At 33.2% G+C, this 144,179-nt stretch overlaps 8 protein-coding genes and 4 pseudogenes across 15 annotated transcripts; 9 read left to right on the top strand and 3 right to left on the bottom strand.

Moving 5' to 3' along the window:
• The first annotated feature begins 9,690 nt into the window (after positions 1-9,690).
• Positions 9,691-12,913, top strand: LOC144558686 (tonoplast dicarboxylate transporter-like). The gene is made up of 5 exons (XM_078307531.1): positions 9,691-10,147; positions 10,413-10,899; positions 11,740-11,783; positions 11,910-12,005; positions 12,374-12,913. The coding sequence occupies exons 1-5, from the start codon at positions 9,734-9,736 to the stop codon at positions 12,911-12,913; spliced, it is 1,581 nt and encodes a 526-aa protein (XP_078163657.1). The 5' UTR covers positions 9,691-9,733.
• A 2,302-nt stretch (positions 12,914-15,215) lies between these two features.
• XYLT (beta-1,2-xylosyltransferase) lies at positions 15,216-18,639 on the top strand. Its single transcript, XM_078307090.1, has 3 exons — positions 15,216-16,074; positions 16,335-16,484; positions 17,502-18,639. The coding sequence occupies exons 1-3, from the start codon at positions 15,445-15,447 to the stop codon at positions 18,219-18,221; spliced, it is 1,500 nt and encodes a 499-aa protein (XP_078163216.1). The 5' UTR covers positions 15,216-15,444; the 3' UTR covers positions 18,222-18,639.
• Positions 18,640-56,372: 37,733 nt separating this feature from the next.
• On the top strand, positions 56,373-59,607 carry NTT (C2H2-type zinc finger family protein). Its single transcript, XM_078307667.1, has 3 exons — positions 56,373-57,169; positions 58,609-58,889; positions 59,236-59,607. The coding sequence occupies exons 1-3, from the start codon at positions 56,552-56,554 to the stop codon at positions 59,393-59,395; spliced, it is 1,059 nt and encodes a 352-aa protein (XP_078163793.1). The 5' UTR covers positions 56,373-56,551; the 3' UTR covers positions 59,396-59,607.
• A 14,101-nt stretch (positions 59,608-73,708) lies between these two features.
• On the top strand, positions 73,709-74,619 carry LOC144558495 (uncharacterized). Its single transcript, XM_078307333.1, has 2 exons — positions 73,709-74,040; positions 74,317-74,619. Exons 1-2 carry the CDS (start codon positions 73,821-73,823, stop codon positions 74,544-74,546), a joined length of 450 nt encoding a protein of 149 aa, XP_078163459.1. The 5' UTR covers positions 73,709-73,820; the 3' UTR covers positions 74,547-74,619.
• Positions 74,620-74,767: 148 nt separating this feature from the next.
• On the top strand, positions 74,768-75,846 carry LOC144558494 (thylakoid lumenal protein (Mog1/PsbP/DUF1795-like photosystem II reaction center PsbP family protein)). The gene has a single exon (XM_078307332.1). The coding sequence runs from the start codon at positions 74,925-74,927 to the stop codon at positions 75,666-75,668; it is 744 nt and encodes a 247-aa protein (XP_078163458.1). The 5' UTR covers positions 74,768-74,924; the 3' UTR covers positions 75,669-75,846.
• Positions 75,847-76,375: 529 nt separating this feature from the next.
• LOC144558496 (arabinogalactan protein 23 pseudogene) lies at positions 76,376-76,757 on the top strand (annotated as a pseudogene).
• A 4,561-nt stretch (positions 76,758-81,318) lies between these two features.
• LOC144558249 (arabinogalactan protein 23 pseudogene) lies at positions 81,319-82,159 on the bottom strand (annotated as a pseudogene). The gene has a single exon (XR_013512876.1). The product of XR_013512876.1 is annotated as an arabinogalactan protein 23 pseudogene (transcript).
• A 2,220-nt stretch (positions 82,160-84,379) lies between these two features.
• LOC144558248 (Nucleotide-diphospho-sugar transferases superfamily protein) lies at positions 84,380-91,466 on the bottom strand. Of its 7 annotated transcripts, none has more exons than XM_078307049.1 (4): positions 90,283-91,466; positions 89,785-89,910; positions 87,155-87,452; positions 86,491-87,057 (listed from the first exon to the last, which is right to left on the bottom strand). In XM_078307049.1, the coding sequence occupies exon 1, from the start codon at positions 91,306-91,308 to the stop codon at positions 90,289-90,291; it is 1,020 nt and encodes a 339-aa protein (XP_078163175.1). In that variant the 5' UTR covers positions 91,309-91,466; the 3' UTR covers positions 86,491-87,057; positions 87,155-87,452; positions 89,785-89,910; positions 90,283-90,288. The 7 variants fall into 7 exon arrangements, with proteins under 7 accessions (XP_078163179.1, XP_078163180.1, XP_078163175.1 ...); XM_078307050.1 differs by having other exon boundaries at positions 87,155-87,431; XM_078307052.1 differs by having other exon boundaries at positions 87,155-87,320.
• Positions 85,073-85,595, bottom strand: LOC144558665 (arabinogalactan protein 23 pseudogene; annotated as a pseudogene).
• Positions 91,467-92,438: 972 nt separating the features above from the next.
• Positions 92,439-93,383, top strand: LOC144558331 (uncharacterized). Its single transcript, XM_078307151.1, has 2 exons — positions 92,439-93,080; positions 93,166-93,383. The coding sequence occupies exon 1, from the start codon at positions 92,491-92,493 to the stop codon at positions 93,055-93,057; it is 567 nt and encodes a 188-aa protein (XP_078163277.1). The 5' UTR covers positions 92,439-92,490; the 3' UTR covers positions 93,058-93,080; positions 93,166-93,383.
• A 3,977-nt stretch (positions 93,384-97,360) lies between these two features.
• Positions 97,361-101,547, top strand: LOC144558205 (RNA binding (RRM/RBD/RNP motifs) family protein). The gene is made up of 9 exons (XM_078306984.1): positions 97,361-97,929; positions 98,223-98,323; positions 98,405-98,774; positions 99,522-100,220; positions 100,318-100,366; positions 100,458-100,525; positions 100,829-100,935; positions 101,025-101,112; positions 101,193-101,547. The coding sequence occupies exons 1-9, from the start codon at positions 97,813-97,815 to the stop codon at positions 101,385-101,387; spliced, it is 1,794 nt and encodes a 597-aa protein (XP_078163110.1). The 5' UTR covers positions 97,361-97,812; the 3' UTR covers positions 101,388-101,547.
• An 11,533-nt stretch (positions 101,548-113,080) lies between these two features.
• On the top strand, positions 113,081-113,518 carry LOC144558541 (zinc finger A20 and AN1 domain-containing stress-associated protein 1 pseudogene; annotated as a pseudogene).
• The last annotated feature ends 30,661 nt before the right edge of the window (positions 113,519-144,179 follow it).

The raw sequence follows: 144,179 nt of genomic DNA, 5'->3' as shown, positions 1-144,179 counted from the left end.
ACTTTTTTTTTTAATATTAATAGTCAAATCTTAAAGTATGTAGTCCAAAGAACACAAGTATTTATATCTATATAGTAAACAATGTAAATGATAAATTAATTATTTTTAAATAATCGTACCCGTATCTTTTTTTGAAATTTCTTACGTCGTACCCGCACCTAAACTGTCATAACTGCTTGTGGGGACCACAACCGTTACTGAAATGGCATTGGGGGACCACAACTGCATGTGGGGACCACTAAAAACTGCCAACTAAAAAATATTGACTATAAATATTGACCAAAAAATGTTCACTTAGCTGATATGCTGCTAATATTATTTTAACTTGTATTTATACCTATATATTGTTATATTTACATACATTTAATAGAGTGTTTATAGATATGTTGTATACTTATGCAATTAATTAATTGCATTTGTTCTATAATTACTAAATGAATTATTTATATCTATACTACATTGTGCTTATAGCAATCTCAAAAAGTGTTTATAACCATACAGTTATCATAAAAGTAATAATTCACATATCAGTTATCTTGGATAATTCATATCCTTAAAACTCTAAAATTACCACTTACATATATAGATAATTACCAACAACATAGACAATTCATATCATTAAACATTTTTAATATGATCAATCTCGACTCCTTTATAGCCAAACTCTCTAATACCCACATCATCACTTATTGCTTCATTTACATGATGCAAATCTTTATAAAGCCGATACAGATTCACCTCATCAAAAGCATCACCGTTATCTTGTATCCATCCTGATATTGAACAATAAAATAAAAATTATTTATCAGTTCAATATTTTATATATTACAGATGGAAAGTATTAATATCTGTTATAACTAATGCAAATATATATCCAATCAAGTATTAACATAAATGTAACAAAGTATTAATGCCTATAATGCCAAAATGTACATAACTATTATGTCAATTATTAACACTAAATCAGTGAAGTATTTATATTGACCAATACATACAAACATTATAACACATACATACAACTACATATAACGACAAAAACTAGTGTATACATTTATAAAACAAAAAATGTAGACATACAAAAAATGAACATATTACCTGAAAGAAGATCAACAGAGCTGAATTGATCTAAGACCTACGAAGATAAGTATTAACACAAATACAAGGAATTATTAATAGCTGTAAAAACAAAACATAGAGAAATACACATCACAATATATATATATATATATATATATATATATTCTCCTACTTATTTTAAACAAATCAAGTACTTATAACAGATCTATCAACTATTTCTATCTCATACAAACAAACTCATACAAAAATCATACGAAATAAACTTATACATTCAATCATGTATTTATACTAGTTCTATCAGGTATTAATACAAGATCTATCAAGGATTTTTGCATAAATGACAGAAACATCACACAATTTCATATAAATCTAGCAAAACTGAAATCGATTGTGTATATGAACTAGAAATGACACGATCTATGATTATTGTTTCGACAACACAAACAAACTCGAAATCAATAAAAAAAAAACAAATATTAATCTCACTGATCACCCGTCAGAATCACTGATTCACCATAGATAATTGATAGATCGACTCAAAATTCACAACAAATCGCTTCCAGTTTTGAAATCACCATCGAAATCAGATCCGGGAAGTTGAACCATTGAAATCAAAATCGCCTAGGCTGGAAAGTTGGAAGCTGATCCAGACAAATCAGATCCGGGTTTTGTACCCGATAAAAAGAGGTGGCGAGTAGAGAAAGCACGCAGGGGGCGCACAGGCGAAGGCTGGTGAGGTAGAGGTGATTCGGGTGGCAGAGGTCGTCGACATGATCTGAGAATTTTTTATTTTCTCTGGAAGCGGATCAGACTGGGAGCCGATTTATATCGCTAATGGAGGTGAGGGGAGAGAGAGAGAGAGAGAGAGAGTCTATTTTAGAAAGCATTAGTTAGGATGGTCAAATTAGAAGATTGACTGAGTTGGAAAATATGCGGGTACTGTGCGGGTACTCAAATGTGGGTATCAAAATAATTATTCTTAATCCGAATCCTAATTAAGTTCAGAAGCCTGTTGTGATTTGATGACATATGGCCATAACTTGTGGCAACTGTTCCATTCCCGTCGGCACGTACTCCATGTGGCACAAGAAAGAGCTTGTTGATTTGTTCAAATCCACCACCAATTTCTGACTCAACGTCTATATCACCTGAATATTAACTTCCCGTATGAGATATCACGACAAAAAAAAAATAATAAATTAAGGAAAAAATAATTCCCACCTGTAATAAGTTGACTCGAGCCAATCATACAAACTTTAAAATGGACGCAATGATATCTTGTGGATACCATAATTATATAATAATTAATAAGGTTACTAAATGATTCTAAATATATGAGAACTGATATTTGGTTTAGTGCAAACACAATATATTTTATGTGAGAAGTCGCATATTTGAACTTTAGATGAAATAATTTATTGTGAATATTAAACGGTCAGGTGGCTTGATCTCTAATTTTTATTAAAAAAAAAATCTAAATTTATTGAATTGTATGTCTAACACACTTTTTATTAATATTATTGATGAAATTGATGAAATTTTAATATGTTTTCAATAGCATAAATATTTTGTTACATTATAAAAGAGGAGATTACAATGCCTCTATTTTTTTTGGCTTCCATCACACCTCTAATTTTTAAATATTAATAACTTAAAATTTAAGACTTAAATATGAAACTATAACTATTAGATTTAATCTATATTATCATCTCTACGCACATATAGAAAATTATGACATTTAATTTAATTTTGATTGATATTAAGAGTTTGAAAAAAATATGTTGATATAAATGAATTCAAACTTTGATTTTTCAAGTAACTAATTCATGTAAAAAAAAATCGAATAATAATAATATTTTTTATGTGTATGTAGAGAAAATAATGTAGATTACATTTAAAAATTTTATTTTAAAATATGAGTTTTATAATTTTTGTTACTAAACAATTAAAAAGTGAAGGAACACAAAAATAGTGGCATTTGAAACCTCTCATTATTTTATAAGAAACTATTTTCGAATTATATTTGGAGCCTATTTTAATAATATATTTTATTTAGATTATGAATTATTTGGAATTACATGTTGGTTTTGACGAAAACCATCGCCAGTCACTGCAGGACTATCTGTGTTTTATATAAAATGAAGTGCGGAAGCGTACCTTAATCCATGACTATCTTGTGTGAGAGAGCGCCACTGATTTGATTATTCCAAAATAGCAAGGCTCTTTAGAGAGGCTCCTTTGTTCTGCCTTTTCCAAAGTCTCTCACACTCTTATCCAAGCTTCTAAATAGCGTTTATAGCGGTATAGCGGAGAGACAAAAAAAAAAGCTTTAGCGAATAGCGGAGCTATAGCGAAAGCTATTATAAATAGCATTTTTTTATTTCAAAAATTATATTTTATATTTCTACTAATAGTAAAAATGTCTCATCAAGAAAAAAAATATCAAATTAATTAAGAAGTTCTAATATTCATATTAAACCAATATAAAGTTCAAATTGTCATTCAAAATATCCCTAATTCAAAAACTATCGATATATTTTATATTCAAAATATACCACTACCATATATTAATGCATGATACAAAATTTAATTGATATAGCGATATAGCCCGCACATGTTCCATTGTATTGATATAGTTTAATAAAGTAAAAAAAAAAACTAATCTAGATATTAAGGCCCATTAAAATTGCAAAATCATGTTTTCAGAAAAAAAAATTGCAAAATCATAACCCATGTAGCATAGCGGACCGCTATTGCCGCTACGCGCTATAGCGGACCGCTATTACCGCTATAGCGGTCGTAGCTTGATTAGCGCAGTTTTAGCCCGTAGCTTAACTTTTTGGGTCCAAAACCGCTATAGCTAGCTATTTAGAAGCTTGCTCTTATCTAATGAGATAATGAGATATGAATTCAAGATAACCTTGTATTCTGAAGACCAAATCATAATATACAGTCCAAGATACCCTTGACTGTCTAATGTGGTAATTATTCAATTCAACTCATCATAAAATTAAATATTACATCTTAAGTTCTACACATTAAAAATCTACACTCTATACGACACATTAATGCTCAATAAATAATAAGACGCAAATGATCACTTTTAATCGAGTATAAATAACAATATACAATACATAATTATTTTACATATTAATCCAACATTGCGTCACTGATCCAACCTTACAAACTCGCTGGATACTCGCTCTTTTCCGACCGAACTGAATAATTGTTTGCTAATAAAGTTCAATTTTTCTACCTATGCTTAAAAAGCTGGATCTCTATATTTTATTCTGTTCCCTCCGCCCAAAGCTTAGTTTTCAGTATCTCTTACCATTAAATGAAAGGGCAATACAATGGGGAATTTTACAAACTGTACTGATTGTACAAAAGATCAAATAAAATACTCCTTAATTAATTTTTTTGACAAAATACTCTTGTGGGCTCCAACCACATAAATTTTTTCCCTCCCCTCTGTTTACTTTTGTTATTTCACTTCTTTCAATTCCGTCAGTTCGCCTCCCCTCCAAAATCTTCAAAATCTTTCTGGAAATTTGATTGGCATGGCGTTAGGTTGCTCCTTTTATGAAATATACTAAGGTTTTAACATTTTGTGATTATCCCTTGTGTAAAATTTCAATTGGTATAAAAGTTCTATTAAAAATTGTTGAGTTGAATTAGTCGTTTCTATTAAATATTGTTGAGTCGAATTATAAATATTAAAAACTTATCATTTAGCCTCACTTATTCTTGAGTCGAATTAGTATAAGTCGTTTTTATTAAAAATATTTTATAAATTGTTTGACTAGTAACTTTATAAATTGTTTGACTTGTAAATTAAGACTATTGAAAGAAGGATAACGAATTAGCCTGATAACCTTATTTTAACTATTTTGGTTGGTGCAGAGAATTTAAGAGGAGATTAAAATGAGTATGTGAATTGGTTCTTCCAGCATCAGTACGTAAGATCAAGAAGGATGCAAAGATTTTTAGAAGGAATTAGTGATATTGGGTCTGACAACAATTGATATCGGGTCTAGTTTCAATTCCAATTGACACTCCGTCTGAATTTTTCATCAGTGACAAACTAACTGGTTACTGGTACGGATTTAATAATTAAAACTTTTACCTAAGTTTTTTTTTTTTTTTATCATTTTCATTGTTACATTTACTCTTCCCTCTGTAGGTTATAGTTTACAGTTATTTTATTTTACTTTCATTTATAGTTTAGTTTATTTTTATTTTTTTAATGTGTATTTTTTAGGATCTTATGTAAATAATGACACTACTTGTGGTTTTTTATAAATGAAAACGTAAATAATGCACTAATGACTTTTAATAATAATGTTGACAACTAAAAATATTGGGGTGAAAAATCTCTGATTCCGTACCTACCTATATGCACTAATAAGTATATGTACTTATTAGATGGAATTCATGAATATATAGGACGAACAATGTCACTCATCCAATTTTTTTTTTAATTGAGTTTTATGTACATGTAGAATCATGGCTGATACATTGGCATTCGAATGGTCCAGTGATACAAGCGAATATTCTGAAGAGGAAGAGTGTTATGATTCTGATGATAATGTTGATGAGGAGATAGAAGTTGAACATGATGGTGGTCTCACAAGCATAGCTGCTGCTATTGAAGCAGACAAAATTCCATAGATGGATGGTCAGTTTGTCAACAACCCGATGTCTTTCAATACTGATAAATCTTGGTTGGCATCATACGAGATAGAAGACTTGACTAACGAGAGTCAATTTGCAACCACAGCCCGGCAAATGCAAACGGGGACTGAAAATGACTAATATTTTCTGATAAAAAGGCTTTATCAAGGACACTCGGAGAGTGGCATGTCACACACTATGTTCAAATAAAAGTGAAGAAGTCTGACACTTGCTGTTATACTTGTCTTTGTGTTCAAAGTGACTGTCGTTGGAGGTTTCATGCATACAAACCGAAAGGAGCTACATACTTTTTGGTTAGTCAATACAATGGGTCTCATAATTGTGTTATTCCAATAGGTAACAGTATGCACCGAAATTGCACATCTGCTTTAATTTGTAAGAAGATACTTCCATCAATGAGAGCATCATTATCCATGAGTGTAAAGGAAATTCGACTCAAGATCAAGGATGATTGGAAAACAGATATCAGCTATGATTTGGCATGGAAAGCACGCAGCAGAGTGTTTAGAATTATATATGGTAGTTGGGAAAAGTCTTTTTCTGATTTACCAAGGTACTTAACTATGATGCAAGCTTCAAATTCAGGTAATGTCTAGACCATGAACCCTCCCTTTATAGGAACAGGTGAACAACAATTTAAGCGAGTCTTTTGGGCTTTTGGCCCTTTAATAGAGGGTTGGAAAAATTGTTGGCTGGTGGTAAGTGTTGATGCACTCATTTGTATGGCAAATACGAGGGATGTGCATTAATTGCTACGAGTATTGATGCTAATGGTGGCCTTATCATATCTAATCGTTTTTCTGATAATAAAGAGGTGGTTCGTAGTGTATTTTCTCCTAATGATAGTCATGCTCATCGCTGGTGTTTGCGTCATATAAAGGCAAACCTTAAGAAGGCATGTATTATTGATAAAGTAGTATTGGATAAATTTTACAGGATTGGTTGTGTAAATGAGGTTGTAGAATTTAATAGACTAAAAGAGAAATTAAAAAATGAGTGTGAGAATGCCTGGAAATGGATAGAGGAGAAAATAAATGATGACCAGGATTTGATGGTGGAAGAAGATATGGTGTTATGACCACCAACTAGTCTGAGAGCCTTAACTCGGTACTCAAAGGTACTCGATCACTACCTATCACCGCATTTGTTGCTGCTACCTTTTATAGAGTAAACCAAGCTTTTGTCGAGCGTAGTGAGCAAGGAAGAAAAATGACAACCCACTTGTGCCCTAAAGTTATTGACCAAATACGCCCTCGACAAATCGCATCTCGCGGGTACCAGGTATGTCGGTTTGGTCCTTGTGCATATGAGGTTAATACTGGAACCTCAAAATACCCGATAACAATAAACGAGAGCTCATCAAATTGTGTATGTCAGGCATTTCGACTTATCAGTCTTCCTTGCAGTCATATGTTGGCTTGTTGTGGTGATCAATGGCATAAAATAGACTTTCATACACTTTGTGATGATTGGTATTTCATTGAGATGTATCGCAATGCATACTTAATCAAGTTTCATCCTGTACCAGACAAGAGATTTTGGCCAAGTATCGAAGGGCCAACTGTGCTCCCTTCTGCACTTAGGGAAAAAAAGGGTCGTTCTAAGTCAACTCGCATACATAATTCCATGGATGTGAGAGAAACAACTGGTACAACAAAGAGTAAATGCGGACATTGTAATGAGCTTGGTCATTACAAAAATAATTGTCAGCGACTTCACAAAACTAGAGGTGATAAGCATTTTCTCATTACATTTGTTTCAAATAGTACTATGTTTTACTAATAAAATTATATGATTATGTAGGTGCCACAACTTGAGATTTCATCTACTGTTGACAACTAAAGTATGCTAAACATTAATCTAATGTGAGATTTTTTAGTTGTTTAGAATTTATTAATTACTATTTGATTTTTTTAAAGATGAAGTTGCTCACTTTATATTATAACTTTTAAAATATTTATTTTTTCATTGTAGGAAGTTTGAAACTTTGATACAACCACATAAGATTAAGGCAGTGATTCATTGATGATTTATCGTTTGTAACGATATTTTATTTTATTGTGTTATTTCGTATTGTTGGTATTATTAATGTTTTTGGAATTTATGCATGTGAAAGACAAAGTTGAATGAACTATAAATCTTAACATATTTTGGTAGACTTTTAATGTTGTGTCAACATTTTTTGATGAAAAATTTATAAAATGTACTATGAGAAAAAATGCCAATTGATTATTAGAATGTTAATTTTAATTTGTTTCTTATTTTTTTAAGAAAATGTACATGATTAGTACATTTATTTTAAGCATGAATATCTCACTTAAATATTCTTAGTATGTGATATGAGTGAGTCTATGGTACTATGCATATCACGGGTTGTTACTGTGCTACGGCTCTATATTCGAGTTTTCAAATTCTAACGGTCGATCCGAACCGTTCATCTTGTTCTCCATATTAATATGTGTTTGGAGACCAAATTTTACATTTTTTGAAAATTTTTACTATTTTTTTAGATATTTAGAAAATCACTTGATCTGAAAATTATGGACCATCCAAAAACAGTGATTTTCAATAAATCTAAAAAAATAGTAAAAAAATTTCAAAAAATGTAAAATTTGGTCTCCAAACACATATTAATATGGAGAACAAGATGAACGGTTCGGATCGACCGTTAGAATTTGAAAACTCGAATATAGAGCCGTAGCACAGTAACAACCCGTGATATGCATAGTACCATAGACTCACTCATGTGATATGATAATTTTTTTATAATTGTGGAAGCCACATTATGAAACTTTTCTACTGCATAAACTATATGTAGAATGTCTTTTGCAGAATGTCTATATTAAAAAGATCTATATATTAATTTAAAAGATCATGTATTACAGTGATTGTTAAAAAAATTAAAATGTAAAAATATATTGCAAAATAAACTAATACTATATCATGTATGTGTTTATCTAATAACAGTTTTCATTTAAAAGATTTTATACTAGATATGTTATATGCAATATATGAGTATTGGAGAGAAATACATGTCGTTTTGCATTAAATAATTTTTATACTAAATATATAAGATTCTGTAAATTTGTTGATCCTTTGAGATATTACAAATATTACGAATAGATTATATGTCTTGAGACACTCATTTTATGTTATTAAAAATTAGATCTGTGAATTATTATCATAAATATATCCTATCATCTTCAATTAATATGTCATATGTAAAGAGGATTAAGAATATATAGTTGAGGCAAATATAAGAAATTTAATAGTAATAGAATTTTATAAATGTGGGAGGAAATTATACCTTCTTAATTTGACACTTTTCAAATTAAATACCCAACAGTTACTTGAGGAGAGTAAAAAAATAGCAGAGAGTAACGTTGAGAGAGAGGGAGAGAGAGGAAGGGAAGGGAAGTTTAGGACCCACAAGGTATTTTGTCAAGAAAATTAATAAGAGGATATTTTATTTGATCTTTTGTACAGCCAGCCAGCCAGGGCAGTTTGTAAAATTCCCCCAATACAATAGCCCGTCTCCTTCCTTTGATGCAACATACAAGGGGCGCTTCTTCTTCAGCGCGTGTGGGTCCTTCATTCAAACCGGATCAGGTTCACATACAGATCCAAAACCAGAATCCAAAAGCCTCTTTAGATCTCACTAGTCCAAAGTCCAAACTACTAAATTGGCAATTGGCTGCTCTTCATCAAGAAACGTTATTGGTCAGGTTCTTACAAAATCGGGTTATCAGATCCTCTGGCAAGTCCCTGAAATTAAATGAGCAAAACCAAATGTTATTATTTATTAATGTCTCCATCCAAGTCATTTTAGAAAATTTTATTTTGGCAATTGTTTTCCTGTACGTCACTTAGACACTTACCAACCTATAAAAGCCCAAACTTTCTCATTTGCCGGACAAATAAGAAACCTGGAAGTTCAAAACAAACCACAAGACTACTCACAATGGTGGATACCTATGCAGCTGATCCAAAAGTGCCACTCCTACCAATACATACAGAATCAACTTCTACAACCAATACAAGCTCTGTTCTAAACTCAATTATAGCCAACAAATACATACAAATCGCCTCCGGACCTGTAGCATGTACTGCGATTTTGCTCTTTGTGAATGAGCCAAGTTCGAGCTGGAGCATGCTGGCTGTGCTTGCCTGGGTTTTCCTCTGGTGGCTGACAGAGGCGGTGCCAATGGCTGTGACGTCTATGTCGCCACTTTTCCTGTTCCCGTTATTTGGTGTATCGTCGGCTGATGATGTGGTGAAGGCATATATGGATGATGTTATTTCCCTGGTTCTAGGTAGCTTTATACTTGCATTGGCAATTGAGCACTACAATATCCACATACGTCTCGCTTTGAATGTGAGTATAAAATGTTGATCCCAATTTTTTTTTTCTTTTATAGTGAACTTGTAAATGTAGTTGAAAGATCATGACAACGTACCAGTCATCCTGATATTCTAATTAATTTTGTATTTTGATGATGTTCCCAAGGGAAATAAATTATATGAGCATCCAAATTGATACAGAGTCAAAGACTTCAGGAGAGATTTTACAATTAAACAAATATCAGTATCACAATGCACGAGTATCATGTTATATGATTGAATTATGACAAAATACACAGATAACCTCCCTTTTCTGTGGAGACCCACTAAATCCGCCTCTCCTCCTCCTCGGCATTTGCGGTACAACGGCCTTTGTCAGCATGTGGATGCAAAACACAGCCGCTGCAGTCATGATGATCGAAGTTGCCAATGGCATCCTCCAGCGGCTGCCTGATCGATCCCAGGAGTTAGGAAGCAACACAGATGTGCAGTGCTTTTGCAAGGCAGTGATTCTAGGTGTTATCTACTCTGCAGCCATTGGCGGTATGAGCACGATTACTGGTACTGGGGTTAACCTAATACTTGTCGGAATGTGGCAAAGCTACTTCCCCCAAGAGGAGCCAATTAGCTTCAGTTCTTGGTTCATGTTTGGGTTTCCCTTGGCCATTATTTTGTTCTTTGTTCTTTGGATTGTGTTGTGTTTGCTGTACTGCTCACGGAGTATGGGAAGATCACTTTCGGTGTATTTGGACCGAAGCCATCTCAAAAGAGAACTTGAGTTGCTTGGTATAATTCCTCTCTGAACTTACAGATTATTTACTGTTTCTAACAAATATATATATGCACACACATATAAAGTTATAACGTTAGTGTGAGGTTAAGCCAAGAATGTTCAATAACTTTAATCTCAAAGATTATTGAATTGGATTCAAATATTAATATTTATATCTACCTTATCAATCAAGCATTTTCGTTTGAACTTTTAATTTGAGTTTACTTTGTATGAGATAAGAGGTTGAACTATGAATTATTTTGTTCTGCTTTACTGTTTTCAGCCACTTGATCATAAATACAATATGGCTCAAAAACTTGAATTTTGAAATCTTAACAATTGCCTTGTCAAATGTCAAGTATGTCAGAATTGAAGGTTTAAATTCATCATTGAGACCACTCCGAAACCTGTAGAGATCCCCAATCTTTTCGTAAGCCAAAGCTCAAGGTGAGTGTTCGGCAGTGAGGCTTAGAGCCTTGCAGCTTAAGAGTTAAGCTGTACTAAGGAGGAGTTGTTCGGCTGATTTTGGCTTAAAGCAATGAAGCTTAAGAGCAATAAAGGTGCTAAGGAGGAGCTTAAGGAGGCACTGTGCCTTAAGCCTGGGTTTTTGTCAGCTTAAGAATTTGCTCTAAGGAAGCTTAAGAAAGGTGCTCTAAGCCTCTCTAAGGCACAGCTGTTCGGCCAGCTTAAGCAGCTAAGGAGGCTAAAGCCTGTCTAAGGAGGCTAAAGCCTCACTGCCGAACACTCTCAAGTAGCTTTACTCCATACACACACGCAAATGATATATAATTTATATTTGAGATCAATGTTTTAAGAATGCAAAATTATACGATTCTGTGGATGGATTGTGTCAGGTCCCATGGATTTTGCTGAGAAGATGATTTTGGTTATTTTTGGGGTAAGTAATTGACAGTTTTTTTTTTTTTATTATTTCGATTTTGCAACTAAATAATATTGAATTTTAGGTAAGGTGTCGAACTAATAAATTTTACTTGTTGTGCTTGGGGGCAATAAATACGAGCAGGGGTTGATTGTGCTATGGATGACAAGAAGCATAACGAATGAAATACCCGGTTGGGGTGCTCTCTTTCATAATAATGTTCGTGATGGCACTGTCAGCGTAAGTTTTATATACCTTTTTAATGTCCTTTCATAAAAATTAAACAATTATACTTCATTTATTTGAATCTACTTATAGCCTGTAAAAGTTCAACTTTAATATGAGCCCTTTAATTTACAATATCATATAAATGTTGTAAAAGTTAAATATGTTAATTGAAGCATTAACACTTTCAATTTAGATTATAATTTATACTGGTTGAGTCTAATTGACATGTTAACTGAAATGAAATTTTCAACTTATTTTGATAATATGTTCTCTCTGTTTGTTTTCTTTGGACATGGAAAGATAGTATTCATGCAGTACCAAGTACAAAAGCACTAATTCATAGCATATATTCATATCCAGTAGGATTTTATATTTTGTAGGTGATGATGGCAACCGTGCTCTTCATAATACCAAACAAGAGGAACAAAGGGGAAAAACTAATGGATTGGAATAAATGCAAGAAGCTCCCATGGAATATCATCCTGCTACTTGGTGCCGGATTCGCCATAGCAGATGGGGTCCACACCAGCGGTCTTGCGAATGAGCTGTCAGACAGCCTCAGCTTCGTAAAAACTGCACCATACATAGCAATCGCCCCATTAGCTTGTCTTATTAGTGCAACACTTACAGAGTTCACATCCAATAATTCTACCTCAACTTTGGTTTTACCGTTGCTGATCGGGCTGGCTCGGTCTATGAGTGTCCATCCACTACTGCTCATGGTGCCTGGTGCAATTGGAGCTGAATTTGCATTTCTGTTGCCAACTGGTACGCCATCTAATGCGGTTGGGTTTGCTACAGGACATATTGAAATCAAGGATATGATCAAAGTCGGGCTGCCTTTGAAGGTAGCGGGTGTTGCATTAATAACTGTACTGATGCCGACTTTAGGTGAGAAACTTGAAAATTCCAAATCATAACCTTTACCGGTTTCTTTTTTTTGCTATCTTCCTTCCTAATTGTTGAAAATTGATGATATCTAATTGTGTTTTTCTTTCCTTCTTGTTGGCAGGTCAATATGTTTTCGGGACAAACAAGATCGTGTTGTAGGGAATGTTGCGGATGAATTCTGCACAAATACTTCCCTTTTTAACTTTTTGTAGACAAGATTGAGAACTCTCGGAAACTAGCTACAAACAGATCATCTTCATTTGTGGTGTATATATAATTTTCCTTTTTCTTGAATTTGTTTCTTTCATGTACATTTCAAACTGTAATTAATTTTATTGGTTTATGATATCATAGTTTGTTTATGGTCAGTATTCCTAGAAAAAGCCATGCTGTATTAATATCTTGAACAATAAGCATGAAAATGACATTTCCAAAAAAATAAAAAATAAAAAAAATCTTATTTTAGAGCTGGTCAGCCTCCTCCTCCTCCTTTTTTTTTTAAGTCAGCGTTCTGTTATTTTAGTCATCTGCAAATTGCTATGTTTTGATATAAAAATATGGATATATAAGTCTTTATACTTGATCTATTCCATTAGAAAAAGAGAAAATAAAATTAATAATAATTATCTTGCAGTAACTCTTCTCAAGTTCGTCAGCTCTGATTTGGATGGCAATTAAGTGGAGTAGTAAGTTCAAAATTCGGTTTGGTATGGTATAAAGGCTCAAAAACTCGTTGCCCGGGTTTTGAAACCTATAGTGTATAATTTAGAATTGGTGTACTGATACCAAATATTGTGCAAATGATACACATAGGTTTTGAATTGGTGTTTCTAAGAGATTTAGAATGCTTCATAAAAGAGTTCAGGGACTGGTACCAGCAGGGGCGGACGCAGCATTTCTGCCAGGGAGGGGCAAAAATCGGGTTCAAATAGTTTATCGAGTTCAAACCCATTAGCATATCGGGTACTATATAATATAGGAACTGTGATACTCCCCATTTTGCAGGGTTATACAAGATAATTTCAAATTTATCAAGATTTCAGGGGTACACATAAAAATTAACCTCCTTTTTTTTGTAGTATATAATACGGCTTGCATAGCATTATTATCATTTGTCTTTTCTTGACGTTTTGGCTCTTATTTCTTAACTAGTATCCATTAACAAAGGCACAAAGCTACCCTCTGTCACAATACATTTGCAATATAAATATGGATTTGTGTATCAGTAAACGTACCAGTTTTAAAAGCTTTGAAAACTGGACCCTTGAAATGTTGGGGCTAGGTTTAGACTATGAGAAAGAAGCAATTTTGAAAGAGATTGTCGGCGCGCGTTATTAAAACTAAGAGAGGAGCGAGAGAGACATTAGAGTCAGAGAGATATCGGATCCGGACTTCTCTTCGAAATCAGAGAGCAAGAGAGACGGGCGAATTTGGTTTTGGGTTAATTCTTCATTGGAGTCCGAGAGAGGCTGAAGAGTGAGGCAGAGAGACTAATTTTTTTTGGGCTGGGCCCATTGATTATTTCTTTAAGCATTTTGAAGAAGACTGAAGTACGTTTGGGCTTGCTGGACCACAAGGAGGGGCAAATCATTTTCTGGGGGGGGGGGGGCAAAGACTAATTGAGCTAGTATTTTGCACTATATTTCAAAATCCAGGGGGGGCAGTTGCCCCCCTCTGGGCTGTATTGGGTCCGCCTCTGGGTACCAGGTCGGCACCGGCTTTGGTTACCACTGGTTCTGTGAGGTGGGCTTCTGAGCTGCCTCCGACACAGTCTCCCCTGTACTTTTGGTTTGCATTGTACCCTACAGCTAGCTAGTTGAAGTTTTCATTGTTCGAATTTTGGTCCTTGCCAAAATAAACTGCGACGAATATTGTCCATCTCCTTGATAGTTCAATCAGGAACCTTGAAATATATAAGTAGACATGATAATATTTCATTAAGAGAGTAACCTGGCTTTTGTACTATTCAATAATCTGGATGATAGTTTGGAAATTAGAGGTTGAAACTCAGCTTTTATGAGAGATTTAGCAAACAGGGACAGTCGCCAATAAATTATGGATAATCTAGCAGACTTTTACCTCAGAAAATGCACCTAAAATTTGATGAATCGAGATTTGAGTGTCTTTAAGATTCGTGCCAGCATGAAACGAACGAATCGGATTTAAGCTCAAATAGTACGTTTGCATTTATAAACTTGGGCCATCCTTACCTCTGACATCCCTTTTTAGAATTACCTTCCTTCTTCTAGCCCCAAATGACCATCCTTTATCTAACCTCTTTCTTTCTTTGCATTTTTAAACCTGGGCCATCCAACAGGCCCACACGAAAACTTATTCCAAGCCCAACACAATCAGCTTCCACAAGGTCGCAGTTTTAGCGCTGACTCGGTATTCTCCACTCCACAAGAAACAGAAGTCGTAAATGTCCCACTGTCAGTGAGAGATTACCGCTGACTGAGAACTTGGGAAGAAAAGAAAGCCTCCAACCAGAGGCGAACGAGGACGACGATACTAGGTACCTCCGGTGAGGCGATCTCTCCATCCCTGACTGGTGGGCCCCATGAATCGGAGAAAGAGAGATCTATTTTTACGGACGCTTCTTTTTCTCTTCGCCCTCAACACTGTATGTATATTTATCTACTTTAGGCTCCACCCCCGACCTGGGAGTCCCCTCGACGAAGAAAACCGAACGATAACCCTAACTCCTCCTTCCCTTCCTTCCACCGCTCTTAAGCCATGGCCTTACCTCCCTTCGTACCTCCCGTGGAATATCACCACTTTCCCTCCCGCTGGCTCTTGTGAGGCCTATTTTGGCAATGGGTTCTCCATTTCGATTTCGCCTCTCCGCGGACGGACTGGATTCTTCCGATGTCACTACAGTCAGACCTTGAAGAGTTCGATCTGTGAGGGTGGAACGATCAGGATGGATGCCGGGAGGATTTTGATGTCGAGAGGTGGAGAGGATTTGGAGAAGGTGATGGGGAGGAATGAAGAAGACGAACTACCAAAATATGAGGTTGGTGCATTTCAAATTGAAGGAGAGGGGTGGGAGAGAAGAGAGGATAAAAGACTTGTTGATCAGGCTTTTCTTGGTCAGTATTTGAGGCACGGTGCAGTGCATATGCACACGATGCGATCTCTTGTGGAATCAATACGGGTTGTGCCAAGTGGAGAGCTTCATTGTGATCAGGTGAGGGGTCGATTTTCCATATTTTGAAATATCTGTGGTTTTTTTTTTTCCTAGATTTGAACTGTTGTATCTGAAGTATAATTTCTGTTCTTTGGACAAAATTGCTTAGTTGAATGAACTGGAACAAAAGAGCTATTCAGTTTAACCTGACTCTGTGATTAAAATCAAGCCTAAGTTGCAAATATTAAAAGGATAGTAATAGCACTATTTTGGAAGGCCCATAAATTTAACTTATCAATTGCATAATATCTTTCATCAAGGTGATAGATGAACCTACATTGCTGGTGACACGATTTGAGTACGCAAACATGTTTCACACAGTTACTGACTGGTATAGTGCATATGTTAGTTCTCGGGTTACTGGCTTGGCCGGGCGACCACATCTTGTTTTTGTTGATGGCCACTGTAAGGTAAGTTGCTACTTCTTTTTTCCTGACTCTACTTGGTGATTTATTGTAGTGTCAATAGTCCCAATTGATTTTATTAGTTATAGGTAACCATTCTATATTATTTATGAGCCAACAGAATCGACTTGAAGTAATTGAAATTCGTTTTGGAAAAAATATGGGAAATTTGAAGAAAGTGTAGGCCAGTCTTGTACTATATTCTGAACTTCTGATGCAGTCTAGAGAGCCTTGTAGCATTTTAATTTGATCAAGATAATTTTTTTTTCTGAATTATGGAAGTAATTTAGACTGTGTTTAAAGAAAAGTTTAACTGTAATGCAAACTACAGTAATTTGGGTATGTACTGGTTTTGGTGTATCAGTAGATAGTCGATAGCAATTACACTAATGTACAGGGACTAGATTGTAAAAACCTTTATTATTTCTAATACAAAATTAAAAGGCAACTGGCCACCTGACCTTAAAAAAAAACTGTAATGCAAACTACATATTGTAAGTCAACCTTGTTTTTGTTTGATTCAAGTCATTCACTTGTCATTTTTTCTCAACCAAGATATTTTGTCAAATAAAAATGGGATGGAGATCGTCTCCAATTTTGTAATTCCACCATCCTTCCTGCATATCCATTACCACCCAGCTCTTTATGCTTTCCACTTCTCTATAATTTAATTTTTATCATCCTTTTTGCTTCTTCATCAGAGGTTAAAAAGGAGGAGAAACAGGTAAGAGGTAATGGAGAAGTGAGAAGGAGAGAGGAAAGCAGAGAGAAGTACATTTTATGGCTTATATCACAGAATAAAGACAAAAAGACTTGATTGGAACAAAGTAAACTTCTGATGATTTGATGGGGGGACAAATGAAAATTTGATGACTAATTTGTGTTTTATGTTAATTACCTCTTCAAAAATTTACCTAAGCAATATATGTTCCAATAATATATTTGTCTGTAGCACTGTGTTTTTGAACTAGAGCAATTATATATATAACTGATCCGACAATTTTACCCTTTTGAAATAACCAGGCACAGCTGGAGGAGACATGGAAGGCGCTCTTTACAAGTGTAAGGTATGCAAAAGACTTCACTGGCACTGTATGCTTTCGTCATGCCATTCTCTCTCCATTAGGTTATGAAACTGCTCTTTTCAAAGGTCTTACTGAATCCTTCTCTTGCCAAGGCTCTTCTGCAGAAATGCTCCGTCAGAAACCTGATTACCAAAAAACGGCACGCCTGTCAGAATTTGGTGATATGCTATTATCTGCTTTTGACCTTCTACCAATCCCTAAGCCTAGACCTAGTGAGCTAAACATACTTTTCGTGAGACGTGAAGATTACCTTGCACATCCTAGGCACAGTGGCAAGGTTGAATCTAGGTTAAGCAACGAATTAGAGGTGTTCGACTCGGTCAACACCTGGGCTAAATTGCACAACAACATCAAGTGCAAATTAAATGTCGTTAATGGTCTTTTTGCACACATGCACATGAAAGAGCAGTTAAAGGTGATTCGTGATGCATCAATTGTTATTGGGGCCCATGGGGCTGGCCTGACGCATTTGGTCTCGGCCCAGCCTGGCACAATTGTGCTTGAGATAATTGCTAGCATGTATAAAAGGCCCCACTTTCAATTGATTTCAGGATGGAAAGGTTTGGAGTACCATGCAATTAACCTTCCTGGGTCTTATGCCCGACCTGCTGAGGTCACTGATGCGCTGAGCAAAATAGTGATGAGCCTTGGGTGCTAAAATAGTTTGATTGGCTAGTTCATAATTTATTTGGCAGTCCATTGTACAACTCTTGTACACTCAATTTGTAACAACTGTGGATATGTGAAGGACATGGTATAGGAGAAGGTATAAGTTTGAAATGCCAGTTGAATTTTGTTGCAAAATCCCAAGCTGATTGAGATTTTCCTTGAAATCTAATGGCCAAATACGGGACTTGAAGATGCTCAACTTGGATATTTTCTCAATGGTATATACAAAAGGTCTTTTAGGCAGGAATGACTAATAAATAGCTGGTGAGAAATGAAAGTATTATGGCCCGATGTGTGAATTTTTATTAGAGTTGAGAGTTAGTGTTTGATCTGCCAATTGTGTACTGTCTAGAGATGGTCTACTTGTATTTGTATTTTGTTTTAGTTGGAACATTTCATTGTTTTTTTTTCTTTTCTTTTATTGGAACAAAGTTAGGTACAGTTGTATTGCAAGTTCTCTATCTATCGAAACTATTTGTTTACTACCGTCAAAAGACCTGCTTGTACATCAAAATCTCACTAATATGGTAATACCAACTAAAAACTAAGTTCTCTCCTGGTTCAAAATTTACCCCTATCCCGTAACCTACAATTTACAGAAAAGCTCAAAGGAATCCACAGAATGTATCCACCCAGTTTTATTACTTTATTTACTTGATATAGTAATTTTAACGTTCAGATGAATTGAGTTATTCAGAGAAACACAGTCGGCTGCATTTAATTGCTTGGTTTGGAAAAAGAAAATTGCTTGGCAATTGAAAAGGATGAATGTTACGAAATTTGAGGCATGTTGATTCTCATGGATTTAAATTAACATTTGATTTGTAATGTGAAGAGTTTTGAGTCTCTAATTCATTGATTGTTTGTCAGTTTTTTGAATTCTGGTTATTTGTTGTTTTTGAATTCATGGATTGTTTAGTTTATTGTTATAATTTGAACTTATTTGAATTCATGGTTGACAGATTACTTGTTATAATTATTTTTCTTTAAAACTATCTCGGTCAGTTTTCATTTCATTAATGTGTTTGCATTGTTCCTGTCCGGCTATGGCACTATACTATGTTTGCATTGTTATACTATGTTTGCATTGTTCCTGTCCGGCTATGGCACTATGCTAATATCTTGATATATATAGCCGTTTAATTTTGATAAGAAAAAAACATCACAGCAGGTGACATATGGAATACAGGAAGAACTTTGAATAAATATACTTTGATCTGTAACCGGGTCGGATCCCATTTTCTGCGGTATACATGGTACTGGTACCAGATAATTCAATTACTGTATTTTATAAGCTACTGGTACCAGTTTATGGGGTTAACAGGTTCCTGGTACAGGAAAGTATAGTTTGTTCTCATTGTGCGAAAATTAACATCCAGGTCATACTATTAGTAGGGTATTATATTTTCCCTTATTAAAAATATATGGAAACTCAGATCCTTTTTCAGTGTTTTCTGTTTGTCATAATAATTTATAAAAATTAGTTCTTTAAATTATGTTAACACAGAATATTTCATTCGTGTAAGCACTAATTTAATACCATGCAATCATAGAAAATAAAAGAAAAAAGTCAGATAACATAAAGTGCAAATATTTTCAAACAGAAACAAAAGTCAGAGAACACTAATTTAATACCATGCCTTTGAAATAATTACAATTAATTGAGTTTGAGCCGAGTTTTGGGTTTGAGCCAAGTTCGGGCCGAGCCTAAAGAGTCTAATGGACCGAGCCGAGTCGGGTTCTAATGAAAGAATGAATGGGCCGGGCCGAGTTTTGAGTGAGTTACCGCTCATTAGCACCCCTAGTAGCACCAAAAGATATATGAACATGTGATCTTATATATATAATTTTCTTTTGGTATCATCATATATATCTTCTGTTGGGATTTCGGGTAGGTTATAGTGCAACAATTCGAAACAGTTCAAGATTTGTTCACTACCCGAAAATCAGAATCCAAGTATAAAACTAATTCTAGAATTAAAATAGAGTTTACCACTAGACGCGCAGCGGACACTTCAAGTCTAGCAGTAGCCTTCTTTTCTTTTCCTTCGTGTCTCCTTTCCTTCGTGTCAGATCCACGCAACAGCCTAGCAGTCACGCCTCTATCAGTATCCACACGAACAAGTTGATAAACTTCTGTAATTCGATATGCTAGTACCGAATTAACAGCCCCTCTTTTATCTGTCTCTCTTTCTGTTTTTTCGAAAATCTGAATGATAATGGCCAACCGAATTCTGAACAGATCACAGCATATTTATAAATTATATGCACCAGTTCGTTTGAGCCTATTCATGGCATCAATTCGTTGAACCCTTTCAGAAGACTTATCTATTTCAGATCAGATCAGAATATCAGAAATTCGGGCCTAGCCCAATAAAGAGTTGATCCATATTAATTATTAATATGGCCCTTAAATATTCTGGCCTATAGTACATTTTTAACATCTTCTTTTTTAATTTGTTTAGGTGGTCTGTTGATTTGTAGGCAATATACAGTTTATTCTGTACCTTCAGTATCAGGTACCTGTAAATATCATAATACATCAAGGATTATCAATTTATCATTGATAATTTATCAAAGAGGGAGAATTACGAAAAATAAAATGTATTTATTTTTTCTTTTTCAGAATTAAAAGAATTCTGGTTTGCATTCTTATAATAAGTGAGCCTTTTACAAAAAGAGCTTTAAACTACTTTTTTGAAAAGAAAAGAAACGAGCTGCTGTTTTGAGCGTAACAAAGAATGTGATAGACACCACTCTCTTTTAGGGCCTATTCGGCCGAATCACTGTTCACATGGGAAAAATAAAAATTCAGTTCAACTGAATTTTTTTTTCCCACAAAAACAGTGTTTTTCAGTTCAATTTCCGTGCCCGTGCCTATTCCCATTTGTCGGCCGAACAGTTAGTGTTTCATCCCATAGTCATTTCTATATTCTTATTTTCCTCTTCCCTCCATTTTCTTCCACCTCGAAGCATCTCCATCACCAGCCTCCTTGCCGACCTTCTGCTCCCCTGTGAACAGTGATCGGTCTTCTCTGAATACCCTCGATAGTGTGGGAAAATCTCTAAATTTCCAATGGTTCTGTCGACCGATTTAGGGGTGGCAGAAGGGCAAAGTGTACCTCAATTACCAATGTGCAGTATTCTTTTAATGCAGCTAAAATAAATCTAATGTTGTAATTACACACTGACACTTTAGAAGAATTTTAATGTAAAAACCAGCTTGTACCTTTTAGGTTTGGGAGAATTAATTCCATGCCACTTCAAAAGTTAAAATTAGAAAAATGTCATTCCAAAATTTATTTTTAGTTAATGCCACCGCAAAACCTTTTAATTTAGCTAATTGCCATCTATACATCTCCCCTCCATACCTCTTCTTCTCTCCGCCAGTTCAGAAGAAATCGCCTAACCCTAGGTCGGCTCCGCCCTCCTCTCCACTCCGCCTCATCTCCTGTCCACCCACCTCTCCTATCCGCCCTCCACTTCTCTCCGCTGGTCCTCTCCTGTCCGCTGGAGAAGAGATAAGGAAGAAAAATAAATCTTCTTGATTAATTAATCTTCTTGAAGAATAGTGTTGATCCATTGTCATCTGTGCGATCCATCCAAATTTGGATGATTGATTAATAGATCGATGAAGAAGAGATAAGGATAAAAATAAATGTTTATTTATTATTCTGATGATATGTATTATCAGTAAAAATGGATTATATGTCATTATTTGTGTAACAATCATTATGTTTTTCTTCTTTATTTATATCAACTTTCTTGTATAATACGGCTCTATTCTATTGTATAATATGTATATCCATAAATATGGATCATTTCAATTTATATCAATTTTTCCCTTTAAAAATTTACCATGCTTCTCTCTATATATATCAAGGTTCACTTGTAATTTGGAGCATTACTATTCCAGTGTGTACTGCATACAATTGCTGGTAATTGTCTGATTATTTTTTTTTAAGTTTCCCGTGGTAATTATTCAACTAATTGCTCCAACTAATAGTTCCATGTAAAATATATATACTGCCTTTTACTATTTTGTGTCTTTCACAGCATTATAATTTTGATACGTATTGCTTTATTGACCTTACGTAAGAAAAAAAAAAAAGAGCTCATAATGGTACTTTTGTGCATACTGAGCCTAACGATTACTTGTACATTGAAAAAAGACGAACAAGCAAAAAATTAACAAGATGCACACCCAAAAGGAATTTGCAAAATGAAACACATTCACTGTTCTTATATATATAACCAAAATAAATTTCCATTCAGAGTCTATATTTAAATATCCAATACAATTACATCACTTTCTTTTCCAATTTAAAAGACAGACACATCTCTACTTCACAAAAAAAAAGACAGACATATGAATTCTACCAGAATTAAATAAAACAGTATTGCACCCAAATAGACTAAATGCACTTGGCCTAGCTATCTCATCGAATCTCTAGCGCTCACAGCACAAATGCACCTCAGATGCCTGAAATAGACAAAGATAAGAATGAAAATTGAGAATCAAATGTAGAAAAACCTCCCTGGATTCGCTTCTGTGGTCCTCACCAGTCTCTTGACTTTGATCCCGCAGTCTACGCACCGAACAATCGGCAAAGGGGACCGATTGCGCGGATTGGAGGACGAGGGCAGAAGAAGAACTGGAGGAGGATCAATTGAGGAGGTGCGATTGAGGAGGAGGATCGATTGAGGAAGAAGCGGCGCTCATGAAATGATTCAAGGGAATGATCTGGTGTTTGAAGAGGATGAAATGAAGGGTAAAATTGAAAATACTAAAATACATCTCAAAATAAATTATACACATATCATTTTATAATTAAGAAGGTATAAAATTTGTATAATTGTGACAATTTGATAAATTTGATGATTTTAGAATAACAAATAACTAATATCATATTTTGGGATGACATTTTTCTAATTTTTAACTTTTGGAGTGGCATAAAATTTTTATTCCCTTTTATTACTTATCACTATCAGTAATGGAAATAAACTATAGATATCCCCTTTTTGAGAGAAACATGCCAAATGCTTTCAGAGATAACAGCACCCAAAAATAAAGGGGGAAGCCCAGCCTTAGAAGGCACACAACTTTGAAGGACCGCAAGGGAAGTCTAGAGAAAATGTGACTTTTGGATGTGACAGTGAATTGCCAATATTTACATGGGCTTATAAGCTCTCAAAAAAAAAAAAAAAAAAAAACTGAGCCCACGTTTTCTTTACAATTGAGGGTTTGGTTGGTCATTGGTGTCTCTTCCTTCTCTCTAATATCTATCCCTTTTGGACCGATATCATTCAATTCAATTCAATCAACCAGCCAGCCTATCTTTATACTTGGTCTCACGCAATTCCTACAAGTCGATTGAGAATCTAAAGAAAGGTGAAAAGGAAATAAGGAATGTCTGTTGTCCCCCATCTCCTCTTAAAGAAAGAAATATACATTTCCTTTTCTTCTGAAATTCAGAGATGCGAAAAGAATGACGAAGGAGATGCAAAATCTTATTGTTGACTCGAATACCATTAATGGTTCCTATAAAAGAAATCAATGGCGGTTTCTTTTGTAAAGAGCTGAATACTACTGGAAAAAATCGGCTGTTGTTCCAATGGTTACTGTTATTCCAATGACAGCCGTTCAGATTTTGTCGTACGCAAATCTCAATGAAGATATATTTTTATGCGTAAATCTAAACGAAATTGAACGGTTGCCATTAGAATAACAAGATCCTGATATGTATGTTTGGTTGCAATCTTAGAATAGCTAGAATAATAAAATTGACATTTGTTTTATTAGAATAGCTTGTTCTAGCTTGTTCTATTAAAACAAACAAGTTTGGTTTCTTATTCTAATTATTCTAACCTAACCAAACACCGAATAACTTGTTCCGACTATTTTTTTCTTAAAAATAGTTTTTCTCAATCCAATCAAATATACCCCAATGAAATACAGACGATTTGTTTCGGTGCGTTTGGATGAAACAAAGAATAGCTCGGAATAGCAGGTATTCCTGACTTCGGAATAGCAGCTAATCTGATATTTTTAAGGAATAGTGGAATAGTAGTTAGCCCGAGTTATTCCTTTGTTGAGAATAACATTTTTTTTCATCCAAACGTGCTAGGTTCGAAATAGCTCGCCAGAAATAGCAGCTATTCCTGTGTTACCCAAACGTTAATATTATAATATTTTGTATGCAAGATAAAAACAGCCATGCAACCAGACGAAACTACACCTCTATATATATTAATTAATAAAAGAAAAAAAAATATAGTTACTTCCAAATTTTCATCCCTCAAATATTATCCAACTTTTTGGGGATTAACTTCAAAAGAAAAAAAAAATTGAATGAACAACTGTATTTTGTGCAATAGTTAAGTGGGTCTTGTATAGTAGTCAAATTAAGACATATTTTCTCTAGCTTTTGGTAGTTGAAGAATGTTTATTCGGATAACAGCTATTGATTATTCCGTCACGTTTTAACAGAAGTCAAATTTATTACAAGCTATTCAAATTTGTTCAGATTCACTATAGATTTTTTTTTTGCATGGTTTATTCGTCTGGGCAACAACAAAAACAATGCTCTTTATATGAGATATTGTAGATTTGAAATTAAAAAGAAATACTTTATTATAAATATTAAATAGTTGGGTAGTTTGATATTCAATCTTTACTCTTTTTTTTTTTTGCATGCTTTATTTGTTTTAGATAATTAGGTAGAATAAATATTGAGTGAGTCTATGGTACTATGCATATCACGGGTTGTTACTGTGCTATAGTTCTATATTCGAGTTTTTAAATCCTAACGGTCGATCCGAACCATTTATCTTGTTCTCCATATTAATATGTGTTTGGAGACCAAATTTTACATTTTTTTGAAATATTTTACTATTTGTTTAGATATTTAGAAAATCACTCGATCTGAAAATTCTGGACCATTCAAAAACAGTGATTTTCAATAAATCTAAAAAAATAGTAAAAAAATTTCAAAAAATGTAAAATTTGGTCTCCAAACACATATTAATATGGAGAACAAGATAAACGGTTCGGATCGACCGTTAGGATTTGAAAACTCAAATATAGAGCCATAGCACGGTAACAACCCGTGATATGCATAGTACCATAAACTCACTCATAAATATTCATTGCAATTGAAATGTACATTCTTTTTGAACTAAGACAAACAGTTAAAAAAATAAACAGAAATCCGCGTGGAAATATTTGACGACGCAAACGCCGGATTATGTTCCTATTTTTTCCCCTTTTATATTCCTTCGGGCGTGAAATGAGGAAGCCCAAGCACAGACAAACCTAATAGTTTATTAATTAGAGGGATTGCCTCCCACTCGTGCTTTCTTGTTCTTGATGTAATTTTACAATCGCATAAAAAAAGTAATGCAAATTGCTAAGTCAAACGAGAAGCACTTGAACAATTAATCTATTGTATTAATGCCCCTGTGTAAACAAATGCTCATATTTTATTTTATTACCAGGCGATAGACACAACGAACGAAGTACGATGAAAATTATGTAAATTACCTTTCTAAACCTGATGAGGGCATACTTGTTGTTCCCCGCATGTATCGCCTGACGCATCCTACTATATTCCTCTGTGAGTGCAGTATGAATTAAAGACTGGTGGTACCAAACATTAAATATATAAATAATTAAAGATTCAAGAATTTATTACCGACATCTTATTTAATTTCATAATTTTATTAAGAGGGTTCCAAATTTCCAATAACTCATGCCTTTCATATCTTATCATAACTCATATTTTATATCTTCAGTTTTAAAGTTCAAATTGTCGATCCGAACAACTCAACATGATATCCATATTAAAATATATTTTGGGATGAAATTTTATAATTGTTAGGAACTTTTTAATATTTTTTAAGATAGGTAGAAAATCATTGTTTTTAAACAGTCCATAAACAGTAATTTTGTACCTATTTTATAAAATATTAAAAATTTTCTAAAAATTATAAAATTTCATCCCCAAGCATATCTTAGTATGAATATTATATATGTTGAGCGGTTCAGATCGACAATTTGAATTTTGAAAATAAAGATATAAAATGTGAGGCATGATAAGGTATGAAAAATATGAAGTATTAGAACCTCCTCTTTTAATAATAGTTTATCAAACCAAATTAACTAAATTTTGAAATATAAAAAAAATATAGACATGTTTTTACATTACCGATTGATTTTGTATTAATTTTCTTGTTAATTTAAGCGCTATTTAATATTCTATTAAAGACTGTTAGCTATGAACTGCTATAAATTTTAAGTCATTCAATTAAGGGGGAATTTCACGTATACCCCTCAAAAACTTCAAAATTACATATTCTCCCCTCTAAAGTTTGAAATTACGTATTTCCCCCTCTAAACTTCAAAAACTCACAAATTTATCCATTTTATTGTATTTTATATTAAAACTCATTCTAAAATCTTAAAATACCCATTTTACCCTTTATTAAAAGCATATAAAGCCCATCAAACTCAAATTTAAATCTAAAGGGTTCCTCTACCGTTTGATCTGTGTGCATCGCATTAAGATCTGTGCATAGTGCTTCAATTCGTGTTGATCATGCATGCACGGATCTTAAAGCAATATTGATTGGTGCGCATCGCATTAAGATCTGTGCACGTCACATCAATATAAGTGTGTGTTCGCATCAAGATTCGTGCTGATCTTGCGCACGCATATTTAAAAGCAGTTTGGACGGTAGAAAAATTGTTCATATTCAATTTTGAGGTTGATGGGCTTTATATGCTTTTAATAAAGGGTAAAATGGGTATTTTAAGATTTTAGAATGAGTTTTAATATAAAATACAATAAAATGGGTAAATTTGTGAGTTTTTAAAGTTTAGAGGGGGAATACGTAATTTCAAACTTTAGAGGGGAAATATGTAATTTTGAAGTTTTTGAGGGGTATACGTGAAATTCCCCCTTTAATTAATAGTAAAACTACATTAGATTTTATTATTTTTCATGTTTATGATATGGATAAAGGATAGATCATGTTCTAGGTGTCAAATTTCAAACTTATATTGTCATAATTACTAGATAAATCCGTTAAAAATGGATCATTAGACAAATAAATCTGAAGCCACCGATCATTCGTGAATTTGGAGAGAGTTTCAATAGCTCATGTTTTTCATACCTCATATTTTATTTCTAAAGTTCAAAATGTCGATCCGAACCGTTCAATATGATATCTATACTAAAATGTGATTGGGGATAAAATTTTATAATGTTTGAAATTTTTTTACTATTTTTTAAGATAGATACAAAATCACTATTTGTGGAGTGTTATAAAAACAATGATTTTCTATCCATCTAAAAAATAGTAAAAAATTTCCAAAAATTATAAAATTTCATTCTCAAACACATTTTAGTATGAACGTCATATTGAGTGGTTCGGATCTACTATTCAGACTTCAGAAATAAAGACATAAAATATGAAGTATGATGAGATATGAAAGGTACGAGGTATTAAAACCCTATTATTATTATTATTATTATTATTATTATTATTATTATTATTATTATATAGGTGTCCGTTGCATAGACGCTGCCTAATTTCTACTGTAAATACTTTTGTTTAAAAAGATTTATATTAATCGTTTGATTGATATCATGCACAGTATCAGTGTGGATCGAATGGCATAAGATAAATGTGTGAAAAATTAAGTGCTGAAGATCTTCAATTCATAATTTTTTTAATGGAATATAAAATTGTTCCTACAGACAATCAGACATCATCATGTTTCTCATCTGTTATGCAGTTACTACGCACTTATGCTGAAGATCTTAATTTCATAATTTTTTATGGAAAGTAGGCCACACCCAACTTAAATATATATATATATATATATATATATATATATATATATATATATATATATAGAGGTAGGCTAATAAACAATCGATTGTTCCTAGCCTCCCGTGCAACCAAGTCGTTTTTCAATTTTTAAAGTCCAAATGATCGATCCAAACCATTAGATGTGATCTCCATATTAAAATGTGCTAGGAGACCAAATTTTACATTTTTTAGAATTTTGTTACTATTTATTAAGCCACTTTGAAAATCACTGATCCAACGGTAGCTTCTGATTTTACTGTTTGGTTAAGCCACCGTTGGATCAGCCATTTTCAAAGTGGCTTAATAAATAGTAAAAAAACTCCAAAAAATATAAAATTTGGTCTCCTAGCACATTTTAATATAGAGATCACATCTAACGGCTTGGATCGATCATTTGGACTTTAAAAATCGGAAAATGACTTGGTTGCACGGGAGGCTAGGAACAATCGATTGTTTATTAGCCTACCTCTATATATATATATATATATATATATATATATATAGGGTCCGGCTAAATTGCTGCCGGCAGCATTTCAGCAGAGGTGTTGCCGGGGCTATATTTAGCCGTGTGATATTCAAACAACAAATCCAAACTGTTAGATATTTAATCTATATTAAAATCTATTTGGAGACCAAATTTTACATTTTTTGAAATTTTTTTACTATTTATTAAGTTAGTTTGAAAACCGCTGTTTTCAGTCAATTTTTGCATCATTGAAAAACAACGGTTTTCAAACCAGCTTAATAAATAGTAAAAAAATTCCAAAAAATCTAAAATTTGGTCTCCAAATAGATTTTAATATAAATTAAACATCTAACGGTTTGGATTTGTTGTTTGAACATCACACGACTAAATATAGCCCCGGCAGCATCTCTGCTGAAATGCTGCCGGCAGCAATTTAGCCGGACCCTATATATATATATTTGGACAATGTTGCATTGAAATGCCGTCATTTTTATTTTTATCTATTTTTTAAAATATTTTATTAAAAATAATCAGGGTTTAGCTAAATTTTCATAGAACAAGACTGTAAAGTTTGATACAAAATGTCCAAACAGATCAAGAGATATCAAGTCTCAAAAATTGATCAAACTGGTAAAAGAGTTTGAGAGATCTGAAGTTCCAAACATCGACAAAACTGATAAAATGTATATGTGAAACAACACCAATCTTGAAGCCCAAAAATGATTAAATGATGTCCTTTTGCATATAAACCCCTCTAATTATATGAAATATGCAGAGAAGTCCCTCAAAATTTACAAATAGGTCCCTGAAAGTATAAAAACTTCACAAACTGAGAGCATGTAGAAATCACTATGATGAAATTGTTAAGTTAGAGGAGACGGTTCCAATGGAATTGTTAACTTCTCAATCTAAGAGCATGTAGAAATCAGTATGATGGACATGTGTATTATGGTGTGGTGAATAATGTAGACGGTTTTGATGAAATTATTAAGTTAGAGGAGACGGTTTCGATGGAATTGTTAAGTTAGAGTTTTTTTCCGTATTTATAGTGCAAAAAAGCAAAAAAAAAAAAAAAATCGAAACCACAAATATTTTCTACGGTTTGGGAACCTAAATCCAAACCACATAAAATATATGCGGTTTGGGTATTTTTAAAAATTTGGCTAAACCCTGGTTATTTTTAATAAAATATTTTAGAAAACGGGTAAAAATAAAAATGTCGGATTGCAATGTATAGAACCTCTTATATATTGGACTATAAATTGTTAATTTTGATTTCCAAACAGCTGATTCAAACTGTTCAATTTGATATCCATATTAAAATGTACTTGGGGACCAAATTTTATATTTTTTTGGAAATTATTTGATATTTTTGAAAAGTAGCGATTTTTTAAAATTCCTAATCAAATAGTAAAAAAATTTCAAAAAAATATAAAATTTGGTCTCCAAGCATATTTTAATATGGAGAATATGTTAAGCCCTTTAGATTGACTATTTTAACCTCAAATACAACGGTGGGGCTATGGTGCATTGCAATTTATAAGGTCTCTTGTATATTGGACTGTAAATTGTTGGATTCGAAGTTCAAACAGTCGATCTAAAGGGCTTAACATGTTCTCCATATTAAAATGTGTTTGGAGACCAATTTTTATATTTTTTGAAAAAATTTACTATTTTTTTAGAATTTTTGAAAATTATTTTCTTTTCCGAAATTTCTGGACCATAGAAAAACAGTGGTTTTCAAAAATTCTTAAAAAATAACAAATAATTTCAAAAAAAAATGTAAAATTTGGTCTCCAAGCACATTTTAATAAGGATATCAAATTGAACTATTTGAATCGGTTGTTCATAAATTAAAACCAATGATTTATAGTCCAATATACAAGACGAGTTATACATTGCAGTGCACCATAGCCCAACTCTCTCTCTCTCTCTCTCTCTCTATATATATATATATATAGAGAGAGAGAGAGAGAGAGTGGCTAATATCAAAACGTTTGCACCAACCCTCCCGTGCAACCGAGTCAGTTTCCAATTTTTAAAGTTCAAATGATAAATCTAAACTGTTAGATGTGTTCTCCATATTAAAATGTGCTTGGAGACCAAATTTTACATTTTTTGGAATTTTTTTACTATTTATTAAGCCACTTTGAAAATCGCTGATCCAACGGTGGCTGTTTGGAACAGTAAAATCAGAAGCCACCGTTGGATCAGCGATTTTCAAAGTGGCTTAATAAATAGTAAAAAAATTCCAAAAAATGTAAAATTTGGTCTCCAAGCACATTTTAATATGGAGAACACATATAATGGTTTAGATTTATCATTTGGACTTTAAAAATCGGAAACTGACTCGGTTGCACGGGAGGGTTGGTGCAAACGTTTTGATATTAGCCACACTCTCTCTCTCTCTCTCTCTCTCTCTCTCTATATATATATATATATAATATTTAAGTTGTGTGTGGCCTACTTTCCTTAAAAATGATTTGCTACGAGGAGTGACAGCAAAGATATCCATAAATTCTTTCTATTATTTGAAATTCTAATGAATCCTCAATCCTTTATGGTTGTATCATCGTGTGTGAACCTAATTTATCTTTCTTATCCAAGTAATTAAACATTGGAGAATAAATTCTGCAGTCCATATATTGCATTCCGAAAGTGTTTATATTTAAAAAAAATATTTATATATATATTGAATTAGCAAGTATCAAGTATACAAATTAAAAAAATTGGTATTTTTTTCTGAATAATCAAAAGAAAATTAATATTAAAGAATAAGGTGCAGATCTTTTGTGAATTTGTCTTATCACCAATATTACATAGGTTAGAATAACTCGAAGAACTAAATGTGTTCAAAAACAAAATCTGAACAGTCATATAAATCTGAATTTTATCTTGAGAAAAGAAGATCGAAATAATACATCTAAATTTGAATCGTATTATACTGTAACCCTTTTTTTGTTCATTGCAAAGTTGCATAGTATTTATTCACTGTAAAATTTTGTCAAAAAAAAATTATTATTTTAGTCGTACTCGTTTGGTTGATATAATTAGATAATTACGTGGGAAAGCGCCGAGAATATTCAATTCTTAATCATTGTATGAAGTATTAATCATTTCCAGACTATATATAGACTTGGACGAAAGATCTAGAAGCAATAATTAATATCAGGCGTTATTCTTCTCATATGATCATTACCTGCCGTAGAAATTCAATGAGTCAAATGACAAATAGTTCCATATACATATTTATCTTACATAAAATTCTTTAATTTTTTTTGAATTGGTAAAATATTTAAGTTGGGTATGACCTACTTAAAAAAATTGATATTAAGCGTCAAGCTACAAGGATATACATAAATGATTTGCATTATTAGGAATTATAATTAATCCTCAATAGTCGATACTGTACCGTGAACCTTGCTAGCTACTTTGTCCTCTAATTTATCCAGCGTAATTAAACATTTGAGAATTAATTAGTTTTGCACTCGGACTCCAAAAATGTTTATATTTAAATAAAAGTTACATATATATATTTGACATTTGAACTAACAAGTGTTTATATCTATTAAATTGTTTGTTATTTTTATTTTTTTCAATAATCACAAGAAAAATAATACTAATTAAAGACTTTATTAAGCAAATAAACATACAGTTTTAAATCTTGGGAGAATTTTCATGTATATCCCTCAAAAACTTCGAAATTATGTATTTTTCACACTAAACTTCATACTATCATATTTACTCTTCTAAATTTCAAAAACTCACAAATATACCCATTTTGTTACCTTTCTGTTGAAACTCATTTTAATTTATAAAGTACCCATTTTTTCCTTTATTACAAAAAATTAAAAATAGTTAGCCTATTTAAGAAAAATATTCGTCTTCAAATTAGTGACTTTCCAACGGAAAATGGTTCATTTATCTACTTTTGCATATGCATAGCGACATATAGATATACGCTTGTGTATACGTCAGAAGTAGATAAACGAATAATTCCTTCTCGGAAACCGACCAATTAGAAGGCTGACATTTTTCTTAAACATGCTACATATATTTATTTCTTAATAAAGGGTAAAATGGGTACTTTATAAATTTAAAATGAGTTTTAATAGAAAATGTAATAAAATATGTAAATTTGTGAGTTCTTGAAATTTAGAAGGGTAGATATGACATTATCAAATTTAGAGGAGAAAATACGTAATTTCAAAGTTTTTGAGTATACATGAAATTCCCCTTATAAATTAGTAACATAAGATAAAAATTCTTATCGTTAAGTATAAATGTTTTTTGGAAGAAGAAATATAAACACTTTTCAAAAAATATATATAAACACAATTGCTTTGTCAAATCCCAGTTTTAGAAACTAAAATATGATACTAACTTTATTTACAAGATAGCCTCATTGACTCTTCACTTCTTCAGCCTTTGATAACCTTTTCCGTGACATATCTTGAGGTAAGACAAAAACAATCGATTATGCAGAGAAGGGGCAGAGAAAGTGTATACACACACGCTATATATTTGAATCCGAATCCTCACAGGTACCTGACTGATCAAGCAAATTGAAATGGACGGTCCAGATGAACTTAAAAACAGTGTCTATTTGGTATAGGCATTGGCATAGATTATTATTATTTTTTAAATAGAATCAATTTTATTTATTTTAATAAAACAAGCACCATTAACTTGGTTTTTATAAAAAAAACAGTTCCACCGATTTTAGGGATCGGTGAGAAAGAATTTAAATTTTGTTCAAAAGAATCTATATTAATTATTTTTACTTATTCCTTTCTCCACCGATACTTAGGATTGGTGGAGTTATTTTTATAACAATCAACTCAATGATGCTTAATTATTATGTTAAAATAATTAAAATTAGTTCTATTTTTTTAAAAAAATTGGCATATAGCGTAGGAGCCCGTATTATTTGAGCTTTAAGATCCGTGCCGAGTTAAAAGAACAATCCTGGACCGTCCGTTTTAATTTGCTCGAGTCAGGTACCTGGAGTGATCCGAATTCCATATACTTTACCTCCAAAGCGTTTACTTTTGAAATCTGAAGAATATATTCCTAAGAGTTGTTCTTTTCTTTTTTCTTTTTTTAATATAGACACATATATTATGCACACACAAAATTAAAATCTTTAATCCTAATCTAATTTCAGTTGAGATTTGATTTTTTTATATATATATATATATATATATACAATGTCATTAATTATCGCTGGATGCATGGAGCTCCGTAGCCCTAATAACTGTTGAGTTTGTAATGCATGCATGGGAAGCAATGAAAGATTGCGCTGACAGAATTTGTATTTTTGCAGGGAGTACGTAGAAACTAGCAAATCATACAAATTAAACTACACCAGACGAAGCATGCATATGCGGCGAGATATTACATCCAACCCTTTGTATCATGTATGATCGGTGTATGTAGATAACTAACTGGAAATTGGTATAAATTATATATGTATCGTCTTAATTACAATGCTGTAGCAGTTGTCGTCAATCAATGCATGAAGCAAGCAAATTATACCCCACATTCTCTAGTAGTTGTTGAAACCATATTTATTTTGAGGCTTCTTTTACGAGCAGGAGAACAACTATTCCCTTTTTCTTCCATTTTACTATTATTAATAGTTATTTTGGTTTCTCATTTATGTATTGCGGGGTTGGGGCCGGGCAGAAAGAGGGGTGGATGATAGTACATGTTTAAATATTAGTTGCTTGAGGTCATTGAACTATATATAGTGTATAATTAATTGAAACTTCCAAAAAGTTCATTACTTCTCGCTCACAATGCAAATAATAACAATATTTTCTTTACAAAATATATTTCATTAGTCTTATTTTGTGAACTTTGTTGATTTATAAAATTTAAACAAAAGGACTAATCTGATTTGGATTAATAAATATTATGAAGAGTTATAATAAGGACTAAGGAGAGACAAACGATAGCCAATTTTAATTGACTACTAGGGCCACCGTTTTCACTAAAGAAATTTGAAAGAGGTAACATCAGTTTTGAGTTACATAATGAATCGATCAATCAAAACCTCCCTCTAATTCTAAAACAAATGTACATAAATCAACGTGAAATATTTTATTGGTAATGGTTAGAAAAGTTTGCTCAATTTCATTAAAAATAAAATATAGGTTATATACTTTAAAAAGAAGTAATTAAGAATAATAAGGGAAGAGAAACAAAAAAAAAATTGAGTGCTGATATATATATTTTTGTCCTAAAAGAGAGCTAGGGGAAAATATAAAGTCCAGTTACTATATATGTTGAATTTTAGAGTTTGAGAGAGAGAGAGAATGAGAAATTTGTATATTTCATTCATTTTGTTTTTATTGTACAGTTAGCCTTTTTATAGGCTAAAGGGAAAAAATATAGATGTTGGAAAATAACAGCTGTATGTTTTCTAACGAGTGCTTATACTCTATAAAAAAAAGTAAAAAAGTTATAGTAGCTCTATTTAATTCTAAACGAATCTGAGACTTAACAGGTCTGACTTATTCTTCATTCTCAACACTCTCCTTTAAATAGGCGTGTAGATATGGATCAATTCTAACTTGCTTAGATTTCCTTCAAATGGTTTCGAATCTAAACCCTTTGTGAAGATGTCCGCCAATTGTTCTTCACTTCTCACGAATGGAGTTTCAATTTCTTTTGCTTGAATTTTTTCTCTAATGAAGTGACAGTCCACTTCGATGTGTTTCTTTCTTTCATGAAACACCGGATTGGTTGTTATGTGTTGTGCCGCTTGGTTATCACAAAATATTTTTATTGGTTCTTGAATTTTAATTCCAATATCCGCAAGAAGTTGTTTGATCCAAGTTAGCTCATTTGCAGTGGATGTCATGGCTCGATATTCCGCCTCAGCGGTTGATCTTGCTGCTACACTTTGTTTCTTGCTTCTCCATGTGACTAAATTTCCGCCTACATATGTGCAAAAGCCGGTTGTCGATTTTCTATCAAAACTTTCGACCCAATCTGCATCGGAATAGCCACACACGTTATTAGAATTGTTATTTTTCACGAAAATCCCTTTTCCGGGTGTTCTTTTTAAATATTTTAAAATTCTATTTATTGACTCCAAATGGAGTGTTTTTGGAGCATGCATAAATTGACTAATTTGACTTACAGAGAATGATATATCTGGCCGAGTTACCGTTAGATATATTAATTTTTCAACAAGTCTTGAAATTGATCTATATCATCTAATAGTTCACCTTTTTCGCTATTCAATTTATGTCTACCGTCTATTGGTATTGAGGCCGGTTTACAACCTAATTTACCGGTTTCTTTTAACAAATCCAGAGTATATTTTCTTTGAGAAATAAAGAGACCATTTTTTGAATGTGTTATTTCTATTCCTAAAAAGTATTTTAAATAGCCAAGGTCTTTGATGTCAAATTTTTCCTTCAAGTGCAATTTTATTTTATTGATTTCTTTTTTATTGTTTCTGGTGATTATAATGTCATCAACATATACTAATATGATGGTAATACTAATTTGTTCAAATTTTATAAATAATGAATAATCGGCATTACTAATCTTAAAATTGCAAAATTTTAAATAAGAGCTTAGTTTGCCATACCATGCTCTTGGAGATTGCTTCAATCCATAGATTGTTTTCTTCAATTTGAAAACTAGTCCATGGTTTTTTTTTTTCTTTTTCATGACCGGGTGGTAAAGCCATATATACCTCTTCTTCAAGTGTTCCTTGAAGAAAGACATTTTTCACATCCATTTGATATAATTTCCAATCTTGGTTGACCGCAATAGAAAAATAGTATTCTCACTATATTCATTTTCATTTTGGCCACGATTGCAAAGGTTTCATGATAGTCTATACCATAGGTTTGAGTATACCCTTTCACAACTAAGCGAGCCTTGTACCGTTCTACGGTATCATCTGAATTATACTTAATTTTATATATCCATTTACAACCTACAGATTTTTTATCTTTTGGTAATTGCACAATAACCCAAGTTTTAATTTTTTTTCAAGAGTCTTTAATTCTTCTTTCATGGCTTTGGTCCATGTAGAATTTTTTATGGCTTTCTCATAATTGTTTGGCTCTTGTTCTTTTGCAATTGAGGTCAAAAATATTTTATGATTAGAAGAGATATTACCGTATGTAATAAAATTTTGAATAGGGTATTGTACCTTGTAGGTTATAAAATCCCTCAGCCTTGTTGAAAGTTGTCTTGTTCGAACCAACCTTCTCAATAGTGTTTCATCCATGTTTTGATCTTCATCATTTGAGGAAATTTCTTCTATCTCTTCCTCATGCTCATTTTTTTATTTCCTCCTCATTTTCACTTTCATTTCCATTTTCAGTTTCAATTGCAACCTCATTTTCTATTAGTCTTACCTCTTCTATTGATGGATTGGATTGAGGTAATGTAATTTCTTTGAAGGTTTCTCTAATAAATTCTTCATTAATTTTTTCTTTGTAATTGATAACGCCAAAACATATAGTGAATATCACTACTTTTTAGTACGAAAAATGGTGAAAAAACGTATGCAAAGTAATCATTTTCTCAAATTATTCACCGCAAACGTGTTTTTAGGCTATTTTGGCAGGTTTTTGGAGAAAGTTGCGAATTTAGGCCGAAAACGGAGCAAAAATGTCATATTTAGGCCGATTTTGAATGAAGCGTCAAAATAGGGCAACACATGGAGTATGCAAACACCTCACACGAAGTGCACAACATGCAACATGGAAAAATCCACTGAAATTAAGCTAAGTACAGTACCCTACGGCCTCTAGTATGCCACATGCGGCATAAAGGCCTATGCTGTAGGGGCACACGGATTGGATCCGTGAACTGTCTAATTTGGATTAAATCTCAGCCATTTGACAGCAACCTTCTAGAAGGATGAATCTTTAGATGTGGCAGGCCTTGACTTGCTTTGAAGTCTATTTTTAGCGCTCCAAATATAGCATTTTATGTTATATTTGGCACCCATGATCTCCTATGATCTCCATGACTCCACACTCTTAGGATAGGCTATATAAACCTCTCTTGTAATAGGAATTAGTGTGCATGTTTTAGTTGTGTAAGTCCACAGTTTAGAGCAGAATATTGCGTGTAATTTCTGGAGTCGTGGAGGAGAAGACACGCTCGAAGTCCAAGGAGGAAGAAGAAGGAGTCATCCAAGGAAGAGGTGTTCTATGTTTTAGGTTGTCTTTCTTTTATTACTTCTTTTATTTTGTCATGGCTTTGAGTAGCTAAGCTCCTCCTCAAATGAATTCTAATTGCTATTTATTATAATATTTATTTTTCTTTTATGTCTATTTGAGATTTCGTTATACTTAGAATGCCATTGAAATATGTTATTGCATACATAGTTCTGTCTACAAATTGTCCAATGTCCTCCACATACCAATAGGTGTTAAGTCATTGTACCTCGGTGTAAGAGGGGATACAAGTAAATACTATAAACACTTCGGCTAACGAGGCTTGGCAGCGGTTCAAAAGCTAGGGATCGAACCTAGTGGGCTCCCTTGGCAGGACACATATTAGATAGCATCTCGAGGTTTAATTAGGAATTTATTTGTTACTTGTAATGAATAGGATTTAGGGTTATTACTTAGCGGGTAATAGGGGAATATAATTGGTGTGAGTAGTTTAATTACATTATATCTTGTGATAATCTGAATTGTCCCCCACAAGCCGACCTTAGAGTCGGAGAACCATTCAAATACACATAGAATCGAACCCAAGCATCTGTAGGGAATAATAGTACTGGTACACGGCTCTACTCTGCGGGATGGTCTATATCGCATGAGGTAATGACAGAAGGCCGTATGCGAGGCTGTATGCGGCAGTGACAGAAGGTCGTATACAGGTAGACATGAGTACCATAAATATGTATTGAGTTAATTAGAGGAAATTCATCCAAAATCCTAGAGGCTCCCTAAACTTCATTTACAGCAATTATCATCTCCACCTATATCTTCGCCAGATTAAACTGTAAAATTAACATGTACCTTTATTATTATTATTATTATTATTATTACTCAAATGCTCCAATAAGTTATGCTCCATTTTTTTCCCAAAATCTGAACGGCACGTTTAATTTTAGATTAGAGGCTCAGATTGTGTTTGTCGAAGACTTTTCATTTTCAAATAATACGCACGCTTCATTCGATGGGTCTCTCAAGTTCTCTTTTTTGCTGTCGCTCTCCAGTTCTTATCAAAATGACTGATCGTCTCTTCTCTTCCGACAGACTATCCAACACAGTCGCGAGCTCTCTCTCTCTTCCTTTCGATACAACAACGGTCTATCTCTCTCTCCTTTCATCAGTGACTCTGGATTTCCTCATCTAGTTTGCAATTAGTAATGAAGGAAGCGGCAGGCATGGAGATAGTCTCTGCTCTTGAGATAAAACCCTAGCTTGCCATGTTGCCAAAAGGACCAGCTTTTTATTTCTCAATTATACAAAAGAATCCCAAAGACCAATTTAACTTTTCTTATTTTGATAACAAAAAGGATATTGCCCAGAGAAGAAAAATGTGAAGACCTGATTAGGAATAAGATGTAAAATCACAATATTATTCTTAAACCGGGCCTGATAATCATGATATCCATTTGAGATTGTTAATGGAACTACAAGAGATTCTGGTATCAGTCAAACAAGTTCACGATCAATACCACAAACACCTTGCATGCATGGTTATTAATTTTGGCAATTTGTAAGATTCCCAAAGTATGCGGCAATTTGCAGGATTCAAAAAGTATGAATTTCAGGCTCACCGGATGTGATACACCGATTACATCGCTAACCAGTGCCGAGATCCGGACAGCAAACCCAAAAGGTAAAGAAAGGTGAGAATGGAGCGCCATCGGTGTCGAGGGGGCAGGAGGGGCGAGAGGAGGGCGGTGTCGGGATGGCCATCATAATCAGAAGGGATTTAGAGAAAGAAAGAAATAGAGGGAGAAGGAGAGGTCAAGAAAGAACTGGAGCGCGCAGAGAGCCACTGAGACAGCTTTATTTTTGCATGAATCTTAACGTTAAGGTGTATTGCTCAGATTTTGGGAGACAATTGGGGCAGGAGTTATTGGGGCATTTGAGCCCTCCTCTATTATTATTTAGTATACACACTTACCAAACAAATCCAAAGAACCTAAACTAGTGCTAACGTTGTTAAATAACTTAGATCAACACCCGACACTACTACACGGTAGGATTATGCGCTTGTAATCTGACAGAGTAGCATTATGGTAGCTAAGTGTATATTTTTATATACTAAAAGTTAGTAGTACTCATTTAGAGTCATTAGTAATATGACTCGTTTTTTAAAAAGGTCACATCCCTAGAAATGTATAACCTTTTTTCTTTGGGATCATAGCATTTATATTATTTTTTATGATGAATAACCCAAGAAAATAGCCTTAATTGAGGTATAATCCAATTTATCTTGTTTATTTTTGTGCACATAACATGTACACCCAAATATTTTTAGATGCTCAATATTAAGTTTTCTATGATAAAGGATTTCTAATGGGCTCTTGTAATTCAAATTAGCACTTGGCAATCTATTTATCAAATAGGTTGCAATAAGAATGACATCTGACCAATAAGTTTTTGGTACATTATTTTGAAATAAAAGTACGCGAGTCATTTGAGTAAGTGTCTGCTTTTTCTTTCGGAAACACCATTTTGTTGAGGTGTATAAACACATGTAGTTTGATGCAAAATTTCTTTTTCTTTAAATAAGTTTGAGAAATTTTGATTTACAAATTCCGTTCCGTTATTGGATCTAAAAATTTTGATTTTTGCTTTATATTGATTTTCTATGAATTTATAAAAGTCTAGAAATTGCGAGAATACTTCACTCTTATTTTTTAGTAAATATAACCAAGTTGTTTTAGAGAAATCATCAATAAAGATAACAAAATATTTGTATCCATTAAAAGAGTTAATTGGGGTAGGGCCTCATACATCTGAATGAACTAAATCAAAAGGTTTTTCGCTTTTACAACTTGATAAATTAAAAAGGTAACCTAGTGTGTTTTCCTAGCTTACATGTCTCACAATTATTATTCTCTAAATTTGAAAAATTAAGAAGACTCTTTAAAATCTTGTCGGAAGGATGCCCAATTCTTTTATGCCAAAGTATCCTTAATTCCATTTTATCACCATTTGAAACCGTAACAAATTGTTTGGCTTTGTATTTTTAAATGAGGTCAATAGATTTATATTTCTGGTCATATGGTCAGTTGCTCCCGAATCCAATATCCATCTGGAATTTCTTGGTGTGACAGATAAATTAGAGACACAAATTATGTTGGGTTTCACGCGGTGCTAACCGGAAACCGTTTTTAGGCTTAAGGTGCGGAATGACCGTAGAACAAAAATTTCTACGACCAACTTAAGCTCAGGATTAAACGGGGTATGTCAGGAAACTTTCCAAGGCGGTCCACCTTCAGTATTCCTTTGGCATCAAAACCCAATTTAATCCTTTTACAGATCTACTCCATGATTGATTTCTAAAACTTTAATCTACTTACAAATTAAATAGATTAATATAACATATTTATACCTTGTTTCCAAATCACAGTTGGAATGCAGACCGAGCGAGTAGAGCCTCACCAGGGAAGGAATCGACTCGGAGTATCACACGTGTGATACCTCTATCGGTTATCCACCAGGACTAACCGGAGAGCGGTTTATTTCTTCTGCCAGAAATACCGTAAACTGCGGAATTCTGCAAAAACACTATTCACGGGAATAAGACGAAAACCCGTAAACACGAATTTTCGGTTGCTCAGTTTCATCAATATGCAAAACTGACATACCGCTAAATTCGGTAAAACACTATTCATCGATCCCGTAAATATACTCCACAACAACCCGCAAGATTATACGTCAACTACGTATAACTTTCTTTTCTCAACCGAAACACTATTTGGGAGAGAAACCGAGAAAGAGAGAAAATACCGATTCGTTTCTGCACGAAAAGATACATGTGAATGTGCATATATATATATGTGAATATATCTTTCTCTCTCTACCCCTCCACCCCTATTTATAGTGTTTAGATTCGGTTGCAAAAGACCAAAATGCCCTCCAAGTTCGGCCTATTTACAAGATATGTCATTGACACCTCATCCTTTTATATGTGAAATGACCAAAATACCCCTTCCACACCCTTCCACATTCTTCTCCATGCTTCTACACATGCAAGGTGGCATAGGTGTGAAATGACCATTTTGCCCTTGTGGATAGGATTGATGACATGTCATCTGGATAGGATCAATGACGTGTCATGCGGATAAGGTCGAATCTGAAAAGACCCGAATGCCCTCGGCCCGAACACAAATAATATTCGTATAATTATTCTGAACAATTATATATATATTTTTCTTTCGGTTATTTGTTTCGGTGTCGATGACGTGTCATCTGGATAGGATCGATGACATGTCATGCGGATAAGGACGAATCTGAAAAGATCCGAATGCCCTCGGCCCGAACACAAATAATATTCGTATAATTATTCTGAATAATTATATATATTTTTCTTGCGGTTGTTGTTTCGGTAATTTATACAATGTGTCCTGCACATTTATAAATTAACCGGTTAACTTTTATACAACGTGTCATACACGTTTATAAATTAACCAATGTTTTTGCTTGTTATTTTTACATAACATTTATAATTTAATTATAACATGTATAATTAATTATAACCATCTTATCATTGATCATAACCAATTTATAATCAATCAAAATAAGATTCTCCGATTAACTTCTATATGGTGTGACCCAATAGGATATGTGTTATGTTGGTAAATAGAGTTAAAACCGTTTTAACTTCTATAATCATGGGTGGCGTCTGGCAACACATCATGACCATCCAATTACACAGATGATGCTGTACTGTACAATATCACGATCCAGTAAACAATTTACTTGTGTCTGTTCTTCTGTCTCATAGCTATCAGATTAGTTTCAAGGTAGATGTGTGTCATCCTTGCTAACTGAATCTTTTCTTGATCTTGAGCAGATTATCAAATATAATTACTCTTGTAATTATACCGCTAGCAGATAATCTTACTCTATCAAGGGGCCCAGTGATGCCATAACTCGTATAGAGATACGAGGGACAAATAGTATTCTTGGTAGACTATCACTTCCTCAGCTAAGTTATATATATGGAAATGCTACCGTTATGGCTGCTTTTTACGGACAGCGTTAGATAACACTCACTCATATATATTTCTTACTGGGAACGATAAATACCTCATACTGTAGAACTTTGACACTGAATGAAAAACATAAATGACACGAACACAATTCTATTTAATGTTTCATTCGGGGTCTGTCAAATACCATGTTCCTAGAACATGTATCTATGTGATTAAAATGACATCTCGTGTCAGGTGGTTTGTAAAACTTAACCATCTTTTAATCCACATACTAACCTTATAGCGGTAATTAGTGTTCCTGCTAATTACCTTGGTCAGTCACCTTTTAAGAGTATATATTATCTATATTATGGAGTTTCACAATTTCAGTCATGAACTCGAAATGATCCATAAATTCAATAATACTCAAGGCAACAAAATGATATTAATCATCCAATTCATGAACAAAGCTTTATGATAATTTATCGTATTATTGACTTCTAGATTATTACAAACTAACAAATTATACCAGAGGTCATATGGTCAGACACAAATCATACCAAAGGATGGAGAAACCAACACTCCTCCTTGTGATGCCCTTCTCTTCTACAGTGCTCACATTTGATTATTTGGTCCCTTCTCATCTCTACCCGATAACTAGGATTAGAGTTTGGTCTAGAGCCGGCTGCCATGAATACTTTAGATTCTGGGTTTTCAAGCGGTTATGACCCATTACCTCTCTTCTCGTTTCTTCCTCTTTTACCATTGAGGCCACTCATAGGGGTGAAATAAGTCATTATTTTCCCTATCACTTAGCCTAAATTATTGTCATTTATCGAGTTGCAATTGCTTATTTTTTAGAGAATCAGATTAATTTGTGTTATTTCACTTGATTTTAGATAATTGCATATTTTCAATGAATATTGGATCTAAAACGGCCATAAAACGATGCAATTATGACATTCAGCCTCAGCCGTACGGATGCCTTCATCACATGCGACCCAGAAGTGCTACCGCATACGGTTATGCCATCCGTGCAGTTTATAGACAAACCGCATGCGACTTAGGCATCCGCACGCAGAAACTGCCAGAACAGCGGTTACATATCTAATTTCCTAATCAAGGCCTATATAAGCATATGGACGCTAGGGAAAGATCTATCTCTCGAATTCCTAAAAATCATACACATTAGAGAGCACTTAAAACTAGGGTTTCACTCTATTGGAGGCTATGAAAAGGAGAAATCAATAGAATAGTGAGGTCTCCATTAGAAGAGGAGGAAAAGACAAGACGTGAAGACGGCGTGCATGGGAGAAGAGGCAGCATAGGTATTCTCCCTCCATCTCTCTTTATTGCTCTCTTTCTTTAGGTACTTTGTCTCTTTTGTTGTTAAACCCGCCATGAGCGGCTAAGAAACTCTTTTCTAGGGTGAAGACATGTAATATTGAATTCTTATGAGTTTAATCTAGTTGTTTATTTATATTATCATTGCACTATGATCTGAATTCTTACTGAGATTTATGCCTTATGTTCTTGCTTATTGTGTGCTTAAAGTGACCTCGTATGTATGGAGTGTACAATCCATTCATATCCTTAATTAGGAGGTTAACCAATATTCAAAGAATATAAGTATCTTAGATACAAGTAGAACATGACTGACCAGTTGACCGCTTGTATTCAAACTATAGTAAAGAACCTTTTAGGATGTTGTTTAGCAGACGAACGTCGCATTCCATGACTAGTAGTGGGGTAATCTTAATTATTGGTATTGTGAAATACTAGTAATTATGACTTATCATTAATCTTCATGCAATTGTACTAAGTTACCGACCCAGGACTTATTCAATAGGGTGTTGTGACGACCGACCCAACGCACAACACTAAAACAGGATTAGCAACTCTCAGATCGCATTGATACCAGTGCAGGGCGTGTACGGTTAAGGCCAAACTGTGTGCGATTTTGACTGGAGTAGAAACCAGACTTTGTACAGTTTATCCAATCGTGTGCGGATGATGACAGAGCCGCATACTACTGAGTAACTTTACAATTAACAAGTATTAGCAGTAGCATGCGGTTGGTGACAGACCGTGCGCTATTGTTATGACAACCAGAACCTAGATTAAACGAATTTGAATGATAGAATGTATGATTCCCTAAAAGCCTATTTTTTAAACACTTAATCTACTACTACTTCTCTGTTGTAATTCAACATTACAACCGAGCAACCAACAATCAACCAATCAAAACACAATCAACCAACCTAAGAGAACCGATAACCTATAACTTAGTTTACATCTTAGATCTCTTAATACACCATCCCTGCGGATTGACACCCCAATCTATACTATACGATAGATTCATACGCTTGTGAATCGACTGTAGAGTAGACATTAGGGTTATAAATATTATTAGCATTGATTTTCACCCTATCAGCCACTTCTTCTGGAGATGGAAGTTCGGCTAGGAAGGATTTGTGACCTCACAGCCTCATAGGATGAATCAAGGTAAGAAAGGAATTGAAAAACATCATCTAATTCTTCTCTTTTTTTGAATTTCAGCAAGGTCAGTGGCAGGAGGTCGGTAAACTCTAATTTCGTCTTTTTTTCTTTTGGAGAAATCGAAACAGATTCATGGCTGGTTGACCTTGTTGTTGTTTTGCTTGTTGCATTTCTCTTTGAATTTGGTAAATATGGGCATAATTTTCTTGTGGCCATACAATTTTTCGGCTCTTTGCCAAATCTCTAATGCGGTATCTTTGTATGAAAGTAAGTCGAATACCTGTGGTTCCATTGTTGCGAGTAACCAAGTGATTACGATATGATTGCTTACTTTCCATCTTGCTAATGCCCTTTTTTCTGGTTCAGTTAGAGGATTTGATTGTTTGGGAGCCTTGTTCTCTAAGTCGATATGATCGCTCTTTTCTCAACCGCTTAAGGCAAACACGACTTGTCTTGCCCATATGTGGTAATTTTTGTCATTTAGCATCACTCCGGTGAGTTTTTCGTGGTTTTGGTTTTGTGACATTGCAACAGATGCTGGTGCTGTTGTAATTTTTGTTTTAACAACTACTTGTGCTGTTAGTTCTTTTTATGGTTTTACAGCTGCTGGTGATGTTGCAGATTCTTCTGTTTTTGAGTTAGGATCTCAATCCATGCTCTGATACCATGTTGAATTTGTATATTTCATTCATTTTATTTTTATTGTACAGTTGGGCCTTTTATAGGCTAAAGGAAAAAAAATATAGCTGTTGGGAAATAACAGTTGTATGCTTCTAACGGGTGCCTATACTCTATAAAAAGTGAAAAAGTTATCGTAGTTCTATTTAATTCTAAACGGGTCTGAATCTTAACAGGTCTGACTTATTCTTCATTCTCAACACTATAGTTGTGTTGACTTGATAATTATAAATGACACACAATTCAACTTGTCCCATCAAATTTTAATTGAGTGTCTCAAAATCTATTTTGACTTTATAGAATGACAATTACAAATTTGAACCAAGTTCAATTAAACAACTCAAATCTACGCAATAATTTTGAGAACAGAGGTGAACTCTAAAAGTCATCGTTTATTCAAATTATGTAGTCCCTAAAATCGTCTGCCTAATTAATATAAAAAATATCTTAGTTCCAGCTAGCGAATTAAGGATCGAGCATGCATGAGATCGATAATCATCCTTTGGGTCCCCTCTGAGTGTATTTATTAAGTTCTTTGAAATCTTGGTGTTACCATTTTCTAAATGAAAGAATAATATGGAGAATGTGGGACAAGTGGTTATCTAAAACCTACAGGTTATACAGGAAATTAGTTCAGGTGGACCCTTTTATATTGAAACAGCATATAAAGAGCCCACGTACCTGTTTTGAAATTGAGCTATTAATTAATCATGTCCTAAATATTAATCTTCATTGAGTTAGGACTGTCAAAAAAGAATGTGGCTCTGTGGCCCACTTGATATTAGTTTGTGACTTAATCGGTAACAATTCGCTTGTTAGTGGATGGATCAAGCTAAAATGAATCTGCTTGTTACAGATTCAAACTAAAATTAACAGGTTTGAGTTAGGTCTGGCTCAGCATGAGCCAGCTCGGTTCATGAATGAGCTATTGAATATACAAAGTTAAATAGTTTAATCGGATCCATTCACTTCAGGCTAGGAAAATTATGGTCTATGGATGTTATAGCCAATGTTGTATTAATTGCATTTTGAACTGTGCTTAAGTTCATTGATAATTATTTTGTATGGATTATATGTGAATTAATTATAGGCAACTAAGTTAATTTGTATGAATTTGTTTGATTTGATATGCAAGAATTTATTTTATGAACTATGTTTATATAAATTTGGAGATTTGATATTTTGATATGTATGAATTTACCTTCAAACTTAATTTACGGTAGTTGACTTTCTTAGTTACACTTGAATTTAGAGTATCGCTCTATAATTAGTCATATAAATATCATTTTGTTTTAACCATAATTGATAAGATGTGCAGGAAAGGAATATACGAATTTATAAATCTGCCAAGCTAGTAAAAAACTAGCTCAACTCGCTCGGACAAGCTACAAATCAGTCTTGAGCAGCAGTTTGAGTTCAGAACCTAAAATCCAAACTTGCTCGCTCAACTTAGTTCACAAACAAACCCATTACGAGTGAAGCCTACCTCGCTCTTTAGCAACTAATTGTCACCCCTAGATTGAGTACTCTCACATGTTTAATTTTCCTCTTTTTTTTTCTTTTTTTCTCATCCTCCTTCTTAATTATGATTATTTCTATATTTTTACATGGACTTTCACATTTTGCTCAGAAAAGGACCAGTTACTAAACAAGGAAAGGTGTATGCTTAAAATGCAGGGTTTGAAGTATATATATTACACATGCATATATGATACAGTTGGTTTTAAAAAGCAAAAAATAAAAAAAAGTGGATACTTGGGATAGTATTAAAGTACATTCAAGACACTTGACTCTTGACATTTATCATTTTAAAGAAGACATCATGATACACAATGGAAAGAAAAAAGAAAATAATAGTGGACATTTATCAAAGCAGGTAACAGTTAAAATGGAACCAGAACTGACTGAAAATAAATTTGAATGTATGAGTAGCAGCAACCAGATTAGATCAATTTGAAGTTTTGAACCGATCATTTTCTCTATTTATGAGGTCAGTTCAACTTCAACCGTATTCGATCGGCTGAAACCATTTGGTCAATCTAACTAAGGATTCTGCAATTAATGTGTACATAGTACCTTGTTTGTCTTGACATGGGGAATTGACACAACCAAAACCCTATAGCTTTGCTCATACACAATTGATTGCATCACTCACACCTTTAGCACTGCTCTCTGGCCACTATTCCTATTTATTAAGCTTCTGCTTCACTGTTGTTTCTTTATTATTTCCACCTTGAACCCAGTCTGTCTCCCTCCTCTCTTTCTCCCTCTGGTCCCAGTTCCTCTGCAATCTTTTTCTTTTCTGGAAGTCCCAGTGATAAACGAATAGTTCGGGTTTGGTTCTGCGGGATAAAAGTTTTGTGATTCATGAATAATTAGAATATAATTCGAAAAATATTCAGTACCACAAAGAGGCACGAAAAAAAATCGTGTTATTTTTAGTGTTTTATTCGCGAATAAAACGTATTACACGTTTTTTTTTGTATTTTATTCGGTGTTCAGTTCAGAAATTAAAAAAAAACGAATTATATGCAAATTTTGTGCGAATTATGTTAATATGCTGGTAATTCATCAGTTGAATAAAAAAACTTTTCATGTTTAAATCGAAAGTGCCTCACATTCATCACGTAATTTCAAAATTTCAACTAGAAAGATGCAAAATTTTGATATCAATTTATATATCTATAGGAATAAGATGTGGCCGTATGTTAAGAACATATTTGAAATTATTATTATTACTCGGAGGACCTATATATCATATATGAAAATGGTAAAACACAAATATAAATTTATTGTGATTTCTTTGGAAAAACGAAGATCTGATATTTTTAATTAGATATTTCAAAAGTAATTTTTATTAATTAAATTTTTTAATTAGATATTTCAATCTGAGCTATTATCTTCCCTTTTGTACCTTAGATTTTCAAAATACCATTTTTTTTTTCTGCTTTACAAAATTTTGGAATGGTGGCTGTTAAAGCCAGTTAAATTTTCACCTCTGATTCTCAGTATTAGGACGTGCTTCAAAATCACTTGTGAAAAGAAAATAAATAGTAAGGATTTCAAAGAGACCGTATAAATAATTCATCTTCATTGCATTCTAAATTAGAGATGAACAAATTAAATAGTAAAAATTGTACATATAGTCCTCACCTTTGCTTTAATTCCCTCAAAATTCCGGATTGGTGAGCAGATAATTAATAACTTGTGTCCATCAGCTATGGTCACGGTCCCACTCTTTTTCCCTCCCTTTCATTTCCATAAAGACGTTCTGAAGCACGTCTCAAGATTTTCGTCAGAGGTGCAAAAAAATATCGAATCAGATTTAAATAGCTAATCAGATTAAACCCATTAACTAATTAAGTATTCAATAAAAAAATAATGCTTTAACTTATATCTAACCTATAATTCTAATTATCAATCATAATTCAAGAGTTTTTTATTTATTTTAATTCTAAATTTAATTCAAATACAAATTAAATATCTGGAGGGGACAAACAAATTTTCAAGGAGAACAAAGTTGATCGGAACACCCCGATCTCTACTAAAATTCAAAATCCAAGAGAGAGCTGCTGCCTCCATGGAACTACATGGGTCCACCCCTGCCCTTAATCATCCTGATAGAGAAAAAAAACAAAGCAAATATGATTGCAGAAGAGTAATATATATGAAGGATTGCTGAAGATCAGTTTGGACCCCTTATTTTCTGTGGTGAAATCTCCAGTGGAGGCAAAGCGAACAGTACGGGAGAATGATACTGTTATGTTGTGGGCATTGAAACTGAATAAGCTAGCTAGTAGGGACCCATTAATTCTAACGAATGGTACGAGCACAATTTAAGGGGAAAATGGGTCCATTGGTTACTGTTCAGAGCGAAGATTCGGACTCATGTCGGGTTCGATCAGTGGTCTCACTCTGGTTGCTCGGTCCTTTGTAATTTTATCCTTTGGTGCGGATACTGAGAGCAATAACATGTGGCGGCTCACTGTAGAAACAGGTTCCTGAATATAAAAGACCTTAAAGGTGACTCGCGCACATACAAGATAAACATGTATCTGCCACGAAGGATCTGGAACAGTGCATCGCGTTTAGCTGCTGCTCAATATACCCGCTAAGAGGTCCTTACGTGATTCATTTGTGGTTCGAAATATAATACAAATATATGTAAGCACCTTGAGAGTGTAACTAAGGGAGACGTGGTCTAATTATCTATTGCATTAGTCGGCTGGATGGAGCCATCCACGTGATCCAGGTCATAATATTAATTGGGTTTCCATTAGATATAAATATATACCGCCAATAAGGTTGGATATAAATTAAGAGAGTAGAACTAGGGTGCTCTTAAACTCACCAAAGTTTTGGTGAGCTTAACTCTAAAACTCATAAAATCAATTTCAAATGACAAATTCGAACTGTTGAAACCCGCCTACCTTACGTATGATGCATCTACATGTGAAATTTTTAAACATTCTAATTAATTTAGTATAAAGTAAAGCGGTCAAAATTAGAAGGTTAATAAATTAATTTTAGTGCATTCATTTTTGAACGTTTTTTAACCACTTGACTTTATACTAAATTAATTCGAATATTTAAAAATTTATATGTAGATGCGTCGCACGTAAGGTAGGCGAGTTTCAACGGTTCGGATTCGTCATTTGAAATCGATTTGATAAGTTTTAGAGTTAAGCTCACCAAAACTTTGGTGAGCTTAAGAGCACCCTAGTTCTACTCAAATTGAGATACCATCAATAAGGATAAAAGGACTAATACAGATTATTTATTTTTTATTTTTTTAAGAAGTGAGGCTATGGCAATATAAACAGCGTGCTTCCGACTTATATTTTATAATTTTGAAGTTCAAATAGTTGAACTAAACTGTTAAATATAATTTTCATATAAAAATATACTTGTAATTAAAATTTATAATTTTTTTTACTATTTTGTAGATAATGACTTGATTTGAACATTTTGATCTATCCAAAAGCAATAATTTTTTACATGTCTTCCCCTGAAAAAATAGTGAAATTTCTAATAAAAATATTAAATTTAATCTACAAGTACATTTTGATATGAAGATTATGTTAAACGGTTCGGATCGACTGATTAAACTTTAAAAATATAGATATCTATAACACAAGTTAATCCGTAATATATGCATATATTACCATGGCCTCACTCTTTTTTAAAGAGAAAGATTCTAACCACCAAACTTTTAGTTACAGAAAACAAAGTACAAATAAGGAAATAAGAAGAGAAAACAAATTACCGATTAATAAAAAAATAATCAAGAAGTACATATATAAAGAGATAAAGGGTATAACTCCTCTTTTAATGAAAAATATTTTCTTAGTATCATTGAAATTTACGCATATTTTATTTCTCTATTATTAATTCATAAAAATAAAATGCATTAACATGAATTTTTTTTAATAGAGCTAATTTTAAATATTATGCGGTTAGAATTCATAGATGAGTCATAAAATAGCTCCCAGATCCGTGATGGAGCTGTTTTTTGTAAAATCTCAATCAATAGTGCTTGTTTTTGTTAAAAATATTAAATTTGATTCTCTTTAAAAATAAAAATAAAAATCCATTAACAGTCAGAAGAGATTCGTCAGGGATCATAGTTGACTTGTGGATGCTAGTTTGACAGGACTTTTAACAGTCAGGCCGAGAAAGGTGAATTAAATACAAAGTACAACAAGAAATTGTGTCGGTTTATAAGACTCAAAAGAAGCCTGAAGCAAGCTCTAGATGACATTGTTAACCCAATTAAATTTGATATTAGTGGGAAAAGTACACAAAAGCAAACCTTTTGACACTATAAAGCTGCACAATCGCAACTGCTGCCTCAATTTCAAGCACCGGTGGTAGCCTAGGGAATATCTTACATATTTAGAAGGGAATTCTCAAATCTAATATAATATAGTGGAAAATGATAACTGTAGATCATGTATGTGTAATATAGTAGTTCACTGTTATTATCTATCCCAAATTGAAGAAAATTAAGAGATTCGATGAGGGAAATGGAAATTCCTATTAAAATTGAACATGCAAGAAGAATTTTCCTAATTTTGTAATCAGGTTTGGTTTTCTTGTTCTGAAGATGGAACTATTATAGCATTAGAGAAATGTTCTGGTACCTGAGTCATTATATCCGAGAGCGTCTCCCAAGTAGTTTAACAGAAAAAATCTTTTAATATTATCTAACTTCAATTTTTAGCGCTAATATCCAAACATTTAAAGCTATGTTTATAACATTTTAATATATTACTCACAAGCATATAAACATCTGTCTGAAAGTATTTTTTAGATATTTTTAACTCTCAATTTCTTTTGTTTTCAAGCCAAAAAAAAGAAAATATTTTTTTCACCTACTCTTTTTTATTTTTTCTCTGATTATTATAATTTATTTTTCTGACGATCCGTAATGAATTATGCGAATCTAAAAATACGAACGTTTTCTATTCGATTTTATCTTTTAAATAAGATCCATGAAGAAACACTTTTGAGTAATTTTAAAGTAATTTATTTTTTTAAAGTAAAACTCATGAACACTTTAAATTTTCAAGTTTTTTAATCTCAGTCTATAACTATTAAAATTTTCAAGGCTTTGTACGTGAGGTTTGTATACTTTGTACATGAGATTTGTAAATGCAGTGTTATTGTTGAAGTTTATATGCTTTGAAGTGTTATTGTTGAGGTTAATATTCTTTGTACACGAGATTTATATGTTTTATTTGAGAGATTTAAAGTGTTATTAATGAGGTTTAAATTATTTTGAAGAAAAAACAATTGAAAGTTATTCTTTATGGATCTCATTTGAAAGAGAAAATCAGATAAAAAAACATTCATATTTTTAGATTCGCAAAATTCATCACGGGTCATCGAGAAAATAGATGAGAATGATCAGAGAAAAAAAAGTGAGGGAAAAAAATCTTTCTGTTTTTGGCTTGAAAATAAAAGTAGTTAGGAGTTAAAACTATATCGATTTAGAATTTTAATACTTGCAGATAGAGATTTAAATGCTTGCGAGTAGCATTGTAAAATGTTATAAATATAGCTTTAAATGTTTGAATATTAGTGCTGAAAATGAAAGTTAGGTAATATTAAAAAAAATTTCTGTTAAACTATTTAGAGGACGCGTTCGGAGATACCGTTTGAGATACAATTATCAGGTGCCATAACATTAAACTATTCGAAGAAACGCACTATGGTTACACTTTGTAAGTTTCCAATCAACGAGAAGGTCTTGTTTTGATGGGACTTTTTGTAATCGTAGTTCGATTATATATACTTCTGCCAACTTTTAAAAAAAAAAAAAAAAAAACGAGACAAAATGGTCTAATTTATGTAAATTACAAATTAAAGCTTATGTTTTCATTTGCGATTTTGAGATTCAAACAGTTAATTATTTGAGCAGCTTAATATGATCTACATATTAAATTGTGCTTGGAGATCAAAATTTACATTATTTTTTGAATTTTTTTACTATTTTCTTATATAGGTACAAATCATTTTTTTTTTTAAATTATGGACCATAAAAAACAACGATTTTCTACTTATCTAATAATATTTTTTTCAAAAAAAATTTGTAAAATTTGTTCTCCATGTACAATTTAATATGAAGATCATGAGTAATTCGAACATTAAAATCATAAAATATAAACATGAATTAAAACATGAACTTTTAGTTCGCAATGTACATTAACCTATCTCAACCTATCTCATATAGATTTGAGAAGAGGGCCGAGAGTCAAGCCAATTAATTATCCAATATCCACAAAGATATTAGTCGAATTTTGAGCATGCAACATTCTACATGAAAAGTATTATTTTATCACTAGATCAAGAAATACTTCTTAACACACTTACATTGGAATCAATGATAAAAAAAATATTTTACTGTTAATAGTTTTTTTTTTTTTCTCTCTGTTTTTCTCTTCTTCTTCGTTTTTTTTTTAAACAAAGAACTTAAGATGTTGTTACCCGCTCTGTTTTTTCTATTTTATATATTCCGTTATGTGAAATGTTCAAGTGAATTCTTTAGGAGGCGAATCATAAATGTAATTATCAGGTTTGAATAACAAAATAAGATTATAGAAGAGCAATCTTTGGTTGAAATATTGCACAGGGAGGAGAGGAAGTGCATGGTGATAGAGAAGTAGGAGTTCTAATTTCTATGCTTTAGGATCTGTAATCAAATTGAATACACTGTGTCTTTTGGCACCCTGGTAGCCACTACCAGGATCATCAAAAAAGGAATAACAAAATTAGAAGTGTGATTCATCTCATTGTTGTAAAAAACGGCCGTTTAGGCCGATTAGTTGTTGCCGGTGATCAAACTATTATAATTTTTTTCAACTAATCAGCCGATTATTCTCAATTATTTCTGATTAATCGCCTGACAGTACTCTGTCCGTCCGACTAGTGCATACCGTTATTTACAACACTGATTCATCTCTGATCTAGCCCCCAATTGTTATATAGACCCATTTTTTCAAGACATGGGTAATTTTAAGAGATTGCTTACTTCCATTGCATAAACCTTGTAAAATTTATAGGTGTAATAAAGGTTAATTAACCCGCTCAACTTGTTCAACTCACACAATCTAACAGATTTTTTATCTGGCGCGCAAAAATATATTTGAAATCCTTTTCACCTTCGGTATTAATTACTAATTCAAACTTTAATATAGGTTTAGGGTAATATGAGCTATTCATCATTTCATTCTACTGGACGAATAATAAATTAATACAATCATGTTAAAATGTCAATTTACTGACTAATTCAAACTTTAAAATTCCAAACGATAATCAATATGAGCTATTCATTTTATTCTACTTCATGGATAATACGTTCATGTTCAAATGTCAATTTGGTAACTCAATATGGGCTATATATTCATTTTATTTAACTTCATGGATAATACTATTTGTCATTTGTTATAAATTGGTTATTCAAGTTTGATTTGTTACTCGATAGCCACTAAATTTTTAATTTCTTTCAATCAAATTACTCTTTAACTTTTTCATTCAAAAATATTTTTTATCCATATATATCCGTATCCATACTCACACAAACAAATAAATTTTCAGTTATATAATCTTCGGTAGGAATATTGTACTCTTAATGTAAAATAATATCAATTGCATACATTATTTTTTTTTCTTAAAATGCTTAATAATTAAATAATTAATGCCAGAAAATATGGGTATTATATAATAGCAAAAACTGTGGACATCATGTTAAATTGTGTTTTTTAAATGTTGTTGTGTGTTTTATATTTGTTGTGTTGTTTTTGGACAATATTGTAATGATGTTGTGATGTTGTGGTGATAGATGTAATTTTACTTTTACTTTTATTTAATGAAAAATTATACTTGGCAGCTGCTGCCAAGGTTTCAAAAAGAGCTGTGCATGCATTAGGGGTGAAAATGGGTCAGATATTATACATCCGTATTTAGACATATGTATTCAAATTTTTACATATTCAAATAATCAGATACAGATAGTTTGTGGATATGAATACCGATAAAGATTTAGAAAGCAGACACTAATACAAATATAGATAATTATTTGCTTTTATATTATTTTATTTTTTGGATACCTGTTTAAATGGATATGGATAATTAATTATCCGTACTTAATTATATGTAATTGTATTATTACAAATTTCAGATATTTGTTTGTGCGGGTATGAATACGGATATATATATGTATATTTTTTATCCGTATGTTTTAGAATCATATATGTTTAGAGATGAAACTTTTCTTTGATATTTTTTGATTAAAAATATGATTATGTTGGTGATTAATATTTTTCTAATGAGATATCCGTATTTGTATTCATTTAATATCTTATCAGTATTCAATCTTTCTTTCTTTTTCCGATAGCTGTATGAATTGATCGATATGGACCGTTTGATTGTACAATGCAAATTACTTTTTACATCTGATCTGTTAAGATTCAATCTGACGGCTCATATTTCGCAACACCGTCACTGTCACTGTTTCACGTGATAGACTGTGAATTAAACTTAGTACTGTGCTATTATTGCAATACATCAATACACCAAATTACGAGAAAATGGAAATGGGAAGAGGCAAGAGTCAGACTCCTAACTCATAACACAAGAAATCGAGTCAGAATAGGGATGTGTGTCCGGTCTGGCTCACCAACGAACCGGACCGACCGGTTCGCTCTACACCCGATGCAAATGCTGGTTCATGCGGCAACCAACCCACATCCCAACCATAAATATACGAGGAATATAAATAAAGTTAATACTTACTATACCACCTGTTTATCCCACTGGTATATGCAAACAAAAACATGTAATAGTGTTTGGGAGACAACATCTAAGTTCAAGCCTTTAGGATAAATCACAAATTTCCCTCGGTGTGTCCTTTCCTTTTAACCTTTTGTAGATCTCTCCTGTCCTTGCACCTCCACCCACCCCGTGTGTATGTGTGTTCTTCTTTCTCTTCTTCTACCATATCTAGTCTTGTCTCTAGTTCGTAACAAGTACTCTCTCTCTCTATCTCTATAAAGAGGCAAGCCAGACTCTGCCTTTCAGCAAAGAAGAACCATCCTCTCTCTCTCTGTGTCTCTTTCACTCTCTCTCTCTCTCTCTCTCTTCAACAATGGAGGATCCATACTACAATTTCTCAAAAGGGTACTATAACTTCTGCCAATATTCCACAAACCCTAACACACCAACTCCTATTTCAATCCCTAGTTCTTACAGTAATTTCTACACCACACACATGATAAACAACTACACTACCCACAGCTCTCTCTCCTTCACCCATCCCCCACCTTCCTCCCCTCCTCTGAGAGAAGCTCTTCCTTTACTCAACCTCAGCCCAAGAAAAGAAACCCCAGAAACTAACGATGGAGAAAGCACCGATCAAGCTGAAAAAAAATCTCTCTTGGACGACGATCCAATGGAGGAGGATGATCAAGAGGCGGTGACAGTGGCACTACACATAGGGTTACCACACCCCGGTGCAATCGATCTCTTATCTAGCCTTTCCTCAAACACAAATTGTAATTCTGCCTCGTTTCAACTAGAGACAGAGAAGGAATTGGGGGAAGCTGGTGATGAGGTGACGGTGCCTCTAGGCTTTAATTCCACCCCAATTGGGAAGCTCAACAAGGGGCAATATTGGATTCCTACACCATCTCAGATTTTAATTGGCCCAACTCAGTTCTCTTGCCCAGTTTGTTATAAGACCTTCAACCGATACAATAACATGCAAGTACGTTAATTATCTTTCCCTCTTTTGCTCTTCTTATTTAATCCTTTTTAAGATTCGCTTTGTGATTTTATATGACGCTTTCATGGACCATGGTCCTTTTGTTAAAATCAGGAACAACATAGCAAATATACTTGACACATTCCAATACAACACGCTGAGTATATATAACTAATTAAGTAACTTGGTAAAAAAGGGTTCATGGCCCTTCCAACATAACAAAAAAGGGCAAAAGCTTTAGTAATATTGTAGACTTGTTATATTGTATTTTTTATCATACATCTCTCCTCTTAATCTCATACTTTGTAATATATGGATACGTACGTACGTTGGTTATTGGTTAACATTTGATGCATTCTTTCTGTGTGTATCTTTATTCTCTTCTTTTCTGTATTTTAATGAAGGGATCTCTAATGGGGTTGTCACTTGTCTGGTCTATTATACACTGAGATATATGGGAAGAAAGATGAACTGTGGGGTTCTTTTCAGCTGATTGAACTAGACAGTGGCAGTTGCCTTTGTGCTTTTTGCGCTTTTTGTGCTTTTGTGGTTTTCTTTAGTTTTTAATATTATTTCATGGTTTGTACTGATGAGATCCTGATGCTGTTAGAAATCTTCTTTCTATTTCAGTGCGCTTCAGATATAGAGAGAGAGAGAGAGAGAGAGAGAGATGAAATAATGAACTGCTCTGAAATCATAACACTCAATGTATAGCAGAATAATTGCATTAGATATGGGCTTCTTAACTTGCATCAGAGAAATAACGCTTTCTTTCAGTTCTTTAATTATCTCTCTCTTTCTCTCCCCTCCCTCAGTCCTCCCCTCATCTCTATCTCTCTCTTCTCTCTCTCTCTCTTCAGTTAAGTGTCCTATATCTGAAGAGGTTAATTAGCACATGGGGAGCTAATTGCTTGACTGACGCTGGCTTAGATCTTGTCTGCAAAAAGCCATTTCGTAACAGTTCTCATTCACCTTCCACAAATACTGAGAAAAAAATCAAGCACTAGGTGTCTAGGTCCCTCACTTGAGAGATATCAGTCTATCTCTCTCAGTAACTGTACATTTATAACCACAAATCTTATATAATCAGTCTTTCTTTAGTTTTTAAAGGACTCAGCTATCATCAAAATTCACCCTTTTCCTATTGTAATTTCCGAACTCAAGAGCAAGTCTTCTATTCGTTTCCCACGATACTTGACAATGATAAAATGAATGACCACACATATCATACTCTCTCTCTCTCTCTCTCACTACAGTTTTAACACAGATGCGAGAAAGGTTTTGATACTTCTCACATGCACTGGAAAATAACACTTTTGTTTTAGTTATATTAGTTTGATATCATTATTTTTCCAAATTGCACATAACATATCCAAATGTAGTTGATTACACTTAAACAGAGGTAGAATAATTTATTTACTATTAATTTCCATATATTTTAGATGCACATGTGGGGCCATGGATCACAATACCGAAAAGGCCCTGAGTCATTGAGAGGCGTCCAACCGACCGCAATGCTACGCCTACCATGCTACTGCTGTGCACCAGGTTGCCGGAACAATATTGACCATCCACGCTCAAAGCCATTGAAGGATTTCAGAACCCTTCAAACTCACTACAAGAGAAAGCATGGCCTCAAGCCTTTCATGTGTCGCAAGTGCGGCAAGGCCTTTGCAGTGAAAGGCGATTGGCGCACACATGAGAAGAACTGTGGCAAATTATGGTAAAATATAAAAATAAAATAAATTTTTTTTCCCGAAATTATGTTAAACTTTGCAATCACCAAAGACTATAGCGAAACACAAGGGAGTAGAGAATATTTATCAGAATGAGATATGTTTAAAATCCTGCAAGATAGTACGAGGATTTTATTCGATGGTGATTGTGTACGTAGTAATGTGTGCATCACTACCATTGTACGAGGATTTTATTCATGTATGCATCACTACCATTGTACGCTGTAGATATGGATCGAGTTTATGCAGATGCAGAAATGTGAATACTTTTGTTTTTGAATAAAAGATAATTACTTCTCTTTGTAAGGGCTAAAAAGGGTTTAATACATGCAGGTATTGCATTTGCGGATCGGAGTTCAAGCACAAGAGGTCGCTGAAAGATCATGTTAGAGCATTTGGTCATGGACATGGAGCATTTGGTGTGGATGGTCTGGAGGAAGAAGATGAACCGCTATCAGAGATAGAACAAGACTGCATGATGCCATCACGGTGAAACATATGGAGAAAGGGTTTAACCGTTTAATTGTTATAGTTAGCATTTTCATATGGCTTGATATTAGCTTAGATCAAATTTGAATAGCTAGGTTCATGTTCCCTGGTTATTGAACGTTTGTTTTTGAGTTAAAAATGTAAAACCGGAGCTAGGACTGTGGTAAGCATGACAGATTCGCTCTTTGTTTTCTTATTGAAATGTGCCTTTTACAACTTGAAAGTACTTTGCCATAATTTTAGCGAATATTTAATTTTATGGTACATTCATGTAATATTTTCAAACATACTGTTGAAATTAAAATTTAAAATATTTTCAAACACAATCTTATGGTTTATCCATATAATGTTTTCAAACATACTGTTGAAATTATAAATTAAAAATATGGTTATATTTTGTCATTATTAAAATAAGCTGTGTATATATTTTATTTAAATAAAAAAATTAATCAAGCCTTCTAATAAATGAGTGATTTAAAATTTTTCATGGTGTGGATCTAATATCTCCTTGATAAATGGTCAATTAATGTTCATATATATTAAATTTTTTTACCCGTATCTTATTGAATATGAAAAATAAGTTTGAATTATATTTTCATAGACAATAAATTTATTTACTATGAAATATTGGATGCACATCACAATTGTTTTCTTTGGATAATTTCTGGACGAGATTGCATATTAATTACCTGATTAATCCGATGTGGTCAGATTAAAATGACTCAATTAAAATTGGAGATAACAAACTGAAGTCGATGCCTTAAAATCCGATCGGACCCAAATCTTAATTAAAGATCAAAATTTGACACGACTCTAAACCGAAAGACAAGTTAAATCTGACTGACTCAAAACTCAAGAAGACAAAACCGGATATTTTGAAGGTCAATCCAACCCAAACTCAAATAACATAAAATCAAACTTCTTGTAGTTTGTAAATAACTTTTTCTTGATTAATATAGTTGTTAGCAGCATCAAGCCGACTAACCTTATAAAAAAATAAAATTTGAAACGTCCTGTACTGAATTTGACTTAAACTATCGCATGAAGTCTTCAATTAAAGTTCAAGTCAATCATTAATTATTTTGGTTATTTTTTTTTTCAAATTATATTGACTAATTAATTACTTTTGAAGTCGTTCAAATCAGAAATAATTATTGAGAGATAGATCATGAAAGTCTTCGTCGTCAGTGCATACTTTGGAATTTCGATTTGGCGCTTTCGAAATTTGAAGGGAGACTTTGGTAGTCTTTGGCAAGCATTTCAAAAAAAAAAAAATTTTGAAGGGAGACACGTACGTCGTCGTTGGGTCTGGAGTGGGTTATTGATCATTCGTGCCTTGATGAAGATGATATGGATAGATACACATGTGTGTATATATATATATATATATATATAGACAACTCGAATTGAAATCGGCTGAAATCTCTCATTTGTGAACAGTGTTTTTTAAATCTTGAGTTTAGACGTTCAACTTTTTTTGTGCATGCATCTCGAATTAGCTAGTTTTTATGTGCACACATTTGAAAACACGGCTGGATTTAGAAAAGTAGAGATTTCAAGAACACCGTTCACGAATCAAAATTTCAGGAGATTCATTTCCATGCAACTCAGATGATATATATAGTTTAGAAATAAATTTTTTTTTTTAAGATTTCAACGCTAATCAAAAGTGAGGAAATATTTTCGCTAAATTTAGATGAGTAATAAAAATTATAATAGATCAATTCAAAACTGGGATAATTTTATAATGACTATGTATAGATGTAATTTTTTTAATTTTATTTGTGATACTGATTATTGTGTTTAATATTTTTATTTAGACGTTTGAAATTACTTGATGTAATTGATCTGGAATACTGGGATCATGATAAGAAATCATTGATAGTTGTGTGCGTTTCAAAGTTTGAATTGCTATTTATATTTTTTTTGATAAATTTCTTTAATCTGCAATTTTTTTAATCAAAATAATGTTCGATCGAAAAAGAAAATCTATTTCGATATATCATATTACATCATACTTCATATTTTCATTTTTATTTTAACAATTGTTAATAATAATCTATCTATCCATTTTTTGAAGAAAAAACAATAAATTTCTTTTTCAATAATTAAAATTTTCATTTTCTAAACATTAAATTCTGCGGACTCCTCCGGGTCCCAATTGGAAGCAAAGAGAATCAAGCGAAATCTACATTTTTAACAAAATTGAGGAAAGGTTTAAATGATTGAACAGAGTGCCTTGTCAAACACCTCTTTCAATAACTTAACATGTCTTGTCGGTTTCTACTGGTGACCCTATATATGATTCCAAATTTTAGTCATGTCACATACTGCTGATATGAACAGGATCTCATCATACCTGTATCTTTGGTTATTTATTCTTCTTTATTAAATTATATATGTTCTTCCATGACTCCATGTTTATCTTTCAATATTCTTCAAGCAATAATTAATGAAGGACCCCAAAATTTTTTATGGAGGTGACTGCATTTTCACCGAAAATGAACATATGTGCGCTTAAATTAAATGAGTTTCTGTAGTTTTCTTTTCCAACTTGTGCAAATAGATCTATCAACTTCACTGTACAGAACTAAATGCTTTGTAAAAGAAAAAAAAATCATTACACGTTCGACTAAACTTGCTCTACACGTGGGCAACCTTTTATATCAAGGAACTTTCTTTACTTGCATACTGTATATATTCCAAGAGGCTTTTTTTTCTTCTTCTTTTACTTCGGCTCTAAAAAGGTAATAATTTAGTAACGAATTACATATCAAGTTGGATATTAACACAATCACCGAAATTTTTATTCATATATATCCTTAAAAAAAAATTCCATCTCTGCCTTCTACGGTTGGCATTGCCAACGGTACAGTATATATATTTATTTTTTTGTTCACTTCTTAAATAAATTAAAAATATGATTGGAGCATGCATGGTTATTTTTCTTTTTTTGAGTATTTTTATAAGATGAGAGAGAGAGAGTGATCCTTTTTCTTTTTTTTTTGCATTGGTGCTTTATTAATGTTTTTTCAATGAAAAATTGATTAATCACTGCAAGATTAATAAAATAACATCGGCGCATTGTTAATGTTTTTGGTAGTGAAATATTGATGCAATTGTGTTGAGATTAACTAGGGTATAAAATAGGGGCACGTTATCAATGTTTTTATAATAAAATATTGATACAATGTTTTCAAACGTTAAACGGCCATAACACTTGTCACAGTTCATAAAGCTAGCTCATGAAGAGATGGAGAACACCGTATTCCAGGAATTACGGTGTTGCCCATGGTTACAAACACCACACCATATGTGCCAAAGGCATTAGATGGTAAATGGGCGATAGCAAATGTATTTTTTGTAGTAGTGATACACACACCATTAGCATTGTCAGCGATAGAAGCCAACCGCTAGCAATGCCCGCAGTAGGGGCATTTTTTGAAATTTTTAGAAATTGAGAGCAGGGTTGGGATTTCTATTTTTTTAGGATATGAATAAAAAATGAGGACATAACCATCACACATATATAAAGAAGTGTTTATATATATTTTTGTCTTTTTTATTAAAGGTTCTGATATACTTCAATATCTTTTAGATTTTTTTTTTAAAATTGAACCAGTGTCAGTGTGCAATTACACTTAGCCCACGGTTGTTTGATCTAACAAAATTATTTAATAAGTTTAACTCCAAATAGTGATTTCAAATCATTGAAACCAATTAATTCAGCAATAATGTGTTTAATTAATGTACGTAGAATTTATAAAATTTCGAATTGATTTAATATAAAGTTAAGTGGTAAAAAATAACGAAAAATAAATGTACTATAATTAATTTAAAATTTTAAAATTTGAATTATTTGAATGCCTCATTTGAGGTATAATTAATAACATTAGAAACCCGCTAATTATATACATTATTTACATAATAAGTTATATATAAGTCCGGTTGAGGTCCACATTTTGTCTAAACGAACTGATCAAATATTGAAAATAAACCTAGCTAGAGCCTCCGGGGCCTTCAATGAATAAGTACTTGTGTATACATCTGGCTCAGCTTTAATTTGTTCTCAAATAGAATGAAAGCAAGTGTGACCAACTGTAGCATGACACTATCATACATATGATGTTAATTTGTCATAAAGCCTCTTCTGATGGAGTAGGTAATTCGTCTCGTAGTTCAACTAATAATTGCATATGATCAACATCTAGATTATATTCTTCATACCGCTTGAATCCGTCATGAAAACATATTGTAAATAGTAAAAGACACTTTGACCAGTGCATGCAGTCGTTCGTGCTACGATGATCACGTAATTAACTATTCTCGAGTATTCAGGTCTTAGATCCAAACAAAATTTATCATATCCATCTTTGATCAGTCAAATTATTTTGTTCTTTTTTAGAAACTAACAAAGAAAAAAAAACAAAGAGAGAATACATCAACAGATCAGTCGCGCGTCTACACATAATGCGAACTACAAATGGGTGCGCTTTTGTACTTTGGCTTCTCAATAACATTGCGACCTCATGAGAAACTTACAAAAGAAAAATCATATGCCTTGTTGAAACCGTAGAAGAAGCAATAATTTTTTTATATATAGAAAATGGCAATAATTGAGCGTGGTACTATATATGTTAATTAAACAGTGATATATCATATGTCCACAGTACTGCTCGTGACACTATTATATACATACAACACTTCAAAATGAAAAGTGAAATTTTATAATCTTTGGACATCCATTGACTTGCCGTTAAAACAATGATTTATTTTTCAAATTAATTAGACCAGAGGCTTAATTTATTTATAGCAATATTTGCCGTTAAAACAATGCACTTACATATACATACTTAATTAATAAGCCCATTAATTATGAACATGCATGGACTTTGGTATTGACTGTGATGGTTAATTAGTCGTAAATTATATAGAAGACAAAGACCCAAATTTACAATAAACTAGGAAACATCAATTAATGACCCGTTAACATGTTTCCTTTAATTAGACGCAACAACCTGTCATTGAACAACCTATAGTACTACACGGTGATGAAAGTTTTTAAGGCGTCAATGCGCCATGTCGGATCCCAATCCAATATATAATTTCACCGAATGATCAACAGCTATATAATCTCGAATTCGTATCCTCTGCATTAACTCAAAAGTGAATCTTTTGAGTTTATGAATTCTGACCATCTAATTTGTTTCAAAAATCATGCAAATTAGATCCGCACTAATATTAAAGGCTCCCTATATCACAAGCAGGAACCGGATTGTCTCCGTTTAAAATCAGACTGATTGTGATTTATTAACTCAAAATATTCCTTTATTATTTTATTTTTTTATGAGAAACCCGTAGGCCTATATTACTTATAGTAAAACTTTTACAATTACATAATTTAGAAACAAATGTCCTAGGAAAGTAAAAGGCATTAATACCAGGAGTTCACATCCTCTCCAATATCAGGGAATCTTTTACAATTGTTAGATATGAATCGTTCTTTTTAACTTGGCACAAATCTCAAAGCCAAAAAATACTGCCCCCTATTGCAACCGGAATATCAAAACGGTTAAAATTTAATTTCAAACCGTAAAGTGAGGGTCATCCTTTGCAATACCGGAGAGGATACGGATTCTTAATGCCAGTACATCTAAAGCTAGAAAAACCAGTCTACTGGCACAGATTAGTTTGTTGTTTTTAATTAATTTTAATTTTTCAGCATATTTACTTACCGGCCGGATTCCTTTTTGAGTTAATGCCAGGCTTCTAAATAGCTAGCTATAGCGGCGCTATAGCTACGCTATAGCTTTTCCGGACCATAAACGCTAAGCTATGAGATAAAATTACGCTAACTCAGCTACGACCGCTATAGCTATAATAGTTGACCGCTATGAGACCCGATATAGCTACCGCTATGCTACATGGTTTTTTTTTTGCAATTTATATGGACTTCTGTACTTCTATTCTTATTTCTAATGCTACATGGTCTTCTACGATAAGTATACTAAACCAAACTATATGCTTCTATTTTTATTTGTGATTTATTCTATCATTCTATATCGAGAAATATTCAAATACTAATTATTCATTTTGATTACTCTTTTTATAGTATTCGTTTGTAAAATTATTATCGTTCGTTTCAATTGAAAGCTGATTTTGATTATTATTATAATTATAAAATGTTTAAATATGTATATTGACTTCATTTACCTTATAAAATTAATTGCTCTTTATCTATTATAATATGTAATACCATGAAGTATAAACTATTAAATAATGTTACTTTTTAGATTTTTTTCATTCTTATTTGCGTAATTGATAAAAAGTATAGAATTAGATTAGTTGTCATTTAGTTGTTACATAAATTCTCTAATATTGATTATGTTGATAATTAGTAGAAATATAGAATATAAAGTTTGAAAAGGAAAAATCGCTATGTGTGATAGCTTCCGCTATAGCTACGCTATTCGCAATAGCTTTTTTTTTGGTCTCCCCGCTATGCCGCTATAATCGCTATTTATAACCTTGGTTAATGCAGAGGATACGCATTCATATAATCTCTGCGAGGGTGTTCGGCAAGGGTCACCAGCTTAAAATTTAAGCTACACTAAGGAGAGGGTGTTCGGTAATAAAGTTGAAGAATCACTTTCTTAAGAATACCTTAAACTTGAAAAAGTGCTTAAGCCATGTAGAATCAAAGCTTAAAATCTTGGGCAAGCTTAAAAAGTAGGACAAAAGGAGCACTAAAAAAGTAGTTTTAAGCTTTATAAAGGAACACTTGTTCAGTAAGCTTAAGACTCCTTAGAGTGCTAAGGAGGCTTAATCTAGTCCTGCCGAACACTCACTGCATGAGACACCTTCAGAATTAAGACAAATCGCTACAGAGAAGGAATTAATTGACAAATTCTGAGCATGAAACTTTACCACAAGCTATACCATCAAATCCAAACATGCGTGCACCTTCCCAATTACAGGGATGTAAAACGTAACTTTTGCATAAATCTTTCAAGTTTTACTCTCTCGAGGATATATATATTCGCCCTTGGATCTTTCTTGGAGATCTACCTATATATCTATCTATGTTTACAAGAAGCATATCAACTTTTTGCGTGCCCAAATAGGTTAGAAGGATTGACACATGGATGACCGACACAGGAAGAAAGAGGCTAAGGAAGCTCATTGATAGATGGAACTTATTACTTATACATACATAACATGAGATGTTCTAATCAAATGATAAGACTCTCTGCAACCTAGAGAGAGAAAAAGTGTGACATATTGATATCGAGTACCTGCATCATGGACCTCTACAATAATATTGCAATCCAAAACCAGCAATCCTATTTATTTTTGCAAATTTTGCACTAACAACTAACAAGTGGTCTCTTTTCAAAAAAGTAAACATTTCATTAAATTTATTGATCTCACAAATATTGGAAGTTATGAAATTAATATTCAAGTAATATTTTATGAGTCAATTTTTTTTTGAGAGTTGGCAACTGCCATCTCACATTTTCTTTGGTAAAAAAAAGATTTACAAATTCTATTCTTAAATATGTATTTTACAATGAGTCAAAAGTTATAATAGTTTTATATGTATTTGTCTCTGTATTATTTAATTATATTCTTTTTTAACATACATTCATATGTAGGACGACTGGACGAGTATCCTTTCGGTATTGGACAGAGAGGCCCGCTATTTTATGGCTTCAGATTATCTCAAAGATGCCTATTCGGATGGTGAAGGGGCAATATTATTTGTGCTTTGATATTCGTGCAAAGTTAAAAGAACAGCTTGTATTCATTAATTGTAAAAGATTTCCTTTTACGTCACCTGGAAGGATACTGATATATTCTTCATATATATGTATGCATACATCCATACATACATATGTCCATCCTTATGTCCGTCTGTAATATATATACATACATAACACATGCCATGGACTCGCTAACACAATCATATACATATGTGATCACCTAATTTATTTTATAAAGAAAAAAAAAATAACAATTTTTTTTTTTCAAATCATTTGTTCTTGAAAAGGACTTGATAATTAGAACATTGAAGCTAATGATGTAGATAGCAACCATAGCTACTGTTTAGTTGTACTTCAACGCGGAGTATTGATACTTTGATAGATATGTTGCCAACCTAAAATGCACAATTTAGTAATTATTAATTTAATCCGAGAATATTTAGCGTCATAATCAACAATTACTGAATATTTTAAAAGCTAATCCAATTTTACTTTTTATAACCGAGCGTTTTACTTTTTTCATTGTTTTTATAATGATGACTATTTTTACTTTGAAGTTTATTTTATTATAAAAAAAACTATTAAAGTTGACATCATTTCTTTGTTTTTTAGATCTAAATTTTTATTAGGTAAAAGTTTATAATGCCCATGCATGCATTATAAATTGATAGTAGCCAGCCCCGTCAAATATAAATCCGCCAGTTGTTATATAAAAATTTTTCCTACTATGATATCATTATCCATTATATAACTTATAAAATTAATGAGTTCAACGAATAGGGGGGGGGGGGGGGCCTGGATCTAAGGATTCTACGGGGAAAACATTTCAGGAGAGCATGGCAGTTGTAGGCATAGGCTATAAATGAGGTAGGGGTGCATTATTACTTGCTTTGGATGTATTAGTTTGTTGTGTCAGCAGAAGTTAACCAGTGAAACATTGCACGGAGAGGTGTTGGGGTTGGGTCTCCGTAGAGAGAATAGGGTTTCGGAAAAGACATCTCAAGGCACAATTCCATCATAGATCATAGATGGAGTATGGAAAAGCACTGTTGATAGATAGAGGGAGGTGGGGTGGTCAGTGGTGTTAAGAAGTGGTGTATAGCAGACAACTCAACAACGTGACTTGGACTCCACACTAACTAGCTCAGCTCAGCATATGTTCTTTTCTTTTCTTTTTCTATTTTCTACAATAAAATTTACTTCTCCAGATTTGTAAAGCTTATGTTATAAGGTGCTAGCTCATATATACAATAATAGTTCAGTTGTTACGTCCTCTTCCAGGAATGGAGAGAAAGAAAGTCGAAGGCATGTCACATTATTATGGTCATTTTATAATTGAGTAGGTTTAAATATCTCCCGTCTTTTGTGTCTTAATTGTATTTAATTCTGTTTTTAAAGTTGAAACAATCAATTCAAACGGCTCAATATAATATTTATTTTGAAATGTACCTAGTTATCATTTTTTTTATAACTTTTACTATTTTTTAGATAGGTAAAAAATCATTGCTTTTCAGAAGATTCTGGATCATCATAAAAAAAAAATAGTAATTTTGTATCTATCTAAAAAATAGTATTTTTTTTTCAAAAAATACAAATTTTTTCTAAGCACATTTTATCATAAGATTATGTTGAGTGGTTCTAATCGGCTGTTTGAATTTTAAAACAAAAATAAAAATGTGAGGCATGGGACATTTGAACCGGATACTTCCTAAGTTTCTTTTTAAATTTTATAAACGTTAGTATTTTGCGACTTCTCATAAAAGAAAATATTACATTAATTTATTCAATCCTCCTTCAATTTGAATTTTCTGATTGCTTACTTTTGCAAGCTTATATATATAATAACTCCTATATACACACATACACACACACCTTAAAATATGAAAATTGACTACCGTAAAAGTACGGACTATGCTCTTAGATCAATCATGTCCAACCACAAGAACACGTTAAAATAATTATTTTGGTCGAAAAGGTCAAAAGGTGTCGGCTGTTTTTGTTCTTGTGCCTAAATACCTCGGCAACATATCTTTGCAAGTTCTTCATTCTGAGAATTAGCTTTCGGGTTAATAACAAAAGCAATGTTGTTTTGAGTGGGGTTGTAAGTTTGAAATTCATATGAATTTTTTTTTTAATAGTTTTGAAAAAAAATGGATAATTTGGCTCAACTTAATTAACTAAAAAAAGATAGACTATCATACTTTGAGAAGTAAATATAGTATTTTACATCTCACTCATATCTCCATTTTTAAAATACAAACAATCGATAACATCTCAGTATGATCTTTATATTGATATGTACTTGGAGATCAAATTTTTTTACTTTTTGGAAAAAAATTATTATTTTTTTAGAATTTTAGAAAAGCACAGCTTTTTATTAAATAAAATAATAATAAAAAATTTAAATCGATTTTCAAAGAAAAAATAGTAAAACAAATTTAAAAAAAATATATAAAATTTAGTCTCCAAGCACATTTCAATATAAAGATTGTATAGAGAAAAGTTTAGATCAACTTTTAAATTTTAAAAATAGAGATATGAGTCAGAGGTAAAATACTCTCTTTACTTCCTAAAGCATTGTGGCGTGATAGTATCACTAAAAAAAATCTTCATTTCTAACATCTAGACTATGTTAATATTAATTGACTTGCGATTTAAATCTGCATAAAGTTTTTTTTATTTCAAAACATATGGACAATAAGCATATGAGGATTTAATCCAAGTTTCTTTCTAAAAAAATTATATATTAAAATTCAATTATTTTGAAAATAATACAATCTTTATAAAGGCATTCATCAATTTTTGAACACAAATATCATTTTTGAAGGGAAAAAATTATATAAAATGCAGGGTTCTAAATAGCGCGTTATCGCGTTTTCGGACCGTAAAAGCTATGGTGCTATCAGCGCTATAGCGGCGCTATTTGGGAATAGTGCTGTTTTTTCAGCCAGCACGCTATGACGTGATAAACGCTATTTAAACCTTTTATAAAATGAAAAATAACACGATCCCATGATAATTTACATTGAGGAACACAAAAAATTGACATTACTTAGGATTTATTGATCTCCTTGGATATATTAAACATGGAATTTTTCAAATAAATAGAAAAGTATTAAAATACAGAAATCATCCGATCGATATATATAAGAGGGGAAAAAAATCAGAATTGGAAAATATAAAAACCAAATGACATGGGATTATTTCACTTTTTAATAAACCTATAAAGTATAAACGTTCCATGATGTTTGACCAGTGTCCCATTGTTGTAATAAGAAAATATTGACAGCATCAACTTAATTTAATAGATTTTATTAGTTCTGCTTTAAAAAGACAAGTATCTTTTCAGTAAATCTAATCTCAAAATATGAAACCTAGCACCATCGATCTGTGACAGACTTTTGTGCATGTGAAATCTCAAAATAAAATTGCATCGAGGGAAAATTTAATTAGTAGTACTGTCCAAAGAACAAAAACCATATTGTAGCCGACAGACTAACATTTGAAATTAATTACACATTGACTTTTTACCATAAAGGTTCCTTAATTTAAGAGAAATTTTAATTTGTCGACTATATATATCTGCGTGTTTCCCAATCGGCCAACACGATAATATGTTGCTGGGTCTTACGGTTGTATAGTTCATAATTAAACAACTCTATTATAATATTATTTCAAGGTAGATTATAGAATTTAATTTTTTTTTTAAATCTCAGTCGATTAACAAGTGCATTGATCGGATTTAGTTTGTTGATATTTAAATGTGATTCATTGCAGTCATGCCAATCGATCAGAATTTCACGACACCGCTAATAACTTTTATAACTCAAATTTTCTAGACAATCCGATTTAATGAATATTGTTGACAGAAAAAAAAATCAGTAACTATTAATATTAATGTTTTTTTCTATTAAAAATAATTTAATCTTTAAAATACAAAAACTGACTGTAATAAATCACGTGCTTAGTAAAATATAGAGAAAACATTTTTTATTTAATAATATTATTAATATAATCCAACATAACACACCCGTGCAAGTGACGATTATAATTAACAATATTCATACCACAACATGATGAATGTATTAATATATAAGCAAATTAGTTAATTAATATTATTTTTTTGTCATAAGAAAACCATAGATTGCTTATAAACTCAATTCAAAGTTTCAAACCGATAGTAATAAACAATCCCTCAACTACCCCATTTAAAAAAAAAGATTAATTTATCATTGTATACACTATGGATGCCGACATTTCTTGAAACTGAGAAACTTAAAGAATGAGGAATTTGCTTTATAATTACGTCGTTATATACTTATATGGCTCAATATGCGGCTGTATATAAATTAATGAAAAAAAAAAATTGAAGTATCATAATATATAAGACTTGTGTCATCTCTCATTTCTCCGAGGATGCTAGGCATATCAAGTGTCAACTCCGCAATGTGGATGCGATGAGATGTGATGTTTCCAAAGTGTATATATATCTTATTATTATAGTATATCCTGGTACGTGGGGCCCACACCCCGAAAAGGAAGGTTGGATAAAATATATATACTGTCGGGTGGATCTATTAATACTATTATCTATACCCACTAATGTCATGCTGTATATCTTCGTATAGTTGGGGGAAAAAGGTTACATTTGTTAGATTTATGTTTTTAAGAAAAAAATCATAATAATTTTAACTTTTTATAATAGCTTATATATGTAAAATTATGAACAATATCTCATGATAAAGTTAAATTTTAAGTAATATGGAAGTGGGGTCCGTCCGATGGGAATCGAATCAACACCAGATCCAAATTGGTCTGATGTCCGCTCGGGACAATCGGATTCGCTTTATAATTCATGCACATTGTTTAAATAATTGTGTAGATCAAGTGCACACAAATCGTGAAGCGAATTAGACTGTTCCATATAAATATCAAACTAATTTGAATCTGATGCCTATCAAATACATCTCGCTTCCATATATTATATATGGTATATCAGGATCGAAAGCCAGAATTTTTTTTATATATTAGTAGATACACCAATTACCAATGTATTACTAAATCACTTATAATTTAAGTTATCAATTTTGTAAGACATAAATACTTGTTTTCTGTAATCACCATACACTATTTTTAATCCGAGTAAAGATCTATGAGTGCAAATTACACTTTCTTTATAGCAGGGTTCTAAATAGCGTGCTATAGCGCCGCTATAGCGTTTTCGGACCATAAAAGCTATGGCGCTATCGGCGCTATTCCACGCTATAGCGGCGCTATTTGGGAATAACGCTGCTTTTTCAGCCGGCACGCTATGACACGATAAACGCTATTTAAACCTTTGCTTTATAGTCATAAAATATTTTAATAAATTAAAAAAATAGTCATAAATACTTTAATAAATTCAGATGTATTGCACATGCCAATAATTGAAAAAAAAACAAAAAAAAGCAGGAGCATGACAAGCAGACATAATCAGTGTTGTAAATAACAGTATGCAGTCATCGCACAGACATAATACCGTCAAGTGATTAATCAGAATAATCGGTCACAATCGGAAATAACGATCGATTAATTAAAAAAATTCATAACTATTTGGTCACCGCCAAAGACTAATCGGGCAATTATTGGCCTAAACGGACTTTTTTTTACAACACTGGACATAATTACGACGGCTTGCTCTCATAAGCACTGCAACAGAAAATCTTAACACAACAGAAGGAGCAGAGCTGCAGAGGACATAAAGAATTGAAAGCCCCTCTTGAACGGTTGGTGAAGAGATTAAAATCCCAATGTCAAATTAAAAATTCACACCTTTCTCACCAAAAGTGATGGGTTTGATTTAAGAGTGCACAGGCGTTCTTGCTTGATTCAGCTTAATACGTACGAAGAGAAAACGAGAAATAAAAGCGACAATCCACTCGTGGGGGAATGGAAATGGGGGGTGCAATTTGGAAGTAAAATTTTAAAATAGCAGCAGATCAGATGTGAGAAACAGACAGAGACGAATTAAGCGTTTGTACAGAGAGAATATACGGGATGTATTGTCCTGTTCACGCCACACCGCGCTCAGACACCTCTGTCTCCTCTTCACCAGATCACGAGGCCTTTTTATTATTCCCCAAGCTTAGCTCCATTTTCATAATAATCTAACCGAGCATTTCTGTCGCGGATTCATTATATTTATATATTATAAGATCTGTTTCGGAGAGAGCGATCCACTCATCGATAACATTTAATTATTCTTATTGGCGGTTTTAGCACATATGTCAAAATTTTGTATTTTATGTGCACGCAAGTTTTTATTTTTTATTTTTTTTATCTGAAATAGAGATTTAAATTTTCAAATCTCCAAGAATTAGTTTTCAATAATTTAACTCAAATTAACAAATTCAATTGAAATAAATAATATATGTATTTGTAAAAGATTTACCAAGTAAATTAAAAGCAGTTTGGTGATGATGATGACTATTTTGTAAATTACCGTTTCTTCGGGCACCAAAAAGAGAGAAAAAAAAAACATGAACAGAAGCCCAGTAGATATCCTGCCAGCCCAATTAGAAAGTAGCCATTGTCATTTCTTCCGCCTCTCCCAAATAAAAAAAAAAACCAATTATTAAAAAGGGAAAAAAATAAAGACGAATAAAAATCGGAAGCAAAGAAGTCGTAATGGCGCTTTTGTTCCCAGGCTTTTCCCAAATCAAGATAGCAAACCCAACTTCCAAAACCTTATTGAAGGCATCCTCAAACGGTAACATAATACCTAGCTCACACCAACACCAACCATTAAAGGAGATAAAGGTGCACAAGAGATGCCTCCGATGCGGGACACTGTACCAAGATAAGAACAACTCTCCCACCGCTTGTTCCTTCCATGGCCACATCACTGGTAATGGATAACCATCAATATTTTTACAATTTTTCACTTTTATTGGGCCTTGAGCTTACCAGGCACATGGCCCATATTTTATTCAAGCCTTTTGGGGTTAATTATGTTATAATAGGTTATGGTCTTTTACTTTAGATTTAGGCCTAAGGCTCGTGCAATATATGGGCCATTTTCTTAGCGGTTCAATACTTCACCCCTAGCATCCTTGTATTTGTGCTAACATGAATGTTTAGCAAAGTTTGTGAAGTTGATCATGATATCTCATTTTGGTTTAAGGGGAGAGAGGGCTATATGCATTGGCACCACCACATCAAGGGATAGATGGGGAGTGGAGTGACAAGAGCGGAGTGATAGTTTACAAGTGGAATGAGAAAGACAACCGACCTAACACCGGCAGCTCAAATTGGAAGAGGAGATGGAGTTGCTGTGCTGAGTATGACGAGAATGCCCCACCATGCCGGCGTGGGTGGCACGTGTCCTATGATGACGGCCACACACTGTATTAAAGTCCTATTTCAAATAATTGTAAAGGACATGTAATTTTGAAACTAATAATATATATGTTCAGTCTTCTATTTTTACTTTGTTCAACATTTTGTCACATATAATAAATAGGCTTTGATAGTGTGAACATAGGAATAAAAATTGTAAGATACTTCTCATGTAGTCTCAGTTGTACAATTTGTCACTAAATCCTCATATGATTTGCAAAGCATTATTTATGAAAAAAGATCCTTATTTGTGTATGGATAAGGTCACTGTACTAGTCACTACCTGCAAGCCACCTCATATTGGTTGCTCTCCTCACAGCCACAAATCCACAAACCAAAATCCAAATTGGCCCAAATCTCCTCCAAAACGCAGTGAATCAAACTACCACCACCATGGCTAACTTCCTCTCTCCGGCTCCCCTGCTATCAATCCCCACCACCTCAACACCAAAAATTCAATTCAAAACCCAAGTCACTTGCCAATTTAATTCAAATGCCAAATCATCATTTACAAACACCACCTCTCTTCTAACAGCTGCCGCCGCCTCCCTTCTTCTCATATCGACAACCCCAGCAATCCCTGCCGCCATCGCTGTTGACCAGTCAAACCTCCATATCTACTATGGTACCGCTGCCAGTGCAGCCAATTATGGCGGCTATGGTGGCAACTCCAGCAAGAAGACCTCAGCTGAGTATGTCTACCTCGTTCCCGACTCTTGGAAAGAACGTCTTGTCTCGAAAGTCGAAAAAGGAACGAACGGCACTGACAGTGAATTCTTCAACCCGAAAAAGCGTACCGAGCGTGAATACTTAACATTCCTCTCAGGTTTCCGGTCCCTTGCACCACTTGATGCAGTGTTGAACAATCTTGCATTGTCAGATGTGGGCCTACAGGATCAGATTGCTAGTGCTGATGGTGTTAAGTCTACTGAGAGAAAGGATGACAACGGTCAAGTGTACTACGAGTATGAGATCCAAGGGGCTGGTTCACATAGCTTGATTTCGGTAACTTGTGCAAAAAATAAACTGTACTCGCATTTCGTCATGGCGCCTAACCCTGACTGGAACCGTGACGAGGCCACACTCCGGCAATTGCACGAGTCTTTTAGGACTGTTGATGGAGCTGCTGAAGGCTAGCGCTCCACTTAGAAAATATGTTTGATTGTTTATTAAGCGGCCTAATTTTCTATAATTTTGATAGGCCGTTAATAATGTGAATTCTAAGAGTAAAGAGTAATTCTGAATCGGACTGTATGATGATTGTATAGATCGAGAGGAACATATTTAAAGATCTAAATTTTGTTGGAATTTTTAATTTATTCTTCAGCAATTACAGGAAATTAATATTTAATTTTTTACTTTTGAATTTTTGAATTTTTTTTTATGAAATTATAGTATATTTGATATTTTTATTCTTCAAGGGTTAGAGAGGAAAATATGATACTAATTTTTTTCCAATCATATATCTATGCGAAAGTCAACATTGAAATCTATAACCATTTTTTTTTCAGATAAAAAAATCTGTAACCATTTTTAGCTTTTATTAGCATATAGCTAACTAGGCATAACACCTGTCATCATAATATTATTATTTTTTCCTTTACCGAACAGTTTGATTAGCATTCTCCACCCTGGATCCAGTCATGCCATGACCAACAATAATAATTGGCCCCCACTACAATTTTACATGCAAGGAGCAAATAACAACTGTCAACCCAAATTAAGAAAAAAAAAAAGAACTTTTCTAATTATGTGTAACACCATTCATCCAACCAATAACATGAACCAGTCAATCAAACCTTTCCAAAGGGTCACCAAGAAACCTATATAAACCCCCGAGCTCTGTTTCTATTCCTCAAACAAGGCAAAGAAGCACTCATTAGCACAAAAGCATCTCTCTCTCATCTCCAACTTGTCCCAAATCCATTTTTTCATTCGCAATGGAGATGAAGAAGATCGCCTGTGCTGTCCTTGTTGTTGCTGCATCCGCCACCATGGCTTTTGCTGCCGATGCTCCTGCCCCTGCTCCTAAGAGCGACTCCTTTGCCATCGCACCAGCTGTTGGTGCCGCTCTCGGTGCCTCCGTACTGTCATTCTTCGCATACTACATGCATTGAGTTTCATTCTGTTAGGGAGAAGGAGATTTAATGAGCTTATCTGTTTACTTTTTTTTTATATTGATATGTAATTTCTTTTCAGCATATCTGTTTACTTTGTATTGCATTCCAGTGTTAAATGTGTTGTTGAGAGCCACATTCTGAATCTGGCTTTACCATATCTGTTTATCATATTTTTCATGCGTAACTAATTTTATTTTCTCAAATGGGTGTTAAATGTGCACACTTCTTGTTGTATTAATTTACTAGTATCGTACCCCTGTGTTGTAACGGAGACATAACTATGTTAATATTGATTTTGCGTTGCGTGAAACAAAAATAATTGTGTACAGTTATTTTTGTTAATATGAGAAGTTAGATACTCAAAATATTGCTCAACGTTTGACCTGTTTGTATGATAAACAGCAAATTAGTAACAGAGAAAATTAATTCGAATTTTGGAAGGTTCAAAACTTGTAAATGGATGCAACCAGTTCACAACACAACTGAGTTCGGGCCATCATTTATGTCGCATTCCTTTACCGAATAACTAATTGATTAAATATTCATGCGTCATTAAAAGAAGAAGAAATAAATTTCACCACCTAGAAAAAACCCCATGGTTCACTTAACCTAGACCAATGAAGTGCCCCTTGGTTAGAACTGTACATAGCCCCTAGTAAAACATACGAATTTCACAGGCAAAGGAGTTATAGCAATGCTAATCAATTAATAAAGAAATCTAATATATGTTTTCTACAAGTTTTACCAGAATATCAGCTGACATGATCTGAGCCTACTAAAAGTTATAAATTAACGGAGTTTTATAAGCTGGATAAAATATAAAATATCTATAAGCGGGGACAATGGAAGTTAGATAATCAACCTGAAATATGAGATAGTTAGATACATCTTTTTACCATTTCAAAAAAGAATGATAGTATGTCGTAAGCAATGAGAACAATAATATCTTTTTTAGCTCCTCCAAATCCAACTTTACCGTGAAAACAAAAACAAAAAAACTCAAACTGTCTTAAAAATATTGATTTCAAATCCAGCTATTGATCTCATGCACTACAATGATCTTGAAGCACCTTACAATCCCCTAACAAAGTATTGTCCATCAAAAATAAATTTATTTCCCCGACCAAAAGCTCCAAAGTGGTACCAGATTCAAAGCAAACCTCCCAGCCATTGAGAGTCAAAACCCAGAAAATGGCAATTTTACCCTCGTCCTTGATCCCTTTATTCTTCCAGAAACCTGAACCAGGATCTGCTATTGTCTATTTTTATTGTATATTATAGAAGATTTTTCTGCTTTGTAAATTTCGAACCCATGACCTTCTACATGAGAGCCATGTGCCTTTGCCACTGGACCGAAAGCAAGTTCTTCTGCTATTGCCTTCTTACAACGCACATTTCTTTATTTACCCTTCCCCAATATAACACGCCAGATTTCAACGTCCGCACAACCCTAAGATGTCGTCTTCCACGCCCATTTGCAAATATTTTTTTTGGAAACGGAAAGAAAGAAAGAAAGGAAGGATCAGGAAAATCAAAGAAAATATTGAAGGAGATAATAAAAATAAGTAAGACATCAATAACTTTCCCATTACAGCACCGCTGATTTAAGTCTATTTAATTTTAATTGTAACCAAAATATGTGCAGTACATGTGGTGAGTACGTGTCTAAATAAATTTATAATTCTACACGTAAAAAGACAAAAAAAAAATGCATTGAATAAAAAAAAGCATATTATTTGATTGGATGGTTGATATTAATCATAATTGCATCTTTTAATAACAACCGTTGACGGATCAGGACATCTACGTACTTATTATAAGAATGGAGATATGTAACTTCTATACCCATTCTGAATCTGTTAACTTCTATTATATTTATGTGTAATTTCTTTTGTTTGATCCAACGTTACCATCCGATCAGCACCTTTTCTAATTTAGTCCATCTGATCGGTCTAATTTCTATCCAATTTGTTGTCATCACGTAGTAGTGCGAAATCAATGCATGTGCACCTTGCATTCGTCTAATCTCAGGTATCATGGATGATACTGTATCATGACAGTACCAGAAAACCAGGCTCCACCATGCAGCCAAATGATAATTCGTGCAGTATTGTGACAATATGTCAGAGGTCATCCAATAGATTATAAAAATTGGATGGCTCAGATTAAGTAATAAATAATTGGAGCGGTTATTCTACAAATCAATCTGATCTTGATCGGAAAGTTCGAAGATCTCAATGGTATACATTTGCCATTAAAGGTAGGCTTTTCCTCTCCACCCGCTTATCCAATTTTTCATAAAAAAACTAAATTAGACTGATTCAAGTAAAAAGTACAAATTCAACCAATGTTTTTCTCATCTTTTTTTTTTTTCTTTTTTTAGCAAACTAGCTCTCACAATATGAGCATAACCATGTAAAATATGTAGAAAAAAGAAACGCAGCTGCATAATAGGACAGGTTTATTTAATCATTTTCTTACAGACAGACGGACAAACAAACAAATAGATATAAAAATGGACAGATATAATCTGCAAATTACTACTAATATCAAAAATATATTTAAATAACGTAAAGAGATTGGAAAAAAATTAAAGTGCAAATGTTATGCATTTTTTCCAATGTAAATTACGTAAAGAAATTGAATAAATAAATTACAAGTAAAGTAGTGCAAATGTTATCCATTTTTTCCAATGTATTTTTTCTTAAATCTACAGTGAAATATACCTTCCAAACTTGGCAGTAACTTTTTGGTAAATTACATCAACGATCATCAAAATACCAAAACTTTATCACAAATAGGTAGATAAAACCCAATTTCAAGCACCATTTGCTCTTCTATTTCAGGTGTTTGACCTGTAACTCATAAAGTTAACTGCAAACCAGTTTTTCTGTTAATGAAATTTATGCTGCTGGATTTAACAACAGCATGATGAAATTCTAACTCGTTTAAGTCTCCAATAAAGGAGGCTGAAGTGAATATCCACTAAGACAACAAATAACCACCAAAATAATGTTATGTGCTATAATGGCAAATGTATATCATGTATATTGTAGATCTTGGAACTTTCCGATCAAGATCAGATTGATTTGTAGGATAAATAACCGCTCCAATCATTTATTACTTAATCTGAGCCATCCAATCTTTATAATCTATTGGATGAACCCTGACATTTTGTCACAATACTGCACGAATCATCATTTGGCTGCAGGGTGGGGCCTGGTTTTCTGGTACTGTCATGAAACAGTATCATCCATGATACTTGAGATTAGACTAAAGCGAGGTGCACATTGCTTTTGCACTGCTACGTGATGACAGGAATTTTGTTTTTCTTTTTCTTTTTTTGAAAAATTGGCACAAGCTAGCAATATAGAACAGTAAAATAAAGGGAAAATTGATTATTTGCCATTCTAAAACCTTCAAATTTGAAAAATGTCATCTTGAAATTTGAAATTGTAATAGTGCCACTCTAAACTTCATTAACTTCAAATTTTGCCACTCCAAATAATTAATGACTAAAATATCCTCCCTTCTTCTCCTCTTTTTCTTCTCCTACCTTCTCCTCTTCTCTTGCCATGGCGAAAGGCCTATTCGATCTTCTTAGCTGGAATCTGAGGTTTGTAGAGAAAGAAGGGTTTGAGACTGAAATAAGAGAGTAAACATTGGTAGATTTCTTTCTAGATGTGATGCATTGCACTTCTCGTGCTTGATTCTTTGGATTGCTTTTATCTTTTTGTTCTGTGACAAATTAACTAGCAATTTAGTGGAAATACACTATTTTTTCTTTTGATTTCATCCCTTTTATCTTCAATTACAGTTCTAAATTTAGCGATTTTAGCTTATCTTAATCAAATTCGTTTCTTTTGTGAAGCCTTGATCATTTATGAGTTCATAGAAAAGCGATATATAAACAATGCAGGTACACTGGTACAGCGGTACTTCAATTAATTCAACCTTTCAGAAGTAATTAATGCATAGCATAGCCAGCGGAGTCATACAATTGATGAATTCATTAAAACCGTGGCGTAAACTTTTGTCTGCTATCAGCCTATAATTCATTAATAAAAAGTTGAAAAATAAATAGAAAATCATTAAATTAAGGGAACCGAATCGTCTGCCCCCCTAGGGGCAGAAAATTTCTGTCCCCAGAATCGCTGTAGAGTAGGCCCCCATTTAATCCTAAATCCAAAATTATTTTAACCCTAAACCCTTTAACAGTAACCGGGTCCAACTCGCAGTGAGTATGGGGGCAGGAAATCTGATTCCTAAATTAAGTGAGCTATACTTTTCATTTTCTCATTATTAGTTTCCTCCAAATTATGCATTTACCAACCAGTAACAGTGGGGTTGTAAATTTCTAACAACTACTGATGTAACACTCTTATATTTTTTATCAGTCGTCACTCGTCAGTACTAATTGCGCCATGGCAGGAGAAGAAGATCGAATAGGCCTTTCGCCATGGTAGGAGAAGAAGAGGGTATTTTAGTCATTAATTATTTGAAGTGACAAAATTATAAATTAATTAAGTTTAGAGTGACATTATTATAATTTTAAATTTTGAAATGATATTTTTCAAATTTGAAGGTTTTGGAGTGACAAACAACCAATTTTCCCTAAAATAGCTGACCTTTATTACACCATGATTATAAATTATGGCAGGAAGTTATTGGATTAAAATTAGACCGATCATACTAATTTCACCCCCTATTGGAAATGGTGCTAATTGGACGGTTACATTGGATCAAACAAAAGGAATTACATATAAATATAATAGAAATTAACAGATTCAGAATGTGTAAAGAAGTTGCATATAGATACAACAACAGGCATGCACCTATTTGAGAAAATAAAATTAGTTGACGCGTGAAAATAAATGGTAGTAGTAAAGCCAGATTCAGTATGTGACTCTCAACAACACATTTAAAACTGGAATACAATACAAAATAAACATAGGCTGAAAAGAAATTACATATATCAATATAATAAAATGTAAACAGATATGCTCATTAAATCTCCTTCTCCCTAACACAAAGAAACTCAATGCATATAGTATGCGAAGAATGACAGTACAGAGGCACCAACTGCAGCACCAATAGCTGGTGTCATGGCGAAGGAGTCGCTCGTACTAGGACCAGGGGCAGGACCATCGGCAGCAAATGCCATGGTGGCAGATGCAGCAGCAACAAGGACAGCACAGGCGATCTTCTTCATCTCCATTGCGAATGAAAAAATGGATTTGGGACAAGTTGGAGATGAGAGAGATGCTTTTGTGCTAATGAGTGCTTCTTTGCCTTGTTTGAGGAATAGAGACAGAGCTCAGGGGTTTATATAGGTTTCTTGGTGAACCATTGGAGCGGTTTGATTGACTGGTTCAAGTTATTGGTTGGATGAATGGTGTTACGAATAATTAGGGATGTTTTTCTTTTCTTTCTTAATTTGGGTTGACAGTTGTTATGTGCTTGCATGTAAAATTGTAGTGGGGGCCAATTATTCTTATTGGTGTTAAACAAAATCCTTTCATTCGACTTATCAAACTGGATTTTTTTTTTTTAATATTTTGGTTCATAAATTTGTGTAAAAATACTTATATTTGTTTTTGAACTTTTTTTTCCACAAAATTGTTCCATGATTTTCCATAAAATAAGATTGGTCTTTGAACTTCCCTAAAAATAATCAAATTAATCATTTTGAAAGTTAGTCCTTTAAGAAGGATTATGGTGGACTAACTTAATCATTTGGAGAAGAATTTCAATACCACTTATAATCTTTCTTCTTCTTTTTTTCAATTTGGTTGACTGATTTAGAGCCAATAAAAGTTTCAATGACAACTTTATTCTATTTTCAGAAAGTTTCAATGCCAACTTTAGTTTGGACTAAATGTTCGGTTTTTTCGGTTTAATTGTTCGGTTCGGTTTCTTTTTTAAAACTGAATTATAACTTCAGTTCAGTTTGATTTGAAATTTTCAAAACTGAAATAACCAAACAGACCGAACTTTTATATATTATGAATTTGGTCAGGACCGCCCCAGTTTATTTCTTAATCAATTGCTTTAAATACTTCAGTTTATTTCTTAATATCCCAGTTTATTTCTTAATACTCTGGTTTATTTCTTAATATACTTCGGTTTATTATAAATAAAATGTTTTAAATAAAAAATTAATATATTTCGGTTTGAACCAAACAAACCGAAATAAACTTTGGTTCGGTTCAGTTCGGTTCTATTTTTGAAACCAAATTATAACTTTGGTTTGCCTGGTTCGGTTCGGTTTCAATCGAACCGAACCGATGAACACCTGAGGAGATGAATTTTAGTGGGTTTAATTAGTCAATTGGTTTTAAAACTGATAAATCAAATCCCTTTAAGGAATGCTTCGTTTATCAAATCGGAGAGTGATTGATGGAATCGGAAGGTAGATGTGCCCATGGAACCCAGAACTGGTCCGATGGGCATTGGAACTACTCTCTTTAGGGGTGGATCTATATTTATCCGTATAGGTGTTAAGTCATTCCTATAATTTTAGAATTTTAGTTATATATATTAAAATTTAATTGAATTGAATTTTTTTTAACTTTTTATATGGCCTAGTCGTCCTCATAAAATATCATATGTCCACTTGTGGCTTAGTGATTGGAGTATATTTTGTGGATGTGGAGAGTTTGGATTCAATTCCTACCAATAATATACTGTGCATTTTAAGTTTTAACACCTCCTATCATGATTTTCTAGGTCCGTCCCTGACGCCCCTGCCCCATTAAATTAGGACTAACAGCCCACTCTGATATCTTAAAAGGTCAATAGGCCTAAACAATCTGATGTCACCATTATTTTCCATGGAGATGAGGAAGGTTGTCATTGTTGTCCTCACTATTGCTACCTCGACTACCATGGCACTTGCTGGTGATACCCCTGCACCGGCTCATACAAATGGCTTCTTTGCAGAGGCGGATGCAGAATTTTTGTCAGAGGTGGCAGAAATTGAATTAAAATAGCTCATCGGATTCAAATTTATTAGCTAATTGGGTACTACATAAAAAAACAATCAACATAAGCAAAAACAACATGATTGACAGTATGCAAATATAAGGATGTAGTTTTGGATTTTGTACAGTATCCAAAAGATTTAGGTGTTGGATTTTGAACTGTACTGATCATGCTAGGTTTAGAGCCAATACAAAACCAGAGTACATCATGCATCAGTTGGTGCCAAATCAATTGATTTAAATCCAAAAATAAATGTCGAGCCAATTGAATTACTTACCAGTATGCACTCATTTCGAGTCAGAGAGGGCTTTGAGAATTTTTGTTTTTTTTTATTTTATTTTGGAGAGCGACGACTCATAGAGGCTGAGAGAGCGACGAGTGAGAGCTTAGACACGTTTTTAATTTATTCAGTGACGCAGCGCCTTTTATTCAGTCCAAAAATTCAGGCCCGTTTTATAAAATATTCAGGTCCATTCTATACTGGGTCCGGAGATTTCAATTTTGGGCACAGGAAGGAGCAGATTGATTTCCAGGGTAGGCAATAAGCTACTGGTCTTATTTTTTTGAACTAAATTTCAAAATCCAGGGGAGACAGACCCCCGGGCCACCATGGCTCCGTCCCTGCTCCTTTGTGACAACACCCGCTCTAGGAGCTGCTCTTGGGACTTCAGCTCTTTCATTCTTTCCCTACTACCTTCATTAAGCCTTATATGAAGATAGAAGGAATGAAATTATGAATTCTGTGAGACAGAACAATATTATGAGCTATCTGCATAATCTATTCCAATGAGTTGAAATGAAATTTTGTTAGATTTTCTCGGGATAAGAGAGAAATAAAACAGAAAACTGGAAATGGGTAAGATCTTTACGACTCCTCTGCAGGCAATTCAAGCTGCTATTTGTTTATTGGCTCATATCCTTCGTACATCGCTGCCCTTGAATCAAAACAGAATTATTCAAAACATCATCTAGAATTTAACAACATCCATATGCCATTCTTTCCCTGGCTCACATTATCAGGATCTGATGACTGAGATTGCAACTCATCAGGCTAGAAGTTTGAGACAAGGACAGCTCTCAGGGTATTAAATCACAAGGGAGGAAAATGCTGGTTAAAAGGTGAATATCAATATAATAACAGCTCCAATTATTTATTACTTAATCTGAACCATCCAATTTTTATAATCTATTGGATAACCCCTGCAATATTGTCACAATACTGCACAAATCATCATTTGGCTGCAGGGTGGAGCCTGGTTTTCTGGTACTGTCATGAAACAGTATCATCCATGATACTTGAGATTAGACGAATGCGAGGCACACATTGCTTTCGCACTGCTACGTGATGGCAGGAAGTTATTGGATTGAAATTAGACAGATCAGATGGACTAATTTCACCCCTTATTTGAAATGGTGCTGATTGGACGGTTACTTTGGATCAAACAAAAGAAATTACATATAAATATAATAGAAATTAACAGATTCAGAATGTGTAAAGAAGTTGCATATAAATACAACAGCAGGCATGTACACATTTGAGAAAAGAAAAATTAGTTGACACATGAAAAGTATGGTACTAGTAAAGCCAGATTCAGAATGTGGTTCTCAACAACACATTTAACACTGGAATACAATACAAAGTAAACAGATATGCTGAAAAGAAATTACATATCAATATAATAAAAAGTAAACATATATGCTCATTAAATCTCCTTCTCCCTAACCCAACAAAACTCAATGCAAATAGTATGCGATGAATGACAGTACGGAGGCACCGACAGCAGCACCAACAGCTGGTGTCATGGCAAAGGAGTCGCTCGTACTAGGACCTGGGGCCGGAGCATCGGCAGCAAACGCCATGGTGGCAGATGCAGCAGCAACAAGGACAGCACAGGCGATCTTCTTCATCTCCATTACGAATGAAAAAATGGATTTGGGACAAGTTGGAGATGAGAGAGAGACGCTTGCTAATGAGTTCTTCTTTGCCTTGTTTGAGGAATAAAGACACAGCACAGCGGTTTATATAGGTTCTTGGTGACCCTTTGGAGAGGTTTGATTGACTGGTTCAAATTATTGGTTGGATGAATGGTGTTACACATAATTAGGAATGTTTTTCTTTTCTTTCTTAATTTGGGTTGACATGTTATGTGTTTGCATGTAAAATTGTAGTGGGGGCCAATTACTCTTTTGGTGTTAAACAGGATTCTACTTATCAAACTGGAAAAAAAAAATTAAAATATTTTGGTCCTTAAATTTGTATAATAAAACTTAAATTTGTTTATGAACTGTTGTTTACATCAAATTATTCCGTGATTTTCCATAAAATAAGATTAGTTTTTTAACTTCCCAAAAAAAAAAATAAATCAAATTTGGTCATTTTGAAAAGTTGGATGAATTGTTTGGAGCGAATAAAAGTTTCAATGCCAACTTCATTCTATTTCCCAAGTGGTAGCACCACCGTATCCTTTACTTTTCAAGGACTAAATCAAAAAAAAATTCAGATACAATTTCTTTTCTAAGTTCGCATACGAAAATCTAGACTTTTCCAATTATAAATGCTAGATCAAGTCAGATTTGATGATCTGGTTGTATTTTTTATTCAGATTTGATTTGATTTGTTTGAGGATCTCTGTTTGTACAGATACAAGAATTACACCTCGGCATTGTGTGCTTTTAGCATTTTTTTTTACTGTACCAGGGTTCATATCAGAGCGGGCTGGTCGGATTTCATTATGTTTAATTAGGGCCGTCAGTCGGTTGTTAATCATTATTTAACCCAGTAAAGACAATCATCTATTCGATTCTATTATTAATAAATAAAATAAACCACCACCAGCTACATGTGTGAAAAAGGATTAAAAAAAGAAAAAGATGAAATTACAAAACATACAAGCAATGTTCTAATAAACCATACAAACACATTCCTCCTCATTACTTGCAAACGAACTTCTGGGAAATTGCTGCCCCACAAATTCCGATTCAACACAGCAAGAGTTCTGTATTTTTCCAACAAACAGAATGAACGGAACAAAACTCCTTAGAAAAACACCTGATTTTAGTAAACAAATTAGACATCAGTGACAATCAACCAGATCGTCTGTAAATCTTTCCCCCTCCTTCCAGAGCTCCTTTGTACTAGCTACTAGACCATTAAATCACGACTAACAGCCCACTCTGGTATCTTAAATGGTCAATAGTCCGAAACAGTCTGATTTCATCCATCATTTTCCATGGAGATGAGGAAGGTTGCCATTGTTTTCGCTCACTATTGCTGCCTCGAATCACCATGGCACTTGCTGGTGATGTTCCTGCACCCGCTCCAGCTCATACAAATGGCTCCTTTGTGACAACACCTGCTCTAGGAGCTGCTCTTTGGACTTCAGCTCTTTCCTTCTTTCCCTACTACCTTCATTAAGCCTTATCTGGAAATAGAAGGAATGCAATTATGAATTGTGTGAGACGGAACTATATTATGAGCTGTCTGCATAACAGATCATCAGAAAGAAGTCTTTTTGTTACCTTTATAATCTATTCCAATGAGTTTAAATGAAATTTTGTTAGATTTTCTCCGGATCAGAGAGAAAGAAATCAGAAAACTGGAATTGGTAAAGATCTTTAGAACTCCTATGCAGGCAATTCAACCTGCCATTTGTTTATTGTCTCATGCCCTTCGTACATCGCTGCCCTTGAATCAAAACAGAATTCTTCAAAACATCATCTAGACTATAACAACAGCCATGTGCCATTCTTTCCCTGGTTCACATTATGCTCTTGCCATCCTATCAGGATCTGATGGCTGAGATTGCAAATTATCAGGCTAGAAGGTTGAGACAAGGAAAGCTCTCAGGTATTAAATCATAAGGGAGGAAAATACTGGTTAAAAGGGATCCGAATAGGAACTATTTATGTTGTTTGGATTATGTCAGGCAAGATAAGTTCAAATATTCTTTCAACAAGAGTTGATATCCTTTTTGCTTAGATTTTGGAAATTCTAGATGCCCAAAAGGTCACTAGTCATCTATATTGAAAATTGCGATGCAGGTTAACAAGGGATGTATTGGTTGAGAGAGCTTTACTTGGAGTTTCCAAATGTACAATTTATCTGTAGCAGTTTGTTTTGCCAAAGATGTTTAGCTGTCCACCTAAGTACTGACGTTAGACAATGAAGCAACTACCTGACATTTCAACAAGGGCATGGCACCGACATAGGTGACATTGCAGTAAAGCCCTTAATACAATTCAGTATAAAGTAAAATAACTTTATTAGCACACACATGCTCTGTGAGTCGTTAATTCTTTCACAATTGGTTGGTTAATGTGAATATATTATGAGAATTTCACTACAAAATCAAGAAAAAAAATCTAGGGGAAACATTTTATTTTATTACTGTCCTTTAATAGAATTTGGGGGCTCATTGCAAACCAATAACCCTGTAAACAAGCAGACATTTCACGAGCTAACCCAATTGATGTCAGCTCAAGACATAGATTTGGGTTTCGCAATCTGAGAATACAAATGTTATATGCCATTCACATATTGGAGGAGGCCGTCCAAATTAGAATTTAACTTTCAGAAAAGGCAATTACGACAAATATTAGCACGTGTAAAAAATCATGCAATATTATTTCAAAGAGCTTGCCCTCGGCTTTCAAATATGGAACAATAGATCCAGGTGGTTTTCGATCATAATATGTTCCAATAAAGAAGGCTGATAAAATAATTACCAATTAACACTAATCTCGGTGACTAATAAATTATTTTTGTGCAATTTATATTTGTTCACTGCTTTAGGAACCAACTGATGTTATAGTCATGTCCTACACTTGTTTGTTTCGTATGTTCAATCTTTGGTTAGAAACACCCATTGCAATACAATATGTGTTTCTTAATTCTTATAACATATGCATTTTTCTTAAAACTTTTGTTGCACAGTTTGTAAACAAAGATGTTTATGACTACTAGATCCCACAAGATACCAACAACAACAATAACAACAACTAAGCCTTTAGTCCCAAACAAGTTGGGGTAGGCTAGAAATAAAACCCAATCACAATCATAAAATCAAGATAAGTAATGTAATTTGCACAGCTTTCAACCCTGGATGAGCCGCATCAACAAAATTGTAGAGTTTCATATTTAGTAATTTATTATTGAGTGAGGCTATGGAACTCTGCATAACGTGGATTGGTCCGTACTACGGATCAATATTTTTGTTTTCAAAATCCTAACGGTCAATCCGAACCGTTCAACATGGTCTCGATATCAATATGTACTCGTAAACTAAATTTTATTTTTTTAGAATTTTTTTACTATTTTTTTAGATGGGTAGAAAATCAATGTTTTTGGATGCTTCAGAATTTTCAGATCAAGTGATTTTCTACCCATCTAAAAAAATAGTAAAAAATTTATAAAAAATGTAAAATTAGTTTATAAGTACATATTCATATGGAGACCATGTTGAACGGTAGGACTTTCAAACTGAAGATTTGAGTCCATAGCGTGGACCAAAATGCGCTATGCATTGTACCATAGCCTCACTCCGGAGAGAGCATAACCGAAGGATCTTCAATGAGGCATCCAAACCAGTGCCAATCTTAGTTAACAATGCGGCCGAAGAAATTCATTTCTGGTTGCATGAGGGAGACAATAGCCGGCATTATAGAGTATTTCGGTGTATATAGTCAATATTTGTGTAAATAAACTTTTTTATTATCAATATATTTGTTAATGGCTCTGCCGTTAACCCTCAAAAAAAACAATACTAGTGAAACAAACTTCACTGTTAAATTAGAAGGAATCGTCGATTAAATTAAACTTCAATTAAATTTCATCTCAAGGATTCGGCTGTGTAAATATTGATTTTCTGATTCAGTTGAGCTATCATTTAGCAGTAAATTAATTTTGAAGCTCATTTAATTGACAATTTATCTCCTTCCAAGTTATCATTAACAGGAAGTATTCCCTAATCCTAGCAAAGAAGAAAGAACAATGCTTCCTATATCCTAAGAGGCAAACCATAACACTAAGCAAGACTTTACAGCCCCTTTGACCCTTCTACTTCCTCCAAACGAACAAGATATATCAAGACAACTCTACCCTTCATCGCCTACAAATCTCAGAAAAATGCAATGAAAAAGTTTGCCTTTACCTTTCTTGTTGCATCTGGCCTATGCTTGCAATGGACCTGCTGTTACAACCACCTCAAGCTCCTTTGCAATGCCACCAAGCTTTTGGTCTGGTCATGGGTGTCTGTCTCTATTCTCTCCTTATTCAACTATAATATGCACAGATGTTGTTATTATTATTAACTATTACGACACAATTCAGGGTTTTTCGCATTACCTGGTTATGTCAAGAAAATGATGTATGAATTTCTATTGTTCAATGCAATGGAAACTGGAGGCACTTTATTCTAATTGTCAAATTAAAAAAAATATATATATTGCTAGAACTTAAATTATATCTCTGTATTGTTTATTTGTATCATTTAAGTAATCTGGTTCGAGAAATGAGACTAAATTATTTCATTACAGCCAAAAATTTATGAAAACCCGATGTTACATACCACCATGGGGCTGCATAATTAATCCAATTACAATGTTTTATGTATCTTGTGTAGATAGTAATTTAGAGGAACACTTCTTACCCGTTATCACTCTTCATGATCACACGATACAATTTTTCCACCTTTTTGGCACAAAGCCTGTTCCCTTACTCCCTGCGTCATTTTTCCATAACTAAATCTCAGTGGCATTTTACCAAGCAACTTGTGAAACTCTCTTATACATTCACCTCTCTTCCTCCAATGCATCTCACCTCTAGAACTCAACCCCACTTTCTTCACCTCGATGCCCTCCAACTCCCGTGAATCATCACTTAGAGCAACTTCACTTACATTACCACCAATTCTATTCCTTGGATCACCCCAATCCCTGACCCCACCAGCATCCACAAATACTGGCAAGGTCCCTCCCTCCATTGCCACCACAAAATTCATCAATATGTCCTCACAATTCCTCTCCTTGTCTACAAGTAATCGCGCTTTTGCATAGTTCTCTGAGCAACTGTACTTCCAAAGGTAATCTCTATCCAGTATCAAGAACTTAGTAAGAAGGATAGAGAACCGATCAGGATGGACAGTGTAAATCCAATCTCTGCGGGATATATCCAGATCATGGGATCTTGGGAAAAATCCTATTAGTGAAGTAGGGCTCGCTTGCCAAAGAGACAAGGCAAAGGAGAGGGATCGGTGCGGCACGGACACGTCATCGTCGGAGATGGCGACAGCACGAGTTTGGATGGGGGGAAGGGGGAAGAAACGGAGGTTGAGAGAGGAGGAGGGAAGGGGAACAAGAGAGATGGAAGGAAGGGAAAGGGGGAGAGAGGAGTAGAGAAGGGAGAGAGGGGTGGAGGGGTTGGACCAAACGACAAAGATGGAATGAACGGAGGGGTGAGTGGAGAGGGATATGATGATGCGACGGAGGAGAGGGAGTCGGCGCGGTGAGTGACCGGAGATGACGATGGTGAGCCGGTCTGGTATCAGGGTTAAAGGGTCGGGTTGGGAGGAATCGGAACAGGAAAAGGTGAGATTAGGGAGAGGAGTCGAGGAGGCAGAGGTGCAGAGGTGGAGTGAGAAAATGAAGCCGAGTAAGAGGAGTGAGAGTTGGTGCATAGCGTCGCCAGAACCAGCTCTCAGTAGTCTGAACTCTGAAGGGGATCGGAAGGGAAGGAGGAGAGGATTGAGTGGCTGGAGTTATGTTTGACTTTTCTATTATGCATAGCGGCCAAACCGCCTGGAACTTTGACTTTACTTTTCGTTGAAAACCAACGAATCGGAGAGATCTCGGAGTTGGTCTCCTCTAATTATACATATTTCACTCAAGAAAATAGGCAGTCTGCCTTTTTTATTTGATTGTATTCCGGAAATAAATCTGCTACGATTCCTTAGGAACCTGCTTTTTCAAATCCAACCACTCGTTTATTTAGAGATTCGTGCATAAAAATAAACTGTTTTTGAGATTCGTTCATTCTAAAATATTGATGGTTAGATTTGAAAAAGGAGATCCTACAATTCTGGTTGGAATCGTAGCAGATTTATTTCCATTGTATTCCTATCCGAAAAGAAACTTAAATTTAATGAACAGTTCAAATTTATATAAAAAGTATTTACTATTCAATAATCTGAACCCGAGATCTCGTGGCCTTTGAACGATTTGTTTCGTTCTTTAATGGCAAGAATTATGTTTCAACAATTCAATTCTCATTAACGACATGAATTTGATCCCCCTCGTTTTTTATCTAACGAATTGGACCAGGATAACATGATCACACTTGTCTGGACGCATAACAACATTCCTTTCTCTAGATGTGTATAAAATATTAATACATTTTTATTTAATTTGATAGATTTAAAAACTAAAAAATTAATGTTCAATATGATTCATATCAGTAAGTTATTGCAAATTCAGAATACTTAACAAACAAATTCGAAATTTCATACTATATTGATGCCATTAGAAGTGAATTTGTTTTTATATTATCATTTAAAATTTTAAAATTTTGTTCGTGAGAATTAAAATTTTTAAAATATAATGGATGGTTGATAAATAAAGATGTTTGAATCCTGTAGTTATGTTTTAATTTAGATAAAGGAATTAAAGAATAACTTCTATCACATATCCACATAGAATAAGATTAATATTCTACTCTGATAATAAATACCATTTGGTGAGAGTAGGATCTCTGAGGTATATGCTATATCAGATTCATTCTTCATCCTCTACTCTTCGGTCGCATTTTTAGGAGACCTTCAGTTCTTCACCCGTTGTCTCTGTAGCTGTACGTAGGCACAAAAATGGTTCTTACTTACACGCAAGAACATGTGTGTGAGCACCCATGGGATCGGGTCACTTCGGCCGCATGGCGAAAATTCACCGATCCTGATACCCCAACTGTTCTCTCCCACATCCTCGACGTACACACTCTCTCTCGCCGCCTGGACCCAGTCCACGGCGTCTTCTCCTCTACCCGTGCCATCACCGTCCGATCACCCTCCCTTCCGTTCCCTCTCTGCCGCCTGTCCCCTTCCCCCACCATCCTCTGCCTCGAAACCTCATTTGTGGATGCACCTCGCTGCTCCATGGAGATTGTTTCCAAAAATGCGAGTCTCACGGGGTTGATCGAGGTGGAAGAGAAGTCAAGCTACCGACCCCACCATCACAGACCAGAGCAGTGGACTACATTCAGGCAGGAGACAAGCATTAGATGCAAGCCAGTGGTATCTGTGGCCTCGGCATTGGCTGAGCACGTGGAGCACAGGTGTGCCGAGAGGTTTAGGCAGAATAGTGTGAAGGGAAGGGAAATTATTGAGAGGATTTGCAAGTATCTTGAATCAGAGGCTGCTAATAATAAATTGGAATAGGTTAACTTGGGAGATGTACAATTGTAGAAACTATAGAGATCAGAAATAAGTTTCGACTTTGAAACTAGCTTGAAGCTTTTTAATTGATCATCTATCTCTAAATAAGAGTTATCTCTGCCTCTTAATAATTAGCGAATTTAATCTGTTTAGACATCAATTTTCCAGCCTCGAGGAAATCTAAGCAAAAAGGATAATATTAATTCTAGCTAGGATTGAGGGTATTAATAAATTTACTAGAGATGTCACTGTATAATTGCATGCATGGAACAACGCTTGGAACTGAAAACATGTTTACATTTTGATAATCTCATATTGGTTCAAATGTAGAAGCACGTCACTGCGTATGTAATTGATTCAAAGCATATTCTTCGATGATATCAGGTGGACCATCTCAACGCAAAGGGCAAATCTATATTTTTAGTGAACCACCTACAATTTTAGATATCTGTCCAGTTTTGATATATGTTCTATAAATATATATGATAGAGAATTAAATTTTCCAAGCACTAATCTCTTACCATTTTTAAATAAAGAATAAATGTTAAGCCACCCAATTATTTAATATTCATAAATAATTATTATTCAAACCTGCAACTTTTTGTACAAAAAATATTGTCTTTATGACTATATCAAATGTTGATTCTCTCTGGTCTCTTACAATTATCATTCGTTATTTAATTTGCGTCAAAATCAATACATAATATTAATTAATTGGTTAAATGTATGGTCCAGAATTTTCAGATCAAGTGATTATTTACCCATCTAAACAAATTCTAAAAAATATAAAATTTAGTTTATAAATATATATTTATACAAAAATCATGTTAAACGGTTCGTATTAACTATCAAAACTTTCAAATTGAGAATTTAAAACCATAACACAGACCAATATGCACTGGGCATACTCCATAGCCTCACTCAATTATGAAACTATTGCGGCGTTATGTTGAGATCCTCAATTACACTTGAAAGAGGCAGTTATTACATTCAGACTCGAGGGTGCGACTATAAGATGAATTCAAACTAGAGGTGCATGCAGGTCAGGTACTGGCCAGATTTCGTCCAAGTCATCAATTTCAAATTCGAGATTTGCATAGACAGCCGAATTTTATGGGTTCTATTAAAAAAAAGGTCGTTATAAATCACAAGCGATAATAAGTTGGATTAGAAATAAATACTATAAAATATAAAATACTCTAATTAACAATAACGCAAAAGAAATTATAAGGAAAAGAAATGACAAAATCGAAACCCGAAATCCAAAATGATTGGAGATCAAGCCTATTTAGGAGGAATCCACTTAAAATATTTGTTTTTTTTTTTTGAAAAAAAGCATTAGCCCGTTTCATTACCATGAAACATTGTTACAAAACACACAAAATCCAGAGAAATATTATCGAACCAAGTGCTAGAGTCCATAGCAGAAACGCTAATCAGAATCTAAAACAACAAACTGGAAACAAGCAAGCGACTGCTAACAGAGCCCTCACATGTGTCTAATCTAATCAATTAAAGCCTTGGTATCCAACACGCTATTCATAGTCATCAGAGAGCATCTCTATCAGCCTGGCATCCTCCATCGGGACGATTTGAATAGGCACCTCATCCAGATCCTGTGGCAGCCACTCATTTACTGCAGCTTGGATGTGCTCCCCTTGAGTACCTGTCCAAGAAACAACCAAAGAAATAATAATCATAATAGTACCCCGACAAGGCTGTGTTAATGAATGATTAAAGCAAAGGTCATTGCGTTTTTTCCATATGCACCACACCACTGCACTAACAACAATTAAAAGAGCTTTTCGAGTTATTTTGGGTAGTGACTGTGCAAAGTGTAACACATCATCAATAGAGGTCCAAGTATGTCTGTGGTCCTGACATTTTCCCATATAAAATCATATAGCCCTAGCAAAATAACACTGAAAAAACAAATGGTTAGAGTCTTCACGCATAGGACAAAACTGACACATAATATCTCCTTGCCATCCCCTGGCCAAGAGTTGCATTTTAGTCAGAATTTTATTTTTACTCATTAACCACATAAAGGCCCTAATTTTTGGGGGAACTGGGAGTTTCCACCAAAGCAAAGGTGTAAGGGGTTGGACTCCATGAAAATTAAGAAACAAATACATAGATCTAACAGTGAATGTCCCATGAGATTCCCACTGCCATTTAAGTGTATCTATGTCCTGAGTAAAAGTGGTAGTCTGCAGTAACCCAAAAATTTGTTGCCATTCTTCTAATAACACTCCACTTAGACCTCTCCTAAATTGCAAGCAACTACCCTGAGTATTTACCACCTCTTGTACCGTAACAGATTTGGTTGTACATATATCAAATAGTTGAGGATAAGTAATCTGTAATGGGCAAGTGTGACACCAGGTATCAGTCCAAAACTGAACTGCTCCACTTAAAATATTTGTAAGTTATAATATCTTACAATAATTCGGTTTTGTAATTTTAAAAGTTCAAATAGTCGATCCAAACCATTCAACATAATCTCTATATTAAAAATGTGCTTGAAGATCAAATTTTATATTTTTTTGAATTTTTTTATAATTTATTAAGTATGTTATAAAACTGTTGTTGTTAGAATTAATTTTGGACCACTAAAAACTACAATTTTGAAAAATACTTAATAAATATTAAAAAAAAAAAAATTGATTTTCAATCACATTTTAATATAGAAATCATATTAAACGTTTTGGATCAACTGTTTAGACTTTGAAAATCACAAAACTAAATTGTTGTACGATGTTGTAACTTACAAATGTTATAAGTAGATCATCCTCTTAATAATTATTTAATATTATCATAATATATAAAAACTTCATAGTAAAACCAACTCATCATGATCAAATTAGAATTTAATCAACTTTTTTAATATTATTATAATGATTAGATGGATTTGTACAATATTTAATGTAATTTTATATTTAGTAATTTAAGATAAAATTGGTTTATTCATATTTTATATTGTTTTTCAATTAATAATTTATGACAAAACTAATTTATACAATATTTAATATTGTCTTATATTTAATCATTTATATTTTCTATAATAGTGAGATAAAAAAATATAAATTTTATATTTATGATATGGTGTAAAGGATGCATTTAATTTAACATATTTATTAGCTTCTTATATTTTTTTTGATCAAATTATATAAATTATCAATTATTAGCTAATTACTTATTATTTGTTCGTTAGGTTTTAATATCAATGGGTAAGAATATAATATAAACTAGTATTCTGCTCGTGCGTTGCAACAAAACATATTACAAGAGAATTAAAAAATCTCATACAAATTACACACTTTTACAAAAAATAATAGATTAAATGACAAATAACATTTCTTAAGTGACATATTGAATGACATATATATTAAATAATATTTCTTAAACAACATATTAAATAACATAATTTGTTTTTTATCTTCTTGACATATTTTCATAATAAAAAAATGACATATTAAATAACAAATAACTTTCCTTAAATAATATAAAAAATAGAAAGAAATGAAGTCATTTAAAAAATCAAAAGAAATCATGACCAATCATAAATATGAAGAGTACGTTTCTAAATAAATTTAAGACTTATGTACGTAAATAAACATAAAAAAGATGCATAGGATCAGAATATTTGATCGGATGTGATACAGACTATGTCGAGGTAAGACTCGAGGCCTGTCTCGGGGAGATGGTCCAGCATTTCTAAGTCGGGGTTTGGAACCCGAGGGTGTCTAAGTCGGGGTTTGGAACCCGAGGATAGTTGTGAGACACTATAACTCTACCCTATGTCATGTCTCAAGTAGTGAAAGTGCCCCCCATTTAATGGAACTGTTCACCTTAAATAGCCTCCTCCAGCTCTGACATTCTGCGTTGTCAGAACTGTCAGAGGGATCCTAAGCCGACTCTGGGCCAGGCCTTGGATCGGAATGCTCACATCTCAGGTTGGGCCGTGTAATTAGACCGCCTATATTTATTCTATCTTGGGTCTTTTGTTTGTCCTTGGGTTGATCTCATTGAGATGGCTTTCAACTCAAGTTCTCATTTGTGGCTCAAGGTTGGTTCTATAAAAACTTTGGGCACATAGCCCTATGAGGATGTCTAATTTTTAATATAAAATTTCATTAATTAATAAAAATCGCTGGCAGATCAGAACTTGTATGCACTTAATATAAGAATGTAGATAAAGCTAATATTTAATAAATAAAAATAGAATATGAATAAAATTAATTTTGTACATAAATAAATATAAAAGTATTATTTATACTGGGTCCATTATCCATTGATCCCTGTGGCCAACTGTATCGTCGAAGACAACAGTTACTCGGAGCAAGAGTGTGAGGAGAAAATAGTGGTTTCTTACAAGGGTGCTTGCGCAAAATAGTAGTAAAGAGCAAACTCCCAACCTCGCGCAAATCTGTATTTCACAAGGTTTTACACGAGATTACGCCAGCGATAAGTTCTCTCGTTCACCATTTTTTGCTCTGATTTCCTTCGTGATGGCGAGATCGACGAGATTTCCCGCGCCTCCTCCTCCCCTTCCCGTTCTTCTCAAATGAACCCCAAAAAAAATCTCCAGTTTTACAAGTCCTAAATGGCATCCCTGTGTTTCTCTTCTTCTATAATTTTTTTATTGCGCTTCCCAAAATAGTTACTAATTCCCAATCAGGTTGCTCCGAAATTAGCCATCTTATCCTTGATTTGGAACCGATCTAGGGTTTCTCTTATTGCAGCTGTCGTGTTCCAATGGATGGTGAAAATTTTAAGGGGAGCTTCACAACAGAGGGTGTGTCGATGCTCCAAGAGAGGTTGAGAGAGAAGCTCCGGGAGATCATGGAAGACTCAACCGATGAATCTCTTATGGTTTGATCATATCTGTTCTTCTTTTTACTTAAGTTGTGAATGTAGAAATTGTGGGTGGTTTTCGGGGTTTGTGCTCTGAGATCGATTGTATTTAAATTTTGGTTTATTTGCCAGCGATTTAATTTGTTTTGTTTATTTGGGAGCATACATTGAAAATATTCATGGGGTGTTCTTAATTTCTTGGTTATCCATTGTGAGAAGCTGCATTAAGGCGATCTGGGTTTAGGTTCTGTTGTTCCTTTTTATGTTTTAGAATTATTTTTGTCGACACTTGATATTAAAGTAAAATGCAGGACTATGTAATTGTGCTGCTTAGAAATGGAAGGAGCAAAGATGATGCAATTAAAGAACTGGATGTTTTTCTGGGTGATCAAAGCACCCCTTTTGTCTCATGGTACTTTCAAATTTCCAAATCCTCTAATACAGAATTCTTTTGCTTGTTTATCTCACCTAGTTCTGTGATTCTTTGATACAGGCTATGGGAACATCTCTCTCTCAATTCGCATCTCTATGTGAATGAAGAGGCACCTAGTCCTAGCAACATATCCAATTCTGCCAATGACAATGGCCGCAAGAGAGATCTTTCAAAAAAATTGATTTCATCGACTTATGATTCGACTGACAAAATGGAGGCAGATACTGCTTCTAGGAAAGAGGGTAGAAGAGACTGGCACAAGAGGGGTCAACAGGAGATGTTTCCTCTTAGAAATGTCGTCACTCATATTTTGCATGGTGAAGAGAGAAACAAACAATCAACGAGTAGTCTGAAGCAATGTGACTCTTCTTCTAAAACCCGTGATATAAAAAAACGGCTCAGGGAGGACGATGGCCAACAGCCACAAAAGGTTTTTTAAATTCCCTCCATTCTTATTATGAAGGATAGTTAAGTACATTAGCATTCAGTTCCTGAAATTTCAGAGTTATTATGGGGTCCTCAATGCTCCAACTTGTACCATTTAGAAAGCGTATTAAGTTTTCTAGTCAAAATACGAAAAGAGAAAATGCTAGTCAGAGCTGTATCTCTGTGCACATATCTATCGATAAAAAAAAAGGAATAATACTGCATCAGTGCTGATTAGGATTTTGCATTTACGTTTTTTTGCTCAAAGATTAGGGTAGTAGAGGTTGAATCAATACAGATTGATTTTCCAAGGATCAAATAGAACATTGAGCATTAAAACCGAACAATGGGTGATAATTCCAGGGACCATTGGCATATTCATGCAATGACAATTCATGTACAGTGATAGGAATTCTTCTCTTATTAAAATCCTAAAAAATTGAACCCTACTAACAAATCTAGGAAATTGCGAACTGCTTAGGTTAAAAAATAAAAAATTGCATAGGAAAAGTTCTGGAAGGTACTATATGTAGCATGGGACAGTTTAGCTTTTTCAAATGACACCGACTCTGGTCTCAATAGAAATTGAACAAACAAAGTGCTGTATTTGGGTCTGTGCTACAGTCTTCATCTGTTGATATCAAAGTTGGTGGCATGCACATAGTTATAAAGCCCTTTTCTTCGATCCATGCTCTTAAACAAATCACCCTATACTCATTTACCCACCAGCAGTGCTATGTACTTTGACCAGAGGGGCGGCGTGTTTCTCAATGTATCCCACCGTCTACTCCAATCGGCTGTTCGTGATGCTGTAAAACCCGTGCCACAAGCGCAGAGAACTAGCAATTTAAGTGAGCCAGCCTCCAAACGGCTCCACTCTGTTGTGCTCACATCCCCTAAAGAGAAAAATCCAGATGCTTCAGCCGATGTCAGAGCTCAAAGAAAACGATCCACTTTGAATGCCTCTGGGTCACTTATTGCCATCAAAGCAGCGGCTGAGGCAGCTGAAAGTACGAGTAAACCTAGAAATTATAAGAGTGTATTTGATCGCCTGGCAACAAGGAAACCAGATTTTGAGCAAAGGTTGGTGGAGAGAGAAAATGTTGAGTTTGACCAGTTTGAAGCATCCAAAAATTATGATCTTGATCATGATGACGAGATGGCTGAATTAGACGGGCAGAAAGAAATGACACACCAATCAACTTTTGCAGTTGATAGCTTGGACGATGATTTTGTAAAGGAAATGTCACCTAAGCAGGACCCAACGAATGTTGCTTCTTTTGATGCGAGCATGGACTTATCAGTTAATGCTGAGACATGCGAAGGACCTAGTGCTCACAAAACATCAAATGATATCAAAGAAATGGTGGCTCCATTTTCTAGGGAAAAGGAGAACACCAATACCTCGGTAATGCCCAAGGTGGAAGAATGCTGCACACCTGATATTAAAGTATGTTGCTTAAATTAGTCATATTGATAATGGTGCTTGTTGATATTTTTATGAGGATCATTCTGATGGGATCTCAAAAATTTTGTAATTTATTCAGGAGGAGAATGTAGATGCACCAAAAGAGTTTCAAAAGAGCTCAATACAAGGTATTAAAAGATTGATCCTACAAGTTGTATCTAGATGAAGTTTCTAATTTGTTGAAATATGCATTTAACAGCTGTTTTGTTTTGATTCTAGTGCCTGCTTCATATGCCACCTCACATCCTCTAGATGATGTTGATTCCCGTACTGTTTTTGTTAGTAATGTAAGTTTCAATTTAGTGATCACTATTTAGTTAATGGGTCTGTTTGACATGTGCTAGAATCTGAAGGAAAATGAAGGGAAGTAGCTAAATTTCCTGGATTCATTCTTGGAAAATTAGGGATTGTCTGATCCTGTTTCCATTTTTGCTTCACTTTATTTCTCCAACCTTTTTTTCAGAAAATACAAGCAATACTTTATTTTGGAAAAGTATCTCTTGAACTTGCTCAGATTCCTTTCTTTCATAAGATGGGTCAATATATAAGAGTTGTGGATGTTATGATTTAGTTTGCAATTTCTTTTGAAGGTTAATTTTGGTGCCACAAAAGATGCATTGTCTCGCCATTTCAACAAGTTTGGGGCTGTTCTTAAAGTTGTAATAATCAATGACCCCTCAACTGGCCAACCTACAGGGTGAGATTATTTTTGTGAGGTTTCTTTACATGTCCTAAATTAAATTAAAATTCTGTGGAGATAAATTATTTAATTATTTTCATTAACAGGTCAGCTTGTGTGGAATTTTTAAACAAAGAGTCAGCTGATCTTGCCTTGTCGGTTAATGGCACCTCTTTCATGTCCCGCATAGTCAAGGTAACCAAAGTCTCCTATAAAACTGACATATTCAAATTTGAAAAGACTGGTACCAATTTTTGGTTTTGGATGTGGTGTAGGTGGTTAAAAGGAATTCACATGAAGCAACCCAATTTTTGGGTTGGCCTAGAGGCGGAAGGGTCGGTTCTTCATTTGGTATGTATCCAAGGGGAGCTGCTTTTAGAGGCCGTCCTCCCATAAAACCTGGGGCCAGGAGTTTACAGTGGAAGCGTGGCACTTCCTCGGTTGCAAGCACTAATACAGATGCAAACTGATCACAAACTCATTAACTGGAGAGGAAAGCAAATTAGTATTATAAGTGCTGGATTAATGAAAAATAAATATCATGGGACGGTTAAGCTGGTATCCTGGAAACGATAAGGGAGACAACAAAAAACAAAAATAATAAAAAAAAAAAGCAAAATAAATTCAAAAGAGACCGATTGAGTCAAGGTCTCGAGGACCATGGCACCAGGGATGACAACATTTGTTTTGTGAATGGTATATTGGCGGTGTGAGGTTTCGTACTTCAATTTTGTGGTATCTTGCGGTCGTCGTCGGAGCCATTAAGAGGTGTGGATAGGAAGTGCTTTTGCAGGTAAGTAAGCACACCGTCTTTCGGATATATGATCAATTGAAACTCTTTAAAGTTGGGGGCTCTTTGGATCCGCAATATATACTATATAGCCTCTTTATGTTTAGGTTTGTTAGTATTATGGTTGTCATATCTAGGAGGCGTTTTTTATATGTAAACTATTACTGGCTTTAGTGTTGTCAATTTCTTTTCTAAATGAGGTTTTTCTTAAACTCCGGCACCAATTTAATTCTAGATATTTATTGGGAGAATCAACAGGCATTTTTCTATGGACAGACATGATCCATGACCTATCACTATCTATATCGCCCAAGGGCTTTTCCTCAAAAAAAAATCACCATCTATATTATAGGTTTATCAAATTCAATCTTCCATTTGCACCTCGTTTTCAAGTATTTGTGAGATTTGCTGGGGCTCAGGAAATCCGTATCCTCTCTGGCTTACAAAATTTCCATTTCAGAGATCAGATAGAATTTCATCAATATTCGTGTTTTTGAGATCTGCGCCATCAAATTCTTTCCCCTTCAGTCGGGACGTCAGACGTGTGCTGGAAAATTTGCACCTCTGTCAGACAATATGCACTGGGAGCTCGGCGTCAGCGGTCTTTAAACGCAGTACTTGGTTAGATATTACTTCTTGGAAAAAATTTATAGGTAAAAATTAATAGAAAAGAAGAGAGAAAAACAAAAATAATACAGTTATATTTTTATTGGTATTAAGACCGGTACAATTTTTACTGATCTTAAAAATCTAAAATTTTGGAATGGTACAGCTACTGCTGATCCTAACTTGATATTTGATTTGGAGTCCCGTCTCTACTTTGATTCTCTCTACTCTCCTTCTTAGAATATTAATTAAATATTATATTGATCGGTATAATCCTAATTCAATTTTTGATTTGTATAATCCAGATCGATACAAACAACAACAATATTTTAATTAAATATTATATTGGTTTCTCCTCTCTTATGTACAGAAACAATATAGTTTTTTAAAATAAAAAAAAATGCTTCATAATTTAGAACGGTAAGAAAAAAATACAAATCTAAACTCAAATTTTTTAATCTCTGCTTAAAAAAATAAGAAAAGATTTAGAACCGATGTTAGATACACTGTTCTAAACTCTTTTGGATTTTAAAATAAATACAATTCGTATCAATCTTACTATCAATAAAAATACCAACATACTATTTCTGTTCCTCTCTCTTCTTTTCTATTAATTTCTACAGAATTTTGTTTTCCCTTTTTTGGGGGAAAGGCCGCTGTGTCTGGTAAGATAACGACGGGAACGGTACGGAGCTAAAAAAATCTGCTAGTTTGGTTCAGTGCATCTACAGATCAAATGCACTAAACGTCTAAACTATTGTTCTCAGCCTCAGGGCATCTTTGTATTTATCATGTTTTGCCCGTTTTCCAGAGTTCCTGTATTACGACTGGAAGTACAATGAACAGTGACGTCTTAGACCATGCATTCAGTGTGATGTAGTGCAAATTGCTGGAAATGGGTTGTAAATTATTCAGAGTTTGATGTGTTTTTTAATGTATGGAAGTATCATTAATTCAGAAATGTTATGTTATTTTTATTTGCATATAACCTAAATGGAATTGTATTTTTCTTTTTCATAGTGTTGTGGTAGAGTTATCTTGCAAAGAATATTTCATGGAAATGATGAATTAGTACTTCTAATGCCATTACGAGGATTACAATTCAATAGTATAATATTTCGAAGAGGAGGGTTCAAATGCCTCCATGTTTTTGTGCCTCCATCTCTCTCCATTTCTCTACAACATTAGTAGTTCGTCTACACTTTTCGAATTAGCACTTCTTTCGTATAATTGTTACACACTAATTCAATACTCTTTATATATATATATATAGAGAGAGAGAGAGAGCATGGCTAATTTGCTGCTGACAGCACTTCGACGAAGTGCTTACGAGGCCATATCGTAGTATTTGATGTTCAAACGACAAATTCAAACCGTTAGATGTTCAATCTATATTAAAATCTGCTTGAAGACTAAATTTTACATTTTTTGAAATTCTTTTACTATTTATTAAGCTAGTTTGAAAACAGTTATTTTTATTAAACGGTTCCAGCATTTAAAACAGCGGTTTTCAAACCAGCTTAATAAATAGTAAAAAAATTAAAAAAATGTAAAATTTGATCTCCAAGCAGATTTTAATATAGATTGAATATCTAACGGTTTGGATTTGTTGTTTGAACAACAAATACTAAATTATGGCCCCGTAAACACTTCGGTTGAAGTGCTGCCGGCAACAAATTAGCCATCCTCTCTCTATATATATATTTTCGGTGATGCCTTAGTTGTTAGTTTGTAATAATCTAGAAGTCAATAATACGATAATTTTATCATATATATTTTGTTAATAAATTTGATGATTAATCATTTTGTTGCCTTGAGTATTATTGCATTTATGAATCATTTCGAGTTAATTACTGGAATTGTAAAACTTCATAATATAGATGATATATACTCTTATAAGTCTCTGACCGAGGTAATTAGCAGGAACACTAATTTATCGCTATAAGGTTAGTATGTGGATTAAAATATGGTTAAGTTTTACAGACCATAGACAAGAGTGTCATTTTAATCACATAGATGCTTATTCCAGGAACAAGGTATTTGACAGACTCCAAATGAAACATTAAATGGAATTATATTCGTGTCATTAATGTTTGCATTCAGTGTTAAGTTCTACAGTATGAGGTATTCATCTTTCCTACTAAGATATGTGTATGTGTGATTGTTACCTAACGCTATCCGTAAAAAGTAGCTATAACAGTAGCTCTTCGGTATACATAACTTATGCTGAGGAAGTGATAGTCTACCAAAAGTACTATTATCTCTCGTATTTATTATACGAGTTATAGTATCACTGAGTCCCTTGGTAGAGTAAGATTATCTGCTAGCAGTATGATTACAAGAGTAATCATATTTAATAATCTGCTCAAAATCAAGAAAAGATTAACTTTGCAAGGATGACACACACCTACCTTAAAACTGATATGATAACTATGAGACGCAAGAATTAACACAAGTAAAATAGTTTACTGGATTGTGATATTGTACAGTACAGCATCATCTGTGTAATTGGATGGTCATGATGCGTTCTGCCAGATGCCTCTCATGATTATAGAAGTTAAAACAGTTTTAATTCTATTTACCAACATAACACAGATCCTATCGGGTCACACCGTATAGGAGCTACTCAGATAATCTTGTTGATTAATTATAAATTGATTATGATTAATAATAAGATAGTTATAATTAATTATACGTGATATAATTAAATAATAAATGTCATGTAAAAATGGCAAAGTAAAAACAAAATGTTAATTTATAAACATACTCAGTACGTTGTATAAAAATTACCGAAACCAAACCGTAAGAAATATAATTGTTTAGAACAATTATATATATATATTTGATTTGGATTTTAAATGTTAATTATGGATTTGAATTTTGAGCCGAAAGCCCATTAACAATTAAAGCCTTAATTAAGATTAAAGCCCAAAAGAATTAAATTAGATTTTTGGGCCAAAGTGCAAAAATCAAATTTTGTTTTTTCCTCTCAAAACCGCCATCTAATGGCATTATTGTAAATCGGGCGAACTTTGGGGATATTTTGGTCATTGGCCGAACCTCCTCAAATGCCTATAAATAGAGGATGAGGGTAGAGAGAAAATTACTAATTCCGTGTTATCATATCATATCGTGTCGTATCGATTCGGTAATATATTTTCTCTCTTTCTCGATTTACTGGTGAATAGTGTTTTTCTGAATTTTGCAGTATTTCAATTTTTGCTTATTAGTGAATCTGAATAACTGCAAGTTCGTGTTTTCGTCCTTTCTCGGTGAATAGTATTTTTGCTAAATTCCACGGTTTACGGTATTTCTGGCAAAAGAAATAAACCGCTCTCCGGTTAGTCCTAGTGGATAACTGATAGAGGCATTAGACGTCTGGTGCTCCGAGGCGAGTCGGTTTAAATTCCAATTGGAATTTGGAAATGAGGTATAAATGTTATATTAATTTATTTAATTGTTAAATAGATTTAATTTTTAGAAATCAATCATGGAGTAGATATGTAAAGGATTAAAGGGTCCTTGCAATGAAAGACTAGAGATGGACACTCTAAGTGGTCTTTCCGGCATATCTCTTTAACCCTTAGCTTAAGTTAAAAGTAAATTTTTTCTTTTACGGCCTTTCCACAGCTTAAGCATAAACGGATTTTGGCAACGTCCGAAACCCAACATTAGCAAACTGAAGGTGTTGTTCAGCAAAGAGGGATTAAGTTTCTTACTTTTTTTAATTTTTTTTTTTAGTTTTTTTAGCTGTTTATTTCTGTCAAACGCTAGTTTTTATCACGGATGAAGATCATATTTGTTAGTCTTGTTTTGTCTTAATCTAAATCTCTTGTCCGAACTTTAAGACACTTCTACTTATCTCTTTAGTTTCTTTAATTTTTATTCATAGATTAAACAATTAATTACCAGCTTTTTAGCACGAATTAAGATTTAATTCTAATTGTATTGCCGAATAGCTACAACGTGATTTTTATTGTACTATTGCCAATGAGTATTTGCCTAAAAAAAAATACTTCAAGCCTTGTCAGCATTTACAACTCTCTAGAACAACGGCGCTTGGCGATTCTCAAAAGGCTGCTAGATGAGTTGGCAGCTGTTTGATGTGCAAGAATGTGAAAAAAATTCAAAGAAAAAAAAAAATACTACAAATAAGTTACTTCCATTACTTTCAGGATTTTGTGTTGTCATTTGATTCATAGAAAAAGTACCAGAAAGAATGAAAGAGAAATGCATATATCATATGCAAATTGTTAATATTGTTGTCTTTTAACTGCAAATATTTATTTGTTCATATGACGAGTCATCGATATAACCTGATAATGACCCGTTACATGCATTAAATGTTGTGAAGTGCATAGGAGATTGAACTTTTGACCTTTATTATTTTCACATGATGTTACTATTTCTCGTATGGACCCTACCAAATTGAGAGCTTTCTTTTGTTTTTTTTTGCTCAAACAAGAGAAAAAACACGTCGAAGAAAAATTAGAGGACGGAGTACCGACAGATGATCTGTCACAGATCAAAAGACTAAAAGGGCCTGCTTGATCGATCTGTCACAGATCGATCAAGCAGGTCCTTTTAGTCTTTTTGCTTAATTTCTCTTTCGTTATAATATACAAAGGCCAATTCAATCATTTAAATAATTACAAAAAAAAAAAAAAAAACTCAATCATTAAATTAGAGGAGCAAGCCGTTTCCAGGAAACCGCTCCGTGCTTATCCAATCGGCCGCTGAAGGCCTTGAAGTGCCTAGAAACTCCGTCAGCATTTGAATTCAGCCATAAATCGTGTCAACTCTTTTTTTTTTAATCGAAATTCCACGGCATGCGTTCCTGGTATTTTTTTAATCATTTTTTCTCGTGACACATTTCAATTCCCTTATGATCAGGATCAGGATCCCGAGGCCGCCTATGCGTTTGCTGGTATTCTGAGTTGGATAAAATGGACGTATTAGCCGTCCAGATCCAGACTATCCAACCCCTGTATTCAATTTTATCAGTCGCAGTCGCAATTCATTGGTTCCTTTCTCGTGATCTAGTTCAAATGGTTCATTTCTTGTCTCAATTTTTTAAAACTTTAATAATTCAAAATTTATAACTTAAAAGTTAAAATAAAATTATTGGATATGATTTACATTATTTTATTTTGCATGTGTAAAAAATTATGACATTTTAACTTTATTTTGATTATCATTAAGAGTTTATAAAAATATACTAATGTGTCTAATTTAGAAACGTTTATTTTTTTACTTATTGATTCACATAAAAATCATATTGAAATATGATAATTTTTTATGAGCACATATAGAAAATAACATAGATCATATCCAATGGTTTTATTTTAACTTTTAAGTTATAGATTTTGAGTTATTAAAGTTTTTAAAAATGGAGGCACAAAAAATGGAGGCATTTGAACTCTCCTCTTAAATGCATGTCATACATGATTTTATTTTATAAGAATATCTACATCTTATTAGAATTTCTAATATGATGTGACAATTTTAATTCAATTTCAAAAATTGTAAAAGAGTTTCTTATTTAGACACTATGAAGTAAAGTTTCTTATTAAGAAATTATTTATAAACTCCATATTGATCAAAATGATAGACTAAAATTATTTCTTTTTAATTTGTTGCTGACGTAGCTTAATAGAAACTCTAAAATTAATTTCAGAAATATGAGAGTTATAAACTTTTAGAGTTCTTAATTTCTAAAATATAGTTTACAGTTATTTAGAAACTCATTTGAATTGCTGGGATGTAGATGCTCTAATGTAATTAAAAATAAATTATCTGTTTTATCACCACACCTACTAAACCTAAATCCAAACACAATTTTATGTCGGTAAACAGAAGCTCAAAGATTATGCTTGAGAATATTTTTGAAGCCAATAAAATATTATAACTGACACAAAAAAATTAGGCATATCATGTTTGGTCGTGTATAATTTTATGAGTGATTATTCATGCCCTAATCTTTTGTTTACATTCCATGATTGCTTGCATTAAATATGTAAGTTGTTCATATCTGATAATTTGAATCGATATTTCAAATTATATGGTTTGAGTAAACATGCAAAGCATCAATTTTTGTATGCACAATACATATGCTATGCGGGGTCGCGTAAGTCCATATTTTTAATTTAATTGTATTCAAACTATTGAATTATCCAAGTAATAAAACCAATTGATGCACTTTCAGATATAATTTAAGTTGTTGATCCAATCACATGGCTAAAAGAGAACAAGGGTTTGACAATGACCCTGTGTAAAAACAGCTTATTAATTCTCCTCCAAATCATACGTATGAAATATAAAAATCCAACATAGTTACCATCTACGTACGCCGCTTCTTACAATGTATTTTTGTACGTCTTAGAAAATATATAGCTTCCAAGTCTATGCAAAAAAAAAAAAAAATGAAAACTCGTTACCATTGCATTATTGCATTATATTGCACACCAAACAGAAATTTGTATTACCGTCTGAAAAAAAATACATAAAATGTATTAACAATAGGCGTGAGCGCGTGGACTTCTCGAATTTATTAATTTATTTTACCCTATTTGAAAAAAAATCAATAGTAATTATTTGGGAAAAAAATTTCGAAATTATCAGGTTCACAAATATAATATGAGCAACCAATAGTCCAATAGGCCACAAAAAAAAGTATGAATTCCAGTAAAATCAATATCTGCGTAAATAAATTTGGTTGCAGAGATTATATATGCGCAATCAGTCTGTAGATTGCGCAAATTATATCTGCAAACTGGTATTTTTAAAAAATGGCTATTAAGGTTATTTTTTGGAAGATGGTATGGAAAAAGAATTCGGGTGGACTTCCATTATTAATTCTTAATTTTCAAAAGGTCAAAGGTAAAAGTACGATTTAATATTTCCATATGACTGATATGAAAATTTCGTCTATTCTAATTAAAGCATCATTTACTAACAGTAAAATAATTGGGAAGGGTTGATCTTTATGTCATAATGAACAAAAATATGACAAATATCTGTTAAACTTGAAACCAAAAATTTATATGACATTAAAATAGTAATTTTGTTTATTTTAGTAATTTAATATTTTACAAAATCCAAAGCCTCGGCTGCTTTGGCAATTTAATTAGTTATATTGCGATCATATTTTTTTCTTAACAGTGAGACAAAAACAATTATAACTTTAATGTAATGCAATCCAGCGTCAAAAAGACCAATTTGTTCTCATAAACGAATCTCTTGCACCTCTGGGGCAGGAAATTCCTGCCGGTGGGTCCGAGGTGGACCCCAGATCAAATATTTAAATTTTAAAAGTGATCCCGGCCCCACCCGGCAATGATTCTAGGGATAGAAATTTTCTGGCCCCACCCGACAATGACTCTAGGGACAGAAATTTCCTACCCCAAGAGCAGTTGATCTCGTTCCTTTGTTCTCTATAGAATACACGCCTTTAATATTACATTACTTGAATAATTGATGATAAAATCACTAGTTAATGCTTCAGAAAAGTTTATGGAATTGTTATACGACTCCAATTTAAAAGATTGAGATGTAATACACGTTTTTGAATATTTAAAAAGATACTTCATACAAAACCTAGTATTTTTACTTATTTTTGCCGGGGGTTCAATCAATAATAGAAAGTAAAATGCAAAAACATCATATCTATACCGAATCATTCAATCAATATAGGATTGCCATTTGCCAAGATACATTTTTATTATTATTCTATAATTACGAGGGAAAATAATGAGAACGGTTCGTATGATATTAGTGTCACATATATATATATATATATATATATAGAGTACGGCTAACGCGCTTCCTCTAGCATATGGGCCGAAATGCTTCCGGTGGAAATTTGAAATTTCAAAATCCAAAAAGTCGATCTGAACCGTTCATCTTCTTCTCCATATTAATATCTGCTTGGAGACCAAATTTTACATTTTTCTGAAATTTTTTACTATTTATTAAGCCACTTTGAAAATTGCTGATCCAACGGTGGCTTGCCAAACAGTAAAAATCAGAAGCTACCGTTGGATCAGCGATTTTCAAAGTGTCTTAATAAATAGTAAAAAAATTCAGAAAAATGTAAAATTTGGTCTCCAAGCAGATATTAATATGGAGAAGGAGATGAACGGTTCAGATCGACTTTTTGGATTTTGAAATTTCAAATTTCCACCGGAAGCATTTCGGCCCATATGCTAGAGGAAGCGCGTTAGCCGTACTCATATATATATATGACATTAATTTTAAACTTTATTAGATAGAGTTCAAACGACTAATTTAAACCGTTCATCCGATATATTTTATGAGTGACGTGTTTACATGCAAACAAAATATTTTTTTTTCGATTTATTTTAGTATCAAGTCAAGCGGTCAAAAGTCTTAAAAATGAATGCATTAAAAATTTAAAATTAACTTTGAAAATCTCATATTTGGCCGCTTGACTTGATACTAAATTAATTTGAAATTTTTAAAATTTTGCATGTTAATGCATAACTAATGAAGTAGATTAGTTTGATTCACCGTTTGAAGTTGATTCGATAAATTTTGAAATTGATGTTATATATGTTGAAATGACATTAATATCATACTAACCAGACTCTTCAATACATGATATATCGATAGCGTCATTTGTCGATGCTAATTGGATCACACAATAACTCATGACACGGCTGTCAAAATAAAAAAATTCACATCACGATACAAAATGTCACCTCATGCATTACAGCCATATGACGTGTTTATTTGCGTGACATGTCTTTTTACTATAGAAAATAATATAGCACATCACGTCACACAAACTGATTTTCCGTTTCATCACAAAAAATCACGTCATTATGTATAAACACACAAATAGACAATTATGACCGTTAGATTTTGATTATATGGTTAATTTGAAAAAAAAAATAGAAAAAAGGCGGAATTGAGTGACCGATGCAGCGGCTCAGCGCATGAACCAGAATAACTGATGCAAAGACTCATTTCCGATCATCTTGGTCTAATTTGAAGTGTGACTCTAATTTGACTATTTTGAGTATTTATTTACCTGGTACGAAAAAATTCGATTCAAAACAACAGGGACCAATCTATATAATTGTGAATATATCATGCAGCAGAGAATCCGGGTTGAGGAGGTTTGATATGATAACATGACAAGTGCAAATTCTTTTGGTATTGAATTCAAACTGTTGAAATTCATGTATTTCATGAGTGATACATATACATGTAAAATTTTAAAAATTACGAATTTATTTGCTATTAGATCAAGCGGTCAAAGAAATGATAAAAAAATAAATATATAAAATAACTTGTAAAAAAATTAATTTTTTTTATCGCTTGACTTTATAACAAATAAATTTGAAGCTTTCAAAACTTTACACGTACATGCATCACTCATTAAGTATCTGAATTTCAACAGTTTAAATTTATTATTTAAAACCAATTCAATATATTTTAGAGTTGTGTTCATCAAATTCACTTAATGAGGACATCATATCCTAGCTTAGCTTTACTCACATGACAGCTCACAAAGCAGGAAGTGCAAACTGGAAGGGACAACGCCAGCGGCCGAGTGACGAAACGTGTCAAGTTTTAAATGACACTACCCTTTCCCCAGCGTCCATCTGACAACGACCAGTCAGCTTTGGGCGGCTCTCTTCTATTTGCCGATTTCTCTTTCCCTTTCTCTTTCTTTATTTCCTGTAGCTTTAAAACACGCATCTCTTTTGTGATTTCCCCACGCGAACACGGTGTGGGCCACTGGGCCAGGCCGAGTCCATTTGTGCAGAAATTACGAGATTACCCTCTGTCCTGCCCCGAGTTGAACGCCGTTTTAGGGTGCCCATTTTTAGAGCATAAATTTCTTGATACACAGCACAATAAAATTTTAAGGACGAAAATACCCCTGCTCTTATTTACACAGCACATCTCTGTGCAAAAACTATTACGAAAATTTAATTTACTTTTGTTACTATTACGAAATTGTAAGTTTTGTATACTTATCAGATAACTGAATTTTTCTGATAATCTCTGATTTAAATATAGTTGGAAAGAAACGGGTCACGGATCACACAAAAGACGGATGCCCATTTTTACAACACAATAAAATTTTAGGAACGAAAATGCCCCTATTCTTATTTCCACAGCGCAGCCTTGCGTCCCTGTCTGTCTTTTGTGCCTTTAACCCTCTTGATCCGTGACCCGTTTCTTTCCAACTATATTTAAATCAGAGATTATCATAAAAAAATCAGTTATCTGACAAGTATACAAAACTTACAATTTCGTAATAATAACAAAAGTAAATCAAATTTTCGTAATAGTTTTTGCGAAAGATTGTGCTGTGTAAATAAGAGCAAGGGTATTTTCATCTCTAAAATTTTATTGTGCTGTGTATCAAGGAATTTGTGCTGTAAAAATGAGCACCCCCGTTTTACCCCCTGCACAACGGAAAGACGTTTGTACCCTTCGGATGAAAAGCCTTTGAGGTGAACCATAAGCCGATAAACCGGGATTTGTTTCCGTAACATTGAAATAAACGCGAAACCCATTTGAGGAATTTCACGCGCTGTTACGCGTCACCTCTTCGGTGACCCACTCTGAACTGGACTTCTTCCTACCTTTTAAAACCACATCCTCCATTCCTTTCCAGCTATAAACTCCTCTCTTCCCTTCACCACAATACAATTTCCAATTCCATTTCTTGGAGCGAAATCTGATAATTCTCTAGCTCGAAGAATTTGTCTACTAAATTGAATTTAAAAAATGGCACAGAGCGGCAACAAGGAAGAGACGGGGTTGCAAGTCCCCGAATCGCTCCCCATATGCGTTAACAACTGCGCCTCTCCTACAGCAACTCCGTTATCACCTCCATCAAATCCGATCCAATCAATACCCCGATCCGAATCAGATCCTATCCCCTCTGCCGTTCAAATTTCCGCACCTGAAACCATCCCCATTAAATTGGTGACATCACCGGTAACAACCGGTTCGATCGGTCCTGGTAGGCCAGTTAGCCGGTGCTTCAGGTGCCGTAAGCGGGTCGGTCTGACCGGTTTCAAGTGCCGGTGTGGTGATCTATTTTGTGGGGACCACCGGTACTCTGACAAACACGGATGTTCCTTTGACTATAAGGCGGCGGGGAGGGAGGCGATCTCGAGAGAGAACCCGATCGTACGTGCGGCTAAGATCGTAAGGTTCTGAACTGTCGATCGGCAGTTAGTTGAATCATGAAAAGGGAAATTTAGCTTTTTTTTTTCTTTTAATTTCCTTTTCTTTCTATATTGTAATATCGTTGGAGAAAAAAAAAAAAGTTTAGTGTGATACTTGATGCTGCTGATTTAGAAGCTTCGCTTTGAATTTCTCGTATTATAGTTATGCATATTTTGTTAATATCATATTGCGATCTCTTAATAGACGTGTTGAATAAGTGTCCTCGACGGAGAACTTTCTCTTCATTTCGTGGGCTGCAATTAAGTTTTGTGTGAGGGATGATAATGCAATTCCAGAATAAATTATTTAATCTCATAGTTTTATCTAAAGTATGAATGAAGGTTGTTATCGGTAGTTGATAATAATGATGATGGTGATAATTAACTTTCGGAGGGAAAAGTTGCACTCGGCTTTGGCCTCTTTGAAATGTGGACAGACGGAATTCGTACTCAAAAAAGGAATCTTTTGAGTTGATGCATCTAGACCGTCCAATCAACTTCAATATTCGTGCATATTTAGATCCGCACTAATATTGAAGCCCTCTAAATTATAGATTGAAACTGGATGGACTTTATTTACAATCAGACGGTCGAGATGTATTAAATCAAAAGATGCTCTTTTGAGCTAATGCAGACGATGCGGTCTCGGACAGACGTGGGAAGCTTATCTCAACTTGATCTGGACCCAGCTTGAATAATTCTCCTTGTGGGCCCTGTTTTCTGACAATGATTCCCATTGTAATCTACGGTAAATCACTGCACTGCTGAGAGGGCCCTACATTTTCCTCGCCCACTGTAATAGAGAAAGAAACCAGAAACCTAATTATCCTCTGCATTACTTCACCGTTAGAGTTTAGTTCTCGACCGTCTGATCAGAATCTGTATCAATCTGGTTCACGCCCCATGATGTATGGACCCTCTAATACTTGTGAATTTAAATCGGATGATCCGGATATAAATTCAAAATTCGAGTAAACTCTGAGGATACAAATTCGAAACCAACAAAGCCTGAAATATAATATCAGACAGAAAATAAGAAGAAGAAAAATAAATAGAAACGAGCAAGTTGGACAGGATATTTTTGGAGAAAAAATAACTTTGTTGTTGGTACAAAAAAATTTCAATAATAAGGAGAGAGTTCAGTATTATTTTCAATACGAAGAGAAAATATATAAAACCTTTGAAACCAATTTATAATTCATAATATTCAAATTCGAAGCATTTTAGAAATTCAAGAACTATATATTAAAAATAAGTTAGGATGGTACGTGTCTATTTTCATTGACAGCCAAAAAAGCGACAAAAAAGACTTAGAACCTAAGAAAAGAGTGAAGGACGGAAAAAAGTTGTCTGTCTACCGTTTTATTTGCATCACTTGCTAGTAGGGCTGGCAAAAAAATTCGAGGTTCGTGATTTGATTCGGGTTTGATTCGGGTTTGATTTGAGTTTAATTCGATTCGAAATGAGTTCGAATTAAATCGAACCAAATCAGGTTCGGTTCGGAATTAATTCAAACCAAACCCAAACCTAGCCTTGTTCGATCGAAATGGGTTCGATCATTTTTATGGTTCGAATCTCATAATAACATCGGCCGTCCATTTACCTGATGAAATTAAAATTCAAGATAGAGAGTCATAATTTAACTTAGCCGACACTCCCTCGCTCTCAAATCTCAGTAACCTCGTTCTCTCTCCACCTCTCCCTAACTCACTCTCTCTCTAGCTCTAAAATTTAGCTGACGCTCTCGGCGACTGGCTGTCACTCCTCTCTCCGGCCTAGATGACTGTCCCTCCTCTCTTTTCGGTCGTCTCTCATAGTTCATACCAGGAAAGCCGTTTCTGATGTATTTTTTCATGAACAATTTTTCAACTTAAAAACACTCATTTCATAGTTCATACCGGTAAAAGGAAGCCATGTGAATTGTCCTGCGAGAAAAAAATAATGTATAAACAAACGGTATAACTAGGACTGCTAAAAAAAAATTTAGTTCGTGATTCGATTCGGGTTCGATTCGAAAAATGTGTAGTTCGAAATGGGTTCGGTTCGAAACGAATCAAATCAGGTTTGGTTCGAAATTAATTCAAACCAAACTCAAACCTAAGGTAAGTTTGGTTCGGTTCGATTCGGTTCGTTGCCACCCCTACTTGCTAGTAAAAAGAAACTCCTTTTCCTCCCTAGACAGGGTTAAAAAAAACAAAAAAAAATTGTCCCTAAATTTTGGTTTTTGTTCCTTTGTTATATTAAAAAATAAACAGAGATGGAATTTTTTTTCTCCATCCTATATCTCTAATTTTTTTTTTTTTTTGAGAAAAACTATATCTCTAATTACGATACTCAAATTTGAAATTCAATGTTTAATTATAATATTAATTGAGTGAGTTCACCTAGTGTGTTTTGAAACAATAATTATTGAATGTGTTTCGTTTTGAACACTTGTTGTATCGAAGTACACAAGATAGATGTACAATGCAAAGCATCATAGTCTCACTCATATTAGCACTTTAATGCAAGTAAATAACCGAAGAATAGAGTCCCATAGCTTCTTAACTTATTTTCTACCCTCTAGTATATCTCGTCAGATTCGATCGTTGTCTGATTAATTAGAAATAGTCTCATATTTCATCTTTTCATAATGCGAATAGTTAGGCTTGGGTGTTATTGATAGTATAAGGTCTTCTGTGTTACGATTTATAAAGCCTATTGTATAAATTTCAAATTTCGATCTAAGTAACTCAGTGAATTGGTTATATAATGAACTTGTAGAATACTAATTTTAATATTTTTAATATTTTTTACTATTTTTATAATTTATGAAAAATGATAAAAAATAACTTAAAATATTGACAATTTTCTTATTTTTAAATTACTTTTTACCATCTTTCATAAATTATGAAAAATATTAAAAAAAAAATTCAAAAATAGTAAAAATTAGTTTTCTACAAATTCATCATATAATTAATTTACTGAGTTACTTAGATTGAAATTTGAAATTTATATGATGAATTTATGCTATTCATAGCACCTAAGTCTTACTCTTATTCTTTTTTTATTAATGAAGGTTTTATATTAAAGCATTTTAAAAGAAATGGAATTAACGAGTTTGGCTTAGATCCATTTTGATACATGTATTCACAATCTGTTTGATGAAGCTCGAAACATTTCGTTAAAAAAAAAAAGAAAAAAAAGAAAAATATACGGTGTTCAATAATTTTACCAGTCATCTGGAATGCGAGCATTTGTATTAATATCCCTAAAACAAATCAAAATTTTAAAAATGCCCCTGTCTCTCATTTTTTTTTAAATATGCCCTGACCGCCAGAATTACGGGCGGCCCATTCCTCTAGTGAGGCGCCACCCCCTGGGGCGCCCCACTAGGCCTGTGAGGCGCCACTCCCTGGGGCGCCCCATGCTATTTTTTATTTTTTTATTTTTAAGATTTTAGTATTTTGATTTGAATAATTTTGTGAAAAAAAGTTTTCTTATTTAGAGTGTATGCCAAAAAATAAAATATTTGATATATTTACGAAGTGATGTCGTAATTCTTTATAACTATGATTTTTTATTTTTTATTTTTTCAGTGAACTTTGATTTTATTTTTTATTTTTTCAGTGAACTTTGATTTTATTTGTCAGTTTGATATCACAAGTCTAAATATAACATTAATTAAGGTTTTTATAATATATGTATAATATACACATATACACATATACATACACACACACACAAACACACACACACACACACATATACATACACATACACATACACATACACATACACATATATATACCCTAGTGGAGAACTTGGAATTAGTGTCGGCTGTTTATGGGTATTAGTGTCGGACATTAGGTGACACTAATCGGGCTGATACTAATACTTTGTAAATAGCCGACACTAAAAGTAAGGCATTAGTGTCGGTTATTTATTAAATAGCCGACACTAACACTAACTTTTAGTGTCGGCTATTTATTAAAAAGCCGACACTAATTTACAAATAACACTCACTAAATAAAATATCATCCAAATTGCTCATTTATTGTTATTCTTATAAATGGTTTGTGCAAACCCTAAAACAGAAAATACATAAAAGACATGACGTCTGTTTAAATACAAACCCTAAAACAGAAAATACATAAAAGATACATAAAAGATACATAAAAGACCCTAAAAACTCACAAATTATAAAGAAAGGTCCAAAAGTCCATGAAGGAAGACTCGGATCGCGAATCTGAGCCCGCAAATGGCGAAACAAATCATAGATTGGTTTTGCATCCGGTTTTGGGCTGTGGAGTTCCTGTCAAAATTTCAGCCCGATCCGACGGACGGATCAAAAGTTACGCCCCTTTTCGTGAAGCATGCGCAAGACCATATTGCATCACATCTTCTAGAATTCGCCTAGAAGAAGCGGCTAGGTTTGAGAAGATCAGATCGGAGAGAAGCGTGAAGTGAAGTGAAGTGAAGGAGATGTTTTAAACCCCAGGCGTGCGTTTGAAAGAGGTGCGCGGGACTTAAAATGAAATTGGAATAGCTTTAGTGTCGGCTGTTTCATACAAACTAAGGCGTATTAGATCCAACATATCAAAAAAAGAGTATGTATGTGATCCATGACATGATGTCTCTTGGTTAAAGATCTCCAACATATTGCATCTCCAAATGACATTCATCAACATATACATGCATACATAATAAAAAATAAAAATTCTCAGTTAAAATTTTCGTTCAAAATTATAAGAAAATATTTATATATAAAATTAATTGAATTTGTATAACTTTTATACGAACCACTGAAAATCAATTTCGTAAAAAAAAAATATTGCATATTATATGAATTTACGACATCACTTCATAAATATATCCAAATGTTTTATTTTTTGGCATACACTCTAATCTTGTTTAGATCAAAATTATTTAAATCAAAATACTAGTATATGTATATGTGTATGTGTGTGTGTGTGTGTGTGTGTGTGTGTGTGTGTGTGTGTGTGTATTATACATATATTATAAAAACCATAATAAATCCCAAGTCCTTAATTAGTGTTATATTTAGACTTGTAATATCCAACTGACAAATAAAATCAAAGTTCACCAAAAAAATTCAAAGTTATAAATATTTACGACACCACTTCATAAATATATCAAATATTTTATTTTTTGGCATACACTCTAAATAAGAAAACTTTTTTTTCACAAAATTATTCAAATCAAAATACTAAAATCTTAATAAAAAAAAAATAAAAAAATAAAAAAATAAAAAAATAAAAAAATAAAAAAATAGCATGGGGCGCCCCAGGGAGTGGCGCCTCACAGGCCTAGTGGGGCGCCCCAGGGGGTGGCGCCTCACTAGAGGAATGGGCCGCCCGTAATTCTGGCGGTCAGGGCATATTTAAAAAAAAATGGGAGACAGGGGCATTTTTAAAATTTTGATTTGTTTTAGGGATATTAATAAAAATGGCCGTCTGGAATGGTGTATATATTTTTTTGTCCAATTTAAATTATATACGGTATGCAATAATAAGGATATTAAAATTAAACTACTAAAATTTGGAAATTATGTTACTAATGGTCGAATGATTATGTAACTAAGCCAAATCTATAATGTGCCCTCCATACTTCGCGAACGACTTGGAGCGTCGGTCACAAATTCATAGTCAGAGAGCTCTTTTTTATTTTTCTTCGAATTTCTCCATAATATCATCTGATTTCTTCCGAAATATTATGTAATGCAAACTTACATGTATTTCTGTAGCGAGCGTATTAAAGATGTGTAGCGGGTTAACACAACTTGTTCCGCATTTCATAGAAAACATCATCACAGAAATTCTAAAAAGCGTGGCGCGTGGCCGGTGTGCGTTGCTCTGTTCATCCGAGCCAACCAGCTCTCGGTAGTGATTTTTATAAAGTGATTTTCTGTAATCGTTAGTTTTCTGACATGTGTGTAGACTTCCGTTATTAGTTATTTCTTTATCTGGAACACAAAAACTTACATAAATATCCACATTCAATCCATCTCGGCCATTCTTTCATTTTTTTTCATTTTTTTTGCATAGGAAACCTTTTAAAAAATAATACAAATAATACCAGCAATTGAGCATCTCTCATTTCCTTATTATGCTTATCTCCTTCTAAAATATTTACATTGACATAATTTTGTTTTTTCAAAATGTTGAATTCTTGTGAAAAAAATGAGCACAATATTTATATATATATATATAGAGTTAGGCTGGGGTGCTATGGATAGCATAGTGGCCTCTATGCTACGGCTCAATATTCGAGTTTTCAAAATCCAAACGGTCGATCCGAACCGTTCATCTTATTCTCCATATTAATATCTGCTTGGAGACCAAATTTTATAATTTTCTGAATTTTTTTACTATTTATTAAGCCACTTTGAAAATCGCTAATCCAACGGTTTTACTGTTTTGTGCAGCCACCGTTGGATCAACAATTTTGTAAAATACTTAATAAATAGTAAAAAAATTCATAAAAATATAAAATTTGGTCTCCAAGCAGATATTAATATGGAGAATAAGATGAACGGTTCGGATCGACCGTTTGGATTTTGAAAACTCGAATATTGAGCCGTAGCATAGAGGCCTCTATGCTATCCATAGCACCCCAGCCTAACTATATATATATATATATATAGAGGAGGGATCAAGTTACAACACTTGAAAGTTACAACAAAGTTACAACATCATTTTTTTTTCATTTTCAAAGTCCAAATCGTCGATCCAAACCGTTAGATATTCAATCTATATTAAAATGTGCTTACAGACCAAATTTTACATTTTTTGAAATTTTTTTGCTATTTATTAAGATGGGTACAAAATTGCTGTTTTTTAATGGTGCAGAATTTTAATAAAAACAGCGATTTTGTACCCATCTTAATAAATAGCAAAAAAATTTCAAAAAATGTAAAATTTGGTCTGCAAGCACATTTTAATATAGATTAAATATCTAACGGTTTGGATCGACGATTTGGACTTTGAAAATGAAAAAAAATGATGTTGTAACTTTGTTGTAACTTTCAAGTGTTGTAACTTGATCCCTCCTCATATATATATATATATATAGACTATAGAGAGAGAGAGAGAGTGGCTAAGCTCAAATCGTTTGTTCCTAGACTCAGGAACAAACGATTCGGTTCTCTGATTTTCGAAGTTCAAACGGCCAATCCAAACCGTTAGATGTTTAATCTATATTAAAATGTGCTTGGAAACAAAATTTTATATTTTTTGGAAATTTTTTTACTATTTATTAAGATGGTTTGAAAGTTGCTGTTTTTTTATGGTGCAGAATTTTAATAAAAACAGCGATTTTCAAACTATCTTAATAAATAGTAAAAAAATTCCAAAAAATTTAAAATTTTGTCTCCAAGCACATTTTAATATAGATTAAACATCTAACGGTTTGAATCGGCCATTTTAACTTCAAAAATAGGAGAACCGAATCGTTTGTTCCTGAGCCTAGGAACAAACGATTTGAACTTAGCCATTCTCTCTCTCTCTCTCTCTATATATATATATATATATTTCCTTCTTGAAACTTGTTTTTGTCTTTTCGTTTTGTAAATGGAAATAGAACAAAATAAATATATGTTTTACATCGACCAGAATAATTATTTTATAATACTCTTTTCTAGAAGAAAATAATTTTAAAAAGCAGGAAGGCACTTCGAACGCTCTAGACTCAATATAGAAATTCAATCTTAATATTATTTAACCTATCAGCCTATCATTCCAATTTTGTTATAGTATATTAGCATTTATAATTTACTAATTTATCATATTCTTCAAACTTTTAAATAATATCTCGACACGTCATCATTATTAGATAGCTTATTTAGCTACGACACCGTTCTATCCATAATAGTGTATTAGTGTTAGTTGGCTCTTGGCTGTAGGCCATTCGAAGATTTTTGGGAACCTCGCCTTTAGAAAAACAAGATAAGATCGTCATCTAATTTTTTTATATACCAAATCATGAACATATATAATTAAAGAGCTAATTGGCTATACGACTTCTCGTAAACAGAGGAGACATTTTTAATCTCGGATAATGAGAGCTGCACCTACTTGATGATGGCATCACCTCACCACAGAGATTCTTGCTTAGGTCCTGTTCGGCTGCTGCAGCGAAGTTACTGTTCACATGGGGAAAAAAAAATTCACTTAGATTGAAATTTTTTTATCCCACATGAACAGTAGAATTTAGTTCAAAAGTTACCCATACCTTTTTCCTTTCCCTTTCCTCTCTTACCGCCAAACAGGGCCTAAGAATGGGTGGTCCTTTTTGTGTCCACTAGTAAAAAGAAATCTTTTATGAAGATCTCTCAGCCGACGTTTAGACAGTAGACAGTCCAGTTCTTGCCTTTTGCAAGGCTCTTGGTCTTTTTTTTTTTCTTTTTCTTTTTGTTTTGAAAGAGACCTGATAGAAATTTTGAGTTTAGATTCGGACTTTTCAATTTGTTTTGACACGAATATTAAAGGGATTATGCGCATTTTATTTCGGACCAGATTGGCCTAGAATCAAATCAAATGGTCTGAATCCAAACTCAAATATTCTGGTCCATGGTTAAATTTATTTTTATTTTGAAGTAATTCTTTTTTTTCTTTATTTTTTCTCAATAGGATTGCCTTCCAAAGCTAATTACTTTCAGTGCTGAAGTGGTTATTTAAATTCATACTGATTTTTTTTTTATATAAATTAAAATGAATGACTGAGGAAATAATTTTTTTTTCTCACAAGAGAATAATGATAAATAAATTTATTTTACTTTAACATCTATAACATATGATCATATATATGAACCAATGATTTTGTACTTCATTTGAATGTTCGATCCATATTTGTCTTATTACTTATTTGAAATATTATTGAGTACTCATCGTTCATATTTAGTTGTGGGCTTGTGGCTGCAGATAGAAATACGGATTTAATTAATTAATCCAAATTTAATCCATCATATATGTTTTATATCAGCTGAGCTAAATGCATAAAAATGAAAATATTAATTTTTTTTTGACTAATTTCAAAAGAAGTAGAACTAGAAATCTAGAATGTTCTTATAACTTAGAAAGTTTTTTTTTACTGTTTGAATTTATAACTACATAAATTTGCATACAAAGGTATCACTTATGAAAATGTGATTGATTTTAATGATTTGAATTCGTTGCTTCAAACTATATGATAAAATTTTGAAGTTAAACTCAACATGACACTTAGTGAGATTGAAACACCTTAATTCTACTCGCAATATATAGCCATCAAAAGATAAAAATACCGATTACATTCGATCAATTTATTTTGTTATGCTTACCACATACAGAAATAAAGTCAGGATGTAAAGTTTTTATCTAATTTTACTAGGACTGATTTAGCACTAATATTTTTATATAGACTTGCAAATAACATTTTAATGACAATAAAAAAATGATAAATACAAGACAAGATTAAAATCAACAATCCTTTGCGCTAGAAGACCTAGTGATCATAATATAACTACAGTAGTCAGTAGTACTAAAAAATAACCGAAATTTTTATAAATACCCAAAAAAAAAATCAAAATTACGAAATCTACCCAGTTTCTGAATGGATTTCGATTTATGCCCCTTCCGGTTATCAAATAACCGGATTTGGAATAACTTTCTGGTTACCCAATTCCTGGACATGGACAAGTGGTCCGGTTACTTGCTAAGCGGAAAGAAGAGAATTTCAGGATTTTGCTTCTTTTTTATTTTTTTACAAAACATAAATTTTTTAATTTTTTTAATTTTTGTATTGAAATATTTAAAATATTGAATAAATTTCTTTAAAAATAGATGAAAGACAATATAATTTGATTTATTAGAAATACTGCAAAAAATAGTTCAGATCAACATTTTTTAGGCCGGATTTGTTGCGGCTGTAAGAAAAATTAATATATTTCTTTATGTGTTATTGGAAAAAAATAAAAATTCTTAGATTCTGAGTTATTGATCCCGGTTCAAAAGTCACTTCTAGGTAAATACAGAAAATATTGCCATCCTACTAGTACATTTAATTTCTAAAAAGTTGTATCTATTTTGAGAATTCTTTTGAAATATCAATCATTAAATAACTTAAAGTTTTTATTTTTTTTCAAAAATAAATACAACTTTTTAGAAATTAAATGTACTAGAAAGATGACAATATTTTCTGTATTTACCTAGAAGTGACTTTTGAACCGGGATCAATAACTCGGAATCTAAGAATTTTTATTTTTTTCCAATAACACATAAAGAAATATATTAATTTTTCTTACAGCCGCAAGAAATCCGGCCTAAAAAATGTTGATCGAAACTATTTGTTGCAGTATTTCTAATAAATCAAATTATATTGTATTCCATCTATTTTTTAAAAAGTATATTAAATATTTCTAATATTTCAATACAAATTTTTTTTTTTAAATTTTTTTCTGTTTTGTAAAAAAAAAAAAAAAGGCGCAAAATATGGAAATTCTCTTCTTTTTGCTTAGCAAGTAATCAGACCTTTTGTCCATGCCCGGGAATTGGATAACCGGAAAGTTATTCCAAATCCGGTTATTTGGTAACCGGAAGGGGCATAAATCGAAATCTATTCAGAAACTGAATAGATTTCGTAATTTCGATTTTTTTTGGGTATTTATAAAAATTTCGAAAAAAATAAGATCCCGTGAAAATAAGAAACAAACACACACAGGATTCGACCTGCACCGCCCTAGCCCCCACGCCATGGGAATCTGATATCTGATCCGATCTCAAACAGTATGTTGGGATGTAACGGCAAATGTTGAACGTATCACGTATGATACGAGTTGAGGGCTATTCAGCAAATGAATAACATTGGATACGGGCTTTTAGCGGGGCCCGCCTATTTAAATAATGCCCCATGGAGTCATGGACTATGGTCCGAGTTCGCATCGTCTGCATTAAGCCATTAACTTAAAAGGATATATTTTGAGTTAATACATCTAATCTATAAAGAATCTTTTGATATTGTCTGTAAATTGTTTGATTTGGGAGATGATATGAGTACCCGCACTCTCACCCCCTCATTATTTCCTCAATTTTATTTGTTCAATCTCGTTCACATTTCTCATGATCTATAAAGAATTTTGCGAATCTAAAATCACGAACGTCTTCTACACAATTTTATCTTTCAAATGAGATCCATGATGACATATTTTCGAGCTCGTCATCACACAAGTATTTATATCTCGTCATTTAAGTATTTATACATAGTATTTTTCACATATGACACTGCTGACATTTAAAAGTATTAATATCAAGTATTACAAGTATTTATATCTATGCACTGAAGTATTTATACCTATGTGGTCAACTATTTTTGTTAGAGAAAGGTTGACGTAGGGATGATTAGGGAAATGTGATGCGGAGATGCGGGGTCCACGATTGGGGATAAATACTTACAAGTATAGGTATAAATACATGTACGATGCGGTATAAATACTTGCACAATGAGGTATAAATACTTGTGTGACGATGAATCCGAAAGTACGTCATCATGGATCTCATTTGAAAGATAAAATTGCGTAGAATACATTCGTGGTTTTAGATTCGCAAAATTCCTCATAGAACGTGAGAAATGTGGAAGACATTGAAAAAAAAAAACCCCCACCTCTAAAAACGTGTATGATTCTTCTCCCCCATGTAGTTTGAGTGGTCTCTCCATATAGTTATACATGCAAGTATTAATATCTTAATTTGCAAAGGATTAATTTATTATCTTCCAAGTATTTATACTAGTGTTTTGAATAAATTTAATGAAATTAGTTAGTTAAGTTAGTTTATGGGAAGTTAAAATATGTTTAAGAGATGGGGGTATAATGCGGGTACTGGAGTGTGGAGATTGAAATAATTATTCTTTAAAATAAATCAGACAATTTAAATGCATTAACTCGAAAGATCTATTTTGAGTTGATGCTGAGGATACGAATTCCCATGATCAATGGTATATAGCATATGTCCATACAAGTAGTAGCCCGTCAGACAACGTTTATGGACCCCACAGCCGACACATTCCTAACAAAGATAAGTTGCTAAATGATACCAGGGGCTGATGCCGGACATCTTTTATTCGTTTGTTTGTACGGCGGTGGGAGGATAATTTCATGATGATTATTTTGATGATCATTTTACAAAAATACAATTAAAAAGTAGAAAGTAAATTTATAATTTGTTTCATGGTTGAAAACCACGTATGTAACTGTATTGATAGAAAAAATTATATAGTTGTTACATATGATTAAACAATGAGTGTTTAATGATAGTTTTTTTTTTACACATATCACAGCTGAGAAGACACTGAATTCAAATCATATATTGGATGTAAATGCATATGTTGAACGTATGATACGAGTTGAGGGCTATTCAGCAAATGGATAAAATTAGATACAAGCTTTTAGCGGGGCCCGCCTATTATAATAATGCCCCATGGTCCAAGTTAGCCAGGACATATTTTTAGTTATTACATCTAAGTCATTTGATTTTAAACGGAATTAATTTGATATCGTCTAAACTCTTTTAATATTGTCTATGGAGTAGAACTAGGGTGTTCTTAAGTTCATCAAGCCTCTTGCTGAACTCAAGTCTAAAACTCGTCAAATTAGCTTCAAATTACGAATCTGAACCGTTGAGACCCGCCTATTTTACGAGTGATGCGTTTACATGTGAAAATTTTAAACATTCGAATTAATTTAGTATAAAGTCAAGTGATCAAAATTAGAAACTTAATAAATTAATTTTGATGCATTAATTTTTTGAACTTTTTTGACTGCTTGATTTTATACTAAATTAATTCTTAAAATTTTCACATATAGATATATCACTCGTAAGATAGGTAGGTTTCAACAGTTTAAATTCATCATTTGAAACCAATCTGACATGTTTTAGATTTGAGTTCACCAAAGGACTTGGTGAACTTAAGAACACTCTAGTTCTACTCTTGTCTATGAATTGTCTGAATTTAAAAATAAATTAGACAATTTAGATGCATTCACTAAAAAAATTTATTCTAAGTAATTTTTTTGAGTTAATGCAGAGGATACAATTCCCATGGTCAATGGTGTATAGCATAGGAATGAAATTCGCTGCTATTCTCTTCTCGTGAACAGTAATCTTGTTATTTCTGTTTTTCCGAATTCAACCGTTCAATTTTTTGGGGGAACGAATCTCAAAGCAACTTTTTTCAAAACTTTTATGTGCACGTATCTCGAAACAATTCAATGACCGGATTTAAAAAACAAAAATAGCAGAAACACAGTTCATAACTTCATTGTACAAGAATAACAGCAGGTTTTGATCCATATAGCATATGTCCACACTAAGGGTGAGTAAATCGCTCATAACTCGTGAGCCGCTCATAACTCGCTCATTAAAAACTCGCCTAAACTCGCTCATTTATCCGCTCATTTAAACTCGCTCATTGACAACTCGCTCATTTAAACTCGCTCATTGACAACTCGCTCATTTACTTAATGAGCGAGCATGAGCATGACCGAACTCGCTCATAACTCGCTCATTAAGAATTTGCCACATTTAATCCTGTATAATTCTGTGTAATATCAATCTTGCCTCATTAAGATTGATAGATAATGAGCATAGTTATTTTATTTTTGTAATATGTTGATTGTTGTCTGTTGATGCTACTGTGAAAGTATTACACTTTGTTGGATGATACTGTTGATTTTTGTAATATTTTATTGTTTTTTGTTGGACGATGGCTGTGAAAGTATTATTGTTGAAGTGTTGATGATACTGTTGATTTTTTAATATGATTATATTTTTGTTGGATTTTTATTATATTTTATTTAAATGAATTATGACAATTTGTTGAATTTTGTTATGATGATTTTTAACAAATTTTGTTATGTGTGGGCACACTATATAATTTTGTTATGACTCATAAGTTATAACTCGTGAGCCGCTCATAACTCGCTCATTAAAAGCTCGCTCATTTACAACTCGCTCATTTATCCGCTCATTTAAACTCGCTCATTAACAACTCGCTCATTTACTTAATGAGCGAGCATGAGCATACCCTAACTCGCTCATGCTCGCTCATTAATCACCCCTAGTCCACACAAGTGGTAGCCTGTCAGACAACGTTTATGGACCCCACAGCCGCAGGTTTTGATCCATATAGCATATGTCCACACAAGTGGTAGCCTGTCAGACAACGTTTATGGACCCCACAGCCGTCACAGTCCTAACAAAGAAAAGTTGCTAAATGATACCAGGGGCTAATGCCGGACATCTTTTATTCGTTTGTTTGTACGGCGGTGGGAGGATAATTCCATAATGATTATTTTGATGATCATTTAAAAAAAATACAATTAAAAGTAAAAAGTAAATTTATAAATATGTTATTGGACTCATGGAGACTAATAATTAAATTCATACAATTTAAGCATTGTTTGATGATACATCAAAAGCGGTAAATTTTGTATCATTGAAATTTCAAGAACACTAAAGTTCATCATTTTTACATATGTAATATGTGGGTTATATAGATCATGTTTATAATGTTAAATTTTAAATTTGAACTTTATTCTTTAAGATTGTTAAGATTGTCAAAACAAATTATTGTCAAGTGAATTTCGTCTTGTATCTTAATTTTAAGAAAATACACAGTCCGGGCCACTCTTTTGTGATTAAGAAGAAACAAATTAGCAAAAGCAAAGTACAATTTCGTATTGTTTGATAATCTATACTCCATAAAAATATTAATTTTTAAGGCCTCTCATTATATTATAATATTAATATTCTTATATGCGCGATTATATAATTTTTTTTCTTCTTATTGATCTTGTAGGGTTCTTATTTTGCCATTCTTCTCTCTATTATAATATCACTCTTTTGTTATTTTTGTAAGAACTCAATGTAAGAACTTTTGTATGGCCATTGGTGTTCTTGTTAATTTTATAAGTTTAAGATGTTTCAATAAGATATATATTTTAGTCCAAATTTCAAAGTATGTTTACTTATAAACGAAATTCTTGGAAGCGGAGGTTGATAAACAATCTCAGTAGTGGCGGATCCAAATTTTTCAAGGTATAAGAGTCAAATTTGAATGGGGGTCAATCATACAAAATTTATACATTATTAATGGGATTAATTTTACAATACACATAATATTTTACTCTAAACCATATAAAAAATTGTATAAAAACAAACAAAAAAAAGTTGAAAAATGTCCTCCCCATATCCTCTTACTGGATCTGCCCCTGCTTAGCACTATGAAAAAGTGCTAAAAATAACTAAGAATGGAAAAATAGTAGAAAAAACTTATTTGAAATAATAAACGTATTTAATAACTAAAGATGAAATAATATACTATTTCTTCTCTTCTTTGTTATAATAAACTTGAAGCTTGGAAGTTGCAACTTGTAACTTGTAACTTTCACCGACAAAATAATTAAGTGCGTGATTCTTGTATTTTTTTTTTTAAACTATCTTTTTTTCTCCTCCACTCAAAATAAAATTTAGTATATAATATGTGATCTCGCATATAACTGTTGGGGGATAGGTTGCCTGCAATTCTTATTGAAAAAGTCACTCGTCCACTTTGATATTCAGTTGATCGCAAATTGAAATATTCTTTAATCGTTAATTGATAAATCTTTAGGAAGTATTATGAATACCGTCCCATCTTTTAAAAATATTATGATTGTTCAATAAGAGGGCAATGAAGAAAATTTTATTCAACACATCCCAGCCAACTCGACAGGTACACTACACATTTTATTCAACACAAAACTAGAGTGTGATGTGCTCATCAAGAGGGGTTGGTGAGCACACCTCTAAAAGACTATCGGATTGACTTCAAACTATAAATTCAAATAGTTGAAATTCAAGTATTTTGTAAGTGATTTCTCTCCAAAAAAAAAAATATTCTCTTAAAAAAAGTATTTTGTAAGTGATGCATGTACATACAAAAATTTTAAAATTTCGACTTGTGCTCACCAACCTCTCTTGGTGAGTACATCACACCCTAGTTTTGCTCTACTTTCTAATAGAGCTGCAAACAAATCAAACAAAATCGAACTTAACTCAATTCGAGTTCGAGTTCGAACCAATTTCAAACTGAACTGGTTCGAAATTGAAGTAGGGTTTTGAACTGAAAAAAAAGTTCGAGTTTGATTCAGTGCGATTCGAACCAATTTCGAATCAAACTGGTTCGGAATTGAAGCAGGATTTAGAACTAAAAAGAAGAGTTTCGAACCGAACCAAACTCAGTTTGTGTTCGATTCGAACTAATTTTGAACTGAATTGGGTTTGATTTGTTTTAGAACCAAACTTGTTTTATTCGTTTCAAACCGAATATTTTTTCGAATCGAACTCAATCAAATCACGAGCTACGAGCTTTTTGTGCACCACTACTTTCCAATATTGTTTGGAGACTGGGAAGTAATCAAAATTTTACTTGTGAAATTTATTTTAATAACATAATTAGAAAAATGAAATTAGAGAACTCAGAACTGAATAAATTTTAGTAATATAATTTTGCTTTATAAAGAAAATAAGAAAGTATAAGTACCTATGAAAATTGCTACAAAATTACAAAATATAAAGAACAAAAATTTTAATTTTTAATTCCCTGTCGATTCCCCCCTCCCCCTTTTATCTTCTTTAGATGACTTTCATTTCTATAGTATGGATCGTATGCGGATCACATATTATTTTTTACTCCTAAATTGAAAGGCATACTAATTATGAATATTCATTGACAGGTCCATGGACGTGATAGACAAAATAGAGAGGACCCTTGGTTGTCCTTGGCCCGCAATTATATGTTCCATTAATTACTAGCTCAATATTTAATTAAAAGTAACAAACTTATTACTAAAAACTAACTGTTATATGACTTAAATTTTCGATGACTGTAACTTAAAAGTAAGTAAGTAACTAACTGTTTACAAGTACATCGTTAACAGGTATCTATCAAATAAAAATTAACGCACATTTGAAAGTATATACAAGGTAGACATCGTAATAGTCTTAAACATTATTCTTGTTAAAACCAGACCATGGGCCATTTGATGGGCAGATGCCATATGGCCCATGAGTCAGGTCGAGTCTATCAAAGGCCTTTCTTTTGATAAAATTAATATTATAGGCCTATACTGACGTGAATTACAAACTACTCGCTGGCATATTACCCGGCCGAATTCAAGATCTCTGACAGGAATAAAAAAACCTTAAAAAGATAAGTATGGGCTTGGACCCTTCATTGGTTCTTCTTTTAAGCTGCACCCCTTTTTGTCTCGTCTCGGATTTGAAATTTGAACTTTGTATTTGCAAACTATCTTACAGTACTGTTTTTTAAATAAGAAATTAAGGTAAATTTAAGTTTCAGTACCAGGTGCAGGAGGATAGCTTGTGTGCAGAACACTTGCAGGAATGGCACGACTGAACAACCAGAGAGAAAATCCATATGTATGTGTAACCCAAATTTCAGTGCAACTATTGTGCTGGCTTTTGTTCTTTGATGGTGCATCTTCTTGCTTGGTTTAACTGAGACTGGTACCATGCCTCGTTTCGTTCCATAAATTAGATCAATGATGCTACATATTTTTTTTCTTGATGACAGTAAATGTTCGAGTATTCCACCATATTTAATTAGATCATAAAGTTATACATGCATATATGATTTCTAATGTAAAGATGTTTTGTTCCTTCTGAGACTAAATGTTTCCAGTTTTGCACTATATTTAGTTGCATAATTAAGTAATAAAAATAACTTCTTATGTAAATGTATGTCACCATAAATTATTCTTTCTTGGTTAAGCAATTGAAGGAATAAGAAGAGAATAATGTTTATGTAATCACTCTAAATATACGATTAATGACAATAATAATGATAAAACAATGATCACAACATTTACAAAATTAAACAATAACAAATGATCAAAATAATAGTAACAATAAGAACAACAATAATAATATAACCATATATAGATAATATAATAACAATAATAATGAAGAAGAAGAAGATGATGATGATGATATTGTAAATTGTAAGTCTCACCGAAACATAACTTGAGAAATAATTTATTTCAATTTAATCGGTACATACTTGCGTAGTTCATATTTTACTCTGTAAATAATAAATAAGGATCTGATTTCTTAGAAAAGCTAGGATAGGATATGATGTACCCATCAAGAAGATTTGATGAGCACAACTCTAAAAATTTATTGAATTGGTTGCAAACGATGAATTCAAACTATTGAAATTCATCTATTTCATGAGTAATATATGTACATGTAAAATTTTGAAAGTTTCGGATTCATTTAGTACAAAGTCAAGTAGTAAAAAATTGAACATTTTATATATTATTTCATAAGTTTTTTATGTATTCATTTTTCATTATTTTTTTGATCGATTGTTCTTGTACTTAAATGAATTCGAAATTTTTAAAATTTTGCATGTACATATGTCATTTATGAAGTAGATATATTTCAACAATTTAGATTCGTCATTTGAAGACAATCCAATAAACTTTCGAAGTTGTGTTCACCGAACCCTCTTAGTCAGAGGTGGAACTAGAAAATAGAGATTGGAGGGGCTAAAAAATCAAATACATTGCAATTTTATTTTATAAGGGGAGCTAAAAGTATTCCAACTGTACTCCTAATTTCTTACTTGACCTTCAACATACTAGATGTTTCTACTAGTCTAGTAAACATGAATCCACCCTCTCTCTCTTATTGGAAAAAAAAAAATCAAATTCAATCAAGCTTTTAGCATCTTAATTAAACTGATTAAATGAAGTTATGCTATTCAGGTCTTATCAATTAATCGGAAGTCAGCTTATTTTTAAACGTTTTTTAACAGGTTAAAATTAAAAAGTTGTGAGAGAAGTAATTTAGCAACTGTTGGTTTCCGGAGATTTTTAGCAGCGTAGAATTTTACTATGCTATATAAATCTATCATACGATAGTCACGTGTAAAAATAAAAATATACGATAGGGTATGTAGGTATGAGCTGTTACGCAGCATATACCTTTCGTATTACTCCTATTTCAGATCGCGTGTGCAATAGTAGGGGTGAGTAAATCGCTCATAATTTGTGAGCCGCTCATAACTCGCTTATTAAAAACTTGTCTAAACTCACTCATTTATCGGCTCATTTAAACTCGCTCATTAACAACTCGCTCATTTACTTAATGAGCGAGCATGAGCATGAGCATGACCCAATTCGCTCATAGCTCGCTCATTAAGAATTTGTCGCATCTAATTCCTGCCACATTTAATCCTATGTAATTTTGTGTAACATCAACCTTGTCTCATTAAGATTGATAGATAGTGAGCATAGTTTTATATTTGATCATGTGTAATATAGTGAGCATAATGTAACATTTTATCCTGTGTAATATACTAATATTCATAGTTTCATATTCATTTTTTTTTGTAAATCGGCAGAATCAAAACCTCCGAAAAAGCCCAAAACAAGTAATAGTCATAACAACTCGCTCATTTAAATGAATTATGACAATTTGTTGGATTTTGTTATGATGACTTTTAACAAATTTTGTTATTCGTGGGCACACTATATAATTTTGTTATGAGTCATAAGTCATAACTTGTGAGCCGTTCATAACTCGCTCATTAAAAACTCACTCATTTAAACTCGCTCATTTACTTAATGAGCGAGCATGAGCATACCCTAACTCGCTCATGCTCGCTCATTAATCACCCCTATGCAATAGTAGAGGTTTGCTTTTACCCAAACGGGTAGTACCCGTTTTGTCCGGCCCGTACCCATTACCCGAGGTACCCGTACTCGTGTTCGGGTATAGGCGGGTAAACGGGTACGGGTTTGAGACGGGTAGGGTACCGATATTTGAGAAAAAAACCCGTCCAAACCGTACCCGTCTTATCCGTACCCGAAACTCGCCTACCCGCACCCGTACCCGCACCCATTTACCAGAACAACTTTACCCGTTTTTTTAAAATTCAAAATTATTTTGCCGCCGGAAAAAACAGTATTAAAAAACTAAAAAAAATTAAAAAAAAAATACCCGTACCCTACCCGAGGTACCAGTTACCCGTACCCGAACCCGTTACCCGAGACGGACATGGGTATGAAACGGGTAGGGTACACCCTTTTAAAAAATTACCCGACCTACCTGTATCCGTTCTACCCGACTACCCGTCCTACCCGCACCCGCCCTATCCGTTACCCGTCCCGAGTTTATCCGAGGTACCCGTACCCTACCCCAGAGCAAACCCCTATGCAATAGTCACTTTCCTAAAGATACAAAAATGGAGATACAAAAGGTAGACAATGAAATAATTGTATATAGTAAATAAAACGCTACTATGTATTTGTAAATAATGGCTATCAGATCACAGATCTCACGGTTGAATATCATACATAAAAGTGCCGCATCACAAAGATTCGCTATCTTACCTGACATGTTGTGACTTGAGATATGCCAATTGTAAAATTGTGAATATGTTTACGCACAATATCCACCGTGTATCCTAAATAACTTTAATTGCTGACAACCACACTAGGGGTGCAAACGGATTGGATATTGTCCGACCGTATCCGCATCCGTATCCGAAAATTAGATATGGATATCCGATATCCGAATATCCGTGCGGATACGGATACGGATATAGTTTTGAATTTTAATTATCCGTATCCGAATAATAGATATATACCATATAGTTAATCATAAATTATGAAAAAATATATATATTTCTATGGATATCCGTTATCCAATCCGTATCCTTAAGTATCATTCTAATATCCAATCCGTATCCAACAATTAAAAACAGATACAGATATGATTTTACCACTATCCGATCTGTATCCGATCCGTTTGCACCCCTAAGTCCACACCCTCAAAAGCATTTCAAATTTAATAACGATTAATAACGATTAGTGTATCTACTTCATATATTAAAATGTACGCCCCCTCCTCCCTGAGTACATTTTAAGAATGTATTTGTAGCTACTTCATATATTAAAATGTACTTCATATAGCTATTTTCTTAAAATGTACATTCTATTAAAACGTACATTTTCTTAATTTTATAAGAAAAGTTCCTAAGCAGAGCTACAAATGCATTTTTATAGCTATTTGCTAGCAATATACCATGACAGGCTAGCTATACATTGAGAATCGTGGCTTCTTAAATGAACCGTCGGTCTGTATAAGAAAAAGTGAAATTTTCCAGCCGAATAAATGCCATTAAGTAACCTTTTTGATCGAAACACTTGTTTTGAAAGCTACTGATCGAAGCAATCCGTGGTTCCTGGATCTCGTGCGTTTTTGGACTATCTTATAGGATGAAGTTCATTATTGTATTTAAAATACAATAAAGAGTAGAGAGAGAAAAATATTTTATTGTTTTCATACTCTAATTATGTCTCATATTTACATTTTTGTTTTCAAAATTTAAACTACTCAATATAATTTTAATATAAAAATGTAATTGGAGACCAAAGTTTATATAACTTAATAGATAGATCTGAAAAATAATAATATGTAACTATCTTCAAAAATAGTAAAAGATTTTTAGAAGTATAACATTGATCAAATATATTTTAAAATGGAAATAATGCTAAGCTTTCCTAATTGATTGTTTAGATTTTAAAAACAGACATATGGATGCGAGATATAATTGTGGTACAAAAATAAGAAGACATTTTAATCTTACTTGTTTTGGTATCCCAATCATGCTTCTCATCAATATTCTTGTTTTTAAAGTCCAAATAATCGATTTGGACCTTCAATATGATCTTCATATTAAAATGTGCTTGGAGATCAAATTTTATATTTGATACGTCCAAAGGGTATGGTAAAAAGTTTAAGTACAATTAGATGTACCTTTTATCCCTAATACACTTTTTGGTTTGGATTGGAAGTATACAATCCTACCTTGTAGTATATTGTCGGGTATCGATCCACAGGGAGTGTGTTTAATTACTATGCTTAAACTTTAGTAATAAATTTCAGAAAATAAAATAAAGTAAAGTGCAATAAAAGTAAATTGGGGGCTTTATTCTAACAATTCCTAAATTTGGGTTCAATACCCGAATATAGAGTTTTAAACAATAAAAGTAAATGAATGAAAGAAATATTGGTTTGCTTTCTAGTTTAGGAGATATAGGGGCATTTGGTCTACAATCCCTTGCTAACTCTATCTATTCGGTATTTGTTTAAATTCATGTATGATTTGATGATGTTTCTAACCTAAAGTGTTAAAAAGGGTCACGGTCGTGAATTAATAATGTGCCTAGATAATTTCGGACTTAACGGTCGTTCTCCACCCTAATTATCTAGACCCATCAAGCTCTTGTTAGCATATATTGACTAATTATTGACACAAGTATTTTGGTAGGTTGGGTTAATGTTCCTCGAATTTTAGGTGCTGTCACCATCCTAAAGGGATATTTAACAATCACGTTTACACAAAATACGTATCAATACTTAATCAATCTAGGTGTCCTAAGTAAGGGTTTGACTTCACGGTCGTTCTTCACCAAACCCTAACCCTTAATTTCTATAGTTCTGGTTATAGGTATCAAAGTACAGTCGCTTCTAACCCAAAACCTAAGATATTTGTGTTCATAATTTGGTACTCTCCTCACATCCTACTTCTTTGGATCCTTTGCATAACAAAGCGATTCCAAAGCGGGACTACCGCAATTTCAAGTACTAAACTATGTAATCAACACAAATGATAAATCACATAAATTATCAATCAAATCCCATAAAACAATCATAATAAAAATAAATAACCGAATAAAATAGAATTAAACAAGTTCATGCATTGACCTAAATCCCTAGAGAGAGATCTACTCCCTCATGGAGAAATCCATTACAAAAGTTGGCAAAGTAAGAAGAAATGAAATAAAAGAAGTAATTACACCCTTTATTGAATCAAGAACTTCTATCTTGCCGAATCTTGCTCAGGAAACCCTTCTTCTCCTTGCTTGAAAGCTTTCCTTACTTCAGAATTTATCGCTAAGTATTGTGTATGTGGAGAGAGAGAATGAGATTGAATGATGTTGTCCTTGAATGGGAATGAACCTCCTCTTTTATAGCCAAGGGCTATGCCCAATTAAGAGGCTAGGAAGTGGAGTTAGTGGGTGCTATATTTGAATTGTTTCCCCAGGATGCCTTGTCCAAGTTTAACTGTAAAAATGTGTCATTGGTGCGCCAAAAATAGAAACCGTGTTGAAAACGTGTAATTTTGACTTTCTGCGAGTTTAGTACGTCCGAATGACTCCAAATTTTCTTTTTTAGTTTCTCATGTTATAGATCTTTTTTTCTAGCTTTCCAAAAAGTGGTTGTATATCCAAAACGGACTTACGAGTCAAAAGTTATGGCTATTTTAAGTTCAGGCTCCAGTCATGTGTTCTGCTACAGTGCGGCCAGGCCACCCGCACTGGGCTCGGATTTTTCCTGTGCGTCCAGATTTCATCTGCATCGATATCCGTGCGTCCGCACGGATTTTGACGAATAGCTTATTATACCTTTTTAAAATTGGCGCACGTCCATAAATCCATCTAAGTACTTAATGCGGCCGTATCGTAAACCGTGCGTCCGCACTGATCATTTTTCTTCGGTTTTTCTTCATTTTTTGCAAATTAAAACCAAACAAACGCAGTAACTTGATCCTAGGTGTATTCTATTAACTTTATATTCAAAATACAAGATATTTGGTGTTATTTCGTGATAAAAGTCAGATCGAATATGTATATAATTTAGGCCTATCAATATTCTGTTTGAAGGTTTTGCTATTTTATTAGATAAGTACATAAAATCATTATTTATGAATGATCTAAAATCTTTTGAAAAAACAATAATTCTATATCTATCTAAAAAATAATAAATTAAAAAAAATATATAAATATGGTCTTCAAGTATATGTTAAGATAAAGACCGTGTTGGAAGATTTGAATCGACTGTTTAAATTTTAAAAATAGAGAAAAAAATATAATTCATAATTAGAACTCAAAAATAAATAAACATTTTAAGCATATTCCTAAAACATTGAGGCATTTTAATTAATCCTCATCGATGAAATATATATTAAGAAATATGACACATCACGTCAGGGGCGGAACTAGAAAATTTAAATAGGGAGGGCTAATCTATAAAATGTAATATGTGAAAAATACAAAAAAAACTGTGATTAATGGGAATTGAATCCATGACCTGCACATACCAACAAGAGCACAAACCACTAAACTACCAATACATTTTTGTTATTTTATGAGGGGGGCTAAATTATATAAAAGTTAAAAAAATTCAAAAATTCAACTAAATTTTAATATACATAATTACTAATTTTAAAATCATAGGGTGGCTTAGCACCCCCTACTATACACGTAAATCCGCCCCTGCATCACGTATTGGTATATGTGCTGCATGTAGTGCGTCATATGTCATGTTGTTAGACGTGTTGTGTAGGTTATTCGGAATAACTTGTTTTTTGTTTGGATGAGGTTGAATAGCTAGAATAGTGAATTCAACTCTTTTGTTTTATTAGAATAGTCTATTCTTACAAAAAAGTTGGATTTGGCTATTCTAATAAGACAAATGACAAAAGAGCTATGTTACCTCGACACTCCTAGAAAGCCATCGTACCCGTGTCCGACATGTATCCGACACCGACACGTCCCCGACACGCCAGCTACCTTCTGATACGGTCTCCGACACCTGGTTGACCATTTTCGACACGGCTGGATACGTCTGCAGTTAGGATACGGTCATAATCGAACCGCAGAAAGATGCCAGGCGCGATCCGCGCTCCTGAACCGCGAATACACCGAGCTCATGAACCCCGCCCAAACACGCGCCAATTTACTCTCTTTTTTTTTTTGCCTTCGGCGCGATTCGATCCTTGGAAGCCCATTTGAGTATCAAAATTGAGTACCACTCTACTAGATTTATATATGTCTCTTTCTAACAAATGCCGAATTTAACTGATACTTAGGTTTAGCTTTAACATTTTTTTTTAATTATAACATGAGTGTTAAATATAATTAAAATAATAAATATATAATTGCCGTGTCGTATCCTCTGTTTTTGAGAATTGCCGTGTCGCCGTACTCGTGTCGTATCCGACACGATACCTGTACCCGTATCCATGCAACATAGCAAAAGAGCTATTATAGCTATACTTGTTTTGCAACCAAACATACCCTTAATTTGTTTCCTATCAAAACTAATTGACACGTGATTCGTTGCCCTCCTTGTCAATATAGCATGACACGGAGTAGAACTAGGGTGTTTTTAAGTTCACCAAGTTTCTTTGTGAACTCAATTCTAAAACCTATTAGATTAGCTTTAAATGGCAAATCCAAACCGTTGAAATCCTTCTATCTTACGAGTAATGTGTCTACATGTGAAAATTTTAAAATTTCAAATTAATTTTATATAGAGTCAAGTGGTCAAAAGGTGTCCAAAAAATGAATGCATTAAAATTAATTTATAAAGTTTTTAATTTTGACCACTTGACTCTATACAAAATTAATTCGAAATTTTAAAAGTTTTGCATGTAGACGCATCACTCGTAAGGTAGAAAGATTTCAACGGTTTATATTCGTCATTTGAAACCAATCCAATAGGTTTTAAAATTGAGTTCACAAAGAGACTTAGTGAACTTAGGAATAGCCTACTACTCGCATGATACATACGTTGTATTTAAGCTACATGTTTAATTCCCAATCACGAACCAATACAATTGGATACCTTTTCCTAAAAAAAAAATACAATTGGGCACCTTGAAAAAACATTTTACTTCTAATCAAAATGACAGTCAAAATTCTTCTGAAACCATTCAATAAATTATGTACAACTTGTATTGCAGCTCGACATGGTTGGCTTCTGAAACCATTCAACAATTTATTGGCAGTTTTTTTTCCCTTTATTATTTTTGACAAAAACAAAAAAAACTCAAACACCACTTTTTTTGAGAAATTCTAAAAATACCAGGTCCGCTGTCCGCAGATTATAACTGCGCAACCAACAATCTAGTTGTGCAACTATAATATGCGGAACCAACATGTATCGAATTGCACAGTTCTTGGTCCCATAGATTATAATTAGGCAAGACTGATTGTGCAGCTATAATATGCGGAACCAGCATGTATTAAATGAGAAACTTGTAATTTTGAAAATTTTCCAAAAAAATAGCATTTGGGTTTATCTTTTTTTTTTTCTAAATATGATAAAAAAATTCCGGTTTATTGGATGATCCTAATTAGTCATATTTAGATTATCGAATTCAGACAATATATTATATCGAGTCAAATATAATAGCTTCTTGGAGAGTACTTATTCTACCTCATATCAAATGCGGTATAAAACGTTCGATCACAAGTTTAAAAAAAAAAAAAAAAAACTCTCTCTAAACCATCGATGAATTCCATATAATAACTGGAGAGGAACCGAAAGCAGGATTGACACGGTCGCCCAATTCCATAGCTTTATTTTCCAGTAATGTTTCACTTTATGCGATCAAACCGCAACATTTTAATCATGCATACAATATTCTATTGTCCTCATCGAATTTCCACTTGGTGCGTTATGTGGCCGACCAAGTATATTAACAAATTCTCCTTTATAACTTTGCTTGGAAGCTAGGAGGTAAGTACCAGTGTACCACTGTTGCGGTTGTGCTTTCGAGTACTAGGGATAGTTTATTTTAAAGCACATGCTTTTACGTACCAGTGTAACTACTGTTCTTCTAATGATATAACAACGGACTTTAAATATATTGAAACTTCCAAAAAGTCATGCAAGGGCTTTTACTTTTTAAAAGTAAATTGAATTTTAAGTGCATGATTAGAAAGCTTGGTTATTTAGTTAAATTCTGAAGTATATTAATTACTAAATAGCAAATAGTGACTTGCAATAAATAATGCTCGAATTTTGTCAAACTAGTTATCATTTATAACTTTTTATATTTGTATTAATAAAGAGATGAGTATATTCTGCATCGTGTTACACCCACACACAGTGAAGCCCTACATATATAGCTAAAATTGCAAAATAATTGTTCATATTCAATGTAATTTTTATTGTTGAAAATTTTCTATTGTTGTTTAAAAACAATGATTTTATATCTATCTTGAAAATAACAAAAAAATTCAAAGAAATATAAAATTTTGCATCCAAACACATTTTAATATGAAGATCATATTGAGCAATTCAGATCAACTATTTAAAATTTGAAAATAAAGATAACAATGTTAGAACATGATGGATCACAAAACTAACATGACATTTTAACTCTACCCATATTTGACTGTTGTAAATTTAAAGACATTTCATTAATTACATCAAATTTCATTATTTTAAATATACACAATATCCTGTAATATATGCCACACTACAAATAGACTTCAAAATTCAAATTTGTTTTTAAAAATTGATAAAATTATCGCATTAAATTCATTTCATGTTATTTTTATATCCAATTGTAATACGTTCGACTAATGAAAATGACCTCATGACTACAAAGAGAGCACCCAATAGGGCCTACAACTCTACAAGCATTTAAAAAAGGAGTGTGGATCCTCTGAGATATCTCATATTTTGCGTGACATGTCCTATTCGGGGATAGCGCAGGTGCCAGCATTATTTGAGCTTCGAGATTCGTGCGGAACGTATTTAATCGGTTGAGATTTTTCAAAGAGTTACGCTACATATGAGATATCTCAGAGGATGCGAATTTAAGGCACTCAATAGTAACTTTTGGTACATCTTGGCTTTCAACCAGACGCATGAACTCAACAGTCAACAGGCAATACCATTCCTTGGCCAATGAAAGAGCAAAGAACAATTAGTAACCAACAAATAAAATTTGCAAGCGAAGTGGGGGCTTAAAATAATTTCAGACCGCATTATGTCTGAGCACTTGGTATTCAGCTTTCAGACCGCACAGTACCGCCTTTTTAGATACTGAGAACTTTCTTTTGTTTCTTTTTCTCTGCTGTTCATTTATTCCTTATTGTTTAGCCACAAAAAAGTTAAGATAAATGGCATCATGTGCAAAAAAGCTCTACATGGCCACTAGGCGGAGTCCGTATTCCCCTAAATAATGGACGGCCCAGATTAATCTCAGTTGGGCCAAACTCAATCTGAAACCGGTTGGAACTAGGGGTGAGTAAATTGCTCATAACTTGCTCACTAAATGCTCACTTAAACTCGCTCATTTAAAATTTGTCACATCTAATCCCGCTGCCACATTCAATCCCAAATATTCATAGTTTATACATTTATTTATTTTTTTAAACAGAAGCCTCAAAACAGACGCCTCATAGTTTATACATTCATTTTCTTAGTACTCATAACTTGTTGGATTTTTATTAGTGTGCTATTGTTAGTTTATGTTGTTATTATTCTATTTTTTAATACCGTTGATTTTTTGTTATTATTCTATTTAATTGAATTATGACAATTTATTAAATTTTAATACTCATAACTCGTGAGCCGCTCATAACTCACTCATTTCCGACTCGCTCATTTATTCGTTCGCTTTAACTCGCTCATTTATTCGTTCGCTTTAACTCGCTCATTTATTAAATGAGCAAGCATGAGCATACCCTAACTCGCTCATTACTCACCCCTAGTTGGGACTATGGGGGTCTGCTTTGAGATTCGTGCCACATGAAAATAATGGTTCAGATTTATAACTTGCACCTCATGTAACTGGGGTGATACGGATTCCACTAGGCGGCCGGCCACCACGGAAATAAATCTGCTGTTATTACGATTCCAATTTGATAATTCTAAAATATTAAGACCTAATTGAATAAAAAAAATGAATACACACAAAAAAAAGGCGCTGTAAATTCATTCCAGTAGAAGTTTATGGATAATATTTTCTGTTTTTAATTTGGCACTAATATATTTACGTAACATATAAAGAGCATAAATTAGACATTACCTGTTAGATAGTTTTGGTAATTTAAAAATTATAAATGTGGTCTAAGTTAATTAAAAGTTGAACATATACAAACATACGCACTGACGCAATTTAGCATGGCAAAGTTGATTAATCAGCTACAATTCATTTACTACTCGTGAATTTTAAAAAATATATTTAATTACTAGAGACGTTATTTCAAGATAAAAAAATCACCAATATTTTACGTATAAATAAAATACAGCATACATGTAAATAAAATACGAATCTCAAAGCATAAATAATACTGCCTCCTCAGTCATTCCGAACAAGAACCGGATGAAATTAAATCTGAACCGTCCTTTTCAATTGTGTTGAATCAGGTACCTGGAAGGATACGGATCCTAGATTATCTCTCATGTAGACATAGTATACAAGGATAGTATGATTTTTTGGATTCTATATCATTTCATCTGCGTTATTAACGATAAGCACACCCGAGGACAGTAAAAAAAAAAATTAGAATTGGAGGGCTAAATAGTTATAGCACAGGGCAACTTTGATTTGGCGAAGGAGCCAACAAGGACGTGTTTACAAAAACTATTTAAAGTGATTTAATTTTGATTTTGTTTTAATTTACTTGTCAAACAGGTTTAGAAATTAGTCAGGTAATTTGACCCATTTGTGTATACCTAATTCCGAATTTTTTATTAATATCCAAATTTAATATTAAATTTCAAAAAAATAACCGGATCAGTAACGTTTTTTGAAATCTATCCTTTCCGGAAATTTTTTTTCCGGAAACGATAGCTACTTCCGGAAAAAAATTTTCCGGAAATAGGCTAAATCCGGAAAAAATTTATACAGAAATAGGAATTTTTTTTTTTTTTCCAGAAAAATTTTATCCGGAAATAGGATTTTTTTTTTTTATAGGAAATTTTTTTTTTCAGTTTTTATTTATAATTTATTTATTTTTTGTATTTAAGTATTACAAATATTTAATATAGTTTTTTAAAAAATAGATGGAATACTATATAATTTGATTTATTCGAAGGACTGCTACAAATAATCCGGATCAACATTTTTCATGCCGGATTTTTTACGGCCGTAAAAAAAATAATATAATATAATATATGCATATGTATATGCATATATAATATAATATATGTATATATATGTATATACAATATAATATATGTATATATATGTATATACAATATAAGAGTTAGGCTGGGGTGCTATGGATAGCATAGTGGCCTCTATGCTACGGCTCAATATTCGAGTTTTCAAAATTCAAACGGTCGATCTGAACCGTTCATCTTATTCTCCATATTAATATCTACTTGGAGACCAAATTTTATAATTTTCTGAATTTTTTTACTATTTATTAAGCCACTTTGAAAATCGCTAATCCAACGGTTTTACTGTTTTGTGCAGCCACCGTTGGATCAACAATTTTGTAAAATACTTAATAAATAGTAAAAAAATTCAGAAAAATGTAAAATTTGGTCTCCAAGCAGATATTAATATGGAGAATAAGATGAACGGTTCGGATCGACCGTTTGGATTTTGAAAACTCGAATATTGAGCCGTAGCATAGAGGCCACTATGCTATCCATAGCACCCCAGCCTAACTCTACAATATAATATATGTATATATATGTATATATATGAAAATGAAGATATAAAATATGAGGTATGATGAGGTATAAAAAATATGAGGTATTGGAACCCTCGTTTAGTGCCTCGTATAA

Source organism: Carex rostrata, chromosome 8 (genome assembly GCF_964058835.1).
Source record: "Carex rostrata chromosome 8, lpCarRost1.2, whole genome shotgun sequence".
Taxonomy (NCBI): domain Eukaryota; kingdom Viridiplantae; phylum Streptophyta; class Magnoliopsida; order Poales; family Cyperaceae; genus Carex; species Carex rostrata.
The sequence above is the reverse complement of the archived record's forward strand: the minus strand, read 5'-3'. Positions and strand labels throughout refer to the sequence as shown.

Excerpts from the sequence above, each read along its gene's own strand:
- LOC144558686 (XM_078307531.1), top strand. The coding sequence starts at position 9,734 with ATGGTGGATACCTATGCAGCTGATCCAAAAGTGCCACTCCTACCAATA. Across the intron at positions 10,900-11,739 it reads AAGAGAACTTGAGTTGCTTG|GTCCCATGGATTTTGCTGAG; the intron begins GTATAATTCCTC and ends GGATTGTGTCAG. Across the intron at positions 12,006-12,373 it reads TTCGTGATGGCACTGTCAGC|GTGATGATGGCAACCGTGCT; the intron begins GTAAGTTTTATA and ends TATATTTTGTAG.
- XYLT (XM_078307090.1), top strand. The coding sequence starts at position 15,445 with ATGAATCGGAGAAAGAGAGATCTATTTTTACGGACGCTTCTTTTTCTC. Across the intron at positions 16,075-16,334 it reads GAGAGCTTCATTGTGATCAG|GTGATAGATGAACCTACATT; the intron begins GTGAGGGGTCGA and ends TCTTTCATCAAG. Across the intron at positions 16,485-17,501 it reads TTGTTGATGGCCACTGTAAG|GCACAGCTGGAGGAGACATG; the intron begins GTAAGTTGCTAC and ends TGAAATAACCAG.
- NTT (XM_078307667.1), top strand. The coding sequence starts at position 56,552 with ATGGAGGATCCATACTACAATTTCTCAAAAGGGTACTATAACTTCTGC. Across the intron at positions 57,170-58,608 it reads ACCGATACAATAACATGCAA|ATGCACATGTGGGGCCATGG; the intron begins GTACGTTAATTA and ends CATATATTTTAG. Across the intron at positions 58,890-59,235 it reads AAGAACTGTGGCAAATTATG|GTATTGCATTTGCGGATCGG; the intron begins GTAAAATATAAA and ends TAATACATGCAG.
- LOC144558495 (XM_078307333.1), top strand. The coding sequence starts at position 73,821 with ATGGCGCTTTTGTTCCCAGGCTTTTCCCAAATCAAGATAGCAAACCCA. Across the intron at positions 74,041-74,316 it reads CTTCCATGGCCACATCACTG|GGGAGAGAGGGCTATATGCA; the intron begins GTAATGGATAAC and ends TTTTGGTTTAAG.
- LOC144558494 (XM_078307332.1), top strand. The coding sequence starts at position 74,925 with ATGGCTAACTTCCTCTCTCCGGCTCCCCTGCTATCAATCCCCACCACC.
- LOC144558248 (XM_078307053.1), bottom strand. The coding sequence starts at position 91,308 with ATGCACCAACTCTCACTCCTCTTACTCGGCTTCATTTTCTCACTCCAC.
- LOC144558331 (XM_078307151.1), top strand. The coding sequence starts at position 92,491 with ATGGTTCTTACTTACACGCAAGAACATGTGTGTGAGCACCCATGGGAT.
- LOC144558205 (XM_078306984.1), top strand. The coding sequence starts at position 97,813 with ATGGATGGTGAAAATTTTAAGGGGAGCTTCACAACAGAGGGTGTGTCG. Across the intron at positions 97,930-98,222 it reads CAACCGATGAATCTCTTATG|GACTATGTAATTGTGCTGCT; the intron begins GTTTGATCATAT and ends AGTAAAATGCAG. Across the intron at positions 98,775-99,521 it reads ATGGCCAACAGCCACAAAAG|AGGGGCGGCGTGTTTCTCAA; the intron begins GTTTTTTAAATT and ends TACTTTGACCAG.